This window comes from Ovis aries, chromosome 13, assembly GCF_016772045.2.
Source record: "Ovis aries strain OAR_USU_Benz2616 breed Rambouillet chromosome 13, ARS-UI_Ramb_v3.0, whole genome shotgun sequence".
Classification (NCBI taxonomy): domain Eukaryota; kingdom Metazoa; phylum Chordata; class Mammalia; order Artiodactyla; family Bovidae; genus Ovis; species Ovis aries.
The window spans coordinates 58853263-58997441 of record NC_056066.1 but is presented as its reverse complement, the minus strand read 5'-3'; the positions used below and the strand labels follow the sequence as shown (position 1 = coordinate 58997441).

Below are 144179 nucleotides of genomic sequence, written 5' to 3'. Positions count from 1 at the left end.
AACCTGTGTCTCCTGCATTAGCAGGCAGATTCTTTATCACTGAGCCAGTAGGGAAGTCCGAAAAAGCATTTTTGAGTCCACTACCATTGTCTCCTCTTCAAGAGAATATTGGAGCACTAGAAAGCGGGTAGAAGTGAATCTCCGGGGTTGGATACATTTTATATATTGAAAGTCAACATCTTGTCCTTATTTTTCTCACTGTGCTATGGACTAGTGGAAAATTCACCACAGAGTGGATTTTGCAAACCACTAGAGTGATACAGAGGATGGTGCTAAACCTTGGTTTGGAAACTAAGCCTGCTTCTTAGAGCTGTATGACCTTGGCGAGGTCACTCATCCTTCTGCAATTCAGATTCTGGGTAAAGGCTCAGAAGGTTATCTGTCTGCAGATATAGCGCCTAGCCCGTGTGAGGGGGTCCACTAAATGTTAGTTGAATGACTTTCTGATGTATTTCAGCTCTGCAGTCTGTTAGCCACAAATGCAAAACCTTAAAACACTGTGAAAATAGAAAATGCTTGTCTTATATTTGGTGCAAATTCATATGGCGGCAAGGGACTGTCCTGGTGATCTAATGGGTGAGATTCTGTGCTACATTTCTACAGTCTACAGCGTCCTAAAGTCTGATAAACATTTGCATTCCAAATGCCAGAAACTAAATTCAGATTTACTTAGGAAAATATTTAAAACGGTGTGTATCATCTCATGGACCTAAAAAGGCTGGGGATAGTTCTGGCTTCAGGTGCGGCTGAATCCAGGGGGTCAAATTATGTCTGTCTCTGCTTGTCTCTTCTCACTCTGCTCTGAGCATCTCTCCTTTGCTTTGTCAGGTCCATTGGCATTCTTGCCTCAGGCAAATGGAGGGTATAGGGCATCATATATAACATCATATATGACAAACCTAGACAGTGCATTAAAAAGCAGAGACATTACTTTGCTGACAAAGGTCTGTATAAGTCAGAGCTATGGTTTTTCCAGTAGTCATGTATGGATGAAAGAGTTGAACCATAAAGAAGGCTGAGCACTGAAGAAGTGATGCTTTTGAACTGTGGTGTTGGAGAAGACTCTTGAGAGTCCCTAGGACAGCAAGGAGATCAAACCAGTCAATCCTAAAGGAAATCAGCCCTGATATTCATTGGAAGGACTAATGCTGAAGCTAAAGCTACAATACTTTGGCCACCTGATGCGACGAGCCAACTCATTGGAAAAGACCCTGATGCTGGGGAAGATTGAAGGCAGAAGGAGAAGGGGGCAGCAGAGGATGAGATGGTTGGATGGCATCAGCGACTCAATGGACATGCATTTGAGCAAACTCTGGGCGATGGTGAAGGACAGGGCAGCCTGGCGTGCTAGTGACTAAACAGCAACAACAAGGGCGTCATAATTGGTTTGGTTTGAGTCAGGCCTACAAATCTGCTTTGGATGGGGGGTGGGCTCGGTAGCTCCTCAGAGTTATGAGGAGCAGACCAGAGCCGCAGGAGCCCAGCAAGTCAGTTATGAACTAGCTCTGTGGCAGTCTGATTCTTCATGGGCTGTTCCAGCTCCAGGGCAATCCCAGTCAGGCAATGAGCACCTGGGGGAGGTGAGACTCCTGTTGAAAGCTGAACTTCTCTCTCCCTTTAAATGGCTATTTATCTGGCTGCGTCGAGTCTTAGTTGTGGCGCTTGGGGTCTTTCCTCGCGGCATGCAGCCTTCTCTAGTTATAGTGCATGTGCCTTATTGCCCCACTGCATGTGGGATCTTAGTGCCCCAACCAGGAGTTGAACCTGCGTCCCCTGCATTAGAAGGTGGATTCTTAACCACTAGACCCACCAGCGAAGTCCCTGAACTTCTGTTTGGCTGAGTCCGCTGTGTGATGATACGTCTAAGCATCTCACTGCCGCCTTACCTCTCACTTCTCCAATCAGAGCGTGAGTCCTTCAAGCTACCATGTTTCTGCACCTCTTGGTGATGGGAGGAGCCACAGTACATCCTGTTGCCCCTGCTGGGATATTCTCACCACCCATCCACCTGGTTACAGCCAGTTCATTTGTGATTCTCAATTAAAGGACACACCTTCAGAAGAGAACTCTCTGCTCTTCCAAGGTTCTCATTTCAATCAATCCCTGCCCTTCTTTTTTTTTTTTTTTTCCCCAGCATCAGTTTCAGTTTGTAATTATATGTTAACTGGGACTTTCACAGCCAACTTCCTGCTCAGACTGGAGTGGTTTGATGGCTGGGCTGTGTCTGTCTCTCTCATTGCTGTACTTCCTCAGTGCTGGACACACAGCAGGTGATCAATACTTTATGAATGCATGCATGGGCGAATAAATGAGTGGTAGGAATTGAACTTAAACCCTGACTCCTGCAACCCCAACTGAGGGGCTCACACTGCTAACCATAGCCCACATCTCAGTATCTCCAGGTTGAAATGAGACCTGAGTCTGTCTTATTCTGGCATGTTCTAGAGCACACTGTGGCGGTTTTCTGTGTTCTTCCTTTTCTGTGTATATTTCACATGTGACAGTCCCCAACTTGGGCCAGATTCCTAGCTTTTGGAAGCTCTCGTCCAGCTCCAGCACCTCTCCCGGTGCCTGCCTCTTCTTACCTGGGATGTGGGTCCACCTGGATGTCACCACGTGGGCAGCTTCCTGGCAGATGAGCCCCCTGTGTGTCTCTGGGGTTTTCCAGACATTCTCTCAGGATGGCTGTCTCAGTCCCAGGGCGCTGGCCAGCCCTTTCCCATGAAGTGCCATCCGAGTCATGGCACCATAGATGTCACGTGAGTGTATGCTCCTCGGTTCTGTCTCATCACAACAAAGATTTGGAGTGACGGACATTAAAGCCCCCTCAGCGTGTCACAGCTCTCGGGTCTTGGACAGACCGTGTTATAGCGCTCAGGTCTCGAATGGACCGTGTTATAGCTCTTAGATAAATCAGTGTTACAGCTCAGTGTTACAGCTCTATTTTATTTAGAAGATAGCAGAAAAATCCATCTTCAAGGTGCGAGAGCATGTCGATCCAAAGACGCGAAGAGAAGAGCACCCCAGCGCACAGAGGGTGGGGAGAGAGAGAGAGAGAGCCCTTTGGCTCCTCCTTTTATATTTTTTTCTTCCCCCTGGGCCTGCCCTATGCAAATTGGGCTTAGTCAGAAGTGCTGTTCTATTTGAAGTTCTCACACCAGTCCTCAGACCTTCCTCTGTTCTATTTTTTGCGGGCTTTTCTCTTCCTTGTCTTTTAGCCACCGCCATTTTGGACTCCTTTGCCCTATTCTAACTACCTAACATTCCCCTCTGGAGAAGGCGATGGCACCCCACTCCAGTACTCTTGCCTGGAAAATCCCATGGACAGAGGAGCCTGGTAGGCTGCGGTCCATGGGGTCGCAAAGAGTCGGACACGACTGAGCGACTTCCCTTTCACTTTTCACTTTCATGCATTGGAGAAGGAAATGGCAACCCACTCCAGTGTTCTTGGCCTGGAGAATCCCAGGGACGGGGGAGCCTGGTGGGCTGCCGTCTATGGGGTCACACAGAGTCGGACACGACTGAAGCGACTTAGCAGCAGCAGCAGCAACATTCCCCTCTCAAGAGATGGGAGGCCCAATTCTTTGGGAATAGGGGCGTCGAGATCTTTCTGGCTACTTCCTGTTGAACTGGGATGGCGAGGGGTATTGGGCCTCCCCCTCTTGCTAGTCTCAAGCTTCAGAGTCCTTATAGCAGTGTCCATCTAAGGGTGAGTGATATTTTCCGTGGTCGTCTGTAGTTTTATATCTTTGTTGAACTGGCACTGAATGTTGTAGCTTGTTGACCTGGTCAGAGACGAAACAGGTTAGACAATTGATAATACATGGAGCAATCATAAGCAGCATCAATGTGGCATAACAAGGACTAGTAGGGGCGTTAGCCAATTCTAAATTCACATCGCCAGGATGGCTCAAGTCCCTCCTTGATCAGGGATCAGAAGATCTATCTCCTGTCTATTTTGAGTACAATCTCTGTCAAGCTGTGTTGGCTCTTAAGAGCTATCCTGCCCCACAAAAGTGTACAGTGAACTCACTTCTCTATCTTTCCATGCCATGCTGTCCTTTGGGGAAACTGATCTATGTGGTTCTGATAGGGTAGGGTTCTCTCCTGGAGCCTGCTTGTGGTCAGGAGACTGAGCACCAGGGAGGTTGGTGCAGGCCCGTGGCACAGGGAAAGCCAATCAGAGTCCTTTCCTGAGATTCCTCTAATTTCTGCTCATGGGGTCAGATGATTGTGATGCTGAACGCAGTTCTAATTCCAGAGGATAGCCGCTCTGAGAGGATAAAGCTGGCTCACCAAGAGAAGCAAAGACTGAAGGGTAGAAGACCCTTAGAAAAGGAATGACCCCCTTTAGTGGACACCTCTCCACATGCCAGGCACCCCGCATACGTTTTCCCTGAAGCTTCACCAGCATTATGAGGGGAGAAGTTGACATGGGATGATGAAGCTCTTGGAGGTTCAGACATTTGCCTATATTTCAACAAGGTGGAGCCGAGTTTCTGACAGAGCAGGGTCTGCCAGAAAGCCCTGTGGCCCGTGAACTGGTCTGTGGAATGCATACCTGCCCTCCCCCCACCCAACCCTGGCCATTTTGGGGGAGTCCCTTGCCTTGGAGCTGGCACCCTTCGTGTACCTCTGTGATCCCAGTGGGCAAGGACAGGGTGGGCAGAGGACCCTGTGCCAAACCCTGGGATGCTGTCCTGCTTTCCCTCCTCCGCCCTCCCACAGGGCAGATGCTTCAGGGACACAGTGGAAGCGACTCTTAGAAATACCTGTGAAACAAAGGGCTTCCTTCATGACCAAGAAAGTCCCTTTCCCAACAACAAGCAGGACGCTTAAACAAACAGCTGCAAGGCGCACCGATCCAAGGAAGCAGTTGGGGAAAAAAAGCCTGCATCTCTCACTTGGGTAGCCATGTCCCTGGGAGGGAGGCTGGGGCAGATGGAAGGCACCGTGCCCCCCCCACCCCGGCCTCCACCCAACCTGGTGGCTGGAGGAATCGCTGGCATGTCTTAGAGTTGGAGCAGCCCAGCTCTTGACCCCATCAGCCAGAACAGAGTTGAATGCACTTCTGAATGGGGATCCCCGACCCCGAAGTAGGGCTGGGGGGCTCTCCCGAGGACAGGAAGGCCCCTCCTAGTGCCAGATTTTCAGCAACATCAGGATGTGGAGCTTACCACATCCCCTTGGCGAACTGTGACAAGCAACGCACCAGCTTTGAACACCACCCTTGTTCTCCATCAATGGGCTCCATTGTTAGGCACGAATTCTCTGGCTCTGGGAGTTGGTTCTGTGCCCTGGCCAGAGTCTCAAACCAGGGGACCTGGGCTCATCTACTCCCTTCCTCAGTGTTGGGAAGCATCCCCAAGAGTCCCATTGGAGGAGTTTCCTTTTGCTCCATCAGTGGAGGGGCAGAGTGCTGGCAAACATGCTTGGCCATCTTCCGTCTGGGCGCTTGAGCCTCTAAGCCTCCACTTTGCCCCCTCTCATTGCTTCTCATGTGATGTCCCCCATTTAAGCCCAGGACACAGGTCGGCAGACTACCACCTGGGGGTCAAATGTGGCCCACTGCTTGTTTTTATAAAGTTTTATTGGAATAGCAATGCCCATTCATTTACATAGTGTTTATGGCTGCTTTTGCCTACAATGGCAGAGTAGAATAGGGGCAACAGAGATTGTATGGCCACAAAGCCTATCATTTTTACTACCTGGTCCTTCAAAGAAAAACTTTGCCCACTCATGTTCTAGATCCAAGGGGAGCAATAGAGAATTTAAGGTTTGGCATTTTCAGTCTCTAGCTTGACTGACTGATTCATTCATAAGACAAATACTACCTGAGCATCTCCTATGCCCCAAGCTCTGAGATGGTTGCTAAAGATACAGGATGGATAAGCTAGACAGGCTGCTTGCCCTCCAGGGAAACAGAGGAGATGATTACTGTGCAAACCGTTCACACACATTTAGACTGTGCTAAGGGTTACAAAGGAAAGGGTGGTGTGCTATGTCAAGAACACAGGTAGGGGTCAAGGACAGTTCCCTGGTAGGAATAATATATCAGCTGAGACATCGAGGAGGAGCAAGAGGTAGCCAGATCAACAGTTCAGCAAAGAGAGGACAGAGGATCTTCTAGACAGAGGGCCCAGTCTGGGCAAGGCAGGACAGAGTATGGCCTTAGCCAGGAATGGGGTGAGGCCCTAGGAGGAGACTTGAGAGATGGGCCTCACTGGATGGGTGCTTGCCCCCTGGGCCACCCATTCACTGTGACTAGTCTGATGAGAGGCTGGGACAGGGTCCCTCCTTTTTTAAGATAATAAGCTTTCCCTTCTCCCTGTGCAAATCTCAAGCTAAATCAGATTAACAGTTTCTTCTAAAATAGTGTCTGATTTGATAGCCACTAGCCATGTGTGGGGTTCCCAGGTGGCTCAGTGGGTAGAGAAGCCTCCAGCAATGTAGGAGACATGAGTCCAATCCCTGGGTCAGGAAGATCCCCTAGAGGGCATGGCAACCCACTCCAGTATTCTTGCCTCGAGAATCCCACGGACAGAGAAGCCTGGCAGGCTGCAGTCCATAGGGTCACAAAGAGTTGGACATGACCCAGGTGACTGAGCATGCTCACATGCACAGGTGTGGTAATGTAACTCTAAATTTAAATGAATCAAGATATGATTTAAAATGTTGAGATCCTCAGTCACATGAGCCCTGTAGCAAGTGCTTGAGAACCTCATGTGCAGACTTAGAGTATTTCCACCATCAAAGAAAGTCTCTCTGGGTGACTTTGGCTTATATGAGGACCCTGGTCTGATCCTACATCAGGACATCACCACTGGGGACTTCCCTGGTGGTCCAGTGGTTAAGATTTCCAGTGCAAGGGGGCACTGGTTGGATCCCTGGTCAGGGAACTAAGATCCCACCTGCTGTGTGCTGCAGCAAAAAAAAAAAAAAGAAAAAGTCACCACAGAAGTACTTGTCTATCAGTTGGAAAAATAAAAAGTCTGCGATTTAGGATTTAGACTCTTCCATTCACAAACTGTGTGATCCTGGGCAGGTTATTAATTTCTCTAAACTTCAATTTCTTCACCTGCAAGACAGGCCCAGAACAGTGTTGGTCCTTCCTCTAAATGCAACTGTAATAATTTCAACCTTGGCAATAGAATGAAAAAAATGAAAAACCTTCATGGTGTCCTGAGAATCCCTGAGGGAAGAAATTGTCTTTGTTTGTGAAAACTGCTAAATTGCTATGAGATGAGACCTGAGGGGTGGGTAACAATATCCAGTGGCTTTCACTGAAGGTTAGTTTCTCATTCATTCATTTATATGAATATGTGGCCAAGTGTCCGACTCCTTGTGACCCCATGGACTGCAGCACACCAGGCTTCCCTGTCCTCCACTATCTCCCGGAGTTTGCTCAAACTCATGTCCATTGAGTCAGTGATGCCATCCAACCATCTCATCCTCTGTTGCCCCCTTCTCCTCCTGCCGTCAATCTTTCCCAGCATCAGGGTCTTTTCCATTGAGTCTGCTCTTCAGCTCTTTGCATTAGGTGGCCAAAATATTAGAGCTTTAGCTTCAACATCAGTCCTTCCAACGATATTCAGGGTTGATTTCCTTTAGGATTGACTGGTTTGATCTCCTTGTAGTGCAAGAGACTCTCAGGAATCTTCTCCAGCACCACAGTTTGAAAGCATCAATTCTTTGGCACTCAGCCTTCTTTATGGTCCAGTTCTCATATCTGTCCCCAAAATGCAATGCAAACTAATTTAAGGGAGAAAATAGTTTATGTAACTTTAGTAATCTAGGAGGTGAATCAAATCTGGCTCTAAGGGAAAGCTGGATCTGGGGCTCTAGGAATAGGAAAAGGGCTGAGTTTTCCCTCTCTTTCTTTGGTCCCTCATTCCAGTCTAATAAGACAGTTGCCAACAGCTCCAGGGCAACATGAGCTTCCTGATTCCACAGCGAAGGGAACAAGGAGTTTCCCAGAAGCCTCGGTGACTGTGTCTTTGTGAGTCACTGGCTCTGATAGGGTCACATGCTTCTCCTTGAACCTGTGAAATGGGATGATCTGATTGGTTTGGGCTCTTATATGTTCCCCAGGGGCTGAGCTAGAGAAATTAAGGAACAAAGTCAATCAAGGGAACCCAGGAACAAAAAGAGAGTTGGGCAGATGCTGGGCGTGCAACAAGAGATGTTCAACACCCTGTGCTGCTCTGAGGTGGCAGAGGGTGGGCTGGGCCCTGCGCCCTCACTGAGCTTATATTCTAGCTGGAGTGTTGACCCTTAACCTGATGGCCCTTTGCCTCCCTTCCCTTCTGGCCCAAGTCCAGCCCAGAGAGAGGAGTGAAATTAACTGTCCTTTGTTATTGGGACATTTCCTGAGAGCAACAAAGGGCCTTTCACAGGAGAACACAGAGCAAGTAGACGCAGGACGACCTGGAAGTCACAGAATTTGGTTGTTGAGGTGCCAGATGGAAGACACCCAACAGGTCATGTTCAGAATCTGGAGCTGAAACACACATACTCTTAAAGAGAAACATCCATATATGGCCAGTGTAGCAGGTACACCTTTTGGAGTGAAGGGCACTGGGCTGGATACTCAGAAACTGAAAACCCACATAAGGTTCTACAAAAGTCAGGGCTCGATGGCAGCCAAGTTCTCTTCCAGGCTTCACCCTCACTCTGGCTGGATGTGTCCCTCTGGGAACTGCAGGGAACTGAGGCCCCAGGAACTGGTTCTCAGGCCCATCCCTCTCCAGGCCACCAGACCACTTTCAGTGGAGAGTTCTAGGTGGAGGGAGGAGCAAGTGACAAGACTGTGGAGAAAAGAACATGGAGAAACCAAGGGACAAAAAGCAGAAGGCCAGAGCAGCGAGACAGACAGGGAGGGCAATGAGGAAGCTGAGAAAATGAGCTTCATCACTATCCTGAGAGCCTGGGATGCCCTTGATGGGAATGAAGTAAGGACGGAGTGGGAGAGATGGGCTGTGTGAGTTTCCTGGGGCTGCTGCAATTAAAAAACAAAGCCAACCAACCAAACAAAAAGTGTGGCTGAAATGAGAGAAATGTACTCTGTTGGAATTCAGAAAGTTAGAAGTCTGAACTTAAGGTGTAAGTTCCCTCCAGTGACTCTGGGGAGGGGTCCTTCCTGGCTCTTCCAGCTTCTGGGGGCTCCTGTCAGTTCTTGGTTTTCCTTGTTTGCGGCTGTGTCACCCCAACCTCTGCTTGTGTTTGTGCAGCCCTCTTTTGCGTGTGTGTCTCTGTGTGTGCACTGGTCGTTGGTCTTAGGGTCCCACCGTAATCCAGTATGATCTCCTCTTAACTAATTACACCTGCAGAGAGCATATTTCCTATAAGGTCCCATGTGAGGTTTTAGGTGGACATGAGTTTGGGGGGACACTTCAGTTCATAGTGGTGGTCTGATATGATTCTCACTTGGCACAAAGGACTCCAGCAGCACGTAGAATGGGTTGAAAGTTGCTAGCGTGGTGGGCAGGAGAGAGGTGGAGGGAATCTGGACCAGGATGTTAATGGTGACGATGGATGGAGTCCAAAGATGCTTTGGAAGCAGAATCAACAGGACTTGGTGATGGACCAGGTGTGGGCAGATTGAAAGGGAGATTGTACGAATGTGCCCTGGGTTTCCAGGTGACCTGTCCACTCCATCATCAGTGAACCCAACTTGGTGAGGCTTGGAGTAGGATATGAAATAGACTTGCAGAAGGAAGAAAAGGAAAAAAAAAAAATTAAAAGAAAGAAAAGGTGGCTTGGGCTTGTTTCCACCCCAGGAGCTTTGCACACAAGCTGCAGGAGTCCTCTGGGGACACCTCACCACCTCCTGGCTCAGTGCGTGGGCTCCATACGGAAATGCTGATGGCCCAGCGATAAAATAAATAACCCTCCCAGTGAGCTCATCCTAAATTAGGTCTCTTCTCCTTGCTCACTCCAGCCCCTAGACTGAGGAAACTGCTGACAACGTGATGGAATGTAGCATCCTGTGGCCTTGGGGCTGGGACTGCCCAGTGCCAGGTGACAAGCTTGCCTTCTCTGTCCCCCGGGGTCTGAGGGACATGGCCTGACACAGTGGGCAGGGGCAGGTGCTCAGAGTCCGGATCTCTGACTCAAAATGCTGGGACAGGTCCCTACCTTTCTTCCTTCTGTGGACTTCTGGTGTCACAGAGGTAAAGAACATGCTCACTGGAGTCAGGCAGCCTGGGTTTGCTTAGAGTCTGGGTTAGTTCCTTGTGGCTGGGTTAGTTACAAACTAACATAAACTTAGTGACTTAAAAGCTACAGAAATGTAGGGACTCTCCTGGTGGTCCCTTGGCTAAGACTCCATGCTCCCAATACAGGGGACTCAGGTTCGATCCCTGGTTAGGAAACTAGGTCCCACATGATGTAACTGAGAGTTAGCATGCTGCAACTAAAGATCCTGTATACCACAACTGAGACCCAGTGCAGCCAAATAAATAAATAAACTAAATATTACTATTGCTTTGTTGTTGTTCAGTAGCTAAGTCATGTCTGACTTTTTGTGACCCCATGGACTGCAGCATGCCAGGCTTCCCTGTCCTTCACTGTCTCTCAGAGCTTGCTCAACTCATGTCCACTGAGTTGGTGATGCCATCCAACCATCTCATCCTCTGTCGTCTGCTTCTCCTGTCCTCAGTCTTTCCCAGCATCAGGGTCTTTTCTAATGAGTTGGCTCTTCACATCAGGTGGCCAAAGTATTGGAGCTTCAGGATCAGCCCTTCCAATGAATATTCAGGGTTGATTTCCGTTAGGACTGACTGGTTTGATCTCCTTGGGGTCCAAAGGACTCTCGAGTCTTCTCTAGTACCACAGCTCAAAAGCATCAATTCTTCGGTGCTCAGACTTCTTTATGGTCCAACTGTCACATCTGTGCACGACTACTGGAAGAACCATAGCTTTGACTAGATGGACCATTGTCAGCAAAGTGATGTCTCTGCCTTTTAATATGCTGTCTAGGATTGTCATGGCTTTCCTTCCAAGCAAAATAACTCCCCCCACCCCAAAACACCAATACCAAAAACCTCTCCTCTCACAGTCTGGAGGCCAGATGTCTAAAGTCAGTGCCTCAGGGCTGAAATCAAGGTGCAGGCGGAGGCCATGCTCCCTCTTAAGGGTAGAAGACTTCTGGCCTTGTCCTGGTGATCACCCTGGTGGCTGCTGGTGATCCCCCTGGTGGCTGCTGGTGATCCTTGATTTGTAACCCCATCACTCCAGTCTTCAGGGACAACATCTTCAGGTATCCCTCTGCTTCCCTCTTGTAGGGGTACCTGTGATTACATTTAGAGCCCGTCACATAATCCAGGACACTCTCCTCGTCTCAAGGTCCTTAATTCAATCACTCTTTTGATCCCTGGGTTGGGAAGTTCCCCTGGAGAAGGGAAAGGCTACCTACTCCAGTATTCTGGCCTGGAGAATTCCATGGACTGTATACTCCATGGGGTCGCAAAGAGTAGGACATGACTGAGCGATTTTCACTTCACTTTTCCTTTACTACATCCACGGATTAGGACCAGAGATTTTTGGTTGGGTGGCAGAGAGTAGCTTTATCCTGCCTGCTATAAACTCCACTTAGAGTCTGCATGGCGATTTACTTTTCTCTCTGTGTCTCTGTTTCCTCATGTGTAAATAGCAGAAACTCTGCTTTTAAGGAAAGAACCCTGTTTCTTTGGGCTTCCCTAGTGGCTCAGTGGTAAAGGATCTGCTTGCCAGTGTAGGAGACATGGGTTTGATCCCTGGGTTGGAAAGATCCCCTGGAGAAGGAAGTGGCAACCTACTCCAGTATTCTTGCCTGGGTAATCCCATGGACAGTCCATGGGGTCGCAAAGAGTCGGACACGACCTAGTGACTAAACAACAACTCCAACCTTAGGGGCCACAAGGTCACTGGATGCCCTGAAGCGTGAGGAGATCGTGTGTCTTGGCTCTAGCCAGTGGGAAGTATATAATCCCCTTCTCTTTTCTTCGTGCTTGCTGGTTGGGAGTTGGACATGATGGCAGGAGAACTGGAGCAGCCATGTGGGGCCAGGAGGTCAACTAGGGAATTTAACAAGAGGAACATGTTTCTCTCTCCTCCCCCTTCCCCTTTAGCCCGTGCTCTTCCTCTTCTTCCCCTTCCCCTATGAATATTCCTCTCTTCTCCCCCTTCTCCCATTTCTCCTCCCTCTCTCTTCCTCCTCCCTTCCCCTCCTCCCCATCCTTCTCTTTGTCATCGCTGATGCTGCTTTAGTCTGAGGCTCCTGGACTCTTAGGTGACCCTGGCCACGACACTCAGCCCTCTGACCAGCTGAGCTTTGGGGATCTTTGGATGGAGTGCCTACCTGAGCCACACCCACAGTTTGCTGTTTTTTAGTCATTCTTGATTATTAATATAAACAAGCAGTTACTAAACAAGCTGCTGTGCTGGGCACTTGACATACCTGGTTTCCAGACTTTACAGCAATTCCTTTGTAAAATGATCCTTATGTAAGAGATCATGTCATCTTTATCAAATTCCTAGCCGTCCAGTGTTACAGGTGAAGAAGCTGAGGCTCAGAGCATCACAGTTTCACATCTGGTGGGGACGGAATCAGGGGTCTGCCTCCTTCTTCAGCCGTGAGTCCTTCCATGATAGTTTATGGACCCACGAGAGGGGACTGGTACTGGGTCAGTAGGGAGACCAAGAGCAAAAAGATCAGCCCCACCCTTGAGGAATTCCTCATGGGGAAGGGCATGCTGGCTTCCGGAGGTCCTCTGGGGTCAGCCCCGGGGTTTCCTGGAGAAGGCAATATGTGACCTGAACCATGAGGAGAGTAGGGTGTAGACAGGGGCAGTAAGTGGACCATTTGTCCTGGGGATGGGTGAGGGTTTTTATTATTATTACTATCATCATTTATTTATGTGGCTGCACCTGATCTTAATTGCAGCACTTGGGATTTTTAGTTGGAGCATGTGAACTCTTAGTTGCAGTCTGTGGGATCCCTGACCAAGCATCTAATCCAGGCCCCCTGCACTGGGAACGTGAATTCTTCGCCACTGGACCACCGGGCAAGTCCTGGGGTGAGAGTTTTGAGTCTGAGCAAAGTAGTGCTTTCTCTGTTCACCAGATCTGTAAGTTTCTTCCTGTCTCCGAGAAATGTATTTCTCTTTATATTAACCCAGCACATATTCACTGGGAGAAAATTTGGAAAATACAGATCATAGAGCAGGCCTCTCCAGCTAAGTGGAGTAGGAAAATGGCAACCCACTCCAGTATTCTTTCCTGGAGAATCCCATGGACAGAGGAGCCTAGTGGGCTACAGTCCATGGAGTCACAAAGAGTCAGACACGACTGAAACAACTGAGCAAGCTCCACCTAAGAGTTCACTGTTGTGAGATTGATTAGCATCTGTACTCACCCTCATGGACCCTTCCGATGGAGGCATCCTGCTGCCCGCTCTCCACATGGCTGTGTCCTGACAAAGCGGAGGGGGCAGGGCGCTCTCTGGCCTCCTATCCCATTCTTGAGGGCTTCACCCGCATGATCTAAGCACCTCCCCATGCCTCCACCCCCTCCAATGCTGCCTCATTGGGGGTGAGGATTTCAACATGAATTTAGAGGGTGGGGTGGTCATAGACACATAGTCCATAAAAAGTGCCACTCAAGACCCTTCCTACCCACCTTTTACAGCCACAGCTCATCCCACTCCTGGCAGCTGATACTGTGTTCTCCATTTCTATAATTTTATCATTTCAAGAATGTTATATAAATGAAATTGCACAGTATATAACCTTTGGAGACTTTTTTTTTTTCACTCAGCAGAATGCCCTTGAGAATTCCCCATGTAATTCTGTATCCCACAAAGGGAGGACTGCATTCAATTAGATGAATAGAGTAATGTATTTAACTAACCCCTCCTACTACTTAGTTTGTCCACTTAGAAGTTATTTTGAGTTAGGCTGTGACAAATATACTTGAAGCCAAGCATTTGCTTATATAAAGTATTTGCTTATATAAAGATTTGTTTCTGAAGACAGATGGCCCCACGTTGGACTTGCTGAGTCACACATGTTTTAAAAAACACCTCGCCTAATTGGCCAGTAGAAGTTATGTCCTTATTTTCACCCCTCCCACTAACATGGGAGACTCTTTGGGTCCCTACATCCCTACATCCCTCGTCCCCCTTGAACCACCTGGGCATGTGAAATCTTAGTTCGCCAACTAGAGATGGAATCCGTGTCTCCTGCAGTGGAAGCTGGAGTCTCTTTTCTTCTTTTTAAATTTTTAATTGAAGGATAATTGCTTTAAATAAATAAGTAATTTTAAAAATTGTTGTCGACAAATTTACAATATCATCATTAACAACAACAAACCCACTGCTTGGGCCAAAGGGCCATGTCTGTGAGCTGGGTACTTCTAGGACCATTGGTTGGCAAGTAGCACAAAGGCTTTCAATAGCTAGTTGTCACACCCAAATGCAAAGCATCAGCTCTCCTGGGTCCGTGGGTTCAGCAGAGAGGAACAGGGCTGACAGAAATGGAGAGGTCGGGGAGAAGTGGAAGCATGGAGGAGTCCTGCCTTCCCCACATACCAACCGCAGACCCCCGCAAGAAGCCCCTTCTCAGGGAGGGGCTTCTGCCTGCAGTGGTTTTCCCCCAAGCCATACAAGCAGCCCTACCTTGCTGGCCCTGGCCCGAGCCCATTCTCACTTCTGGGTGGGGTGTGATTTCATCAAGCGGCAGGAGCTTGTCAGCGCCGGTGCTGCCTGTGATCAGATGCACAGATGTTCGAAACTCAGAAAGGTGCTAAAGAGGCTGCTGGGCCATGGAGGGGGGTTGGGTGGGGAGAGAAGAAGCTTCTGGAAATAAGACAAGCCAGTCCTAGAGTGTGATACGGCCTTGGTAGGACTGAGAAATGGTCTCGCCTGGGGGAAGGATCAGGTCAGTATTGTCTTGGGACAGTGCTAGCTGGCCCAGGATGGGGGTTCAACCTGCCTCCAAGTCCAAGTTTGGGAGCTCCTTTCTTCCACCTTGCCAAGTGCCCCTTTGGACTGGGCATGGGCATCCCCTTCATTCACTTACTGTGTCATTCTTTTCTCAGCTCCTTTGTGCTGAACTTCCATCACGATTCTGGGTGCTGTGGAGAGAGCTGTGAACAAGAGGCAAAGCACCCAGCTCCCTCATCGAGTGGGTCGGATGGAAAGTCAACAGGTAAGCATGCAGAGCAAGGTCAGAACCCTGGTCCATCCACTGCCTGCCTTGCTTGCACCTGGGACTCCTCTGAGCCCTCTCCAATCCCTCCGCAATCACCACTGTTTCCTCTTTTCTTTTGCCACAGACCACGAAGGTCCACAAGACAAAGCCCATGTCATTCAAAACTGGACCTGGCTTCTCTTTCTAGGATGCTGGAGAGAGGATGCACCTGATGGGTACGTGCTGCTCCAGGTAAGTGCAAACGTTTGCCATTCCAGGCAGTGCTGTGGGGCAGGAGGCGGGGGCAGGGGTGGGGGTGGTGGTAAGGATGGGGGAAGGTTGGAGCTTTCTAACACAGTAAAGAAAGAGCAGAGATTGCAAATCAGTTAAGCATTGTACTAAATGGTAGAGGTTTCTTTCCTGCCACGTGATTATGGCCATTTGGAATCATGTATTTGCTTGTTAATATCTGTCTTCTCCACTTGCTTGAAATGATCAGGCTAACAGTTACTGGCTGCTTCCTTGTGTTGCTTTGCGTGTATTTGTTCATTCAAGCGTCACAACACCTTATGAGGTAGGGACTGTCATGATCCCCTGCTTATAGTACAGGAAATTCAGGGGCAGCGAGAGTTTAGGTAAAGGTGCCCAAAGACACACAGTTAGCAAAAAGGAGGGGTCTGGCATTTGAACTTAGGACCAAGATCCCGTGTTTGTAATTTCTGTCCCATGTTGCTTTGTAGCCGAGTGAGGGCAGGGGCCATGCCTGTCTGTTCAACACCGGGTCCCACAGTGTCTGGCTTGGAGTTAATGTTCAGTTCCTATTTGTGGAATGAATGAATGAAGTCACCTTCACCAGGATGGATAGTGCTACTTCTGTGAGGGGTTATTGGGCGTCCTGTACTGTTCTTGTTTTAATTCAGGTTTGGCATGTGCTTAGCTCTTGATACATGGCATAGGTCCACTGAGCCGATGAATGACTCTGAATTTGTATTATAAACTGAGGAGCAGAAAGAGAGAGAGGGCAGTTGGGAGAGAGAATCCCACCTTTGGATGGATACATGGGAACCTGGCTTCAGGGTCACGTCTGGAGCCAGGATGAGACGGTTCGATGCTGCTCAGTGCACAGATGGTCCTAGTGTGGGCTTGGAGGTGAGTTCTGGTGTTTTCCAACAGGACAGAGTTTTTACCTTCTCTGGGTGTGGCTGAGTGGCCTAAAGGGGCTAGACCTGGAGTCACCCACCAAGGATCAGTCTCGATGTGTGCATTTATTGCAAGCATTGGCCCAAACCATCCACTTAACCTCTCCTTCACTTACTGATGATGTTCATTACAGAAAAAGTGGGGAGATCAGATGAGGTATCTGAAAACAGAGAAATCCGTTATGGTTCTACCACTCAGTTTATTTTATTTTTAACTTTTAAAAAATTGAAGTATAGCTGATTTATAATGTTTCTAGTGTACAGCAAAGTAATTCAGTTATTCTTTTTCATATTCTTTTCTGTTACAGATTATTACAAGATATTGAACACATTTCTCTGAGCTATATAGTAGGATTTTGTTGTTTATCTATTTTACATACAATAGTGTGTATCTGTTAATCCCAAATTCCTAATTTATCCCTCTATTCCCCCCCCTTTTGATACCCATAAGTTTGTTTTTTTGTGTCTGTGAATCTGTTTCTGTTTCATAAATAAAACAGAATCATTGTATCAATTTTTTGTATCATTTTTTTAAAGATTCCACATGTATGTGATATCATATTTGTCTTTGTCTGACTTACTTTGCTTCCTTTAATAGTCTCTAGGTCCATCCATGTTGCCCCAAATGGCATTATTTAATTCTTTTTAATGGCTGAGTAATATTCCATTATATATATTCATATATATAATGTCTTCTTTTATCTATTCATCTATTGATGAACATTTAGCTTGCTTCCATGTCTTGGTTGTTGTAAATAGTGCTGCTATGAACACTGGGGTGCGTACATCTTTTCGAACTAGAGTTTTCATTTTTTCCAGATATATGCCAGGAGTGGAATTGCAGGATCATACCATAGTTCTATTTTTAGTTTTTTAGGGACCCTTCATACTGTTCTCCAGAGTGGCTGCACCAATTTACATTCCTAACAACAGTGTACGAGGGTTCCCTTTTCTCTACCATTTAGTTTATATCAGCTAAATCTGCTAGTATTTCCATAAATGGTGTTATCAGGGCCATTAGGTTTTTAGAAAGAACATGGGAAAACAGAGCCATGTTATCACCAGACGGTGTTTGATGGAGCCATTAGCACACAACCGCGCAGGTAGGGACCCTCTGACCTTCATCTCCTGGCTGGCCAGAGGCACAATGTGGTCCAGGGATAAAAGCACCCTGTCAGCTCCCACTGCTCCAAGTCAGGAAGGTGGGTTGCTCTTGGGAAATTTGGGATGGGGACCAAGGGATGTCCCAGGAACAGTCCAGTGAGGAGGTGACTGTCAGCAGTGGGTGAGGGCCCTGCCCCTTCCTGCCTTGGCAATGAAGTCTGTGGGGGTGCCCTGCTGTCGCCTTCCTCATGTCTGTGAACACCAACCACTGCAGCGGCATTCCTCTGCCCTAAGGCTTCCTGTGAAAACTGTATGAGCTTTGCCATTCCTGGGGCCGGCAGGAGTGATGGGAGCGGCTGCCCCTGGGAGTTGTCCTCAGCCAGTGACCCACCGCGGAGAAGGCAATGGCACCCTACTCCAGTACTCTTGCCTGGAAAATCCCATGGACGGAGGAGCCTGGTGGGCTGCAGTCCATGGGGTCGCTGAGGGTCAGACATGACTGAGCGACTTCACTTTCACTTTTCACTTTGATGCATTGGAGAAGGAAATGGCAACCCACTCCAGTGTTCTTGCCTGGAGAATCCCAGGGACGAGGTAGCCTGGTGGGCTGCCGTCTATGGGGTCGCACAGAGTCGGACATGACTGAAGTGACTTAGCAGTAACCCACTGGGTGGTACCTGAGTCCCTTCTGGTGGGATGACTTCCAAGCCCAACAGCAGCACTGAGCTCCAGTCGCTCAGACACTCGAGTGGCAGCTGGTGACACTTTCTGTGCTGCTTCTCTCACTTCCCATCCCCCCACCCCACCACCAGGTATCCTGTGGACTCACCTCCCTGTCAAATCCTTCGTATTCAAATCCTTGCCTCAAAGTCTTCTTCTAGAAGCCCACTGTCTGCCCGCATGACATGCAGGAAAGGAAGACAGACGGTAAAACCAGTACTGGTGATGACTGCTTTAAAGGGAAGCCCAAGAGTGACGGGGAAGCTACGGGGACTCAGCCTCGAAGGAAAAGGATACCTTTGCTTTGCTGTTGTTGTTCAGTTGATAAGTCGTGTCTAACTTTTTGCGACCCCATGGACTGCAACCGGCCAGGCTTGGCATTCTTGGCCTAGCTAGTTGCTTGGCATTCTCAAAGACAGATTGTCATAGGGACCTTTTCTAACATGCAGAAAACTCTTAGAGCAATTCAAGAACATTTATCGAGTGCTTCCTTTGTACCAGAGGTCTAGCCTCAATACCGAGGCCAAAAAACTGGATTTCTCTCAGGCAGTTCAGGATATAACCGGGGAGACACTCATCAGATGATCTAAGGAAGAAGTGCAGACACAGATGTGACGTGTGTGGCGAAGGGGAGGTGAGAGGTGTCCCAGCTCCTTTCACAGGAGGCTTTGACCTCGCCAGCTCCGTGGAGTGGAACTCCAAAGCACGGGGAAGCTTTCACCAGATGCAAAGGGAAGGACACGTGTTCCAGGCAGGGGGTCCAGCATGTGCAGAGGCACAGGGATGTTGGGGGATGTGGCTGTAGAAGCCATACAGGGCCAGTGCGATGCACTTGCAGGGGATGAGAATGGAAAATGCTGTCCCTGACCATTCAGTTTTACCTTGGGAGTCTCGGGGCTATAAAGCCAGTGACAGGCTTTAGCTGACATGATTTAGCTGAAAGAGATCACTCTGGTTGCTATATGATCCACTCAGAGTTTATCTAAAGATTCCTTCCTGTTCCCTCCCCACCTCTCTGGGCCATTATGACCCTCGGACTGGAACCCAGGAGCAGGAAGGCCGGGATTGGCCTCAACAGAAATGATGGTCGTCGCATGCACAGGGTTCCTCCTCTTGCCAATTGCCGTGCTGTTTCCAGAGGCATGTTCCCTCCGGAGGAGTAAATGGGGTTGTGCAGCCTTATATAACATTTGGACGTCCCTTGCGGCTGGAAAACAGGGCTCCTGTCAGGCGATCAGCCCCAAAGAGCACGCCTTGGATCTGATAAACAGACGTTGGCAAACAGGAGGTTTGAAGGTGGTGCCAAGCGCTGTGGTTTGGACTAGTCCTGCAAGGGGAACAATCGAAACAGCTAACCATGTGCAGGAAGGGAAGACATGGGGGAAACTCAGCTTGAGACAAAAGAAGCAGTGTGGGCTGCAGAGGACTGCTGGGCACGAGCGGGTGCAAGGGTCTGCCCCTTATTGCAGCCTTGAAGGCGGCTCCCAGCCCACCCAGAGGAATGCCGTGCTGGCTGGTCATTGACCATCACTGTTCATCCACTAACGTTCCTTCCGGCAGTGCCTCCTTCGAAAGTAAAGGGGTGAGGTGGGTTACCGGGCATGAGCAAAGGGTGTCAGTAAGCAGTCCATTATTAGAAGCAGCGTTTCTGTGCCAGGTGTTGCATTTTCTCTATTTCATCTCATTTCATCATTTCATCCGCACAACCACTTTAATTCGGGAGCTGAGTGATGGCAAGTGGTTTATTTGTTTGTTTTTAAATTTTTAAATGTAAAAGCCTGGTGGTTGTTGGAACAGATTTTGGCCTGTATTTGGCCCTGCATTTTTTTTTTTTTTTAAATTTCACTTCCACTAGGGGCTTAAGTTGTTGGGTTTGGACAAGAACTAGGCAGGCAGCTGTGATTACTTGCCTGTCGGGGTTTAATCTTCTCTCATTTGTGTGGGATGGTGGCCCACAAGGCCCCGGTTCAGTGCCACCATTGCTTAAAACAGAGATCCTGTGTCAGGCATCCATGAGCCTTGTGGTCCTTACTGGACACTTAAGTGTGGTGGCACTTACTGGACAGGCCACCCCAGAAGGCATGGGACAACCATGAGTGCTTGAAGGCCTGCTTCTAGGCTTAGCAGATCAATGAAGCAATCTGACTGTTCTCTCACTCTCCCCCCGTGCCTGCCCCACTCCCAAAACCCCGCACCTCTCTGACCATTGACTTCTTACTTTAGTGACTTAACTTTTAAGGAGAGGTGAGTAAACTAACCCCTTTGAGAACAGGTGTCAGGTTCTTATTCTATCATGTGTTTTTTTAGCCCAAACACCCACACTTGGTTAAAAAGAAAAATTCTAGGACAGGACTTTAAAATTCTAGAAGAGATTAAATTTCATCTCTGTTGCATTTGGTTTGCAAAATCCTGGGATACCCACTGTAACTGAAGTCCATTCTGGTTTAGGATTTGGGAAAAGGCAGAGGTCTAAATTCAGATCTTTCATTCAACCATTTGTTCAACCAAGTTGCTAAGTACCTACTGTGTGCCCAGTACTCTTCCATGCTCTGGAATGCTGGTCCCTGCTCTGTGGAATCTCCACTCTTAGGGAAAAGACAGGCAGTAAATACATGAATAAACAAGGCACTTCCAGACCCCAATCAGTGCCACAGGATGAAAAAACGGACTATGTGCTAGGGAGAGAGGGGAAAAGTCTGATGGGCTGATGGGAAAGTCTTCCTGCTGATATCTATTTCCCATTTTCTACCCGATACATAGTCAAAGCTACAGTTTTTCCAATAGTCATGTACAGATGTAAGAGTTGGACCATAAAGAAGGCTGAGCACTGAAGAACGGATGCTTTCAGACTGTGGTATTGGAGAAGACTCTTGAGAATCCTTGGACTGCAAGGAGATCAAACCAGTCAATCCTAAAGGAAATCAACACTGAATATTCATTGGAAGGACGGGTGCTAAAGGTGAAGCTCCAATACTTTGGCCATGTGATGAGAAGAGCCGAGTCATTGGAAAAGACCCTGATGTTGGGTAAGACTGAAGGCAGGAGAAGCGGATGACAGAGGACAAGATAGTTGGATGGCATCATCGACTCAATGGACGTGAGTTTGAGCAAGCTATGGGAGATGGTGAAGGACACGGAAGCCTGGTATGCTGCAGTCCATGGGGTCGCAGAAGAGTCGGATATGACTGAGCAACTAAACAGTGACAACAACAATTGGAGACAGGTTTGAATGCAGTCTACAAAAGTTCTGAGGCTTACTCTCCTTTCACAACTGTTTCTTTACCAACGTCAGGATTGTCACGCCTAAATTCTTATTCACAGAAGGACACAGTCTCATGGAACTCTCTTGCAAGACAAAGAGTCTCATCAGAGGGCCTTGCCAGCTCCCCAGAAACACTTGGAGAATTCTGAATCCCCCTCACCTTGCTGGGACCTTGAGAAAGAATTTGGGTTGTTTTTTTGTTTGTTCTCATAGTTAGACTGAAATGGGGCCATCTCTTAGAGGTTGGGTGATACCTATAGACCTGGCCTCAAACTGGCTATAGAGAACAGGTTGGAAATTTTAGAAGTAAGTATATGTTTCTTTGTAAGAGTGCCATCGGACTTCCCTCATGGTCCAGTGGTTAAGACTCTGTGCTGCCAATGCAGGGGGCACAGGTTCAATCCCTGGTCAGGGAAGTTCCTCATGCTCTATTGGGTGGCAAAAAAAAAAAAAAAAGAGAGAGAGATTATGATATGTATAAACACACACACACACACAAACATGTGCACACCTATTTATAGTTGTTATGGTGGTGTTGGTGATGGCATTTAATACCACATTTTCCATCTCACTTGACTTCTCACCTTGAAAATGACATAAGTAACTCCTTCCCTAAAGTATGCTTGTATCTACACGTCAAAATGTATGTTAAAAGGGACTTCCCTGGGTAGTCCAGTGGTTAAGAATCCACCTTGCAATGCAGGGGATGAGGGTTCAATACCTGGTTCAGTTCAGTTCAGTTAAGTCGCTCAGTTGTGTCTGACTCTTTGCGACCCCATGAATCGCAGCACGCCAGGCCTCCCTGTTCATCACCATCTCCCGGAGTTCACTCAGACTCACGTCCATCAAGTCGGTGATGCCACCCAGCCATCTCATCCTCTATCGTCCCCTTCTCCTCCTGCCCCCAATCCCTCCCAGCATCAGATTCTTTTCCAATGAGTCAACTCTTCGCATGAGGTGGCCAAAGTACTGGAGTTTCAGCTTTAGCATCATTCCTTCCAAAGAAATCCCAGGGTTGATCTCTTTCAGAATGGACTGGTTGGATCTCCTTGCAGTCCAAGGGACTCTCAAGAGTCTTCTCCAACACCACAGTTCAAAAGCATCAATTCTTTGGCGCTCAGCCTTCTTCACAGTCCAACTCTCACATCCATACATGACCACAGGAAAAACCATAGCCTTGACTAGACGGACCTTAGTCGGCAAAGTAATGTCTCTGCTTTTGAATATGCTATCTAGGTTGGTCATAACTTTTCTTCCAAGGAGTAGGCGTCTTTTAATTAGGGGATCTAAAATCCCTTGGTGCCATGGAGCAACTAAGCCCGTGAGCCCCAACTACAGTCTATCCATGGCAACAGTGGAGCCACATGAAGCAACAAAGATCCAGTATGCCACAACAGAGACCCAATGCAGCCAAATGAATAAATATTAATAAATATGTAAAAAAAAAAAAAAAAAAAAGAGCACCATCAGTGGTGGCTTTGAGATGTTAGTGGTGAAGACAGGAAGCCGAGCTTGTGGCCGACTGGCATTTCCAGCACCCACGTGGGCCTTGAGACTAGAGAGAGGAAATGTTTGCAAGACCTCCTTCCTGGCTGAGAGGTGGGGCCCACAGCCAGTCCAGCACCAGCCACGAGGGAAGCTGGGTGTGTTTGGGTTTCGTCTTAACATCTTGGAATGATTCATTTCGTCTTCTGCTCTCAATAAAACCCACCAGCCTTGCGAGGACCTTCCCATCATCACAGACTCTGTTTTGTATAAAATAAATTGGAGCCGCTGGCGTCTGATTCATCTACATTGAATGCGGCAAAAATAGTGTTTTGTGAGAAATTCTTGCTGTCCACTCGCAAAGCTGGGAGAGGCTTGTGTTTAACAAAACGCCTCCTCCCCCTTGGAAAACAGGAAGTTACAGCGGGCCAAGAGAAAATGAGTTCCGGGCTGGCCAGGTTCAAGTCCAGACTCCACCCCCACGCCCACCTGTGGGCTCCGCGTCAACCTGCCCAGCTCTTGACATCGGTGGGTGGTTAAGCCGCTGTCAACGCGGCCCTCCTTTTTGGCCTGGCCTTTCTGGTGTCGACAATGTCCCTGTTCTTAGTCAGAGACAAGGTTCCACTTCCCCTCATCTCTGCTCTTGGCCCCCTCCTTAATCCTCCGAGTGCAAAACTCTGAATGTGTTTTTTCCTCAGATAAATTGGAAAAAAAAAAAAAAAGGGAGGGCGGGTGCCAGAGGTTTCTAGCCAGCACTCCATATTCTTTCTTCCTGGCTTAGAGTTGAAAAGGAGCACTGTTTTATGATCCTTCGGCACAGGTTTCTAACCTAAGAAGCTTCTTGAAGGTTATTTAATTGCAGATGAATGGAAACCCTATGAAAACTGGCTCAGATAGAGGAGGGAATTTATTGGCTCATATCCTTGAGAAGGCTTCTAGCTTCAGGTACAGTTGGATCAAGGAGCTAAAAGATATCATCAACAATCACTTTCTAGCTCTCAATTTTACTTTCCTCTCTTGACTTATTTCCAAGGCACATTATCCTCTCTGGGTGGTGAGATGCCTACCATCAACTTCAGGCTAACGTACTATCACTATAGTTACTACAAGCAAAATTGGTATGGGGAGGCAAAAATGAGGTTGCTGTTGGTCGAGACCTAACTGGTAGCTCTCCATGCAACTGCTTGTACTTAAATTAAAAAAAAAAAAAAAGTTTCTTTATGTTTTCCAGTCTTTCCCACACTTTAAACAATGAACATGAGTCTAGGTAAAGATAGTTTGGTTGTAAACAACAGACATCTAGTCAAAACTCGCTTACGCACAGAGTTTCGAAGATTTTAAGGATCACAGTGAAGTTTGACCGGTGAGAATGGGAAGGAGAAGTCAGAATTCTGCTGAGAATCAGCGTGGCATTCTTCTCTCTCTGTGATCTCTGCTTCTTCCTGGGCGCTGATGCCAGTCTCCTCCTCTCATCTGATGCTTTGCCTTTCTGTGCTCATTGCAGGACAATCTTTGTTTAATCTTTGTTGTTGTTCAGTCACCAAGTCATGTCCAACTCTTCGAGATCCCATGGACTGCAGCACACCAGGCTTCCCTGTCCCTCACTATCTTCCAGAATTTGCCCAAGTTCATGTTCATTGAGTCGGTGATGCCATCCAACCATCTCATCCTCTGTTGCCCCTTTCTCCTGCCTTCCATCTTTTCCAGCATCAGGGTCTTTTCCAGTGAGTTGGCTCTTCGCATCAGGTGGCCAAAGTATTGGCGTGTTAGATTCAGCATTGTCTTTCCAATGAATATTCAGGGTTGATTTCCTTTAAGATTGACTGGTTTGATCTTCTTGCATCCAAGGGACTCTCAAGAGTCTTCTCCAGCACCACAGTTCAAAAGCATTAATTTTTTGGCACTCTGCCTTCTTTATGGTCCAGCTCTCATATCCATACATGACTACTGGAAAGACCATAGCCTTGACTATAAGATTTAATCTTTGTCTATGTCCCAAACAAGGTAAGAATTTCTGGATTCTTCCCTGTCTTTGTCTTCCTCCTTGCTCCTTGTTCCACTTTGAGATTTCTAGTTTCATATTATATTTACTATTTTTATAACATTTTGAATCAACAAAATGTTCAGACTGAAATCTAATATTGTTAGTTTCTTTGATCTGTTTTGGGATTTCCACATCTTCCTCTGTCTTGGATTTATTATTTCTTTTGCTGAAAAAATTCTTTAGTCATTCTCTCAGAGAGTGTCTCTGTGATGAAGCCCCTGAATTCCTGCATGTCTGAAAATCACTTCATTTTGTTTTACCACTCAAATGTTAGTTTAGGATTCTGTTTTTAAAAACCTTTCTATTTTATAATTAATGATGTTGTGATAGTTTCAAGTGAACAATGAAGGGACTCAGCGATACACATACATGTATCCATTCTCCAAACTCCCCTCCCATCCAGGCTGCCACATAATACTGAGCAGAGTTCCATGTTCAGCCTCAGTACTATTGACATGTGGGTTCATTCTCTCTTGGGGAGACTGAGGTGTGCATAGTGGGATGTTAATGTGACCTGACCTCTACCTACTAGATCCTAGTGCTTCCCCCTGAAGTGTGACAACCAAAAATGTCTCCAGACATTGCCACATGCTCTCTGAAGGCAGAATGACCCCAGGTGAGAACCTCCGTGTAGACCTTCAAACTTGCCTGGCCTCACCCTCTTTAAAGGAGCCATCCCCTTTGGGGCCAGGGAGTTTTCTGTCCCCTCATAGCAAAGTGTCTCTAAAGAAGAGCTGATTCTCACTGAGTCTACTTCTTTTCCTTCACTTCTATCCTTGGTCTAAGAAGACAGTGGACTAACAACCAAAACAGCAGCTGTAACTTTTTAAATAGCAAAAAAATGAAAGATCATAGATTTAGCCTTATGGATGGTTTAAATTGAAATCTGGATGAATGATAAGAATTAGTAATGAAAAACTAAAATATATTTGATTTTGGAAATTTACAGATATAATCTAGAGGCTTCCCTGGTGGTTCAGTGGTTAGGACGCTGCGTTTACACTGCAGGGGACATGGGTTCCAGCCCTGGCTAGGGAACGGAGATCTTGCATGCTACATAGTGTGGCCAAATTTAAAAAAAAAAAGGGAAATTTCTAAATTAAGTCTCAAATTCAACATTGAACATTTTTATATCAATTTTTAAAATATTTTTTCTTCAAATAAGTAAAAATGTTATCAGACAAGATTACAATGCTTATTTATTTTTTAAATACATTTTTTTATTTTAAAATAGTTTCAAATTTACAGAAACATTGCAGATGGTACAGAGCATTTCAATATATCCCACACCCAGTTTCCTCTTTGGTTAACATGTTAGTTAACATTTTGATTAATTGTATATAAATTGTGTATTTGCTATAATTAATGAACTACTATTGATATATACAATCTATTGATTGATATAGTATATATCACTCTACTATTGATACATAGTATTGATATATACAATATAAAGAAATGAAATACATTCTTTTAAAGAAAAGTCCATACTTTATGTGGATTTGCTTAGTTTCTCCTCAGTGTCCTTTTTCTGGGTCAGGATCCCACTCAGGATGTTCTGTTATCATGTCTCCTTAGGCTCCTTCTGGCTGTGATTGGTTTTCACACTTCCTTTAGTTTTGATAACCTTGACAGTTTTGAGGCGTGCTGGCCATGGATTTTGTAGAATGTCCCTCACTTGGGATTTTGGCCAAGGGGATAGGTTTTGGGGAAGAAGACCCCCAGAAGTAAAGTGTCCTTCTCATCACATCATGACTTAACACAGTTGATGGTAAACTTGATCACCTCACCTAGGTGATGTTTGCCAGGTTTCTTCACTGTGAAGTTACCTTTTTCCCTTCTTGTCAACTCTTTTCTTAACCTTTTGCCATGGGCCTGAAGTGTACCTGTGACATAATCTTGCATTTGATGTAAAAAGAAAGAAATAGAATGTCCTATCAATTTAAACAACTTTGGAGCAGATTTAAACCGTTTTGCAATTTTAAACCCTTTTGCAAAATATGTGGCTTTCTTAAGGGAAAAAAGCATTTTGTCCAAAGTACCATTCAGTTCAGATCAGTCACTCAGTTGTGTCTGACTCTTTGCAACCCCATGGACTGTAGCAGGCCAGTCTTCCTTGTCCATCACCAACACTCGGAGCTTGCTCAATCTCAGGTCCATCGAGCTGGTGATGCCATCCAACCATCTCATCCTCTGTTGTCCCTTTCTCATCATCAGGGTATTTTCCAATGAGTCACTTCTTTGCATCAGGTGGCCAAAGTATTGGAGTTTCAACTTCAGCATCAATTCTTCCAATGAATATTCAGGACTGATTTCCTTTAGGACTGACTAGTTTGATCTCCTTGCAGTCCAAGGGACTCTCAAGAGTCTTCTCCAACACCACAGTTTGAAAGCATCTTCTTCAGCACTTAGCTTTCATTATGGTCCAACTCACATCCATACATAACTACTGGAAAAACCATAGCTTTGACTAGACGGACCTTTGTTGGCAAAATAATGTCTCTGCTGTTTAATATGCTGTCTAGGTTGGTCATAGCTTTTCTCCCAAGGAACAAGCGTCTTTTAATTTCATGGCTACAGTCACCATCTGCAGTGATTTTGAAAGTGAAAGTGAAAGTGAAGTCTCTCAGTCGTGTCCGACTCTTTGGGACCCCATGGACTGTAGCCTATCAGGCGCCTCTGTCCGTGGGATTTTCCAGGCAAGAGTGCTGGAGTGGATTGCCATTTCCTTCACCAGTGATTTTGGAGCCCAAGAAAACAAAGTCTGTCACTGTTTCCATTGGTTCCCCATCTATTTCCCATGAAGTGATGGGACCAGATGCCATGATCTTGGTTTTTTGAATGTTGAGTTTTAAGCCAGCTTTTTCACTCTCCTCTTTCACTTTCATCAAGAGGCTTTTTAGTTCTTTGTTTTCTGCCATAAGGGTGGTGTCATCTGCATATCTGAGGTTATTGATATTTCTCCTGGCAAACTTGATTCCACCTTGTGCTTCATCCAGTCCAGCGTTTCTCATGATGTACTCTGCATAGAAGTTAAATAAGCAGGGTGACAATATACAGCCTTGACGTACTCCTTTCCAATTTAGAAGCAGTCTGTTGTTCCATGTCCAGTTCTAACTGTTGCTTCTTGACCTGCATACAGATTTCTCAGGAGGCAGGTAAAGTGGTTTGGTATTCCCATCTCTTTAAAAATTTTCCAGTTTGTTGTGATCCACACAGTATAAGTCTTTGGTGTCAGTCAATAAGCAGAAGTAGATGTTTTTCTGGAACTCTTTTTCTTTTTCAATGATCGAACGGATCCAGTTTGATCTCTGGTTCCTCTGCTTTTTCTAAATTCGGCTTGAACCTCAAAATAAAATCTGTAATGAGGTTTAGTTTCTTATCCATGTGGATACCATGGATACCATTCTTATTGGAATGGGTTATCAAAAGAACTTGATTTCTCTCAAGTTTTCAGTTTTCTTTTTCTTTTTAATTTTTTTTTTTCCAAGTACTGTGAATTTAAGAAGGGGAAAATGACCCAAATAACTGGGGACTCTTGATTCTCTGTGGACACATGAAATGTGCTTTAGAAATAAATGATTACCTGAATAATCCAGTCCTTAATGCTTCCTACAGTACAAACGGAAGTTTCATTTAAAAACAAATATTCCTATGACCCCCACCATCCTGTTTCCCCATTCCATCCCCCGAACAATCTGCCAATTGTTTTTCTTTTTTTTCTCTCTCAAGGAATTTTGGAACTAAAAAAAAAAAAAATTTACATTCTTCAGTTATGGCAGTCAACTTTTTTTCTCTTGCTGAAGCTGCCAAATGTTGCTTGCTTTTAAAAGGCACTTTGAGGTATAAGAAAGGGAAGAACTCAATGAAGGATAACGCTGTTTTGAAGAGTGTGTTTATGAAAGGGGAATATTGTGCATTGCTGGGTAGCTGGATTCAAGGTGGATTTTGCTGGTAGGAATTTGGTGCCCTGCTGAGGAGGCAGTTTGCTTCCCTGGGTACTTAGGAAGCTCCTAGGTAGCTTCGCACCCAGTGCAAGTGCCCACATAATAACATTCTACACCGTGTCTCCATGTCATCACCTTGCTGGTGAAAGGCAGTGATGACGAGTGACTGCAACCAGATCAAAACAGCTTAAGCAAAATGATCATTCATTGGCTGCCCAAGTCCGCGGAGGGGCCAAATAACCAATAACTGCAGTGCTGCGGGGCCTCTGAAACAGGCTGCTATCACCGATGGGTCAGCAAGGTTCTCCGGTCAAGAAAAATAGGCATCTCATACACAGCACACCTTTCCCAGCTGGAGACAGGATGGCTTTGACACTCTGCCTTGTCCATCATGGGGCCTGAAGCTGGGGAAGGCTCCTATTGGCTTAGCTCCGGTCAGGTAACAACCTCTGGACTAAGAGACCGAATCACCTGGAAACTGGGAGCTCTTACGAAGGGGTATAGTGGAATGGACAAAACAGTTAACATTAACTTGATAATGAGCATATACTTAGAAAATTCAAGCTGTTTCTATGTCTGGCATTTTCTCAGTTTATTTCTTGGCCAGAAAAGTCAAATGTCTTATTCTGTTCATAACTGGTTACCAGGCAGCCCTTCCCACAATTTCACCTCCTCACATACTGCTAACCTGTTGGTATTCTTCCTTCTGGTATTTCCTTTCCCTGTCTCCCTGGCTTCTTCCTTTTTTTTGTAGGCGACTGGACTGACCTTTGCATTCTTAGCTAATCTCCAAATCTGTGGAATTCTTTCAAATGAATTTGGAGTACTTTTGCTTACCAGAAGGCAATGGCACCCCCCTCCAGTACTCTTGCCTGGAAAATCCCATAGACGGGGGAGCCTGGTAGGCTGCAGTCCATGGGGTCGCGAACAGTCGGACATGACTGAGCGACTTCCCTTTCACTTTTCACTTTCATGCATTGGAGAAGGAAATGGTAACCCACTCCAGTGTTCTTGCCTGGAGAATCCCCGGGACAGGGGAGCCTGGTGGGCTGCCGTCTATGGGGTCACACAGAGTCGGACACGACTGAAGTGACTTAGCAGCAGCAGCAACAGCTATATTGACAAGGACCTCTGTGAAAAGTTCTCAAAACATTCCCACCACGCACCGCCCCCCCCCCCACACACACAATTGGTTGGTGACTCTTGAAAGGTAATTAAGGCTTCAAAAGAAATGATTGAAATGACCTTGGCCACTTGGTCCCATGAAATAGAGAGCCCTAAAAAATTAGTATGACAAATCACTTTCTAAATTTTAACCTAGACTTTGCAAGCCAGAGGACTGTAGGTCAGATCGGGCCCCAAAGCATTCTGTTTGGCTCATATCGCTAAAGAAAAATCTCAAGTTAATCAACAGCATTTGAAATCAAGAGCTGTATCAGGATTGCCAACTTTTCTCCAGATATCAGGTGTGGCTATGCCGACCAGCCTTCCTTGCTGGACTGTTGTGGACAATGGGGCCTGCTGGTCGCCACAGAGGCCCAGATCCCATCATCATCTGCTTGAGTCACATAGGAGCCCTGCCTGGCCCGCATGCACCGTGGTCCCAATCCTGCACCCTCATTAGGCTCCTGTTCTTGGTTTGCTCAGACTCAGAACCATTCTGCTCCATCCAGTGAAGTGCCCTGTGGGGTTTCCTGCCACAGATGGGCCTGAAGCCCAGACTCAGGATCAAATGCTGTAGAGCTTGATGGTTGGAGAAAACGTTTGTAAGGTGCTCAGGAAGGAAACACTGGGTGAAAGTTTTCATAGGACATATTGTCATCCTTGGGTAGTCTGAGAAATACACACATATGGAATAATCTCTGTCTTCCTAGCGCTTGTGTTACTGTCTCTGCCCACTGGTCTTCATATTCACCTCAATGTTTTAAGCTATAGAAGAATCCCACCCAATGTGCATTTAGCTGCAGCCAATTTAATCATATTGGAGAAGGAAATGGCAACCCACTCCAGATTCTTGCATGGACAGAGGAACCTGGCAGACTACAGTCCCTGGGGGTCCCAGGAACTGACACAACTTAGCGACTAAACCACACACCACACAATTTAACCAGACGCACCCTGAAAAAGAAAGAAATCCTGGGTTGCATATTTGGCATATGTATGGGCATGTGTATCGGTGTGGCATATTTGTGGAGAGGCTACCTCTCTGTTCCAATACCTATCCATGCCTCATTCACATGGAAGGGGATCAATTTCATTCCCACCCATCATCCCTCAGTTCAGTTCAGTCACTCAGTCGTGTCCGACTCTTTGCGACCCCATGAATTGCAGCACACCAGGCCTCCCTGTCCATCACCAACTCCCGGAGCTCACTCAGACGCACGTCCATCGAGTTCGTGATGCCATCCAGCCATCTCATCCTCTGTCGTCCTCTTCTCCTCCTGCCCCCAATCCCTCCCAGCATCAGATTCTTTTCCAATGAGTCAGCTCTTTGCATGAGGTGGCCAAAGTACTGGAGTTTCAGCTTTAGCATCAGTCCTTCCAAAGAACACCCAGGACTGATCTCCTTCAAAACGGATTGGTTGGATCTCCTTGCAGTCCAAGTGACTCTCAAGAGTCTTCTCCAACACCACAGTTCAAAAGCATCAATTCTTCAGTGCTCAGCTTTCTTCACAGCCCAACTCTCACATCCATACATGACCACAGGAAAAACCATAGCCTTGACTAGATGGACCTTTGTTGGCAAAATAATGTCTCTGCTTTTGAATATGCTATCTAGGTTGGTCATAACTTTCCTTGCAAGGAGTAAGTGTCTTTTAATTTCATGGCTGCAATCACCATCTGCAGTGTTTATGGAGCCCAAATATATAAAGTCTGACACTGTTTCCACTGTTTCCCCATCTATTTGCCATGAAGTGATGGGACCAGATGCCATGATCTTAGTTTTCTGAATGTTGAGCTTTAAGCCAACTTTTTCACTCTCCTCTTTCCCTTTCATCAAGAGGCTTTTAGTTCCTCTTCACTTTCTGCCATAAGGGTGGTGTCATCTGCATATCTCAGGTTCTTGATATTTCTCCTGGCAATCTTGATTCCAGCTTGTGCTTTTTCCAGCCCAGCCTTTCTCATGATGTACTCTGCATAGAAGTTAAATAAGGATGGTGACAATATACAGCCTTGATGTACTCCTTTTCCTATTTGGAACCGCTCTGTTGTTCCATGTCTAGTTCTAACTGTTGCTTCCTGACCTGCATATAGGTTTCTCAAGAGGCAAGTCACGTGGTCTGGTATTCCCATCTCTCTCAGAATTTTCCACAGTTTATTGTGATCCACACAGTCAAAGGCTTTGGCATAGTCAATAAAGCAAAAATAGATGTTTTTCTGGAACTCTCTTGCTTTTTCCATGATCCAGCGGATGTTGGCAATTTGATCTCTGGTTCCTCTGCCTTTTCTAAAACCAGCTTGAACATCTGGAAGTTCACGGTTCACGTATTGCTGAAGCCTGGCTTGGAGAATTTTGAGCATGACTTTACTAGCATGTGAGATGAGTGCAATTGTGTGGTAGTTTGAGCATTCTTTGGCATTGCCTTTCTTTGGGAGTGGAATGAAAACTGACCTTTTCCAGTCCTGTGGCCACTGCTGAGTCCAAATTTGCTGTCATATTGAGTGCAGTGCTTTGACAGCATCATCTTTCAGGATTTGAAATAGCTCAACCATATAGTAGGTGGAAAAACATGCAAGAACGCAATAAACATTGAGAGGTTAACAAGATGATTCCTGCTTGTTACTTACATGATCTAAACATGCATTTAACCTTTTGAATCTCAGCTTCCTTGGCTTGAGTAATGGGTCCCTTATGTGGTGGACCTAGTTCATGAAGATTATTTTTCTTGTTGAGTTGCTCCATCATGTCCAACTCTTCTGTGACTCCCTGGACTGTAGTCTGCCAGGCTCCTCCATCCATGGGATTTTTCAGGAAAGAATACTGGAGTGGGATGCCATTTCCTACTCCAGGGGATCTTCCTGAGCCTGGGATTGAACCTACATCTCATGCTTTGCAGGCAGATTCTTTACATCTGAGCTACCAGGTAAGTCTCTCATGAAGATTAGGGGTAGTAATAATGCTCCAACTTTGTAGAAAGGTAGTGAGATTTTAAAATATATTTATATGAATTACCTATTATAATAAGGGTGTGATCAAAACTGAGCTTTAGTTAGTTCAACATCCTACATTCTATTTATATTTATACACTTGTGTCACAAAAATGAAGCCATACTTGTCCTGCCGCTTGTGAACCATAACAACACGTGGTGACATTAACATATAATCCTCAGTGTTGTTGTACAGCAGCTACATCACACTTCACCATGTGGATTTTTAACAATTTTTAAGCTGAACCTCTATTGATGTCCCTTTTGATTGTTTGAATCTTTCAGATCCTTATAGGTTTAGCTTTGTGCATACCCTTAACTGTTTTAAGTCCCTGATCAGGGCAGCATTTTCCTCGGGCCCCACCCTGCTATTTCCCTCCCTCTATTCTGGGAAAGGAACATTTGTTTGAAATCTACAAAAGAAGATCTTGATTGGGGATTTTGGGGTGTAGACTGGGGCGGGGATTCTGCTAGCCCAGGTATGGCTGTAAAACCAGATGAAAAGGCTGCTTATGCATACTGATGGAAGCCCAGATAACCTCCAGTTTACAAAACCCTCCTCACTGAGAGTTTTAAAGATGCCCTTCTTTTGTGATTTTAATACGTCCTGACCCACCCACCCAGGGAAACTACAAAAGAGCCAAAGAACTGGCAACCTGTATCTTTTCCTCTTATCTTCCTTCCTTGAATTCTTTCAGCCCTCCAGAAAGGTCTGGTTTTGAGGTTTTTCTCAGAGAAATGAAATACAAGTCCTGGATTTTTGACTTTTGGAAACAGAAGCATGGTTTTGGGAAAACAAGCAAGCTCTTCCCTAAACTGGTGTGACCTTCTGCGCCGTACTAGGGCTGGGACCCTGGGCCTGAACGCTCAGTTTTGGAGATTTGAGAGTGAGACAGGTAGAAAGTGAAAAAGATGTAGGGGTAGAGTGGGCTGAGGGGGTCTAGGGCACCTCCCTGTCCTGTTTCCTCATGTAAAATTGGGACCTATCTCAGGGGCTCTGGTGAGATGAAAGAATCTGATGCCAGTAAAAGGTGTGATGCTCAAATCCTTGCACGAGTGATTGTCAAACTACAATTAGGAATCAGTCTCTCAAGAAAAGCTTGAGAACAGGGCTTTCACTTAGATTCGAAGGTGCTGGGCATTCTACAAAGGCTTCCCTGGAAGGCAGTCAGACATGCACACAGCATCTTCCCATCACGCGTCAGCACCAGGAGCCCTGGCCTGCTCCCATTCCCCAACACACCAAGCCCCAACAGACTTGGCCGTGCCCTCTACCTGGGACACACTTGTGCCCAAACTGGTTGACTACTGTAATTAATTCCAAGGTCAAGTATCATCTCAGAAAAGCCTCCCTCACTCTCTGCCAGGCTTAATCTTTCTTCACAACACGTCACTCCCTGGAATCTCTGCTCACTTTCTGCCCTACGTCTGTTCTTCCTTCTTCAGCCAGTGGCACTCATCAGTGGCTGGCATGCCCTCCAGCAGAGCTCCTTGGCTTTAAGAAAATGTGCACTGTGTGGGGGAAACCTTGTTAAAATCGAGGGTTTGTTTCAGTGCATATGGACTGGCATCCAGATCCTCTTCCTGGTTGCAATGCTGGGGGTAGGTGGACCACACTTTCAGGAGCAAGGTTCACTCACGTTCTTTGTGGTACAAACCCTAAACGGTGGTGGGGCAGTGGGGATGGGGGGAAGGTCAGCACACGTGTCACAGAGGAGACCCTGGCAGGGGATAGGATGGGTGTTGTTCTCATCTGGGGACTTCTGGATCTGTCCTTTCATTTGGGTTCTGACACTGAGCACTGGGGTTTATTCTCCTCTCTTCACTCCCCCCATCACTTACTTCCCTGCCACATGATTGATCCTCATGCCGCATCTTCTTTGCCCCCTGCCTTCTACTGTCCCCATGTGTGGGTTAGCTTTCTAAAGCTGGTGCATCACTTGCCATGGCCTCTGGATTCCTTCAGACTCCTGACCACTCAGCCTGGCACCAAACAGGTGCAAAGACCTCTGCTGAGTAAAGGATGAGGTAACATCAAGGACCACCCTGAGCACCTCCCCCACAGGGGGAGGGGAGGCTCTATTGTCCCTTAGGCTCCACGCCTTATCTGCATATGTGAGCCTCCCAGTTGGGTTGGAAAAAGGTTTAGTTCCTCTCTTTATCCTGTAAGTAAGCTCTGCATAAAACTCTTAAGTGGAACAAACAATAAGGCCCCGGCCTTTGCAAAAACATCTTAATATCTGTTATTCTGGCTAATTCTCAGATAAGTGCTCTCTCCAAATGTCATGTGTTCTCCATGGATTAAGGCTCAGACTCTGGGTCCAAGCGCCTGACTCACTCATTTTAACTATTTTGTGCCTCCATTTTCTCATCTGTGTAATGGGGATAATCAAACATATCTTAGGTTGCTGTGAGGACAGTGACAAGTTAAGACCCTAAACTCAAGTTGCATAGCGTCTAATACCCGATGAGCTTTACTAATGCAGCTGCTACTTTGTTAGCAGAGTAGGAAACAGGCAGTGAGAAGCTCAGAGGCCAGTTCAAGGCTGCTTTTCTTGCTAGTGGGAGGATGGGGCTGAACTAATTCTGATGACGCATTCTCTGCTTTCCATTATACCCCAGGCATCGCCGATCTGGGATTTTGTGGACCAGAATAATTTGTTTGAAATAGTTAAAATGTGGGGGTGGGATTGGGTTGCCAGCTCTTCAGTGACCACCTGAGCTCACTGGCATTTCATCCAGGATGGGACTGTTAAGCATACACATCAGAGCAAGAGCACAATTGACCTCGAAATTTAGCAGCCTCATTCTCATGGAAGGACAGTTAGAAGGCGTCGGCATCCATATGGCCTGATCCTTTGGCATCTGTACAACTTAGTCTGCTTCCTTGTGGCCTAATTTTCTTTCTTTCCTCGGTCCCGTGGGGACTCTTGACAACTTTGTTCTAGAGCCATGACGCCTCCCTTCAGGAAACACTGTACATGTTTGGGGGCACACATCGTTGCTTGTCACAATAGCTGAGGGGCAGCTGGCATTTGTGGGCAGAGGCCAGCAATGCCAAATGTCCCAGAAGACACAAAGCAGCTCTCCAAGAAGACCTGTCCTGCTGCCCACGTGACTTTTGAACCCCCATCCCTAGCCATTCCTGTAGCAAAGAACCGTTTATCATCGTCCAGGTCTAGAATACAATTTCACATGACACTGGAACACTAGGTAGTTTTTGCAAAGTCTTTGATATCCACTGACTTTTCCAGGAATAGATCTATTGCATAAACGGAGGGGAATATATTTTGTTCTGTTTGGAACCTGATTAAGAATTGATCACCATTCCGGAGAATCTTGTCACCAACAGCATTGCCGCCTCCTCCTTGAATGTTGTCCTCTCTAAGGTGTGAGTCCCTGGGGAGCAGTCCCTGGTCTCCACGCAAGAACGGGGCCCAGTGTGATGTAAGCCAGTATGGGAGGCTACAGGGCCTGGTGATGACCAGCACAGGTGACTTCACCATGTGGTTTGGGCACTTTCTAGCTGGGTGTCCTTGAGGGAGTCTTCAGTTACTCTGAGCAGTAACTTCAGCAGTAAAGTGAGGATCCCAAAGTTCCAGCCTCATAGGATGTGAGGATGGGATTAGATAAGCGGGCCCTGCGCTCAGCCGGGCAACAGGAGCATACAAATAATAAGCATTAATAAAGATGCAAAGAATAAACAGATGGAAGAATGAAGTAGACCTTAGGATTGTGTGTATCATATGTTGTTTCCATGGTATGTAATGATGCTGAGTGGAGTCAATGATGTTCACACACACACACAACCCCCCCCCCCCCCCCCCAGTTGGATCCTTCCTCTCTGGTCTCCTCTGCCCTCCTGTCCCTCAGCCCCCTCTTTCTGCCCTCTACTCCTATCACTTCCTTGTGCTGAGTGAGGGATGTCCTAAACCCCACCCAGCAAACCTGTCCTGCAGTGTGGCCTTGAGAACAGAACCCATGCCTGGGATCAAGGAGGCTGGGTTCAAGTCCCCGGCCACCACTTACTATTATTAGCTGATTGATCATGACCTGCTGACCCCATTTTCTCACTGGCCAACCATCAGATTGACTGCAAGGTAGGTTGGGAGGACGAAAGATGATTCCATGACCCCATGTGCAAGATGTTTGGCCCGGTGCCCAAAGATAGAGGTATGCTTGGTAAGCAAGTCCCCTCCCCTCCTATCCCCTCCCACTTTTGTTCCCAGAGGCTCACACCTGGGTTTCAGGGAACCTGTGAATCCTCATAAGACGGTGCCCAGGGGACGGGGCATGGGATTGGGGCATGGAGAAGATGATTAAGAATGCTGCAGAGGTGTCTCCACCTGTGGGAAAGCGTTCCATCCCTCTCCAGGAAGCAGGTGTGTTGCAGGTAGAGGGGCTGGGGTTGGGGAGAGGTACCCCAGGTGGAAAGAGCGGCAAGGACAGAGGGGCAGAGGCAAGAGGGCAGAGCAAGCATGAGAAGCGCAGGCCTGTGCTTTCCATCCCCTGATTGCTCCTCTCTGCAGGATGTGGTTGGAAATGCCTTCTTGCTTATCCCATCCTTGGAAAGGTCATCGCACTTGACTTAGAGTTATGGCATTCATTGTTTGCCTGAAATTCAAAGTTCACTGGGCATTTTGTATTTCAATCTGGCAAGTCCGGCTGTAGCCCCAGATCCTGGAAGAGTACTCGGTGCATGGCAGTGTGCAGTGCGTGCGAGCTCAGTAGTGTCCAACTTTTTGCAGTCCAATGGACTATAGCCCATCAGGCTCCTCTCTTAATGGGATTTCCCAGGCAAGAATACTGGAGTGAGTTGCCATTTCCTTTGCCAAGGGATCTTTGTGACCCACGGATCAAACCCAGGTCTCCTGGGTCTCCTGCATTGGCAGGCAGATTCTTTACCACTGTGCCACTTGGGAAGTCTCAAGAGTTATGATGAGGATCAAACTAAATTGCTTTTGGTAAATTTTAGGTACCTGCAGCTCTGTACAGATTTCCCTCAAAATCAGTTCTTGGATTCTTGACTTTCTATTCAGTCAAATCGATCAATTGGGAACCTACTGTGGAATCCCATGGACAGAGGAGCCTGGAGGGCTATAGTTTAATGGGTCGCAAAGAGTCATGCAGGACTGAGTGACTAACCACGCACGCACTGTGCCTCAGCTTCCTCATCTGTATAATGGGAGTGAGGATGGTATCTGTTTTGTGGGGCAGGTGGAGAATAAAACAGCTGAGAGTTGCAAAGTGCTGACCACTCACCTGGTACGGAGAAAGCACTCACGGTCCAGCTGCGTTGCCTCAGTACTCATCTCTGCCTATACTTGCTGGTCCTTTGGGGACAAGTCCCTTGCCCACCTGTGACCACCCCACCCTGGCCTGTTTCCCTGTCACTCCAGGGAAGGAAGGGGGGGCTGGCACATGTGACTTTAAAGTTCTGTTTCAGTTTTAAAATTTGATTGCCGGTGACTCTGTGTGTGTGTGTGTTTATGAGGAGTGAGGGTGGGTGGGATGGAGGCCGGGAAAGACACTCTGAGAAATGTTTATATTTTATGCCTTTTGATGTAATTCCAGTCAAACCAGATCTTAAAACATGCAGCAGGAAGCTCCTTTAAATGTTTAATTTGTTGTTTTTCTTAGAAATGATTATTTCCACATGAGCCCAGAGACACTCCAGTCTCATCCTGTCTTCCCTCCTTTTATTGTTCCTAAAACTCCCTGGGCGGCGGCTGTTTACTGCTGCCAATCAGGTGGGCTTTGCACAAACCATGCTCTTGGAACCAACAATTGCCCCAAAAAAGCAACACATAGAGTCCACCCAGCAACACTTGGCTGCACCCCATCCCTTGGGAAAGAGTTATATATCTTTAGGGAATTCTCTGCAGCTGGGTAAGGGGTGTCATTTAGAAGAAATCCAACCTGTGGTATTCCTTGCTAAAAGCCATGGTAATTTTTTTTTTTTTTTTTGACACGACCACACTGCTGTATTACTTATTTATGGTTGCACTGGGTCTTCATTGCTGCACATGGGTTTTCTCTAGTTGTGGCCACCGGGGGCTATGCTCTAGTTGTGGAGCACTGACTTCTCACTGTTTGGTTTCTCTTGTTTCAGAGCACAGCCTCTAGACGCTCGGGCTTCAGTACTTGGGTTTTATTAGTTGTGGCTCATGGGCCCTTGAGTGTGCAGCCTCAGCAGCTGTGGCTCCCGGGCTCTAGAACACGGGCTCAGTTGTTCCATGGCTTGTAGAATCTTCCCCGACCAGGGATCGAACCCTTGTCCCCTGCATTGGTGGGTGGTTTCCTATCCACTGAGCCGCCCGGGAAGTCGTCACGGTAATGTTTTATAAGATAGATTGAGAAGAAGAAGACCACCTGGGGTGGGGATGTGGGGGCAGTGTGGAACTAGATTTCTTGGGGGATCTTCTCAGTGTTCAATTTTTGATGCCAACAACTTGGTCTTGGTTTCAAAGAACAATGGAGTGAAGAAGAAAAAGAATGAGATAACTTTAATAAGAACTGGGGCAAGAGATACTTGTGATCTTTAAAAGACTTAAACCCCAACCATGTCAGAGGTGGCTGCATCCCCAGCCTTTCAGCTGGTAACCCAGGAGGGTGTCACAAGGAACTGGAAAATATTTATGAATGGGGCAGGGTGGGGTTAATGCCTGACCTGAAAGCCAACATCAAAGGTTTGTTCTTTACAAGGGAGCAAGGATAACAGGAGCCCCTGTGATGAGCTGGGGAGCCTCTGGAGGTGGGTCTGCAGGATTCTACACCCAGGCTGAGGCTGGGCTCTGGTTGCTGATGGGGTCAGAGAAGGGGCCTGAGCCCATGGATGTGTGAGGGGGTCCCTCTGCAGGGGATGCTTCCTGATGGTCAGGATGTGGTGGGGGCATGATGGTGGGACTTGGGACAAAGTGTATAACTCTTTGAGCCTCGGTTTCTTCCTCTGTAACTGGAGGGTGACTTTCAGCTTATAATGTTCCTGTGAAGGTGAGACAAGCTAATGGGGGTAAAACATGCCCAGTGAAGAGCAGCAGTAGGACTTCAGAATGGAATATGCATCATTGCTGTTTTCTGGTTATAACCGGGGTTTCTAAACCTTGACCCTATTGACAGCTTGATCCAGATCCTTCTCTGTTGTGGGCTGTCTTGTGCACTGTCGGGTGTTTAGCATCATCCCTGGCTTCTATGTACTAGAAGCCAGTAGCACCTCCCCCTAACTTCCGGTAGGGACAGCCAAAAATGTCTCCAGTCATTGCCAAGTGTCCCTTGGGGGAGGGGCAAAATCCACCCTTCATATAACCAAGTTATACAACTAAAATGCATGCCTATTGTAAACTAATAGGCTTCCCAGGTGGTGCATTGGTAAAGAATCCATCTGTCAATGCGGGAGACACAAGAGATGGGAGTTTAATCCCTGGGCCAGGAAGATCCCCTGGAGTAGGAAATGGCAACCTGCTCTAGTATTTTTATCTGGAAAATTCCATGGACAGAGGAGCCTGACAGACCACAGTCCATGGAGCTGCAAAGAGCTGGACATGACAGAGCACACACACACACATTTTAGACAAAACTGAGACTAAAAATTGTTATACACCAATATAGAAGAATGTAAAGAGGAAAGAGGAGAGTGAAAAAGTTGGCTTAAAGCTTAACATTCAGAAAACGAAGATCATGGCACCTGGTCCCATCACTTCATGACAAATAGATGGGGAAAGAGTGGAAACAGTGTCAGACTTTATTTTGGGGGGCTCCAAAATGACTGCAGATGGTGACTGCAGCCATGAAATTAAAAGACGCTTACTCCTTGGAAGGAAAGTTATGACCAACCTACATAGCATATTGAAAAGCAGAGACATTGCTTTGCCAACAAAGGTCCATCTAGTCAAGGCTATGGTTTTCCAGTAGTCATGTATGGATATGAGAGTTGGACTGTGAAGAAAGCTGAGCACCCAAGAATGATGCTTTTGAACTGTGGTGTTGGAGAAGACTCTTGAGAGTCCCTTGGACTGCCAGGAGATCCAACCAGTCCATTCTAAAGGAGATCAGTCCTGGGTGTTCTTTGGAAGGAATGATGCTAAAGCTGAAACTCCAGTACTTTGGCCACCTGATGCGAAGAGTTGACTCATTGGAAAAGACTCTGATGCTGGGAGGGATTGGAGGCGGAGGAGAAGGGGACGACAGAAGATGAGATGGCTAGATGGCATCACTGACTGGAGGGACTGTCTGAGTGAACTCTGGGAGTTGGTGATGGACAGGAAGGCCTGGAGTGCTGCAATTCACGGGGTCGCAAAGAGTCGGACATGACTGAGCGACTGAACTAAACTGAACTGAACTATCTAGAAATTCCAGTATCACCATGTTTGCATTTAAATGCATATATTTACAGAGATTTTTCTATGCAAACACATGGCATACACACGCACACACACACACACACACACAGACACACCCCAACAACACATATGTCACTGTTTTCTTTTGGGGCTTTGAGCAGTGGGTCTCATACCTGAGTGTGTATCAGAATCATGCTTGTTAAAACACAGACCCACTTCCTGTTTCTGAGACTGACAATCTGCATTTTGAGTATGTTCCATGGTGATCTGGGGAATACACTGAGAACCACTAACTTTGATCCATATTTCTCAAAACCTGTGTGTCAGTCACTACTGAATCTATACGAGGTCATTTTAGGTGGTTTACAGGCATGGTGTTAAGTGATGTTGCATTCCATCAAAAGAGTTATTCTTGTTTTCAAATTCTTTTCTAATTTTTCTGCTTATATCAAAGAGCCAGTTTCAGTTCGCGGTTTGTCTGTCTTCATGCTTCTGTAACATTTGCAAGTCTTTCTCCTTGCTTACTTATTATTTTTAATAAAAAGAAAAAAGGCCTCAAACTTAGAGACTTCACTGACACTGCTTCTCTAGCAAGGATTTAATGGTATTATTTAGTTTTGCTGTATTTGTTTAGTGAATAGTCATCAGGAAGGGCAAGTGATAGTGGTTAACAGCAGTGATATGAACTTTTCTTTCAAAATTAAGTCCCTAAAATAAGTCATTTAAAAAGAAAAACAAGTAAATAAAGTGTAGGTGGCAAGGTATGGGGGAAACGCTTTGCGGAGGGCACTGGCATGACTGAAGTCTGGGGAACGTTTGATGTACTAATTGCACATGTTTCTGATTCCCACCCCAGCTGACGGCAGTGTGACCCTGGCACCCACGAAAGTTCCTTCCTATCTCTGGGGGCCAGTCTGCCCGCCGCTACATCTTCTCTGAGGGCTGGAGGACCGGGATAGTCCAGATTCTCACTGTGATTGGCTGGCATCAGGCTCCAGGTATGGGACACGCAGCAGGGCGCCTTCCCTCTGTTTTGCCTCTGAGCACTGAGACACATTCCTCGAGTCCTTCTGGACTCCCCATCAGCAGCTGGCCTGCTTTTTGTGGCCTTGGCCAGGCTGGGCTCACTTCCTGATGTGCTGTGCCTTTGGTGCTCACCTTTGGTGTGCAGAGATGAAGCTTTGCTTCTTGTTTGTTGGTGGCCATGTTACACGGCATGTGGGATCTTTGTTCCCTGACTAGGGATTGAACCCACATCTCCTGCACTGGAAGGCAGAGTCTTAACCACTGGGCTACCAGGGAAGTCCTGAAGTTTTCTTCTTCATCAACTCCTGCCCTGCTCTCCTGAGCTTGGCACTCTCCTGACTATAAAATTCTTCATTAGAAGCACCCTCCCCCAAAATGGGTGATGGAGAAAATTCAGACTTTTTGGCCTGATTTTAAGGCCATTTATCATCTGTTTACTCAAGCTGGCTTCATGGATAGACATTTGCACCAGGCTCAGTACTCAGAAGGGCCCAGGGCTGGACTGAAGGCTCTGCTGTTGCTGTCTGGAAATTCTTATTTATTTATTTTCACATCATTCCTCATATATCTTTGCTAGCTTTTTATTGGTTAGGTTGCATTATGCATGTCTCCACACCCAAAATAAATTTTTGAAAACCACTGGATTTGAAAATAACACACCATGACTTAGTCAACGAAGAGTTCTAACATGTACCTACATGTACAGTCAATGAACTTGAGCGAAAGATAGAATATTCAGAAGTCGAATATTCAGCTAAGTCATTTAGGAGACCTGCTTGGCAGGAGAGGAGAGATCAGGACTCTGGTAGCTATGTGATTAAGCAGCTCATTATGTATCTTGTGAGGACTGGAGTGGTGGCAATTCTTAGCAGCTCTTTTTTTTTTTTTTTAAGCTTATTGTTGTTCAGTCTGTCAGTCGTATCTGACTCTTTGTGACCCCATGGATTGCAGCACAGCAGGCTTCCCTGTGCTTTACCATCTCCTGGAGTTTGCTCAAACTCATGTCCATTGAGTCGCTGATACCATCCAACCATCTCATCCTCTGCTGCCTCCTTCTCCTCCTGCCTTCAATCTTTCCCAGCATCAGGGTCTTTTCCAGTGAGTCAGCTCTTTGCATCTGGTGGCCAAAGTATTGGAGCTTCAACTTCAGCATCAGTCCTTCCAATGAATATTCAGTGTTGATTTATTTTAGGATTGACTGGTTTGAACTCTTTGTAGTCTAAGGGACTCTGAAGAGTCTTCTCTAGCAACACAGTTTGAAGGAATCAGTTCTTCGGTGCTCAGCCTTTTTTATTGTCTAGCTCTCACATCCATACATGACTACTGGAAAAACCATAGCTTTGACTAGACGGATCTTTGTCAGCAAAGTAATGTCTTTGCTTTTTAATATTTTGCTGTTTTATCTTTGTTTTGATCACTTCTAATGGAACAAGGCATCTTTTAATCTTCTAATGTTCTGCAATCTTGCATTTCTTATTTAGGAGAGTCTAGAATTAGGACAATATGTTATATATGCACTGGTTTCTGGTAGTTTCAGCACATGAAATCTTTAGTTGTGGCACATAAATTCTTAGTTGTGACATGTGGGATTTAGTTCCCTGACCAGAGATTGAACTTGGGCCTGCTTCACTAGGAGCTAGGAGTCTTAGCTACTGGACCACTAGGGAAGTCTCCTTATCAGCTCTAAACCAGGAACCCCACAGTTTTGTTCTGCACTGGGCCCTGCCCTAGGGCTTCCCTGGTGGCTCAGTGGTAAAGAACCTGCTTGCTAATGCAGGAGACATAAGAGATGTAGGTCTGATCCCCAGGTTGAGAAGATCCCCTGGAGGAGGGCATGGCAACCCACTCCAGTATTCTTGCCTGGAGAATCCCATAGACAGAGAAGCCTGGCAGGCTACACAGTCCATGGGGTCACAATGAGTTAGACACGACTGAAGTGACTTAGCGTGCTGCACAGGGATGAACTAGGGTTCCCAGGAAAGGCTAAAATCTGGCTCAAAAAGCCTCTCAGATCCAGCCACACCCCCTTGACTGCTCATCGATAGCAGACTTTCAGATTTGAAGATAGATGTCAGACTTTTAAAGGTTGACAGCAATTAACGTTTTTTTAAAAGCAAACACAAATCCAAAGTAAGAGACTTTCTACAAAAAACTAACCTGGACTCTTCAAAGACACCCATGTCTTAAAAGACAAAACCCGAAAATGACAGCAGACTAGCCCTAGATGAAAGGAGACGGAGGAGATACGACAGCTAGGTGCCAGGCAAGGGACTACAATGGACATTAATGGGATGGGACAGCTTGGGGACAAGGACTGTGTATTAGGTAATAGAATGTGTACTACTATGTTGGTATGGTGAGAGTATGGGTGCCTGTGTGCTAAGTTGCCTCAGTCTTGTCCAATTCTTTGTGACCCCATGGACTGCAGCCCACCAGGCTCCTCTGTCCACGGGATTCTCCAGGCAAGAATACTGGAATGGGTTGCCATGCCCTCCTCCAAAGGATCTTTCCAACCCAGAGGTCAAACCTGCATCTCATATTATCTCCTGCATTGGCAGGTGGGTTCTTTACCACTAGCATCACCTGGGAAGCCCATGATAATATAATTGTGTGCTATTATCATGCTAATATGTGCAATGTTTATATAATATTTCATACAGAGCAGTGCTAGAACTGTATTGTGGTAATATAAGGGAATGTCCTTAGTAGACACACACACACATATATATATATATATATACACACACACACACATACAGATACATATATGCTTTGTGAGCCTCCTAGTCCTAGTTTATGACATTTACATTAAATTATCTGACACACAGGGAACTTTCTGCCTGGCTTTTAAGTCTATGAAACCTCTCCAACCCCTCAGAGTTAACCCAGTAACTTGTACTGGGCACTTAATAACAATTTGGGCCACTGGTTAGACCTAGGTGTCTTCTTTTCTTCTCTCGATTAGGCTGTGAATAGAGAAGGGAACGTTTCTTCCTTACTTTGGTATTCTTCTCCACTTTTCCCTCTATTATTAGGACTAGAATGAACTGTTGGGTTTGAAAGCCCCCAAATGACAGAAATTTGGACAAGAGAAGCATTTATGTCTCTCATATGCTTAAAAGATCAGTGGGTCAGGGGATTCATGTCTTGAGTGGCCAGCATGCAGAGTCCCATGATGAGCCCTCGCTGAGAACCATGGGCCTCACCTCTACTTTCCTCACCAGCAATGTCCTGACACTCCCCCTAGCTTCACCTCTTCGAAACTTTTAACTTTGTGAAAGCACTCCATGGAGAGAACTGCTCTGTATTTTTGCCCTACTACAAAGGACTTCCTAAGGATAACTCATGGGCCAAGATGACTTCTGGAGCTCCAGCCATCACATCCACATTCCAACCACCAGGAAACAGAAAAGGATGAAAAAAAATTGAAGAAAGGTTATGTGCTACCTGACTTTTTGGAGAGTCCCAGAAGCTTTCACATGATCCTGCCATTTGCATCACATTGGATAAATTTAGTTGCATGGCGATGGCTAGCAGCAAGGGAGGCTGAGAAATGTAGTCTTTATTCTAAGAGACCACGTGCCCACCTGAAGTACAGGGATTCTGTTCCTGCTGAAGAGGAGAATGGTGACACTAAGGGACAAACAGAAGTCTCTGCCACACGCCTAAACCAGCAGAGGAGCTGACATATACTTAATCAAAAGTTAGCAAACTCCATCGCATGGGCCAGATCTGGCTAGCTGCCTGTTTGTTTACAGTCCATGAGCTAAGAACAGTTCTTAGATTTTTCAGTGATTGCATTTTAGGTAGTTACAAGAGAACTTACATAACAGCCTCCATGTCATTTTTTAGCCAGTAAAGTCTAAAATATTTACTATTAATAACTGGCCCTCTAGGAAAACTTTTGCTGACCTCCTGTATTAGATGCTTAATAATAATACATTCTTTTAAATATTTATCTTTTCAAGTATGTCCTAGTCATTTGCTATGTGCCAAGCCCTGAAGATGTAGCAGCAAGCTACCCTCACAGGACTCTAGGGCTGGTAGGGGACAGAGATAAGCAATAGCTAGTGAAATGTAATTGATTACAATTGTACTTTGTGCTGTGAAGCAGTATGGGGTGCTATGAATGCATAGGATGGGGGCACCTAATCTACTTGGAGCAGGCCAGGGAAGGACTGCTTATCTGAAATCTGAAGAAGCAGGAGTTAGTTAACCTGGTTAGCCCACTGGGGTGTGTGTGTGTGTGTGAGTGTGTTGAGAGGAGGAGCCTTTCAGGCATAGGGAATAAGGATGAAGACCACAAGAGGGGAAGATCTTGATTTCATCTAGAAGTGACCAATGGCCGGTGTGTGCTTTGTAAGAATGAAGGGAGAGGGAAGCGGGGCAGCACAGAAATGAAGGAAATCCTCTCCTGGGATGTGCAGGAAATGCATCAGCTGGGGTGATTCACACTGTCTCCATCTGTTTCTGTTTCCAGCGGCCTCTCAAATCCCATGAAATAGCCATTTCTAAAATGTACCCACTGTCTTCTTTTCATCCCTACCGCCTTCCACTGAGCCTCTTATAGGGAAAAAAAAAAAAAATGCAGGAATTCCAGTAAGACTGGTCCAGCCACATGGAAAGCGGCCCAGAAAACTGCTTGGTGATGGTTGCAAATGCCGTGAGAAGAAAATTATCCTATAATTGAAGGGGAAATTCTTTCTTAGGATTGTTGGAGAGTTCTACAAGCTTCTTTCATCTGTGGCTTGCTCCATGCTTTAATTAATTTGGATTCAGGAGGTTTCCCAAGCCTCTGGTTGTACCATCTCCCTGGGACATCAGTCCTTCTGTTGCAGGGAAACTGAGGCCATAGAGACCCTGGAGCTTTGGGACAGGTCCTGCGTCAGAGAGCTGGTTTCTGAGCATGCTAAGGCTCAGGCTTTCAGGAAAGAACTCAACAGCTCTTCCAGAGAAAACGAGTTTCTACTTTAAAACAAAACAACTTTTTGTTATAAAACTGGTTAAATCCCATTTTACATAGGACTGGAAAAAAAAAAAAACAACATATAAGCACTTGAAATTCATGAGCCCTTTTTATATTACAACTGGCTAAGGAAAACCCTGATATCACCACTGAGTTATTCTCTTCTTCCTTGATTTTTAACTGAAGCCCTACTCAAAAACTAGCTTAAACAAAAATGGCAGTTTGTTGGCTTCAGTAAGCAAGAACATCTAGGAGGCAGATCTGCCTTCAGGCATGTCTGGTTCCATGGGTTTAAGTGATGTCACCAGAGCTCTCTCTCTCTCTTCCTCAGGTATTCTCTCTCTTTTTTGCTTTCTACTATGAAGCCGCCTTCAGGGGCTCACAGAGGTTTTTCGCAACCTATGACTTCTTCCCAATAGATCTATGAAAATACCCAGAGAACAGTTCTGAGAGGCACAAAGATGGTGAGGAACTTCAAAGAACTGTGCTCATCATTCTGACAATATCCTTCCCTTGGGTGTTTCAAGAAACTTTGGTAAAGTTTCCAATTACTTTCAACCTTTTGTCTTCTTAATGGATTGTTTCTTTGAAACTATGAAAGACAGACACAAACCAGTCACCCCTTGTCCTACAAAGTTATTACAATTACCTATCATTTGGGAGTGTGTCTTCTTCACTTGGTTCCAAAACATTTCTGTATAATTGTGGCGGTGGTGTGGAGGGCAGCATAGTTTATACGCGTTTTGGAGCCGATGGACTTGGGTCTGAATTCTGCTGTTTTTATTCTTGTAACGTGTGTGGCCTTAAATAAGAAGGAAGGGAAGAGGGAGAGAAAGAATTCTCTCCACCCTTGAACTGAAAGCCTGATACTCCTTGCTAATTGGACCACCTCTCACCCATGCCTGGTGGCCAGGGAAATGCAGTGTGCTTATTGGCTTAGGTCTGAGTCACTTGAACCAATCATGGTGGAAGGCTGGGAGGGAGCATTCTGATTGGCTTAGGCAGCTGTCGGTGGCTGCAATTAGAGGGTGGATGTGTGAACATCCTGCTGGCCTATGAGGTCACCGAGCCCAGGGCCGGGTCCCAGCAGGCAGGCTGTAGCACCTCACTGTGCAGGACAGTGTAGTCCTTAGGGGTGGTGGAAATGGCCGTTGGGCCATATTGGCTTCCTCGCCTGTGGTCTGGGGCTCTGTTTTCCTGGACCCCATGTCCTCTGTCGCATCACCCATCTACTATATCTCCGTGCTCCCTAACTGCATCCTGAAACCAGGATTCTACCACATTCTGAGCCCATGCCTTCTCCTGAACTCAGGGACAGTCCTAACTGTGACAGTTTGGAGGCTAGACGGTTTTGTTTTCTCCTTGGCAAAACGTGAATGCTGTCTAATAAGAAAATGAAACTTTTTTTTTTTTTTAAGAAAAATTAGAAGAAAGCTGGGAGGGAGGGGACTCTTAAAAATAAAAGCACAAATCCCAACTTTAGTAGCAAATTGTATTTCAAATAGCTCTTAACAAACTAGGCTTGAAACAGTTCTACAGGAGCCATCCAGATGCACAGGAATTGTTTCTCACAAAGGCAGCACCAAAGGGAGGATGCAAGCAGGGAGATTCTCAAGGGAAAAGACCCTCCAGGCTTCTGAGGCTGTGATTATAGTAATCACTGTCAATGCCCATGGTTTCCTGAGGGCTTACTGTGTGAACAGTTACCTATTCGTGCTATCTATCATCCTCCCTAAGGCCTCCTAGCACACATCAGGCACCGGAGGCACAGAGGTCAGGGGCTTGCCTCAGGGCCTGTGGTTTGCAGTCTGTAGGGCTGGCACCCAAGTCCGTGTTTCTTTCTCCAGAGCTTTCTAACCACTGTCGTTCCCTGCCTCCCTTCAGATCTGGGACTTGAGAAAGTTTGCTGGCTGTGTTTTCTGGAGTGAGCTGGGGCCTGAGGCAGATGGAGCCTCCCTTCCTGGTTTCTGTAATCTGTTGGGTTTTGGTTTGGTTCCCGTAGGTCTATTTCAAGCTGGCAGGAGAAGGGGTCTTATTCTTTTTTTACTTCCTGTTTCCTGAGTTGCAGTTGCTCAGTCATTCAGTCATGTTTGCCATCCCGTGGCTCCTCTGTCCATGAGATTTCCTAGGCAAGAGTACTGGAATGGGTGGCCACTCCCTTCTCCAGGGGATCTTCCCAACCCAGGAGTTGAACCCAGGTCTTCTGCATTGGCTGGTGGATTCTTTACCACTTGAGCCACTTGAGAAGCCCCCTGCTCCTGAATTCCTCCACAAATAAGTTGGCTCCAACAAACCTGGGGTCATCTAACTTTTGGTGTATTTTATTTATTTGTTATTCTAAAAATATGTATTTATTTATTTGGCTGTGCTAGATCTTAGTTGCAGCACACGGGATTTTTTTTTAATAATTGTGGCATATGGGATTTTTAGTTGCAGCATGTGGGATCTAGTTCCCTGACCAGGGGTCAAATGTGGGTCCCTTGCACTGGGAGATGAAAGTCTTAGCCACTGGACCACTTTAGGATGTATTTTAGATGAGAGGGAAGCAGTGTACTGTTAACCCTTCCAATGAGCAAGATCCCTGGACTTGGGGAGCAATGAGAGTGCATTTTCATTCTGACTGTGGGGAGAGGCGAACTAGAAAGGGTCAAGATAATCTCACCGAGAGATAAGTGCTAAAAAGTCAAGAAAGCAAGATGAATTGGTCGAGGGGGACGGCTTCAGATGGGATTAGGCAGGACCTCTCTGAGGAGGTCCCCTCTCTAAGCAGAGCCCTGAATTGGGGGGAGGAACCAGCCATGGGAGGGTCTGGGGAGAGAATCTTGCAGGCAGATGGAGCAGCAGGTGTTAAGATTTGGAGGGTGAACACAAGCTAGCCAGATGAGAGGGGCAGGGGACGTGGGAGGAAAGGCTCCACTGGAAGAAGGAACTGTATGACCTGGAATGTCTCTAAGCCCTTGAAAGTTTCTGCCGTTGTCAGCTGTGACATCATCTGAGTCTATAGTCTCCCCAACCTGGTAACATAGGGGTCCACTCAGTGGCCAAAGAACGTGGTCTTTTGAGCCTTCAAGGGCGGTGAAGGGGGAGGCACCGTGGGTGTCACCCTGCTCTCCTTGGAGAATGGAAGTTGCAGGTTGGGAGAGAGAGTTGACTCCGTCTCACTCAGATTCGGATCAAAGGGACCAGAGCGACAATCCACTGTGTGTTCCAGGCACAGAGAGTCCCCCCTGGAGCCGGGACCCTGGAGCTGCTTACTAGCTAGCTGCTTCACTTGGGCTTAGCAGCCTGTGAGGCCAAGGGCCCGGAGGGGTGCAGCCTGCCTCGCTGCCAGGCTCAGAATGCCAGGAGGAAAGAAGAGCAGGCTTTGCTGAGAAAGCATGAGTAGTCACTTATAAAAATGCTTTCTGTTTTTTTTTTTCTCTTGCTTTTCCTCTTTCCAGTTCAGAGCAGAAGGCACCGCCTTATCCTGGAGGCAACATCAGGTTGTTTTTCAAAAGTGAAAACTGATACTTGCTCTCTGAGCTGTGTTGATCTTCATTTTAGTGGCCCTCCAGGCAAGCAAATAAGAAAATATCAGTTTCTGGGATGGGAGAACTGAGAGATGCCATAATTGAGGGGCAGCAACCCAAAATTTAATATGGATGATTTGTTAAAATATTCACTGGATCTGTTTAAACTTTCCGAATAACCAAAATTATATCCTGGGGAGGCTGTAGGGTGCATAGGTCAAGTGCATGGGTCATGAACACTTGCGTTTTAGTCTTCCTTTTGCCTTTTACTAGCCCTAAGAATTTGGGCAAGTTCTTTATCTTTATATGGCTTTCCCGGGGGCTCACACAGTAAAGAATCTTCCTGCAATGTAAGAGACCTGGGTTCGATCCCTGGATTGGGAAGATCCCCTGGAGGGGGAAATGGCAACCCACTCCGGTATTCTTGCCTGGAGAATTCCACGGACAGAGGAGCCTGGCAGGCTACATCCCATGAGGTTGCAAAAAGTCAGACACTATTGAGTGACTAGCACACACTCATCTTCATAAGTCTCAGTTTACTTGTGTTACAGAATGGAAATAAGGGACCTCCCTGGTGGTCCCTGATAGCTCAGTTGATAAAGAATTCGTCTGCAATGTGGGAGACCTGGGTTTGAGCCTTGGGCTGGGAAGATCCCCTGGAGAAGGGAAAGGCTACCCACTCCAGTATTCTGGCCTGGAGAATTCCATGGACTGTATAGTCCATGGGGTTGCAAAGAGTCGATGCAATTGAGCGACTTTCATTCACTGGTAGTCCTGTGGTTAAGACTGCACTTCCTGTGCAAAGAGTGCGAGTTTGATCCTTGGACAGGAAGTCAAGATCCCGTGTGCTGTGAGGCATGGTTGAAAAAATTAAAAACATAAATTTTTAAAAAAGTAAATAAGATCAATTTCTAGGTATTCATTCATACAAATGCATTTGAATGTCAATATAGATGTATAATTTTTAGTTTAAAAAATGGAAATAATAAATCTTTCTCATAGAATTGTTGTACCTGGCAAATAATAGATGCATAGTGTCTGCTTGAGTATACATAAGGTGTTTGGGGTTGTGCTGGGGCACGACAGCAGCTCATGAAATTTAAGCATTGGTATAACAATAATGATTAGTGTAGTAGTTGTGCAAATGAGGGGTAGATACTAGAGTCAGACTATCTGAGTTACCTGGCTCTGCTACTTACCAGCTTTGTGGCTCTAGTCAAGTTAGTTGACTTCTCTGAGCCTCAGTTTTCTTGACTACAAAATGGAGATGATAGTAAAACATGGTTATGAGGATGACATGAGTAAGAACTTAGAACTGAGCTAGATGCAGGGTGAGCACTATGTGAATGCTGCTGCTGCTGCTGCTGCTGCTGCTGCTAAGTCGCTTCAGTCATGTCCGACTCTGTGCGACCCCATAGACAGCAGCTCACCAGGCTCTGCCATCCCTGGGGTTCTCCAGGCAAGAACACTGAGTGGGTTGCCATTTCCTTCTCCAATGCATGAAAGTAGAAAGTGAAGTCGCTCAGTTGTGTCCGACTCTTCATGACCCCATGGTCTGCAGCCTACCAGGCTCCTCCATCCATACTGTTATATTATTATGAATAGTGTATTGTTCCAGTGCTAGAGAGTATTCTTTCTGAGAGCAGGGACTTGGTCCTATTCTCCACTATATCCTCAGTGTCTGCAACAGTGCTGAGCACACAGTAGGTGCTAAGTAAAGTTTCATCAACTTTGTTGAATAAATGAAATGGAAGGAAAAGAATCATTTCTGTGTTTCTTTGCAGATGGAAAGATCCTGAGCCTTTCTATATGCTAATAACAGTGATAAGTCTAGAATGGAATCCCCTCTCCCCTGCCTCCAAGTAGGTGACTTTCATGTTCACATCTCTTGCCCCAAATATACAGAGCACTCAGCAATGGGAAGCAAGGGCTCCTTGGTTCCCTATGAACTCACAGTGCTAAGTAGGAACTCTGTCTCCACCATGCATCTCCCAGCAGGGTCACCCCTGGCTCAGGAGCCTGGAATCTCATTGGAGACTCATGGTCAGTTCATTTGCATCTCTAGGGCCTTCCCAGGGAAGGTGGATGACATAGTACCGATGCATGTAGATGACACCAATTATACCATTTTGATGGAGCTTTGTGTTCATGCATCTGACTGAAGGGGAGAATAAAGGGGTACACACAGGCTAGGGCACACAGGCTACTGAGGGGCAGAGCGAGATGAGAAGATGAGCCAGCTAAGATCTACCACAGAGCATTCCTAGGATACTACCTTAGGCTGGCAGTGTGAGACCATCCCTCAAGGAATTATTGATTGTCACCAGACTGCCTCCACAGAAGGGCGTGGCAGTGAACTGTGGGGCTGCTGAGAAGGGCCAGACCTGAACTGCTCTACAGAATAAACCTTGGAGTCCTTGTAGCATTGCTTCTGTGCTTGAAAGCCAGTAGAACTTTTATCCTGCTTCCCAAAATGTCTGGGGCAGGTAGTGATGTGTCAGTGTGTACAGCTGTAGCTTAAACATGGCATGTAGTTCAAAGCTGGTTAGAAACCCTTTTAAGACAATTTAATACAAGTATCAATGAAGTAGGATGATCAACTGTTTCATAGATTTTTAAGTTAAAACACAGGACTTCAAAAAAATGTTGAGTCCGCTCCAGTCAGATCATCCAGATTCTCAGAGAACTTGTTTGCTTTTCTCTCAGCAATTAGAAATATTCTGGCGGACACATTTATGAAATACTGGTATTCTTAAAACCCTGAAATGGGACCTAGCCAATTGGCCATCTCCCTTTAATTCTTCCTGTGAGACTGATTTCTGGAAGGAGTTGACATCTTTGATCTTGAACTCCCTCAGAGAAGCAGGCTAGAGTTGAGCTATTATTAGCACTGATGGGGCATTTAGAAGGAGAGTTTTTTGGTTTCTGGGACAAAACCCAATCAAAACTGGCTAAAGCCAAAAAAGGACACTGTTTGGCTCACAGAATTTGGAAACACAAGGATGGATTCATGGATTCGTATGTGGTCATCAAAGCGTACATTCTCTCCCTCTTTAAAGCTCTTCTCTCTCTTTCTCTATCTGGCCTCTTGATATTTTTCTACAGAGGGACTTCCTTTATGCAGCTGTGCAAAAGTGGGAGGGTCATAGACACTGACACAGCCAAATTTACACACAAGGCAACCTTGTCCCATGGCCAGCCCAGAGACACTAGAGGGCTCAGATTTCTCAGGGTCTGCCCATAAAATCCCAGGGCAGGGGTCTGATTGGTTCAGTCTGGCTCATGTGCATGTGTCTAGGCCAATCATAATGGCCAGGGAAATGACACACTGTGATTGGCTTGACCTGGATTATGTTTTTCTTTAAGGAAGGTGATGAGGCAGTAGATAACTGGACAGCCCAACCAGAACCACGTGTTCCCCAAAGGTAGAAGGGAGTCATTTAGCAGAGTTGGGGAGAAATGGGGAGTATGGGGCAGAAATAAAGCACAGATATACACCACCTAGGAGAAGATGTTCACGTTTGGAGGAACAGGAAGGCACCTAACATCTTCTTGTGAAGTTAGCTCCAGGTAAGCACGGGCTTCATTTAAAGACAGGTTTCACATGGACTTCCCTGGTGGCTCAGACGGTAAAGCATCTGTCTACAATGCGGGAGACCTGGGTTCTATCCCTGGGTCGGGAAGATCCCCTGGAGAAGCAAATGGCAATCCACTCCAGTACTATTGCCTGGAAAATCCCATGGACAGAGGAGCTTGGTAGGCTACAGTCCATGGGGTCGCAAAGAGTCAGACACGACTGAGCGACTTCACTCACTCCACATTTTCGGAGACCTTATCTGCCTTCTCAGGAGAACATCAAAAATTAGAAAAGGACACTTGTTTTCATGACCAGAACATGACTTTGGTTTTGATTTCTCTACGTGTTAAGAGGGTGGGAGAATGTTCTGGAGCCAATGGCTCAGTCGTGGTGCTAGTTTCTAAATCTGTGCATCCAGCAATCCACAAACTGCCTGTGTAGCTCGACGGAAGATTCATGAACAAAACTTTTGAAATATTTAATAGTTTTAAGCCAGAGGCCACAAAGCAATGGCATGCTTTCTTTGGCCAGCACAGAGTTTAGGAAAAAAGAAAGACAAATGCTTGCCAACATTTAAGAATTGGAACATTTCACATGAAAACATGGATTTCCGGCTTCTCTAGGAAAACCATAAGATCTGGTCCTGCTAGGCCCAGAGTTGCACACAGTCATAGTGGGCTGGTACTGAGAACAGTGACCCCTTTTAACAGAATGTAAAACTCTAGCTTGCTACAGTCTCCACCACTCCCTATCGCTTACTTCATTTGTTCATTCTCATTTCCTGTTTGGCCTCTGTAAGCATTTGCTTTTGCATGTCCTATGTTTTGCAATAACAAATTCTCCAAGCAAAATCTCTGAAACACTAGGTATTTCTTTTTCTAGCTTTGTGACCTTAGGCAAGTTGTTGTTCAGTTGCTAAGTTGTGACCAGCTCTTTGTGACCCCATGGACTGCAGCACACCAGGCTCCTCTGTCCTTCACTATCTTCTGGAGTTTGCTCAAACTCATGTCCATTGAGTCAGTGATGCCATCCAACCATCTCATCCTCTGTCACCCCCTTCTCCTCTTGTCCTCAATTTTGCCCACAGTCTTTTCCAATGAATTGGCTTAGTAGTCTTTTCCAATGAATTGGCTTGGCATCAGGTGGCCAGAGTATTAGAGCTTCAGCTTCAGCATCAGTCCTTCCAATGAATATACAGGGTTGATTTCTTTAGGCAAATTACTTCTCTCTAAATCTTAGTTTTTAGATCTGGAAGTTGGGGATGAAATGCTACATTTAATTAATCCTTACTGAACATCTGTTTTGCTGGGTGCTCTGAACAAGTAGACATGGTGGGGGCAGGTGAGAGTAGGTATTAGTGAGTCAAGGACGTGGGAAGCGCACTTTGGGGAGGTGACAAAATGACATACAATATCTATATCACTTAGTCCAGGGGTTGGCGAACTACAGCCCATGCCATCTGCTATTGTAAATAAAGTGTTCCTAGTCCACCGTCACACCCATTCACTTACCTACTATGTGTAGCACTACAGCTGTCTGCGTACAGCCTCAAAGTTGAGTATTGCCACACAGATCATAAGACCCATGAAGCCTAAAGTATTTATCATCTGGGCCTTTAAAGAAAAAGTTTGCCAGCTCCTGCCTTAGCCCAAAGCCTGGATAAATAGAAATAACTCCATCAATTGCAATTTTTTTATTAGTAACGGTCCCCTCCCTGCCTCACTTGCTGATCCTTCAAGGCCGGAAGGCCTTAATTGCTAACTAGTCTCCCTCCCCAATGACCCTTCTGTTCATTTGTTCAGCATCTGTGCTCCTTGTTCAGGTAAACTGCTGAGTCCATACTGGCTACTTCTTCGTCTAGATTTCATGGAAAGTTTAACGTGGCCCTAGTAGGGGCAGGGTTGCAGTTCACCCACTGTCCCTTTCTGTGTGTCGAATCAAGTTAATCAGACCAAATCAAACACAGGATTAGGCAGGCCACAGCTTGAAACCCCACATAGAAAAGGCCGGATCAGTGTTAGCTTACATTTTTCGATGGGGTGTGTGGCAGACTTGCTGAGGTTTTACGGTCTCATCAATGATTCTACCCCTGCACCAGCCCGACTACGTGCCAGAGACTTCTGTCTTCACCCCAGCAGCATCAGCACAGACCTTCGGCCTGGGTGGGGTCACAGGGAGAAAGCAGGTGTTGCCCAAGAGTATGGAGCAACAGCAAAGAGTCTTGTGGGTAACCACGGAGGTCAGCAGAGTCCAAGGGCAGTGCCTGCTCCATGGGTGTGTGACCTGGGTGGTTATACAGGTCCCCATGCTCAGAAAGGCCCTGCTCTGTTAATGCTTTTTGTCAGAGTCTTGAAATTCCTTTTTTTTAAAAAAAATTTTTAGTTTTTGGTCACATCACTTGGCGTGTGATATCCAGTTCCTTGACCAGGGATTGAATCTGAGCCCTGTGCACTGGAAGCATGGGGTCTTAACCGCTCGAATGCCAGGGGAGTCCTTTGAAATTCTTAATAATGTTTAACGTGTGCATTTTGCAATGGGCCCTGCAGATTTTGTAGCCAATCCTGACCTTGGGGGTATGGGCTTGTTTAGGTTTCAATTTTGGAGGGGTTGCAGTGGGAATTAAAAGTGATCAGATTTCCTAGTGGGCCTTAGAGCTCCTGGTTCTGCACTCCAGACAGTTCTGAGAGGAGGGCAGAGGACGGTAGGAAGAGAATTAATAATATGGGGTTGGAAACCAAAAGGACCCCCCTTCCTTCTCTGGTAGCTGATGGGGCAAGAGCAGGACAAAAACTGCATTGTTTACAGACACATCAGTGGCTTCCCTGGTGGTTCAGTGGTAAGGAATCTATCTGCCAATGCCAGGAGACGGGGGTTCAATCCCTGGGTTGGGAAGATCCACTGGAGGAGGAAATGGGAACCTCCTCCAGTATTCTTGCCTGGAAAAATCCCATGGACAGAGGAGCCTGGCGGGCTACAGTCCATGGAGTTACAGAGTTAGATGCGACTGAGCACGTGAATCTCATGCACCCCCAAGAGAACTCTAAGTGGGCACCCCTGTGTGGGATGTGAGAATCAGCCAGGTAAGGAATTCTCCAGAGGTCACAGAGCTAGTAAGCTTGGAGAGTGGGGATTTGGCTGTCTGAGCTCAGAACTCCTGGATATGTTATTTAATCTCTCAGTTTCCAAGTCTGGAAAAATGGAAGCCAATAAAGCTAATTTGGAGCATCATTGGGAAGATTGGAGAAGGGATATAGATAGTGTCTAGCACACAGCATGAAGTACATGGTCACTAGGTAACCTGTGATAATGATGGTGGTGATGGTGATGGTGGTGATGATGGTGACTGTGGTGATGGTGGTGGTGGTGATGGTGATGGTGGTGGTGATGGTGGTGGTGGTGTTGGTGTTGGTGGTGATGGTGGTGGTGGTGATGGTGTTGGTGGTGATGGTGTTGTTGGTGGTGATGGTGACAGTGGTGATGATGGTGTTGTTGTTGGTGGTGATGGTGACAGTGGTGATGATGGTGATGGTTGTGGTGGTGGCAGTAGTGATGGTGATGGTGATAGTGGTGGTGATGGTGATGATGGTGACGTGGTGGTGATGGTGGTGATGATAGTAATGGTAGTGGTAATGAGGATGACACCAAATCCTGTACTGTTTCTAGCTCTAGCTTTGCTGACCCCTTATCCACCCCACTAAAAGGGCAATTTGTCCCATAGAAAAAATGTGGAGTAAGGTCCTTTTGCTCCCTGAGTGTATTTCCTGTGGGTAACATAGTAAGTTACCACTCACGGGTGGCTTAAAGCAACAGAAATGTATTTTCTCATAGTTCTGGAGGTCAGAAGTCCAAAATGATTCCAATACTGATTCTTCTTGGAGACTCTGAGGGCAAATCAGCCCACGCCTCTCCCCTAGCTTGTGGCGGCTGCAGACGATCCCTGGATTTCCTTGGCTTGTAGCCTCACCTCTCCAGTCTCAGCCTCGTCTTCTCTTGGCCTTTCCCTCTTGGTGTCTCTGTGTGTCCTTTTCTATCTCTTATAAAGACACTGTTGTTTGATTTAGGGTCTATCTTAATCAAAGATGATCTTATTTCTATCCTTGTGTGTGTGTGTGTGCTAAGTTGCTTTGGTCATGTCCGACTGTTTGCTACTCCATGGATTGCAGCCTGCCAGGCTCCTCTGTCCATGGGGCTTCTCCAGGCAAGAATACTTGAGTTGGTTGCCATGCTCTCCAGGGGATCTTCCCAATCCAGGGATCGAACCCTCATCTCTTGTGTCTCCTGCATTGGCAGATGGGTTCTTTATCATTAAAGCCACCTGGAAAGCCCTATTTTTATCCTTACCTGAATTAAATCTGCAAAGACTCTTTTTCCAAATAAGGTCTCGTTGTGAGGTCCCAGGTGAGCATAAGCTAGGGGGTGGGCATGCAATGTAGGCCGTTCACTGGGGCAGGTCAGTAGGGTTCCAAGGAACTGAGGGGGACCTGTCACGCCCCCAGGTACTGCTCACCAGGCAGCTGTCACAGTGGCTGTTGTTAGTGCTGTGGAAATTCCGGTGGATTTGTCCAGGGCACCTCTTTGAGCCTCAAGGACGATGACTCACCCAGGAGTCATCCTGGCGTGTGCCGGCCCAGGGAGCTCAAGGGTACACCCGACCCTGGAGATCCAGCAGCCCCCAACGAAAGGGAGCTCCCAATGAGGCCCAGCAATGCCCCTCTGGGGGACGTGTGACCTTGGAGGCTGCATGTTGAGGGCTGGCCTGGACTCTGGCCACATTTACCTGGCTTTCCTTCTTTCAAATAAAATGTTGGTATGGGAAATTGCAGCTTGCTACCCTTGCAGGCAGGCTGCAACCCGTGGAGGCAGCTCGGGCGGTATGTGGGCTCCCTGGCAGTGCCGGGAGGATTCAGCCAGGTGCAGTGATGTCCCCTGGACCAGCAAGACTGCTCTGAGGTGGATGCAGCCTCTAAAGTTTATTCTGTGTGTCAGGAGGGGACATTGTGGCCGAGAGAAGGGGGAGAGAGGTTAGATCATGAGGGCACAGCTCGTCTTTCTGAAGAGTGATATAAACAGAGCTCTGTTGGAAAGGGGCTCCTGTTCCCCACCATTTCAATTCGGGGTGCCCTTCAACCATGCCTACATCCCTGAGTTGGCAAGAAAACACCTGAGAACCCCTCTTTTTTTTTTTTGAGAGAGAAAGCAACACCCAGGTTCGGGGGTGGGGGGTGGTGGTATTGGAGGCCATTTATCTCCAGTGTGTTTGGTTCAGGTGTTTGGGGTGTGTTTGGTAGGAGGAGGTGGCATGAGGGTGACTGTACATACTGATGTTCTTCATCTTGTTTGTGGAGCTGGGAGTCTTTGGGATGTCTCCCCTCCATCGGGGTTCTGACCCTAGGATCTGAAGAGCGCAGAGGCTCTGGGTGCCCTTGGAAGCTGGAGCGGGGTTCATAGAAAAGCCAGAGATTTCTTTGAAATTCGATTTTCCTTACAAACGTGGAATTTGTTGTTTTATTAGATGAATGTGGGTAGGGAGATTGAGTGTTCCCTTAGTGGGCTGACATGAATGGGAACATATACTTTTTAGTGCCTCCAATAATGATAAGGAGGGGAAAAAACAGAAGAAGAAAGGATGGAGAAGGGTGGGAAGGAGGGAGAAAAAAGAGGGAGAGAAAGAAGGGAGGAATAAAAAAGACCAAAAGATAATGAGAAAAAGAAGAGAAAGAAGAAAAGAACAGGGCTCCGGAGAGTTCTCTAAGGAGGTGACATTTAAGCAGGAACTTTTTTGGGCCACAGGAGGCTTCAGGGGCTGAGTTGCGCAGTCAGGGAGCATGTGCAAAGGCTCTTGGAGCTGTTTAAGGAACAGACAAGAGAGCCATGACTGAGCCTGATGGGTTTGGGTCTGAATGAAAAGGATGAGACGAGTTTGCCATTGGCAATATCCAGACCACAGGTCCAAATTCCTATGGGTGCCCAGCAGGAAGACGAGGCAGGCTGAGGGGGGACGTGGCCTTCTGGGGTATATCCACTCACTGGAAGGCTGGCGGCCACATGCGCATGCGGGCTTGATAATGCCAGGTCTTCACTTTACGAGAGAGAGCTGGAATACAGATTGTGGTGTGAACGATGCCGGCTTCAAATGTAGAGACTGAAGAATTTGCAGACTGAACAGGGAATGTGCGCTGGGGCCACCGGTTCCAGTGCTGGATTTGGTCATCATGGACTATTCTGGGGCACACCCATTGTTACCTCTTGGTCTGTCCCCAAGTCACAGGAACAGTCCTTTGCTTTGCTGTCTATGCAGCTGGCCGAGGGACTTAATCCAAGTGGGGGCACAGCCAGGAGGAAAAGGGTGTGTCTTCCTTAAAAGGCCTTGAATAAAGGACTCCTATTCAGCACCTGAAAAGACCCATGTTTTCAGTGAGTGGCAGCCTGTTCAGGCAGGTCTGTGTGCGCTGTGACCTCTTCCAGAAAGGAGGTTTGCTTCATGAAACTTCGGTGTCTCTGCCCATGGAGGAATCTCCTCGGGCAACATCCGACACATTTACCTGCAGTCCCCACTTTAATGCTGGAAACCTAGGTCCTTAACCTTCTTCTGGGGATTATGAGAAGGGACCTCCTGGGCACAGTTGGGTCATCCTTGCCTCCAGTGAGGAGAGCTGGTGCTCAGCCCCCAAGGAGAGTCTGCAGCCAATGTGCCAGTGAGCTTGTGAAGTCACATGGCACTGAGGAGGTGGTTGGTGTCTAGCAGAGTTGTAGAAAGTCACCCAAGTCTAGGTGACAGAAAGTGCACTCTCACTGGGTTAAGCAAACAAAAGAAGGTGACAACTTGGTGGACCTGGAGAGCATTGTGCTAAATGAGATAAGTCAGACAGAAGAAGACAAATATTGTATGCTCTCACCTGTATATGAATCCAAAAAAACCACGCCAAAACCCAAAAAACCCAAGCTCATAGAAGAGATCAGATTGGTAGTTGCCAGAGATGGGGAGGGGTGGGGTGGTGGGTGGATAAAATGGATGGAGGTGGACAAAAGGTACAGAATTCCAGCTATAAGATAAATAAACCCTGGGGATGTCATGCTCAATGGGTTGACTTTAGTTAACACTGCTGGATGGTGTATTTCAAAGTTGCTAAGGGAGCGAAAGAGGCACAGTGGTAAAAGGGACTCGCCTGCCACTGCAGGTGATGCAGGAGACATGGATTTGATCCCTGGGTTGGGAAGACCCCCTGGAGGAGGAAATTGCAACCCACTCCAGTATTTTTGCCTGGGGAATCCCATAGACAGAGGAGCCTGGCAGGCTACAGTCCATGGGATCACAAAAGAATTGGACACAACTTAGTGACTGAGCGTGACAATTGCAAGCACAAAGAGAGTAGATCGTAAAAGTTCTCATCACAAAGGGGAAAAAAATGTAACTAATGAGGGGATGGACATTAACTAAACTTATAAACTTATTGTGGTAATCATTTTGCAGTGTTTACCTATGTCAAGTCATTATGTTGTACACCCTAAACGTATTCAATGGTATGTCAATTGTATTTCAATTAAACAGAAAGGGAAAAAAAAGAAGGAAAAAATTGGCATATGACACTGAAAGGTCAGCCCCTGGGACATGGAAAGAATCTGTCTCTGTCCCTTGACCCTGATTTCCAGGATGCTCCCTTCTTAGCCACCTGCAGCTCCTGATGCAAGTTCTAGCCTGGCAAGTTCAGCAGACAGTGTGAAAGCAGAACCTAGGGCTGACTCCTATTGGTCCACCTTGGTCAAGTGCCCATCTGTGACCCAACCGTTGCGACTCATTGGTCTGCCCTGGTTCCAGGGGATAAGGTCAAATCTGTAGTCCACGAGGACCAAATATAGAAGAGGAGTAAGTTTTCCAAAGCAAGTCAGACACTATTATTACAAAAAAGGGGAATGGCTGTTGGGCAGGAAAAAGCAAAAGACCATCACACCTCAGAACATGGCTGATAAGTAGCAGGTACTGGTTTTGAGTCTAGGTCTAATTTGGGACCCATGTTTTTAATTTGGGGGTTCAGGAATGGATGGATCTAGGGAGGCAAAAAAAAAAAATGTTAGTAGCACTTGGTTTTCCCCGGACTCTTCATTTCTCCTCTATGCTTTCCATTGGTTGGTTTCTTTCTCAGGCAGGCTTTTTTCTTTTCTTTCCTTTTGGCTGCTCTTGGTCTTTGTTGAGGTGCTCAGGCCCTAGTTGGGGTGCTTGGGCCCTAGTTGCCACATGTGTGGCTTCCTCTCGTTGCAGCACGGACTTCTCTTGGGGAGCATGGGTTCTAGGGCACCTAGGCTCAGTAGTTGGGGCTCACAGGCTTCTGTAGCTGGTTTAGTTGCTCCACAGCATGTGGAGTCTTAGTTCCCCAACCAGGGATGGAACCCATGTCCCCTGCACTGGAAGGAGAATTCTAAACCACTGACCCACCAGGGACGTCTCAGGCAGGCTTTTTTTCATGGTGTTCTTCAGCAACTCCAGATTTACAACTAATGGTTTACCAACCTCTGTGGAAAGAAACCTATCTTTTCCTAAATAGCGGAAAAAAAAAATCACAGGGCTGATGCTCATTGGACTGACTTGTGTCCTATGCCCCTCCCTGATGAATCCTGTGGTTTGCTGGGAGCTAAGCTGATTGGCCAGCCCTGGAGCAAGGGGTGATTCCCACCTGGGTAGATGTGCTACGGGGCATGAAGAGGGGGGACACCGATCACCTGAGACCATAGACGTCGCTCAAGGGAGGGGAGCACACAACTGGCCAGGCCCTGATCTTTCCTTTAGGAGCCAGGGAAGCTGTGATGTGCCTGACAGCTGGGGTCAGGGGAGATGCAGGTTGGCAGTCAGGACCCTTACACTGTCAGCCACAGTCATCAACTGTCCAGTAGGAGCCTTAGGCAGAAAATTCTACATGACCAGTCTTCTCGTGGATTGGGTGGAACTGGGATTTCTAGTAGCAAATTTTTTGAAAGGGAGTGTGGACTGTCCCTCTAAGGACACTGGCACAGGTGTGGCGGGAAAAGGGCTTTGCATTTCTGCTGTGATGAATGACCTTTTAAAAAAATAATGCTTCCTAGTTGCACAGCACATGGTATTTCTGAGACTGTTGAAATCTGGGAACTCAGAAGAACCACGTCACAGCCCCAGAAAAGCCTGGGCAATCAGCCCCATTGTCATGGGCAGACACTGAGTGAGCACACAGCATGGTGACTGTGTAGGTTATTAGGATGCCCAAATGGGCACCTGGTCTCCTGACCATTAACTGTACCAGCTTTTCTATTTCACCACGGACTTAGGTGTCCTGAACGTGAGTTCTAGAGTCAGAGGGCTACTAGCTCAAGCCACTTATTAGTCATTTGAACTTGAGTTCTGCACCTTGGTTGCCTCATGTGTAAAATGGATAAACAATGGCACCTACCTAGTAAGACTGTGGTAGAGCTTAAGTGAGTTGCTATATGAATAGTCTTAGAATTACCCTGAGGACACAGAAAATATCATTAATGTTTACTATTGTATCAAGTAGCAATTAGAGTCAGCTGTGGCTAGGGCTTATTTTCCCACTTAACGCCCAGGGATGGGTCGTTGCTGGCATTCAGTTACAGGCTCTCTGGTGCCAGAGCCGAGGTGGCCGTGCTTCCTTTGGCTTCTCCCTTTAGTCCCAAGATGGCTGCTGGTGCTCCAACCATCATATCCATTTTCCAGTCAGGAATAATGAGGAATGAGGAGTGGCAAAAGGGCTCTCTTCCAACTGAGTCAGCCCCTTAAAGAACTCTCATGGATGCCACACCTACTGACTTCTGCTTATATAACACTGGCCACACACTTTGCAAAGGAGGCATCAAAATGTGGTCCTTTAGCCAAACTCATCTCAGGCTTTGATGATTCAGGATTTCTCTTAGAGAGGAGGAAGGAGACTGGATAATGGGAAGACATCCAGCAGTCTATGCTAGAGAGTTTTTGTTTTGCCTTTTTTTTTTTTTTAACGGCTGTGCTACAAGACTTGCAAATCTTAGTTCCCCAACCAGGGATTGAACCCAGGCCCTGGCAGTGGAAGCACCGAATCCTGGCTGAACCACCAGGGAAGTCCCTTGTTTTTCTTTTTCTGAAGCCATCATGCATATGGGGTTTACAGCAAGAGTCACTGACATGCCCATGAGCAAGTGTCCTTAAATGAATGAGGTAGGCTTCAGAGGCAGAGAGGTAATCGGGGGTGGTGAGGATTGGGGCAATTGGAAGAACTCATGTTCTCTCTCCAGTGGATCTAGCTGGTACTTGTGTGAGAAAGAGGGGCTCAGTGTTGCTAGAGCCTCAACTTTATCAAAGAAAAAGTGGATATACACAGTTTTAGATGAAATCTGCTGATTTTTGTGTTTTTTTTTTTTTTTTTTAAGTTTTTGGCTATACCTTACCACGAGGTATGTGGGATCTTAGGATCTTAGTTCCTTGACCAGGGATCAAACCTTCACCTCCTACATTGGAAGTGTGAAGTCTTAACCTCCTGGACTGGCAAGGAAGTCGAAATCTGCTGGTTCTTAAATTATAATAATAAATTCAAATTTATCCTCTCCCTCCCTGGCTCCCCTCTGCCCCCCAGTTACCTGGGTTAAATAACACACAGTTATGAGCTGGATCTTACTTTTTTTTTTTTAAGTCAGGTTTATTGAGGCACAATTTACAAACAATAACGCCCACCCTTTTCAGGTTTACAGGCCTGAGAATTAATTTGCAGCATATTGCAGACGTGTAAACATCATCACGACCCAACTATACATTTCCATTGTCCCTAAAATTTCCTGGTGTCACTGTTTAGTCAACCATTGCCTCTATCCTTCCCTGGTGGCTCAGATGGTAAAGGATCTGCTCTCAGTGCAGGAGACCTGGGTTCAATCCCTGGGTCAGGAAGATCCCCTGGAGAAGGGAATGGCAACCCACTCCAGTATTCTTGCCTAGAGAATTCCATGGACAGAGGAGGCTGGCAGACTACTGTCCATAGGGTCTCAGAGAGTTGGACACGACTGAGTGACTAACACACCCCTACCCTCAGCCTGTGGCAGCTACTAATCTTAGAGAAATCTCTTCCATATTTTTGTCTTCTCCAGCAGGTCATAGAAATGGAATCGTATGGTACCTAGCTTCTGAGTCTGGCTTCTTTTACTTAGTGCAAGGCAGCTGAAATTCGTCCATGCTGCTGTGTGTACCGTGGTCGGTTTCCCATTGTATAGATATACAAGGTAGTTTATGCCTTCACCTTTTGATGGACATTTGGTTTGTTTCCAGTTTGGGATGATTATGAGTTAAGCCATTAGAAGCATTCATGTACAGAGTTTTGTGTAAATGTATGTTTTTATTTATACAGAGATAGATCTAGGATGGTTTCTTTTTTAAAAATTTTATTTATGTATTTATTTTTATTTCTGGCTGCTCTGGGTCTTGGCTGCTGTGCACGGGTTTTCTCTGGTTGCGGCGAGCAGGGGCTACTCTTCATTGTGGTGCACAGGCTTCTCATCTCTGTGATTTCTGCTGTTGCAGCACAGGCTCTAGGGTGCCAGGGCTTCAGCAGCTGCAACTCATGGGCTCAGTGGTTGCCACTCCCAGGCTCCAGAGTTCAAGCTCAGTGGTTGTGGCTCATGGGCTAAGTTGCTCGGCAGCATGTGGGATCTTCCCGGACCAGGGATTGAACCTGCGTCTCCTGCACTGACAGGTGGATTCCTATCCAATGGGCCACCAGAGAAGTCCTAGGATGGTTTCTAAGGTGGTTGTATAGTTTTGCCCTCCCTCCAACATTGTGAATGGGTCCTGGTTGTTGCTCAGCCTCACCAACACTTGGTATTGTCAAGTTTGTTTAGCTACCTAATGATATGGAGCATCTTTCCATTTGCTCATTTTAGTGTTCACATATATCCTTTGGTGAAGTGTCAGCTCACATGTGTTGCCCATTTTTAACAGTCACTGTTTTCTCAGTGTTCTATTGTGAGACTTATTTATATATTCTGGATGCCAGTCCTTTATAAGATGTATCTTATGCAACTATAGTGTCCCAGCCTGTGGCTTGTCTTTTTATTTTTGTAACAGTGCCTTTTGAGGATCAGAAGCTTTAAATTTGATTAAAATCCAGTTTATTAATTTTATCATTTAAGGTTTATGGCTTTTGTGTTCTATCTAAAAAAACCTGTGCATACTGCAAAGTCACAGAGGTTTTCTTCCAGGGTGTTCTTCTAGAGGATTTATAGCTTTAGGTTTTACATTTAGACATATGATCCATTTATTTATTTCAAACTTGAATTCTATTTATGAAAACTTATGTACCAGGCAAGAAGTTCTGGGACTTTTTTTTTTAATTTTTAAATTTGTTTACTTTTAATTGGAGGATTATTGCTTTACAATATTGTATTGGTTTCTGCCATACATCAACATGAATCAGCCATAGGTATACATATGTCCCCTCCCTCTAGAATCTCCCCGCCACCTCCCACTCCACCCCACCCCTCTAGGTCATCACAGAGCATTAGGCTGCACTCTCTATGCTATACAACAGCTTTCCACTAGCTATCTATTTTAAATATGATAATGTATATATTTCAGTGGACTCTCGCAGTTTGTCCCACTCTCTCCTGCCCCCATTGTGTCAGTAAATCTGTTTCTATGTCTGAGTCTCTATTCCTGCCCTAAAAATAGGTTCATCAGTACCATTTTTCTAGATTCCATACATATGCGTTAATATACAATATTTGTTTTTCTCTTTCTGACTTACTTCACTCTGTGTAACAGGCTCTAGATTCATCTACCTCATTAAAAGTGACTCAAATTCATTCCCTTTTGTGGCTGAGTCATATTCCATTGCATATATGTACCGAACTTCTTTATCCATTCATCTGTCAATGGATATCTAGGTTGCTTCCATGTCCTGGCTGTTGTAAATAGTGCTGCAATAAATGTTTGGGTACATGTGTCTTTTTCAGTTATGGTTTTCTCAGGCATATGCCCAGTAGTGGGATTCCTATGATCCATTCAGCTTATTTTTTGCATATAGTGTGAGGTATGAGGTTCATTTTCTGTACATGAATATGTGATTGTTCCAGCACCATTTATTGAAAGACTTTCTCTTCTTTGAATTGCTTTGACAGTGTTGTTGAAAGTCAGTTGACTCTGTATGTGGGAACCTCTTTCTGGAGTCTGTATTCTGTTCCATTGGTCTGTGTGTTGTCATTGTGTGTGTGTGTGTGTGTGTGTGTGTGTTATCATTTTATCAGTGCCACACTAGTGCCCAGGCAAGAGTCCTACATCAGAGTTAGCGTTTACGATATTTTACTAACTTTTTAAAAATAAAATTTATTTTAGAATAATTTTAGATTTACAGTGTAGTTGCAAAGACAGCAGAGGGAATCCTCCTCTACCTTTCACCCAGCTTCTCCTAATACAAACATCTTTTACACCTCTGTTTGTACCTTTCTCAAAATGAACACATTAACGTTGGTACAATACTATTAACTAAATGACTTGGATCTCACCAGTTTTTCCATTAATTTTCTTTCTTCCTGTTCTGGGATCCAACCCAGGGTACCAACACTGCATATAGCCATGGGTTTTCTTTTTTTCGCCATACCACGTGACTTGTGGCATCTGAGTTCCCTGACCAGGATTGAACCCTCGCCCTCCAGGAAGCCTGAGTCATAACCACTGGACTGCCAGGGAAGACCCAGCCGCGGGTTTTCTAGAGGCATGTTTTGATGTCTCTAGAATCAAGATTCACCTTTTCATCGATATTGTCCGACAGTGATAGCTGGGTGTTTGTTTTCTTGCTGCTGCTGCTGCCAAGTTGCTTCAGTTGTGTCGGACTCTGTGCGACCCCATAGACAGCAGATTAGTGGAACATGAAATTACAGAATGTCTTCGATTTTAGGAAATGTGGTATTTGTATTATTACTTGATCTCCTAAATCTCTACTTCCCCATCTATAAAATGGGAACAATTCTATCACTCACCTCACACAGATGTGGAAGGGTAAAATGACAGACTGCACTGAGAAGGTTCGGGACAGAGCCAGTAATGAATAAATGGTTAGTGTCAGACCAAAATGTTAGCTCCATCCAACGCCTGTGTGCTGAAGGCAGGTGAACACACCTGCCTTACCTTTCCCCATGTTGAGGAAAAGTTGCCAGAAGCCCTGATTTCTTAGCAGCTTTTGTTTTCCCTGCAGGAGTCCACAGGAATAGCTACCAATTAAAATAACAAAGTTTCGGGTGACAGCATTTGCAGAAAAAGCTGCAAATGTTTAATAAAAACCCAGTTGCTGGGAGAGCAAGACAGCTAACTCTTTCGGAAGACCTGAAGCCTCGTTTCCAGTTGGCTGGAGAATTTGCTCTTGTTAGAACAAGACCCTGTTTTCGCTCAGGCTTCAGACCCTGGCCCTCTCCTCGCCGAGTGTCTGGGGCCAGGCACCGGCAGTGTCTGTCCGCTTTTCTGCTTTTTTATTTTCACATCCTGTGGTGTGTTCACTTGTCCTTTCTGGTTGGTGCCTTTTCAAAGCTGCACCAGTCACACATTTCTGGCCGATGGTTGAAACTGTTGTATAGAATCGAGATAATAAAAAAAAGGACATTTAAAAAGTGATCTCTAACCCCACTACTCAAGAGATCACTGTGGAGGTCACTGTGGAGGCTGAGCACTTTTATCTTTCTTTTTCTGTTAAAAAAATTCTTATTGACATTTTCTGTTAAAAATAATATTCACCATAAAAGAAACTAGAAATTGTAGAAAGAATACAAGAGTAAACCATCCCTTCTCATCTCACCATCCAGATTACCAGCGTGAATGTCCACCCTTTCAGAACTTTAAACACTTATATTTTCAATCGTATGTTAAAATAGTGCAAGACTTAGTAACTGACAGCAGGTACTGGGGGCAGACCTGGGTTTAAATTTTAAATTTAAACTTTGCCTCCACTGCCAACTAGCTGTGGCCAATTTGTAGAACTACTCTGGTTCTCAGTTTCACTATTTACAAAATGGGGAGATCGTTGGAATGTACTCCAGCTGAGAACATCCCAGGAGATCCACTACAGAAGGCTCTTAGTAATCACCCCCTGAAAAATGGCAACAGTGATTAATGTGTGCATCTCCAGTGCAGGACAGATTACCCCACAGACCTGGTGACTTAAAACAACACCCACTTATTATCTCACTGTGTTTTGAGGATCAGGATTCTAAGCACAGTATAGCTGGGTCCTATGCCCAGAGTCTCTCAAGGCTGCTGTCAACATGTTGCCCGGGGCCGGGGTTTCTTTCAGCACCTGGGGTCCTGTCCTAAGGTCATGTGGTTGTTGGCAAAATTCATTTCCTGGCAGCCATAGAACTCATGGTGTCTGGCTTTTTCCAGGGCAGTAGGAGTACCCTGGGGTTGCTAAGAGTCTGTCTGCTTCATCTCTCAACTCTTGACCCTCTTTTAAAAGGCTCACCTAATTAGGTCAGGCCCATCAGGATAAGACTCATTAGTAAAGACCCTGATGCTGGGAAAGATTGAGGGCAGGAGGAGAAGGGGGCGACAGAAGATGAGATGGTTGGATGGCATCACTGACTCAATGGACATGAGTTTGATCAAACTCTGGGAGATGATGAAGGACAGGGAAGCCTGGTATGCTGCAGTCCATGGGGTCACAAAGAGTTGGACATGACTTTGCAACTGAGAAACTGCTACTACTCAGGATAATCTCCTTTTGATAAACTCAAAGTCCAGTGTCCCAGGACCTTAATGACATCTGCAAAATCCTCATCTTTGCCTTATAACATAATCTGGGGGACGGGGGAGGAGGAGGTGACATCCCATCATATTCACAGGTCCTGCCCACACTCAAGACAAGGTGTTTACACAAAACTTACCTCAAGAGAAGCAAGCCTCGGGGCCAGCTTAGAATTCTGCCGATCACAATTAGTAATCCTAAAATCTTTCTGACACCCTGTGTTTTAGTTTGAGGGCAAACTAGAGAAGCTTAAGCTGTTACCAAAGATTCAGATCCTGGAAAGGAAGATTTCTTGTATCTAACCAAGCACTGGCATTGAACGTGCTTTTGAATAGATTGAAGAAGCGCCTTCATTCAGAAAACATTGATTAATGAGCCAAGTTACCCATTTGTTCCTTGAGTAAGGACGCCTCTGGGGACCCCTGGACCTAGTGCTGAAACGTGAACTCATGTTGGTACTGATCTAGCAGGATCTTTTATTGAGCAGTTACTACAACCAGGTACCACTGCTGTTCTCCTTGGTTTAGCTTCTTCTTTTTTCCCCTGGTGAGTCAGTAGTAAAGAATCTGCCTGCCAAAGCAAGGATGCGAGTTTGATCCCTGGTCCAGGAAGATCCCTTGGAGGAAGGCATGGCAACCACTCCAGTATTCTTGCCTGGGAAATCCCATAGCCAGAGGAGCCTGGCAGGCTACAGTCAACGGGGCTGCAAAAGAGTTGACCACGACTGAGCAACTGAACAACAACAACATCAACAATTCTATGACAACTTTTGAGGGATGTATTGGGATTCCTTCCACTTTTCGGAGAAAGTCAGGAGAGGTTGTTTAACTTGGCCAAGATCACACAGCTAGAGAGCAGCAAGGCTTAGACCAGGGTCCAGGCATTTTGTCTCTAGAGCCAGGGATTGAACCTGTGAATCCTGCACTGCAAGGTGGATTCTTATTAACCACTGGACCACCAGGGAATCCCCTAGGACTCAGGCCTTCAAAGGCCAGGTCAGAAGTCTCGTTGGTTTTCTTGGCCCTGATTTTCTGTTCTGGGGACAGGACCCAGCTGGCTGACTCCAACGCACTTGTCTTTTAGAATACAGAGGCTGAGGATCCTGGGTTCTCAAGCCTGGTTGCAGACACAGATTCTTTCTTTTTGTCTTCATTCTGTCGGCCTTGAGGGTGTGGTGCTATGCAGTCACCTGGGTGTGACCTCTGCCAGGCAGCCAGCTCAGGTGCAGGGAAGTATGGAGGGAGGGTCTGGAATGCCAGCCTCATCCACCACCAGCTTGCACATGTCTGGAAATCAAAGGCTCTGCCTGCTTTGGGAGAGACACCAAGGGCAGGAGAACCTCCCAGGGGCTTTCTTTTGCTCTGTTACTTTTTTAAAATTTTATTCTAAAGAATATTTATTTTTGTTTATTTGATTTCACCAGGACTTAGTTGCAGCATGCTAGAGCTTGTAACCTGCCCTCCTTCTGGTCCCTATCAGCGTGAGGTTCACTTATATTTTTAGATCTGTCTGAGCTTGGATCATCTGGGTTAGACATCCAGACAACGGGGGAGCTGTTGCAGGCTTTCTGTGACTTTGTCTTTAGCAAACGGGTTGATTGTCCTTACAGGAAGAAGGGATGAACCCCACAACATGTATTTGGAAATGTCTGCCCTGTCCTGACAATGGACTCTCTGAGAATATGGCTAATTCTTCATCATTTCACAACACAGAGGTGATTGAGCAAGTGTCAGCCACAGTGAACCACAGCTGGATTTGACCAGATTCTGTCCCTGAATATTAAAAACAGGTCCGTTTTCTTCTCGGAGCTCTAAAGATTTACAGATGGGCTGGGCATGGCTTGGAGGAGAGGACTGACTCTAAGTGACATAAAGAGAGGATGTCTAGAAGGGAGCTCTTTTAATCATGAACCTGGCCTTTTGATTCCCTAAGAAGCTTTGCCATTCTCAACACCTAGTAGGCTGGCCTGGAAATTGGAATTTACAGACAAAAGTGACATCTATTTTCATCTCAATGTTCCTAGGATTTTTTTTCCCCTTTAAAAAAAAAGTCTGTCTGAAATGGTATATGCACCTCAAAGTTCATTGCAGCACTGTTTTACAATAGCCAAGACATGGAAGCAACCTAAATGTCCATCAGTGGAAGAATGGATAAGGATGATGTAGTACATATATACAATGGATTATTACTCAGTCATTAAGAAGAATGAAATAATGCCATCTGCAGCAATGTGGATGGACCTACAGATTGTCATATTGAGGAATGTAAATCAGATAAAGGGAAATAGTCTATGACATCCCTTATATGCAGAATCTAAAAGGAAATGATACAAATGAACTTATAAAACAGAAAGAGACTCACAGACTTAGAGAACGAACTTATGGTTCCAGGGAGAAAGGGTGGGGGGAAGGGATAGTTAGGGAGTTTGGAATGGACATGTATACACTGCTATATTTAGAATAGATAACCAACAAGGATCTACTATGTATCACAGGGAACTCTGCTTAATGCTCTGTGGCAGCCTGGATGAGAGGTGAGTTTGGGGGAGAATGGATACAAGTATATGTAAAAAAATATGTATATAAATATTATAATATATCACATAATTATAAATATAATAAATTATAGGTTATAGATATAAATATATATGTATGTGCAATATATATAAATATAATATGTATTATACATATATTACTCTTAAAAAATCTGACTGTGAGAGATAACATGCACAATGAAATGGCAAAATGTAGGAAAAAGAAAAAATAAAACTTACCCAAAACTCTAGCACCCAGTGATTATCACTGAAACATGATATCTTTCAGCCTTCTCTTATTAGCTCAGCTGGTAAAGAATCCGCCTGCAATGTAAAAGACCCCAGTTCAATTCCTGGGTCAGGAAGATCCACTGGAGAAGGGATAGGCTACCTACTCCAGTATTCTTGAGTTTCCCTGGTGGCTCAGCTGGTAAAGAATCCGCCTGCAATGTGCAAGACCTGGGTTTGATCCCTGGGTTGGGATGATCCCCTGGAGAAGGGAATGGCTACTCACTCATCAGTATTCTAACCTGGAGAATCCCATGGACTGTATAGAACAGGGGTTGCAAAGAGTTGGACACAACTGAACGACTTTCACTTGTACATAAATATTTATAATTGATTGTGTATAGTATGTTATAATATTGCTATTATACATCTTGTGCCAGTTTAAACTATTTTTTTGCTTTGTATCAAGTACATTTCATCATCTCATGCAATAGTTGACATCAATCTGAGTGACTGCACAGCCGTTAACTATGAAAGGAAATCAACACTGACTTAAACAATTCCCCTTTGTTGGATATTTAGGCGGATTCCAACTTTTTGCTATTGTAAATAACTCTACAGTGCACATCCTTGTACATAAATCTTTGCACACATCTCTGATTATTTCCTTAGGGTAAATTCCTAGAAGTAGAATTACTGGTGAAATGGTTCATACTTAGTAAGACTTTTTGTTAAGTACTGTCATGTTAGTCGAGAAAGCTTAGGATAAATCACATTTCCAGTAGCAATAGAATATTTCTCTCATGCTCTTTCTTCACCCTTGCTTGTCCTGGTGGATATGATACCAACTGAAACAGAGAAAAAAATATAAAGAAGTAATTCTGCCTTCTTGAGAAAACCATTGTTAACAGTTTGGGGAATACTTTTTCCAGACTATTTTCTGTGCATACGCGTGGGTATTTTTCAGATCTGGAATGATGTGTGCATAGTGTTTTATACCCGGATTTTTGTTCCATTTTTGGTTTTAGAATTATTTATTTATTTGGCTGCACTGCCTTAGTTGCAGCATGCAGGATCTACCGCATTGTAGAGGCATGTGGGACCTTTTAATTGTGGCATGTGGGATCTAGTTCCCTGACCAGGGACCGAACTTGGCCTCTCTGCATTGGAAGAGTGGAGTCTTAGCCACTGGACTACTAGGGAAGTCCCATTTGTACTCTGATTTTTGAATCCAGTGTACCGTCTTTATCTTTTCTGAAGCATCCTCCTTTTCCTTCATTCCACTGTATTACACTGGGCATCTGTACTGTTGTAGCACACGTCACCAATCTCTTAAGGCTGGTCATATAGGCAGGCTGCTTTTGACTTTTCCCTTTATATGGTATGGAAATAAATTTCCTTTCCTATCTGTGGTTTCTAAGTAATTCCTTACAAACAGAAAATGCTAGAATAGAGACTTCTCTGGTGGTCCAGTGATTAAAACCGTGTTTCCAATGCAGGGAAACCAGGTTTGATCCCTGGTCAGGGAACTAAGATCTGACATGTTGGATGGCCCAGCCAAGGAAAGAAAAATATAGAAAAAAGAATGCACATTGTAAAGATTTTAAAATGCATAACAAAACTCGGAAAGACCAAGGACATCTTCCCTCCAGTAGTCTGAGCCTTGCATCACTGTGTGTTTTTATTTTCTTTTTTAATATTGCTATCCGAATAGCATGCACATTTGTCTCATTATAGTTTTCATTTCAATTGCTTTGGTTGCTAATGAATTTAAACGTTTTTCATAAACGTGTGTCCTCCGTGTACATTTCTACTTTTGAGATTTGTCTCTGATTTGTCTTTAGCTATTTTGATTGATCTGTCAGAGCTTTGTATATTTTGAGAGGCTTAATACTTTGGCATATATGTTGTAACTATACTTCTTAGATGTTATGTGTTTTTAAAATTTTATTAGTGGTGGCATTTGATGTCCTGGAATTTTTAATGTTTGTGTTGCATCATTTTGTCTTTTCCTTTGTGGTGTCTGCCGTCAGGAGACTGGAAAAGTCTGTCAGGGGAATGATGTGTAGGGCTCATTGCCACAGGGGACCATTGGACAGATACCCAGACTGAACTATGTGATGTCACATGTGTGAATAAAATGGCCTTTGACTTTGGAGGAGCTGATATGATTGCTTGGCAATGCAGCCCAGGTAGTCAAGAACCCTCTGTCTATTCTTAATTTTTTATTAAGAATTTGTTCATAACTAATTCAGTTCAGTTCAGTTCAGTTGCTCAGTCACGTCCGACTCTTTGCGACCCCATGTATCGCAGCACGCCAAACCTCCCTGTCCATCACCAACTCCTGGAGTTCACTCAGACTTGCGTCCATCGAGTCAGTGATGCCATCCAGCCATCTCATCCTCTGTCGGCGCTTCTCCTCCTGCCCCCAATCCCTCCCAGCATCAGAGTCTTTTCCAATGAGTCAACTCTTCTCATGAGGTGGCCAAAGTACTGGAATTTCAGCTTTAGCCTCATTCCTTCCAAAGAAATCCCAGGGTAGATCTCCTTCAGAATGGACTGGTTGGATCTCCTTGCAGTCCAAGGGACTCTTAAGAGTTTTCTCCAACACCACAGTTCAAAAGCATCAATTCTTCGGCACTCAGCCTTCTTCACAGTCCAACTCTCACATCCATACAATTACATAGCAGAAAAAGCCCTGAGCAGAGAGAGTCAAGGCCAAGAACCTTGGGCCATGCTGCTTACTCATTGTGGAGCCTCCATCCCCTCATTTGTAGAAAGAAGCAATAACCAGGATCTTTTCCTTTCCTCCTCCTAACTGATCACAGGGTGACCTTAAACAGGATCCTAAAAGTCACTCCCCAGTGAAGCCTGTTCTAGGCACAGAAAGCCAGACCACCCAAAGAAAGGCAGAAAGATCCCATCATATAAACATTCAAAATTTCCTGGACATCAAGAAAGACCACAAATACAGTGAAAAGACAAAGAACGAGCTAGGAAAAATATTTTCAACCATTAAGTCATTAGACTTGTAATGGACAGATAATTCCTGCTCCTCCTTCGCAGGGTGGGGGAGGGTGAAGGAACCCAGCACAGAGGAAGGGCTCAGTGCAGGCCTTTTATTCTCCGGAAGGAATGATTGAATCAATGGTGAAGCCAGCATCCTTAGTGGAGTGTGTGCCTTCCTTTAAATTAAAGGGAGATGGGCTGCCTGAGCTGGGGAAGGAAGTGGTTTCTCTTCTATTGTTTACTGCAGGGTTCACTGCAGAACCTCTGAGCTCATCTGGAAAATGGGTTTAGAACTGTTTACTCTCTCAGTCCAGCCTCCTCCCTCCCAAGGGATGTCAGTTGGATGAATCAGAGCAAAGGTATTTTGGCTCAGTCTTTGTTTTGACAATAGGAACGATTAAACAGATAGTTTATTTATTTTATTCCCATCTTTTGCACCCACATCTCCAGAAGGGCTTTGTTCATAGGTGTAGACAAGAAGGGAACTTTCTGCAAAGTCAGAAACTGGTTGTGGGAAGAAAACAGGGGCTTCTTTGAGGCAAAGGAGTTTTTATTTTTTTCACAAGGTTTCTTTTCAACTGGTTCTTTAATGCTCTTGTGTGGCCTGGAAAGTCTGTGAACTCCAGGCCTGAGAAAGGACTTGAGTTGCAGCATGAAAGATTGGGTCAGATGTCAAGAGGGACTTCCTTGTCGATGAGGTGTATAGGTCAAGGAAGGAGCGAAGGAGGGAAGTCACCACTTTCTTCCTCATGAATAGGAAGCTCAGACCCTCTCCCAATGTTCCCAGAACTCTGGAAAGCAGCAATGGAGACAAAGCACAGCCCTGCCGGAGGATCCTGAGAAAAATGTGGTACCTCCTTCCCATTTCACAGGTGGAGAAACCAAGGCAGGACCATGCAGTAAACATTTACCAAGGACCTCCGCATGCTGGGACTGTTCTGAGCACTCGGGGTATAGCAGTGAGTGAGACAGATGACTGGCAAACCAGGACAGGAACACAGAATTAACGCTGGGGAGTGATGGGCTGGACTGGGACAGGAAGGAGTGGGGAGGAGGGGTGGAAAGCATCCTTAAAGGAGTGGTCACGGTGACGCAAGGTGAAGTGACTCACCAGGGTCACAAGAAGATGCAGTCAGAGTCTGGCTTCCTGAGTCTTAGTCAATGGCTCCTCTAGCTTCTCCAGGGTGTTTTGGTTGCAAGTGACAGAAAACTCAACTCAAAGAATGCTTATGCCCAGAGGACACTGGTTGACTGAAAAATCTGGGGGTAGATCTTGGTTTCAGGCATGTCTTGATCCAGGTTCTCAAATGATGTCCCAAGCTCTGCGCTCTCTCCGTATGTCTGCATCTTCCATGTTTTTTTTCCCCTAATTTATTTATTTGTCTGTGTCAGATCGTTGTTTTGTTATGTGGAATCTTTCAATGTGGTGCACACACTCTCTAGTGGAAGCACATGGGCTTAGTTGTTCCACTGTACGTGAGGTTTTAGTTCCCCAACCGAGAATCAAATCGTTGTTCCCTGCATTGCAAGGCACTAACCACTGGACCACCAGGGACGTCCCTTCCATGGGGGTTTTAATTCCCAGGAGGCTGTTTGTGGGAGCAAGATGACTCCAGCATCTTGAGAGTCAGCCTCAGCCGGACAGGTTGTTTCTCCTTCCCCAGCCATTTGAACGAAAGTCCTGGGCCTGACTCCCTCCGCCCAGTATGGGTCACAGCCCCGTTTTGGAACCACTTGCAGTGGCTTAGGCGACATTTAGCACCAATTGTCCATGCCTGGATCACAGGCCCACCCTGGAGCACCGGGGTGAGAAAAGGGAGGATGTGTTCCCAGGTGAATTCTGAGCACTGTTGGCAAATGGAGGAGGATGGATTCAGGCCAGCCCCAACCCAGCCATGGCAGTGAGGTCACCCTCCTGCATCCTTTCCAGCCACTTCCCCAGGCTGTATCGGATGCTGGCTGTGTTCTTCCATTTCTGTTTCCCCGAGCTCAGCCCTTAAGATATAGGAGACACTTTTTTTTTTTTCCCAATCCTCCTCCAGGATCTTACAATTTACTTGAGGAAACAAATCCTATATCCTTGTTTTCATCCTGTCTTTTTGTGGTTTGCTAATGACATGAATTTTCTGTCCACAAAGGGAAGGATGTCTGTGGGCTGGAGGAGTTAAGGCGGGCAAGGGAGGCTTCCAGTGCATTTCAAAGGATGGGTTGCATTGGGCAAGGACTGGCAGAGGGTAAAATTCGATAGTGCACGCAGGATGCTAGCTATGGTCAACTGCACACATAGCCACTTGATTATGGTTTGTCAGGATATATGGTTAGAATTTGTGTAGTTCTTGTACCACTGGTAGTTTACAAGATTATAAGATGGGAACCAGGCAAATGTGTATTTTAGTAGTCAGATATTTATTCCAAATTTGTCTTTAAAACAAATATGTTATTAAATTATCAGTCCTGGATGATACGGCCAGGGATGAAGTGAAAATTTAAAAAGAAGAAAAAAATAGGAAAAAGAAGAGGGAGGCGTTGATTTAAAGAAAGATCCCAGGGACTTCCCTGGTGGTCCAGTGGCTAAGACTCTGCACTCCCAGTGCAGGGGGTTCAGGTTTGATCCCTAGTTAGGGAACTAGATCCCGCATGCCACAGCTAAAAACCTGGTACAGCCAAGTAAATAAATAAATATAAAAATATAGGACACGAGATGCTACATGGTTTGCAGAAATGGTGAGATATATTGGATAAGAATGAGTCAGGTTTGGGAAATGCTTCTGTAGAGCATGGATTCTGGGACCAGACTTGGATTCCAGCTTCAGACCTGTGCGCATCTGTGCCAAAATTTTGGGCACACAGATTTGCCTTTCCAGCCCTCAGTCTTCTTACCTGTAAGATGGGGCTGAGACTGGGACCAGCTTCATGGGGGGTTTCAAGGAGTCCTTCATCTAGATAATGTGTGTGCAACGCTTAGCGTGGTGTCCGATGCAAGGGAAGAGTCATTCAGTTAGCTGTTAATCATCTGTGTTATTTTTCACCGGAAATGGGGAGGGAAGGCAGCTAGGTAGCAGGCATGGCAGCAAAGGCCAGAGGTGGGCATGGGCATGGCAGGTTCGGGGCTGCTGTGCAGGTGGGATCTTGTGTAAGAACAGCCAGGGTGATGTTGTGTCCAGAGAGGACATTTGAGAGGAAACTCTAGAGGGTGAAGAGGACTCACTGCTCGCTCTCAGCTGACCACCAACCCCTCTGTCTTCCTTCTCCCACATTGAAAGCTATCTGTGCAGGCAGATCCCTGAGAACTGGGGTGGTGCTCCCTAGAGTTAATCTATGTTGTTTATCTTTTAAACACCATTAACCACAAATTAGCTGATTCTTTTGTGGCCATAAATTAATAGATTCCATTAGTAAGCAGTCAATTATAGGATGATTACTTCTTTTCCTCTGAACCTCGAGTTCTTTTTATAGCTATTTGAGAGCATCTGATTCTGTCCTCTTCCCACTCCCCATCTCCTTTCTGGGTTCTTGGTTCATTGGACCGAATCTTCCAAATGGGCTGGAGAGGCTGAGAGTGGGTGGTGTGGATTCTCTCTGTAATGAGCTTGTAAGCAGCGGCCTGTCGTTTGTTTTGCAGAAACAAAACCGACTGGAGGTTTATGTTCAAGAGGATTTTTATTTCCACCATGAACCAAAACAGCAAAGTTGCCATCTCCTTTTCTTTGTGTGTATACCATAAGTGTATTCTATTTGTGTTTTCTTCTACATCTTTCCTACTTCTGGGGCTTCATCCTGGTAAATGTCTGATAATCTTAATTTTTCTACTTATCTGTCCATTCATCCATCCCACTATCCATTCATCCATCCACCCAATCATCCACCCATTCATCCCTTCTTTTGTCTTGATACATCCTTCTGTCCTTGGCTGGTGTTTCCAAGAGGGACTAATTCCATCGTATCCATCTTCCAACTCCAAATGTATTCAAATAATGAGATGGAGTTAAGTCTTTGGAACCCATAGCCTTAAATCTACTACAGGGGTGGCAAACTTGGTGCCTTCAAGGGTTAGGCAAGTAACTTAAATAATTAAAAGCAAAAAACATGTCCCAGGGCTTCAGTGAACTGTGGGGTTCTAGCCATTCCTAAAGCATTCTCATTCAAATTAAAAACAAAATAGAATATCTTTAGACCTTAGATTTGTGGCTTTTGCTGTTTCAGCCAGAATTCTTTGGTTGCAAGCAACAGAAATTGACTCTTCTAGTAGGCTGAATAATGGTCTCTGAAGATGTCCGTGCCCTAATTCCCAGAGTTTGAGAATATGGACATGGTAAAGGGGATTTTACAGATGTGATTAAGAATTTTGAGATAGGATGATTATTCTGGATCACCCAGGTGAGGCTCAGGTCATCGCAAAGGAAGCAGGGAGGTCAGAGTCAGTAGTCAGAGACCTGAAGATGGAAGCAGAGACTGGGTGATGCAGGGAAGCAGCCATCAACCAAGGAATGAGGACGACCTCTAGAAGCTGGAAAAGGCTAGGGAAAAGATTCTTCTCACCACTTTCAGACAGAAATGCAGCCCTGCCATCATTTGGTTTTAGTTCAGTGACCGATTTTGGGTTTCAGAGCTTCAGAACAGAAAGATCATAAACATGGGTTGTTTTAAGTCATGGAGTCGATAGTAATTTATTACAGCAGCTACAGGAAACTCATCCACTATTAAAAAACAAAACAAAACAGAATTTCTTGAAAGGGCTTTTAGTAGCCTCCAACTCCAACTCCCATGTGCTGTGCTCAGTTGTGTCTGACTCTGGGACCCTGCCCACCAGGCTCTTCTGTCCATGGGATGTTCCAGGCAAGAATACTGGAGCTGGTTACCATTTCTTTTTCCAGGGGATATTTCTGAGCCAGGGATCGAACTCAAGTCTCCTGCATTGACCGGTGGATTCTCTACCACTGAGCCACGTGGGAAACCCTGGAAGGACTGATGCTGAAGCTGAATCTCCAATACTTTGGCCACCTGATATGAAGAGCCAGCTCACTGGAAAAGATGCTGCTGCTGGGAAAGACTGAGGCCAGGAATAAAAGGGGGTGGCAGAGGATGAGGTGGTTAGATAGCATCACTGACTCAATGGGCATGAATTTGAGCAAACTCTGGGAGATAGTAAGAAGATAGAGGAGCCTGGTGTGCTGCGGTCCATGGGGTCACAGAGTCAGACATGCTTTAGCGACTGAACGACAACTGCAACTGAGAATAGAAACTCAGGACAGACTGTTGTGAGAGAGAATTCTAGGGTTTTAGATGCAAATCTAAGGGATGGTCCCTCAGGCACCTGAACTGGGATAAAATCAGCATTTCCCATCCTTGCTGAAAGCTGCTCAAAATTCACGTTTCTAGGAGAGGGTCTGACTGAGTTTGGGTCAGCTTAACTGGCCGCCTAACTAGACTGGAAGTTCCCTGAAGTAAAACCAGAGGCCACACTTGGAGTGACGTGACCCCTCCTCCTGAGTCAGCTCTGGCCAGGGGCAAGGTCACAGACTACAAATATGGTGGTGGGGGTCCCTCTGTGAGGTTCAGGGGCTGGACATATGCTCCAGCATGACCTAGAATATTCCCAGCTATGTCTCATTCTCTGCAATCCCAGCCATGGGTGCCTTCTAGTTGGACATCTGAATTCTCAGTCTCCAGGAGAGCGATTCAGTCCTTGTGACCTCAGCCCTGGGTTTCAGCCTCCTGTGGGTTCTTACCAGGATTAAAGCACCCCCAGGCCTGGTCCTGGGTCTTTTCTCTCTGGTCTCCCGCCTTTCCAGCATAGGTCCAACTTTCTTCTTAAATACCAGCATTTAAACACAGGGCTTCCCTGGGGGCTCACATGGTAAAGAATCTGCCTGAAATGCAGGAAATGCAGGTTCAATTGCTGGGTTGGGAAGATCCCCCGGAGAAGGGGAATGGCAACCCACTTCAGTATTCTTGTCTGGGAAATCCCAGGGACAGAGGAGCCTGGTGGGCTACAGTCCATGGGGTCGCAAAGAGTTGGACGTGACTGAGCAACTAAAACTATCCACTATCCAAGTGCTGGCTTAAATGTCACTTTCTCCTAGAAGCCTCTCCTGATTGCCCAAACAAGTTCAGCTACTCCTATTATATGCTCTCCTAGCACCCGGTACTTCTCCACATATCTAATCACAACTATAATTTATTCATATACTTGTATATTTGATTAATGGATGTCTGTTTTTTTCCCCTTTGGGCTGTGAGTTTAGTGGAGTTCATTCCTGTTTCTCCAGCCCAAGCACAGTGGCTGGTACACAGCAGAACTTCAGTGACTATTTCTTGACTTCTTGCTGCCAAATAATTCATGATCCTGTCCGGCCCAGGACTTTTCTTGCCTCTGAGTGGGGAACAGCCTTCTTTAGCCATCTGCCTTCCCAGCAGTGGCCAACCTCTGTTTTGGCACATTTTCTATCAGCCTCAGTTTCTGGAATGGGTCCCCCTGAGTTTCAGCTGCACCTCTGTCGGCCACTGCTGATCAGCAGAGGATGCTTGTATGCAGATCAGTTCTTAGATACCACGAGGCTGCTCCTGGTGGGGCAGCCCCTGGGCTCTGGGAGGGCCGAGGTTCTGGGTTTCCTGGGACGGAGGGCTGGGCCCCACCTCCTCATCCCCTCTTGCCTACCTGCCAGGTGGGACTCCTGGGATTCCTTATGTTGCTCTTTTTATTGGATCTGGTTGCTTTACCATGGGTTTTATAGTTTTTTTCTATAAGACAAAGTAGCATCATATATTCACACTGTGCATCTGTGTTGAGTGCCTGGTAACCTGTGATGCTGCAAATACGGGTGGATGGGGAGACAAAAAATGGAGACAGTCCTTGCTCCTGCGGGGGTTGCAGTCTGGTTTGGGAGACAGACAGACAGGCATTAGTCAAAGACTTACATAAATGTAAAACCGCAGTTACTGCAAGTCCTGCTAGAGAGAGGCAATGGTGCTGGAGCACTAGCAGAAAACCCCCCAGGAAGGTTAGAAGAGGCTTCTCTCTGAAGTTCTGACGACCAAGTTCAGGGAGGAAGAACAACAGGAGTCCAGCAGGGGAGGGGACTGGGAGGATGTGTTCTGGGCAGCGCGGGAGCTCATGGCAACAGACCTGAGGGGCAACACAGCAGGCTGAGTGGTTGTTTCTTTCTTTCTTTCTTTTTCTTTTTTAATTGAAGGATCATTACTTTATGGAATTTTGTTGTTTTCTGTCAAACATGAACATGAATCAGCCAGAGACATACGTATGGGTTGCCCTTTACAGTAAACATCCAGGGTTGGACACCAGCAGACACATAAACACATGGGCTCACTTGCTCATTGTGTCTGGGGAACCTACTATGCCCCCACCCTGGTGCTGTGCACAGGGGTCCCCAAATGAGCAAAATATTCCTCCCATCCATAACTTTACTCAAATGGTCAGAAGAGGTGGGTGTACCTGACCGATGACAATAAGGAAGGCTGTCCTTTTCCAGACTTAAAGCTGTTTCTAGGCAGACAACTCAGTCTTCTGGATACCTCGGGTGTTGATCGTGGGCAAAGAACTTAACTGATGCACCCTGCGGCTCTTCTGACCAGGAGCAGGCCAACAGATTCCCAGGGAGGGTGAGTTCTAAGTTCATTCAACATCCAAAGGATTAAATTAGGAAAAAAAAAAAAAAAGGAAAAGGACAAATACTTTCAGCCACATCCAATATAGGAAAAATAAACATTTGCTTTCTCTTTTGATGTTCTGGTCAGCTGTGAATTTTAGTATTGCCGCATACTTTGGGCTGACCCTTTAGGAGCAGGAAGAAAAGTTCACATTTGGCCACCAGAATTAAATGAAGAGAAGCCAATGGATGTCCCAGTGTGGAATCTCATCCCGTGGTCTTAGTGTGGTCAGGTTGATTACGTGGCTGCCACTTGAGAGTTTTCTTTTTGCCATGGTGGATGGGACACTGGGAGTCTGGGGGTAGGGAGAGGTTAGGAGCTGCGGGTTTTATTTCTTTCTGCCTGTGTTCCTGGCACCAAAAACAATTTTTTTTTTTTAAAGCCTGGTCATTTTATCTCTTTGGTTACAAACGTCTTTCATTTCTCCTGAAAGCAATGAAAACACACAGTGCCACGTAATGATGTTTACTGAGAAAAAAATCCCCGAGTAAAATCAACAGACACAATCTGGATAAAATAGATCATTCAGCGACTTCCTTGCGAACTGTGCCCCTTAATCCCTGCCAGCAGGCCGTGCACTCTGAGCTGTTTGGCATTTATTTGTTTTGCTTTCTTGAAAGTGCACGAGTGGGGAGAGGCAGGTCGGTAATTGTGCCGGGTGAATAGCGAGGACACATTCTCCGAATAGCTCATCAGAATAGGATCCATCAGTAGGAGTTTTTCTCCTCAGCTCATGGCAGCGGATCAAATATTTAAATGTGATTTTTAGACATAAAGGCACATGAAGAGATTTGTTTGACAAAGGAGGAGTGATTTAGAAAACTCAGCTCCAACGATGGGGAAGAATTTTCTGCCAGGATGAGGCAGAAATTCATCCACCTGCAACACGTTTTGCATGAAAACTTCATATCTCCATCATTTTTTTTCCCCAATGGAAAAGACGCCATTGGCCAGACCTTTTGCTGGGGGCCGGGGCTGGACCCCATCGGTAGGTGAGTTTGGGGACTGGGGTGCCCTTTGCCCTGACAGAGTCTGCCTCCCCATGGACGGTCCCCTTGGCAGCTTTCCAAGTTGAATGCTGACAGCTCCGATTTGCCATCGAGGTGGGGAGAGATCAGAAATGATCCATCCGCTTGCTCAGTGTAATGGGAAAGGGCCTGACAGGGCTTTCAGCCCACGCTGGAGTCACAGCAAGAAAGCAGGAAAGCTAATGGGAGCCGACAGCTCAGGGCCGGGGCTGCTGCACAGGATTGGGGAGCATGGAACAGGACAGGGTCTGATGAGGGCACGTCAGGTGGATTCAAGTGAGACCGGAGAGGGTGATACATCCTCCTGGGAGCCAGCACCTACCTCCCCAGGCTCCCTGGTCCTAAGAGAGGCACGACCCCAGGAGTTGGGGGTGGGCTTTCAACTGAGGCTGGTAACTGCAGTATAATCTGGGTGGTCCTCCCCTGAACATTTTTCATTTAGAAAAATGCATATTAGTGAAAACAAAGCTAACACTCTGAGCTCATGATTTCAGGTGCTGGTGATATGTTTTCATTGATTCAGAAAGTACCTAGGGAGATGTCAGGGGCCGGGGTGGGGGCAGGGTATGGGAGGGGAGATGGGGACTTAGTGTTTAACGGGGTTAGAGTTTCAGTTTAGGAAGCTGAAAAACTCAGGGATGGATGATGGTGAAAGTTGCATGACAGTGTGAATGTACGTAGTGCCACTGAGCTATAGTTAAAATGGTTAAAACAGTATGTTTCATGCGACTTTTACTGCAATAAAGAATTTTAAAAGAAAATCATGATCTCTGATTGTGAAGGCTTTGCCGCAAGCCAGGCATGTTGCTAAGTGATTGTTGGCATGTACGCTCGTATGGATTTATGTCCACACAGTAGCTCAGTGATAAAGAATCTGCCTGCCAGTGCAGGAGATGTGGGTTTCATCCCTGGGTCGAGAAGATCCTCTGGAGAAGGAAATGGCAACCAGGTGCAGTATTCTTGCATGGGAAATCCCATGGACAGTGGAGCCTGGTGGGCTACAGTCACGGGGTCACAAAAGAGTCAGACACGAGAGACTTAAACAACACACACTCACACATCTATCTCTATATATTCCTTTTAAGGCTTGAAAGAGCCCTGTAAAAGTATATCAGCATCCCCATGTTACAGATGAGGAAACCAGTGCCCAAGAGCTTAAACCTGTTACTCAACTGTCCTCAGCCCAGTGGTTGATTTTTGTAACCCAGTGATAATAAGCCCTGCTTCTTTCTCCCAGAAATATCACCCCTGGAGGTGCTTAGAGGACACCTGTTGATTAATCACTCTGTCAACTCATGACTGTTTTCTCAGTCCCTTTTCTTGGACCCGTTCTATGATTTTGCTTATTTAAATCCTGCTCATCAAAGCTGTACTGGTTTCTACACTAGAGCCGAGCTCACGGTCCCTCTTCCAGAAAAGCCTGCTTTTCTACATTTTGGAAATAATGATGGAGGTAAAATACAGATAGTTTGATCAATCGTGGTTGAGAAAACAACACTTTACCTTCTGTGGGGTCCATTCTAAAGCCACCACACTCTGATGAAGGTATGAAACCTCAGACAAGGCATGTGCAGTGAGAAACTGAGTCCCTTCAGTCCAAACGCTTAGTGTTTCAGGTCCCAGAGCTCAGACTCTCTACAGGACAGAAGGCTCTTCTCTTCCTCTTCCTGTGTGTGTGTGTGTGTGTGTGTGTGTGTGTGTGTGTGTGTGTTATTCGCTCTGTCATGTCCGACTCTTTGTCACTCCATGGACTGTAGCCCACCAGATTCCTCTGTCCATGGAATTCTCTAGGCAAAAATACTGGAGTGGGTTGCCATTTCCTTCTCCAGGGCATCTTCCCAACCCAGGGATTGAATCGGGGTCTCTTGCATTGCAGGCAGATTCTTTACCATCTGAGCCACCAGGGCAGCCTCCTCTTCCTTTGGAATTGGCAATTGGCCCAATCACAACAAAGACCTGTGTAGTAGCCCTGGAAAACAGGCTGTGTAACACACACACATACACACAATCCTCACACATGTTCTCACATCACACGCATATTTACCCTCTTTCTCACAACACCCTCATGCACATGGGCACACGCATGGACACCCACTCTTACACTCACTTGTGATCTTTGACACACTCACCCACCCATGCACGCACACACTCATGGACTCACACAGATGCACTCAAAGTGGTGACCACATATGTGCACTTGGAACTCAGGGTCAAAGCCGAGGAAACCCTCAAGGGACTGCAGGTGGAGCAGGGGTGTGTTTCAGTAGCAGTCAGTCCTTGGCTCACCTGAGTCCAGCTGAAGTTGTCCGGAAGCTGCTACCAGGTACTAGGCTCTGCATGGGGCCCTGAGGGGACCAAAGCAGGAGAGGAGCAGCCTGTGAGGCAAGGGGACACAGACTGCCAGGTGGACCAAGACCCCCATCTCCCCGTGTTCTTTGAGCCTGTTTCCGCATTTGTAATGACACCATCCCTTCACCTCTTTCCATTTTGTGATGCCAAGACAATCCAGCCCTGCTTCCATCTGATTTCTCCCTGAGCCGCTCCTCTGAAGAAATTCTGAACTCCCTTTGGCTGGACTGGCCCTCAGGAGCCCTGACTCTCCTCCATCCCCCTTGCTCACTTGCCAGTTCCCTCGTTGTTCACTCAATCATGTCTGCCTCTTTGCAAACCCAGGACTGAAGCACGCCAGGCTTCCCTGTCCTCCACTATCTCCTGGATCTTGCTCAGACTCACGTCCATTGAGTTGGTGATGCCATCCAACCATCTCATCCTCTGTCTTCCCCCTTCTCCTCCTGCCTTCAATCTTTCCCAGCATCAGGGTATTTTCAAATGAGTCAGCTCTTCACATCAGGTGGCCAAAGTATTGGAGTTTCAGCTTCAGCATCAGTCCTTCCAATGAATATTCAAGACTGATTTCCTTTAGGATGGACTGGATCTCCTTGCAGTCCAAGGACTCTCAAGAGTCTCTCCAGCACCATGCCAATGTCCCTAGGGACTCACAAACCCCTCTGGACCAACTTCTGCCTGTCAGCTACCTCTTCTACCACCTCTGGTCACAAAACCTCCCTGCACCTTTAGACAAACCCCTTCCTAACCTGGCTGAGCCTCCACTGATTCATCTGCCCATAGGGAGGGGAGGGGAGTAGAAAAGGGGTGGTCAAGGTGGCACTGATTTGTCTGCAGCAGCCTTTCTGGGCTTCTGTTTCTTTTTTCAGTCTCTTCTAAAAAGCGAAAACAAAACTATGCTCTTAAGTTTCTCTGTACTTCTTTGGAAAGTATTGGACTTCCCAGGTAGTGGTACTGATTAAAAAAATAATAATAATAATAACCCACCTGCCAATGCAGGAGACTTAAGAGACATGGGTTTGATCCCTGGGTCAGGAAGATCCCTTGGAGGAGGGCATGGCAACCCACTCCAGCATTCTTGCCTGGGGAATCCCATGGACGGAGGAACCTGGCAGGCTACAGTTCATAGGGTCACGAACAGTTGGACATGACTGAAGCAACTTAGCATGCATGCATGCTTGGGAAAGAATTATCATATCGTTCAGAGGGGTGACTGGGGAGGAGGGAAGGTTCAGCATGAAGGGTTCAAATCCCCAAGTGGTTTTGTCCAGGACAGTGGGAGAGGCGTCTGGGGCGGGCAGGGGCTGGGGTGAAGGTGAGGACAGCTCTTCCTGGCCGGGCTCTTGGGATGCTGATAACAGGCTGGTGTTTATCTCTCCTAATTCTTAGCTGCCCACCTGCTGAGATTTCACAGGCCGTGGGAGTGGGACCTTTCATTCTCTCCCATGTTGTGTACCTGTCCTGTCTGTCCCTGGTACCGGCACATGGTCACTGAATCAGAGAAGGAACATGCGGTCCCCACCCCATTGTTGGGGACTGCAGCCTCCCAGGCCTGCACCAGGTTAACCTGCCTCCCAGGACCCCCTAGTATTCTTGGAGCTTCTTCTTGGGACCTTTATCTCCTGGGATCTGCATGCATCACAGCCTGGCACGGGGAGGGGTGTGGGGAGGATGGGAGGCAAGAATCCGGTATGAGTAAGAGTTCTGTGGTTCTCTTCAGATGCTTATCTGCCCATTTCACAAACCTTCCTTCTGTGGAATAACTTGTTTGGTGAAAAAGGCTTCCTTTCCTAATTTTATGACTGGGAGGTGTCATCGGACAATTGCTTCTGAGTGCTGATCTGCGGCAGGGGTGGGTTACCAAGATCCCCTCACCCTGGGGTCCCCAGCTGCCTCCACAGTCCCCCACTTTAATGAGTCTGAGATGAGAGCTGGGAGCTGGGAGGGCCACTAGGTGAAGGAGCAGGATGTGTCTCCACCTGCCACTGTCAGCTTCTGCCTTTTGAAGTGAGGTCACCTTTCAGACTGGGCTCCCCCCACCACTGTCCCTTCTGCAAGAAAAGTGGGGTACCCCTGCTCCAGTCCCGGCTCCCCTACATATACCTGTCCCTCCCCACCAGCTTCACATATTCTCATGTGTTCAAGGGCAAAAATGCATCATTTGACCATATACATTCACCTGGGCTGCTCCTTAAAGTCAAGTCCAAGATGATTTCTGGTGAAGAAGATACACTCTTGCTGTAGAATCACTTACTTATTAATTCATTCCATGAATATTGATTTACTGCCCATAGTGTGTGGGCCACTGGGTCAAGTCTAAGATCAAGAAGAAGGAAGTGAGTAGATCAGACACTCACTCAGCTTATAGACGAGCAGTTTTACACGACACAGGACAGGAGTGAATGGGGCACCCACTGCCTGCCAGGCATCGAGCATTTTACCTCTGGTTCCACCTTCAATCTTCATAGAAACCCAGTTGGTAGCTTGGTTACTCTCATCCCCATTTAGGAAACTGAGGCTTGGAGGGGTAGAGGGACTCGCCTGAGATCACATGGCTGGTGAGTGGCAGGACCTGGATTTGAACCCAGGTTTCCCAATTCCAGAAGCCACACCTGTAACCATGACCTTGGACACCCTAAAGATAAGGTCTTACTCACCATGAGAAGGGCTGGGTAAAGTAGGTTATTCTGGGTAATTCTAGAGAGGGACCTGATTAAGTCTGGAGGTCACCAGAGTGTCTAAGGAAAACAGACTTGTGGTTGCCAAGGGGAAGGAGGTTAGGGGAGGGAAGGAATTTAGCAGAGGCAAACTATTATATATAGGATAGATAAACAACAAGGGCAATACTGTACAGTACAGAGAACTATAGTCAATATTCTGTGACAAGCCATAATGGAAAAGAATACGAAAAAGAATATATATATATATACATATATAACTGAGCTTCCCTGGTGGCTTAGATGGTAAGGAATCTGCCTGCTTGGCAGGAGACCTGGGTTCGATCCCTGGGTTGGGAAGATCCCCTGGAGAACGGAATGAATACAAACTCCAGTATCCTTGCCTGAAGAATCCCATGGAGAGAGAAGCCTGGTGGACTATAATCTATGGGGTCACAGAGTTGGACACGACTGAGCAATTCACTTTCATATATATAACTCAATTTCATATATATAACTAACACTTTCATCTATATATATAACTGAGTGACTTTGCTGTACAGAAGAAATTAACATTGCAAATCAAATATATTTCAAAAAATTAATTTACCTTGGGCCACACCTTAGAGCATGTGGGATCTTAGTTCCCTGATCAGGATGGAACCTGTGCCCCCTGCAGTGAAAGTGTGGAGTTTTGACCACTAGACCACTAGGGAAGTCCTAGTTAAAACCAAACAAACAAACAACAAAAAAAACTGTCTAAGGAGATGCCCTTGATGCTGCACTTGGGAGGATGGTGAGGTATTAGACATGCAAAGAATGGGAAGCAGTATGTTCTAGGAAGAGGGAACTGCAGGTGCCAAAGCTCTGAGGCAGCAGGGATGTGGTGGGCTGGAGGAGTGCAAGAAGGTCCCTATGGTTGGAGCCCAGCACACAAGTCAGCTGTCTTCTTGCAGCAGATGCGGTTACTTCCTGGACAATCATCCATCCGGCGTCCACCTGACCAGCAGCACCCCAGGTGAGGCTGTGCTTCAGGCGAAGCAGGCTCCAACTCTGATACTCTCTCAGAATGGCTGTGACTATATCCTACATGCTCATCCAGAATCTCGCCCCACTGATCTGGGGTGATTTTGTGATTGCTGCAATGAAGACCTATAGAGTGAAAGTGATGCCGTATGATTTCTGAGGCTGGGTTAGAAAAGGTGACACGGCTGGTGAGCAGCCTCTCTCATGCAGGGCACATACCCTTGGAGCCCAGCCACCATCCTGCGAGGAAGCCCAACCAAGCCCGTGAGGGTAGGTTACACATGGAGAAAAACTGAGGCCTTGAGCCCAAAGCCAGCATCTCCACCACACACGAGAGTAAAAGACTTCAGCTGATTCCAGGCCCCAGCTTTTGAGACGTTCAGTCTCCTGTACTCTGTCCAAATTCTTGACACAAAATCTATTAGATTATGATAAATATCTTTGTACCACCAAATTTTGGGGTCTGGTTTCTATGGTAAGTCGTGTCTTATTTGATAGCTCATTTCTTTCTCCAGGGATTGGTTTGGGGGTTGGTTTGGGATCCAGCCCTGGCTAATGCGATGAGAAAAGATGTCTACTGAGGGAATTTCTGGAGAAGGTTTCCTGATTTTGAAAGAAAATTATCAAGAAGATGCAGGGTTTTTTCCTACCTCCCAATGAAGCTTTGTGAGGAAATAATGCCTGGATAACTGCAGCCATTTTGTGACAGTGGCAGAGTGGTCCAATGACGGCAGAATGGAAAGAGAGACAGATCCTCGGTCTGTAAGTTATGAGATGCTGCTTATCCAGTCTTAACCCCACCCTATTTTTGTGAAATAGTAGCCCCCCTATTGTCCGAAGCATTTTGTGTATGACTGTCGCTTTCTAAGTGATACGCCTTCTTTCCCTTCGCAACCTTCCTTTCCCCTTTCCTAGTTCATCTCTGAGTTTGGAGCAGAGAAAGCTTAAGGAGCTCTGATACACAGAGAAGGATTTTTGCCAGTTTATCCTCGAAACCCAGAGAAAGAGGGACTCAGAATGGGAATTCCCAAGGAATCTGATGATGGAGGAAAGAAGTCAAGAAAGGAAGAAAACAAATCAAGAGGAAAGACCCGAGAGGGAAGAAATAAAGATTATGCCATAAGAACAAGGGAACTAGGAAAAAAGAAACGGGGCAAAGAAGACCTGGGAGGAAGTGGTAGAGTTCAAGCCTACGAGACTACTTCTGTACCACTCTTTGATTCTAGAACCATCTTCCTCACATCATCCTTCAAAGCCACAAAAAACAGGGGTTAAACACACAAGCTCTGGACTGAGAATTCTGACCCACTACTCTCTAGTAGGTGATATTGGGCAAATTACTTAAGCAAATCAAAAAGTGAAAGTGAAATTTGCTCAATTGTGTCTGACTCTTTGCAACCCCATGGGTTATACAGTCCATGGAATTCTCCAGGCCAGAATACTGGAGTGGGTAGCCATTTTCTTCTCCAGGGGACCTTCCCAACCCAGGGATTGAACCCAGGTCTCCTGCATTGCAGGTGGATTCTTCACCAGCTGAGCTACCAGGGAAGCCCAAGCAAATTGAAACTGTTTCCTAATTTGTAGAATAAATATGATAATAAAACCCACCTCAAAGGGTTGCTAAAAGGAATTTAGACAGGACTGTACTAGTTGTCAGTTCAGAAGCTCAGTTCAGACTAGCTTAAGCAGAAGCGTGATTCCTTTGACACCAGTTCAGAAGTCAGTTCAGGCTAGCTTAAGCAGAAGCGTGATTCCTTTGACACCTGTCCCTCATAGATGAAGAAGTGATGGGCTTCAGGCATGGCTTGATCCAGGGGCTCAAACGACATCATCAGGATTTGATCTGTATATATCTTCTGTCTCTTTCTCTCCCATTGGCATTGCATTCAACTAAGTTTTCTCTTTATGTCTGCATTTTCTATGCAGGCTCGAAGGAGTCAGTACTTTGTTGCTGGTCTGATCAGCCGGCCTGGTGGGTCTGCTGTACCTATTCCTGCGCCTCTTGTATAACCAAGGAGATGGATTATGCTAATTGGCCAGCCCTGAGTCAGGTGTCATCGACTCTGGACATGGAGACAGGGCCAGCTCTACTCCTCTCGGTGGGCTGGCGTAGGGCACGTGTGTGGGGTGAGGTCGAGTGGGAGCGGCTGTGAGTTAAACTGGGGCTCTGCCAGTTTTACTCTTGCCTGGAAAATCCCACGGACAGAGGAGCCTGGTAGGTTGCAGTCCACGGGGTCACTAAGAGTGGGACACGACTGAGCGACTTCCCTTCACTTTTCACTTTCATGCGTTGGAGAAGGAAATGGCAACCCACTCTAGTGTTCTTGCCTGGAGAATCCCAGGAATGGGGGAGCCTTGTGGGCTGCTGTCGATGGGGTCGCACAGAGTCAGACACGACTGAAGCGACTCAGCAGCAGCAGCCACTGGAAGGAAAGAGGGTGACTACTGGGCAGACTACGCAGCAGTGTCTACAATAAGGACTTGGACAGCCCTCACCTTCACTGCCCTGTGCTTACCTCTAGGAGAAGCAATTACACAGAAGACAAGCCCTGAAACACACTTGACTCCACGATGAGACTGTGTCAAGGGCAAATGACTTTTTAAATAATGTGATTTTCAGTAAAATACACATAACATTAAATTTACCACTTGACCCCCTTTTAAGGGTCCGTTTCCCTGGCATTAAGTACTTTCACACTGTTGTACAACCATCACCACCATCCATTGCCAGAACTTGTTCATCTTCCCACGCTGAAACTATGCCCTCATTGAACAATATCTCGCCACCCCCCTTCCCTTAGCCCTGGGCAAACACTCTTCTGCTTTCTTTTCTCTATGAACCTGTCTATCCCATGTCCCTCATATAGGTGGAACCATACAGTATTGGTCTTTCTTGTGTCTGGCTTATTTCACTTAACGTCCTCAAGTTCTATCTATGTTGCAACATGTGTCAAAATTTCATTCTTTTTTAAAAATCTATTATTTATTTAATTAATTTGTGTGTGTGTGTGTGTGTGTGTGTGTGTGTGTGTGGCTGTGGTGGTTCTTCACTGTATTGCTCAGATTCTCTCTGGTTGCAGTGAGTGGGGGCTACTCTTCATTGCAGTGCACAGGCTTCTCATTGCGATGGCTTCTCTTGCTGTGGAGCACAGGCTCTAGGCACATGGTCTTCAGTCGTTGTGGTACATGGGCTTTTGTTGCTCCATGGCACTTGAGATTTTCCCGGACCAGGGATCAAACCTGTGTCCTCTGCACTGGCACCACCAGGGAAGTCCAAATTTCATTTAAAAGGAATTTCACTCCTTTTAAGGCTGAATACTTTGGCCACCTGATGTGAAGAGTCAGCTCACTGGAAAAGACCCTGATTCTGGGAAAGACTGAGGGCAGGAAGAGAAGGGGGCAACAGAGGATGAGACAGTTAGATGGCATCGCTGACTCAATGGACATGAGTTTGAGCAAACTACGGGAGATAGTAAAGGACAGGGAAGATTGGCATGCTGCAGTTCATGGGGTTGCAAAGAGTCAGACATGACTTAGCAACTGAACAACAACAAAGCCTGAATCATATTCCTTTGTTACATATATACCATATTTTGCTTAGGCATCTGCTGATGGACACTTGGCTTGTTTCCAGGGCAAATGCCCTTTAAGCCAAGAGTGTGCCCACTTTCAGTCTTACAGGCAATGTGACACCCAAGCCGTTATTCTGTTTGTCCCCTCCTGTCCTTCCCAACCCCAGTTATTTGGCTTCAGAAAGTAGCAAGAGCAGGGTCACATAAGAATAGAAGTGATAAAGAAAAGGAGAGAGAGAGACAATTAATAGTTGTTTTTTTTTCTTAAGTTTTTCAGCAACGGAAACTCATTTTTAAGAGGAAAAAACCCAATTAGGTCTGGTGGCAGCACTTACAAAGGAAGCACAGTTGTCAAAAGGAGGGCTGGGACTTTTCAAAGCGCTTACTGGAACTAAACAGAAATGCTGAACTTTGTTTTGTCTTTCCCAAGAGCATGCTCTTTTTGGAATCAAAAGGCTCTGAGGGTGGTGAAAGACTTCTGAGCATGAAATTGCATTACTGGAAATGGTTTGGGGCTTTTGTTCTTGAGGCTGGGGCCTCGTGAGGGATGGGCTTAGTGGCAAGCCCAGCCAGACTGCAGAGGGGCACAGAGGGCAGGGGGCAGGCTGGGTTCCTGAGTCCAGGAGGCAAACCTGCTTCCTGAGGCCAACCAAGAAGCCTCAGGGGCCATGATCAGATGCTGGGCGGCTTGGGGAAGTGAGGCCTAACGCCTTGTCAGTTGTATCAAATAGACATCAAAACACAAAAACAAAATGGTGCCTAGACCCAAAACAAGAGCAGCAACAGAACAGACAGAAGTGGGTCAGAGACTGTGGGTTTGTGATCCCCACAGCTTACCTTGAGATCTTTAAATACTGCCGAGTGGCTGCAGCTGTCTTCCCAAGGGTCTCCTTGCCTGTTTCTCTAGAAGGGATATCTGACTGCACCACCTCCTTGCTTCGGAACCTTTGACGGCTCACCATTGCCCTCGCACTCTCTGCTCTGGCAACACTGAATCATTTCTGGTTCCTTCAAGAAGGCCAACCCTCTCCTGTCTCTCGGTCTTGCATGCAGTATCCCATCTGCCTGATGAATGCTTTTTGTTCCGTTTTTGCCCACCAATACTGTGGATTCTTTTGGTTTCAACCTAGACATCACTGGGCTAAGAGCCTCTCCTCTGTGCTCCCCAAGTATTTGGGGGTTCTCTGATTATAGACATATCACTTTATTGTGTTTATGCTTTCACTTGTCCCCCTCGGGGTTTTTCAACCTTGGCACCATTGACTTCTGACTCTGGCTGCTTCCTTGTCGTGAGGGCTATCTTGCACATTATAGATGTTTAGAGGTATTCCTGACTTCTACCCACCAGATGCCAGCAGCACTCCCCTAATCCTCAGCTGTGACAACTACACTACATCACCTGATGATCCAATGTAGATGCTGGAGCTCCAGCCATCACATCCACATTCCAGGAAACAGAGAGGAGAGAGAAGATGCAGTAAAGGGGCTTTCATAAAACATTTTATTCATTTCAATGTGTTAAATATGCTAGGAGTTAGGAGTACAAGAGTGAACAAAATAGACACTACCTGTTCCTTTAGTCGCCAATAACATAAAGTCTTTCTAGTCTTCAGTTTTGGCAGAAGTCTTTCTGCCTTTCAGTTTCTCCCTATCCCTCTTCTGATCATCTGGCAAATCCTGCCAGCTCTAGTGAGATCCATTCCAGACCCCCACTCCTTGTCACCACCTCCCGTGCCTGGTCAAAGCCACCCTCCCCTTAGCCGGGCCACCACAGTACTTCCAGCTAGTCTCCCAGCTGTACCCTCACCCAGCCATGCCCTGGGCTGTTTTCCACACAGCAGCCAGAGAGGTCTTTTTATTTATTTATTTATTTGACTGCTTTGGGTCTTTGTTGTGGCATGTGGGAGCTCTAGGGGTTTCCCAGGTGATGCTAGTGGTTAAGAACCCACCTACCAGTGCAGGAGATGTAAAGAGATGCAGGTTCAATCCCTGGGTTGGGAAGATCCCCTGAAGGAGGGCATGGCAACCTACCCTAGTATTCTTGCCTGGAGAATCCCCTGGACAGAGGAGCATGATGGGCTACAGTCCATGGGGTCGCAAGGAGTCTGACATGACTGAAGCGATTTAGCACGCACACACGTGGGGTCTTTCGTTGTGGCATGTAGAATCTTCATTGTGGTGTGTGGGATCTGGTTCCCTGACCAGGGATCAAACCTGGGCCCCCTGCCTTGGGAAGCTGAGTCTTAGCCACTGGACCACCAGGGAAGCCCCCAGAGAGGCCTTTTAAAAACAGCACGTTACCTCGGGCATGTTGTTTCTACAGCCCTCCCATGTCTCCCGTCTCATGGGAGGAAAAGCCGAAACCTCCGAGCAGCCTCGTGTCTCCTGCAGCACCTCTCCACTCCCAGCACGGGCACTCTCTCTCCTTTTGTTGTTCAGTCACTAAGTCGTGTCTGACTCTTTGAGACCGCATGGACTGCAGCACGCCAGATTCCTCTGTCCTCCACTGTCTCCTGAAGTTTGCTCAAATTCATGTCCATTCAGTTGGTGATGCTATCTAACCATCTCATCCTCTGCCACCCTCTTCTCCACCCATTGCCCTCTTCACTGCAGGCTCACTGTCTCTTGTGAGTCTTCAGTCATAGCCCTGGCTCAGGGCCTTTGCACTGGCAACTCTAGTTGCCTGGAAAAACTCTTCCTCCAAACATCTTCATGGCTTGCATCTGGTCCGTCTTCAGGTCTCTATTCCTGTTACCTCCCCAGAGAAGACTTTGCAGACCACCCCCTCCACCCCCACTATTCATTTCACTCCTCCAATGACCCCCTCCCCCAAATGCCTACCACCAACAAGAATGAGGGCTGAGAAACATTTCTTGGTATTTTCACTGCAAGACTCTCAATTCCTGAAACTGAGTTTGGCTCACAGCGGGTTCTCATTTATATCTGTTGAAACGAACCCCAAGTTTTGAAAGTCTAGTCTTTTGATGTAGACCTTTTTTTTTTTTTTTAAGTCTTTATTAAATCTGTTACAATATTGCTTCTGTTTTTTTGTTTTGGGGGCATGAGGCATGTATGATCTTATCTCCCCAACCAGGGATCGAATCTGCACCCTCTGCACTGGAATGCCAGAGTCTTAACTGCTGGACCACCAGGGGAGGCCCGCAAGGTCTAGTCTTTGCTGGTACCATTAAACTTACTTAGTAAGGGAGCTTTGGTGAATGAGAAAATCTGCCATATTGGAAATGTCTGATGCCCAAGACTTCGTTCTTTGTTTGGCTTGATTTTTCTGCCTGTAGCTTATACTTGCTTTCAGATCCAAGGATGTCTTAGGACAAGAACTTTCCCCCACTTACCACTACACCTACAGGAATTATTTTGATCCTTTCTGTTGTGATTCATTGACTGATGGCCAGTGTCTTAAGGCTAAGTAGAACATTTGGCTGCCAGGATAACTAGCCTACACTCGGGTTTCTCAATCATGACACTGGTGATAGTTGGGAGTGGATAATTCTTTGTGGTGGGGGCAGTCCTGTGTGCTGGAGCATGTTTAGCAGCATCCCTGGCCCCCATCAGCTAGATGCTAGTAGCGTGCTCCTGGTATGACAACCAAAAATGTTTCTGGACATTGTGGGATGTCTCCTGGGGGACAAAATCGTCCTGATTGAGAAGCACTGTTCGATGCAATTAAAAACTCACTGTGTTAAGGAGTTGGGATGTGGCTGTGGGTGAAGCTAGCCAAGTGTCCCCCGACTTTTCCCCGACTTTCAGTAAATTATTCCTCCATCAGGTGGCAGCCATGAGGGAGCTCTTATCTTCTTAAGGACTTCCAGTCGAAGGTATTTTGGGGTACAAATGAAAAGACGGCCCATGTTTCAGTTGAACTTAAGAAACAGAGGTTTCCAAAGCATCCCAGTGTCATTAAATTGTTCGTGAGGAAGAAAAATATGACTGTCTTTTGTTCCCCCTTGATTCAACAAAACAGGTCTTGAAAGTCACACTCTAGGCTTTTTAAGATCTCATCATTGAAGGCAATGGCAACCCCCCCCAGTACTCTTACCTCGAAAATCCCGTGGATGGTGGAGCCTGGTGGGCTATAGTCCAATCAGGTCACTAAGAGTCAGACAAGACTGAGTGACTTCACTTTCACGCATTGGAGAAGGAAATGGCAACCCACTCCAGTGTTCTGGCCTGGAGAATCCCAGGAACGGGGGATCCTGGTGGGCTGCTGTCTATGGGGTCGCACAGAGTCAGACACAACCGAAGCGACTTTTAGCAGCAGCAGCATTAAAAAAAAATCTCATCATAAAAAATAATAAATTAATACTAGTTTTAAATGAACCCGTGTAGACAGGGTACAATGTATTCCCAGAACCTGTCTAGGAACCTTTGCAGAATCACATTTAGAATTTAACATTATTGCTTATTTTAAGGATGAAGATGACACAGGAAGGAGGAATGATGTACTGAGGGTCAGACCCCTGGGGACCCAGAGACTCTCAGGGGCCAGGATTTAACCCTCCAAGCAAGAGAGGGACACGGAGGATGTGAGCTGAATGGGAGAGCTTCTGGGTCCACTTGCATTTCAGGAAGATGTTGCTGGCGGCCGAGTGTGGAATGGTTTGCAGGCGGGTGTGTGTCTAGTGAGCACCGACAGTGTGCCAGGCGAGGGGGAATCAAAAGTGCACAAGATGAAGTCCCAGTTCCCCCAAGAGTCCAGTAAGGACAGAGACAGAAATCAAATCAACCGGTAAATATGCTGAGCATAATGCCCCTCATTCAGTTAGGGCTATAAGGGAAAATGTCCTGGGGTCAGAGAGGCTGATGGTGATGGGTGTTTTTCCTTTCTTTCTTAAAAATTATTTTTGTCTTAATTGTGGTGAAAGTCACATCGTATAAAACATACTATTTTAACCATATTTAACTGTAAGGTTCAGCGGCACTAAGTACATTCACCTTGTTGTGTAACTCTCACCATCATCCATCTCCCGAATTTCTCACCTTCCTAAACTAAAACTGTCCCCATTAACCACTAACTCCCCATTTCCTCTCCCCAACACCGCGTCCCCCAACTACGTGGCCCCTGGCATCCCTCGATGAGTCTTTCTGACTCTATGAATTTGACTATTCTAGGTACCTTGTATAAATGGACTCAAACGGTACTTGTCTATGCTACTGTATATTAGCGGCTTCTCAGGTGGTGCTGCTGGTAAAGAACCCGCCTGCTAATGCAGGAGATGCAGGAGTCGCAGGTTTAATCCCTGGGGCAGGAAGATCCCCTGGAGAAGGAAATGGCAACCCACTCCAGTATTCTTGCCTGGAGAATCCCGTGGACACAGGATTGCCAAGAGTCACATGCGACTAGAGCAACTTAGCACACACTATATGTTGAAACACATTTTTAAAGTTCATATATGCCCTATAAACAGAGTACTTTTTTAGCCTAAGTCATAATCCAGGAGAGAGACGAGGGAGGCCTGGGATGGGGGTGGGGGGGTGCACAGGGACCTTCATGCTGTGTGCCCTGTGCGGCACGTGTCACACAGCAGATGGGGGGTGTCGGGCTGGCCGTCTCTGGGCTCCCCCCACCTCCAGGGTGCCCACATTGCCTTTGCTTTGGAGCAGCTGTCGAGCCGATATAAACACTTAAAAGTGGATGTAGCTTGGCTCTCATTCAGCATGTAAATAGTTGTCAAATCTTCAGTTTTGAAAGGAGTGCGTCCCTGAGATTTGTATAAATTTTGGACCAGAGTAGAGGCCGCACACACGGAAAATCAGGTCTCTCTACACCAGGGACACGTCCTGAGTTTCAAAGATGCAAACCTTTCAGATATGAACTCATTTTAGAGACGGAGATGGGCTAGAGTTAAGAAGGAGGATAACAAAGATTCAAATGTGTCCCGCATCTGACAGGCACAGCTTCCATTTAGAAAAGTGGAAAGGCTTAGAAATGTGATGATTTTCAGCTTATAAATACAATTTGACTTTTTAAAAATAATTTTACTTATTTTCGGTTAGGCTGGGTCTTCGCTGCTGCGTGGCTTTTCTCCAGTTGTGGTGTGCAGGCTTCTCATTGTGGTGGCTTCTCTTATTGTGGAGCATGGGGCTCTCGGGCACTCAGGCTCCCGTGGCTGTGGCTCTCGGGTTCTAGAGCACACGCTCAATAGTTGTGGCGCATGGGATTAGTTGCTCCATGTGGTATGAGATCTTCTGGGATCAGGGGTCGAACTCCTGCACTGGCAGGCAAATTCTTTACCACTGAGTCACCAGGGAAGCCCCTACAATTTGATGTTATTTCTTATGTTTCTCCTATGTTTTCAGATATTTAGCATTAAGGGGATTTTCATGGGGATAGGCTCCAACAACTCAACTCGTTTCTGAAATTAGATTTTTGGGTACCAACCTACGTAGTCAGATTCCTGGGAAGCCAACAGCCTCAGCATGTCAGGTACTTATCCCCAGCTGCCCCGTGACACTAGCGAAGATAAAAGAGATGAAAGGATTGTTCCTGGGGAAGATGATGGGAACTCACACCTGTCGGTGGGTGGATACACGGGAACCGTGTTTTCTGTTGGCAATTTGGCAGGATAACAAAAATTTTAAAGTAGCTTTTCTTTCAGAACCAAGCAACTGATTTCCAGGAAGCATATCTTGGAAACATCTGAAATACGAGCCAAGATGATGGTAACAAGGATTGGCCCTGTGGCATGGTTTCACATAGGTGTATGTGTGAGATACACACACATTATCATTAACCCCCAACTGGTTTAAAATCATGATTATACTTCCCAACAACAGAACATTTTACAGCTGCCTAAAAATGATGCTGGGAGGAATTGGAGGCAGGAGGAGAAGGGGATGACAGAGAATGTGATGGCTGGATGGCATCACCAACTCGATGGACATGAGTTTGAGTGAACTCCAGGAGTTGGTGATGGACAGGGAGGCCTGGCATGCTGTGATTCATGGGGTTGCAAAGAGTCGGACATGACTGAGTGACTGAACTGAACTGAAAAATGAAGTCAGCCTCAGCTAAGTGATCAAGGTCAACAGTGATGGTAATAGGTCATGTTGATAACTTGCATCCTTGATAGGATGTGATGAAAAGAGCACCTCATCTCTGTGGTTCATCGTCCCCAAACCCTTCGTGCCAGTCTAACGACAAGAAAAACACCAAACTCTAACACCAGGGCATTTTTCAAAATACCTGACCAACATTCCTCCAAACTGCCCAGGTCACCAAAAATAAGGAAAGTCTGAGAAATGGCCACAGCCAAGGAGAACCTAAGGAAGCATGACAAGGAAATGACATATGGTGTCCTGGCTGGGATCCTGGACCAGGAAATGGATATTAGGGAATAACTAGGGAAATCTGAATCAGGTATGACTTTAGTCAATAGTAACGTTATCAATGTTGGTCCATTCATTATGGCAAATGTACAATACTAAGTTACTAATAGTAGGAGAAACTATCATTAATACAGTGTGGGGTATGTGGGGACAATTTGTACTATCCCTACAATTTCCCTGTAAATCTAAAACTGTTCTAAAAGACAAAATCTACTGCAAAAAAAAAAAAAAGAGAGAGAGAGAGAGAGACAGAAATTTATGGGTAGGGATTTCCCTGGTGCTTCAGGAGATAAGACTCCGTGTCCGCAATGAAGAGGGCCTAGGATCGATCCCAATCAGGGAACTAGACCCCACGTGCTGCAATTAAGAGTTCGCATCCTACAATGAAGAGTTTGCATGCTGCAATGAAGGTGGAAGAGTCCATGTGCTGCAACTGAGACCCAGTGCAGCCAAATATTGGAACCAGAACGTTATAGATGGATATGAAAGTCGTTTAAGACATACGACCGAATGAAAACAGTGATTCCATTTTTCAAAAGCGTGTGCGTGTTTATTGGAAGTACCGATAGAGTCTGAGCAGTTATCTTGAGGCTTTAGGGTTAAACTGCTTAGTGGGAGCGAATCTTTTACATTTCTACAATGCTTTGAAATTATTATGCACTCATGAGACTTTCATACGCAAAGTCGAGTCAGGATACTTTCACACAGTGAAAAATAACTCCATGATGGGCAGAAAAAGGCAAGGGAAGTGTGAATAGCCTGCTCCGATCTCATTTCACACAAATAGTCTCCAAATCAACCCCCCTTGATTCATAATTTAGACTCAACAGTATGGAAAAATTAGAACTCCATCTAGGTTTCTGGGCATACTGAAATGGCCTTGTTCCCAGAGAGTCTGATCTTATCTCCAGGGCCCATGGACTCTGCCCCTGGAGCTGGCCCTGGGAAGGACTTCCACACATGCCCTCGTCTGGTCCTGAAAATAACCCTTCCAGGTCAATGATGTCACCCTTTTAAATATGAGGCTGGGACAGAGAAAGTCACTTGTCACCCAACCAGTAAAAGAAGGTGCAAGTCTATTTCAGAGCTCTCTGATTCAGGACCCCCAGCTTAACCACTAGCCCCCAATTCCTTGAAGGCAGAGGCTGTGAGAAAGGAGGCTACTTGCCTAAACATGAATTCCCCTCTTGGTCCCCTTGTATGAGGAGGTGCCTGTTCAGCAAGATGGTTCCAATGAGCTTGAGTCTCCAAAGCCATTGTTTATCTTTCTGGCGGAATATTTTGGTCCCATAACCAGGTACACATGGAGTTTGGTAACAATCAGAAAGTCCAAGGGTGCATGAAAACCCAGCACATGTTTACTAAGCTTGGGCCGTATGGAAAGTGTATGTTTGTCTTCAATGTTTACGTTTTACTTATTTATTTTTCCTGATATCTCATCAAAATAAAATTCAACCATGTTGCTCTGAAGCCCTTTCTGATGTGTGGGAGGTGCCCTGGACATAATTTTCTGTTAGGGGGACAGAAAGCAGCAAAGTGGAGATACGAAGCAGGGTGGATGATGTGCACAGGCCAGTGCTGGGAGGAAGAGAGATCTTTTCTCTTAACTCAGATGCCCTTTAAAGAGGGCCTCTCAGATGGCTGGGTGGTAAAGAATCCTTCTGCCAGTGCAGGAGACACAGGAGATATGGGTTCGGTTCCAGGGTCTGGAAGATTCCCTGGAGGATTACGTGGCAACCCACTCCAGTATTCTTGCCTGGAGAATTCCATGGACAGAGGAGCCTGGCGGGCTGCAGTCCTTGGGGTCCAAAAGAACTGGACACGGCTGAGCGACTGAGCAGGCATGCATGCCCTTTGGAAAGGAGAGCGTCTGTACAGGATGGCTGATATTTGCCAACTTAACGTCAAACAGAGCTGGACTAACTCTTTTGAAAAAATGTATTTCCTGTATCACTTAAATTTTGACCTTTAACTTCTGTGGCCATGGGACCTACTTCATTTTTACACATCTCTCCTTAAACCCCATCAGACCTGTCATATACAGATAAGACAAATAGCAAATAGGGCCATGTTTTTCTTGAGAGTCCCCCTGCTACTTCAGAGGGCACTGTGGTCTTTAGGGAAGAAGATCCTTTGTTCTTGTTACCAAGTGAGAAGATGTCTTACCTTGATTCCCTCCCACGAAAGTGCCTTTGAGGAGTAGACCTCAATATGTATAATATTCATGGACAAAGAGGTCAGCTTCAAACTCCTAGTGAAAAGCTTTGCCACGTATTTAGTGCCTTCTCCTTTCTGGGGATGTGTGTCCTGTGATTCCACACAAGGAATCGGAAGCTTACTCCCTTGGTCGCCCTCACTGATGAAGACTGAAATTCATATTAAACACGATTCTGGGAGGTGTTTCTTTTTTCTTTCTTATTCCATTTTTATTGTTGAACTTCATCTGGTGCTAAGGTTTCCTCTAGAGAAGTAATTTAGAGCATCGTGGCATTTCCTTTCTTAATTAATCCCAACTGGGGCTTCGTCTAGAGCAAGCATCCGCGGTTGATGGCTTCATCACCGTGCAGAGGGCTCTTCCTGCTCCATTTGTAAACACCAGCCCGACCATGGCGCTATGGCAGGGTTCTGGTTTGAATTAAAGCCCAGGCTGAAGGATCAACCCAGCTGTGCTTTCCTGTAAGCTCTGTCAGTTTTCCAAAGCTTGTTAACATGCTAATATAAAAGGAAATAGGACGAACTTCAAGGAATTTACAACTGGTCTTAAACTTCAAAGACAAAAGCTGCATCCATCCAGCACATACACATACAAAACCAATATGTCCCTCCATCTCCTCCTTCCTCAAACGCAACACAACACACAACAGGAAACAGAACAAAACCCAACTGATACAAGTTCATTTAGCAACGGGGGGGGGGGGGGGGGGGGGGGGGGGGGGGGAGATATGGCTCTGGACACAGATTTGAAACATTGTGGCCACAATCCATCGATGTCGCAGGCAGAGTTACAACACCAGGCTTTTGTGCTGTTGTGAAACATGGGGCAAAATTAGTAGGTCTGATTGGAGGCGTGATAAATATTTCTCCAGTCCCTGAGAGAGTGTGACGCCAATCCAACCTAAAAGGTCGGCTCCCTTGTTCCTCCCCAAACAGAGCTGGCCAGGTGGGTTGGGTAGAAAGGGAGGACCGACTGTCCTCACCCGCCGCCTCCCTCATCCAGCCCAGCCCTGGAACAAGGCACAGCACATCCATCCTGACAACAGGGGCTTGTGATGAACTCAGGAGGGAGCGGCCGGGGCACGTTTCTTAGCAAACGGTGATTCATTTTCAGAGCCGTCTCTTGGAGATTCTGACAACAAATAGAAAAGCACAACTTTTTCACTTCCTCTTCATGTTCTCCTTTCTCCAGTGAGTATCAGCAGATCATATTTATCTCAGCCTGCCTGGGTATGGATGCCAAAACCCAGTTCCAAGATTCTCTTAGTTTCCTCCGTTCATTTCCAAATTGGATCCCAAATAGTGAAACTGAAGGTCTCCATTTAGGAGGAGGCTAATGGCTGTGGCGGTGACTCCTTCATTCCTCAGCCTCATTAATTGCTGACCGTAGGCAGAGTGTTCGCACTAATGCCCACGTGGATCCGCGGAGGTGGTCCAAGAATGGCTGCTTTGTCTGCTTCCCTGATATCTCCCTCACTGGAGATGGAGGGCAGCCACACAGAGTGCCGGGTCTCAGCCCCAGCATCATCAACAATGCGGGCAGGATAAATCTTTGCTGTGAGGGCCGTCCTGGGCATTGCAGGATGAGTTGCCCGCATCTCTGGCTTCTATCCAGCAGATGTCAGAGCCCAGAACCCCTCCTCCCAAGGCAGGACAATAGAAAGTATTTCCAGACACTGCCAGATATCCCCTAGGGGTTGAGTTGTTCCATAAAATGCAGGATTAAATTTGAATTTCAGATAAACAATGAATGCTTTTATCTACAGCATATCTTAAGCAGTATTTGGAATGTGCTTAGGAATTATTTTTTGTTTACCTGAAATTCAAAGTCAATCGAGCAGCCTATAGTTTTGTTTGCTAACTATGGCCATCCTACCTGGAAGGCAATATATTCTCCACCAGTCCCTGCCCTCTCCCCTGTTTTGAGACCCCCTGACTGAGGGGGAAAAAGCGAGTGAGAATAATTGCTTCTAGTCCCTGGTTTGCTCCATTCTTGGCCATATTTATCTCAGAAAAGCCACTTAAATTCCTGGAGCCTTTCTCTCTTCGGTATAAAAAGGGGTCATGATGTCTGCTCCCATCTCATGGTGAGAGAGTTCAAGAGATAAAACTTCACAGTGAGAAACAAGCCTCACCTAGTGCTGTCCTGTCACGAAACTCCTCCTTTCCCAGGGAATAACAGTGCGTTTCCCAGGAGTGGGGCTGAGCTATCCCAGTCTTGACCAATCAGATGGCCATATTTATCCAGGCGCAGCGATTGGCTCATAGGACACCATGTGACCGGAGCAGAGCCAATGGGAAATAAGGTGGTTTTGCTGGGGGATTTCAGCGAGAGACTCTCCTACCTGTGAACCTGGTCTTGGAAGCTGTAAGATGGGAACTGCTGGGGGGCTTTCCTGAGGAAGAGCTGATGCAGAGCAAGGCATAGCTGAGGGATGGGAAGAAAAAGATGATGCCTGATGGAACCACCCCCAAAGCCTCTGGACTTTTCTTTGAAAAGAAAGTGAGAGTGTTAGTTGCACAGTTGTGTCCGATACTTTGTGACCCAATGGATTGTAGCCCATCAGGCTCCTCTGTCTATGGAGTTCTCCAGGCAAGAATACTGGAGTGGGTTGCCATTCCCTTCTCCAGGGGATATTCCTGACTCAGGGATCAAAGTGGCATATCCTGTGTCTCCTGCATTGCAGACGGATTCTTTACCTGCTGAGCCATCAGGGAAACCTGAGCTTAAACCTAAATAAATCCCCTCTTCACCTGAATTAGAGTTGAAGTTTCTGCCTAACCCAGCAAAAGAGGACCAGCTGACTCCTGTGTGAAGGGTTTCTCCAGCCTCGCCTTCATTCTAAGCGTTCAGTAGAATGCTGTTGTTGTTGCTGTGGGTTTCCTCAACTAGCCTATAGTGTGTCCTGAAGTTCAGAGGCCATCTCTTCATTCCCATTGGCTTTCTGGTGGGTGTACCAGGCCCTGGGGGCCTTGAATCAGAATGGACAGAAGTGAAGGATAGATGAAGGTGTATAAATGAACAGGCAGGGTTCATGGTGGGAAGCAAGGGAAATAAACACTGTCCTAACTCCACCAGAGAAGCTTTTACTGGATGATCACCGCAGGTTCCCCCTTTCCTGCCTCCACTTTCCTGCCCTGCCCCTCAGCACTGAATCCTTGGGTGTCTGCTGATTAACACTGTTCCCACCAAGTGCAGTCCCTAGCAGCTCAGGTCATTAGCCTTGCTGGTCCCTCTGCCTGGATTGCCCTTTCCAATATCTCCTCGTGGCTCACTCCTTACAACTCAATATCTTCACTCTAGTGCTGCCTCCTCTGGGAGGCCTTCCCTCATCATCCCTGGCAGCCCCACTTCCTGTCAGCTTTATCTCGTCCATGGCCACTGGCCACTCAGTTGTGTCTGACTCTTTGGAACCCAATGGACTGCTACATGCCAGGCTTCCCGGTCCTTCACCATCTCCCAGAGTTTGCTCAAATTCATGTCCATTGAGTTGGTGATGCCATCCAACCATCTCATCTTCTATCACCCCTTCTCCTCCTGCCCTGAATCTTTCCCATCATCAGAGTCTTTTCTAATGAGTCAGTTCTTCGAATCAGATGGCCAAAGTATTGGAGCTTCAGCTGCAGCATCAGTCCTTTCAATGAATATCTAGGGTTGATTTCCTTTAGGACTGACCAATTTGATCTCCTTGCTGTCCAAGGGACTCTCAAGAGTCTTCTCCAGTAACACAATTTAAAAGCATCAATTCTTTGGCTCTCAGCTTGCTTTATGGTCCACCTCTCACATCTGTACGTGTCTACTGGAAAAACTATAGCTTTGACTTATGGACATTTGTCAGAAAAGTGATGTCTCTGCTTTTTTAATACACTGTCTAGGTCTGTCATAGTTTTTCTTCCAAGGAGCACATGTCTTTTAATTTCATGGCTGCCGTCACTGTCCGCAGTGATTTTGGAGCCCAAGAAAATAAAATCTGCCACTATTTCCATTTTTTCCCCATCTACTTGCCATGAAGTGATGGGACACATAATAGATGCTCAATAAATATCTGTTGAATGAATAAATGAGCTATTTATGTGTCTGGCTTTCTCTGCAGAGTGTGAACCTGTGTTATTAATTTAATTTAATTTATTTATTTTTGTTTGTTTGGTTGGGGGGTTATGTGGAGCGGCATATGGGGTCTTAGTTCCCCAACCAGGGATCAATCTCATGCTCCCTGCAGTGCATCAGAGTCCTAACCACTGGCCCACCAGGGAAGTCCCTTATCTTATTCATTCTGAAACCCAGGGTCCATTAATGAGACCTGAGTGCGTGAGTATTGAATGAATGAAGGATTTCTAATACCATGCTAGTTTATGAGGGAGCCAGGGCCCTTGAAAGCTCTCTGTGGGCTCAAACTCTCAGCTTCCCCAGCAGGACTCGAGGGGTGGAGACACTATGAAGTCAGAGAAGGCAGAACTGGGGCCTTGGATCTGCTGTTTCCTGATGCTGTGATCCTGGGCATCAGACACTCGTCTGTAAAGTGGGGAGAACACCAGCATCCCAGTCACCGTACAACTCTGAGTATTAATTGAGGCTGAGCATATGACCTAGAAGTTTTGCTAGCACAGAGTATTGATATATTTGTTTCTATTGGTTTGAGTATCCTACATCCATCATCACTCCAGAGGACGGAACTTGCCTCCAAGATCACACAGCAAGTCAGAGTTTTCTGATTGAATTGTAAAGTGCAACCCTCCCCCTACCTGCTCCATCTAGGCTCTTTCCTCCCTTCTCACCCCCATACCTCCCAGCTTCCACCCTGGGCCCCTTTTCCTGCAATGAGATCCTCAGGGCCTTTTCCTTGGGTGGGCGCCTTTTATTCTCAGTAGAAAAAAAGAAAAAGAAAAATGACAAAGTCGCTCAGAAACCCGAGCTGTTTTTCACACTGTTCTGTCTCTGACAGGCTGTTAGAAAAGTTGGGAGGAGAGGTGCTACTGTTATACTTTTGTTATTCGGTGCTAATTAGAAGAAAGCCGAGCGCTGGGATGGGAAACAGTTCCCCATGAGGCCCTTATTGTTTCCATTGGAATGAAAACGAATTCAGATTAAACGTCTTCTGATTCCCAGACATTATATTTCAAGCAAAATATTTTGTTTTGCTCTTAAATAAATCAAAATTACCCAGTCAATCAAATAGCATTGACAACGTCAAAAATTTTTCCATATTCTGAGTATTAGCTTTTTTCTGCAGCATTTATAATGAAGATGGTGATCGAGTTTGCCATGTGGGCCAGTGTGTTTTTGATCAGCAGAAATGCACAGTCTATGTCAACAGGCTGAATAGAAGAGGTGGGTGCGGTTTCTCCCTTTGGAGGAGGGCAGGGTGCCAGAATGAGAGCGCTTTACCTGAGAAGCCTGGAAAGGTGAGAGTGGGCTGCCCCGAACCTTGCTCTCTTGAAAGCCTACTACGCACTGATTGCACAACTCAGTCTGTGTTTAGCAGCCAGGCTACTGTGCCAGGTGTGCGAGTACCTTATGGAATCCTCACAGTAGACCCTGAGGTGGGCACTCTTATCGTTGTTTCCAACTCTGTGGAGGAGGAAGGAGAGGCTCAGAGAGGTTAAGCCCTGTGCCCAACATCACATAGCAGGGAAATGGTGGTCCCAGGACTGGATCCCCACACTTTGAACTCTGGTGCTCATACTTTGGGCTGCAGGGCTGGCCAGTCTGACTGCAGGAGCACGATCATTGCCCAGCTATACAGGTGAGGGCATTGAGGCTCGGGGGGCTCCATCCTAGCAGGAGGTTGCCCGGAGAAAAGGGGCAGGGCCCTGACACACAGTGGCCTCTCGCTCCAGGAAGAAGAAGATGCCAAGGATGGTGGAGAGCGTGTGCTCTGGGCCATCCGGTCACCAGCCTCTGATGCTGCAGGATGACCTCGGGCAAATGGCTTCACCTCTCTGTGCCTCAGTTTCCTCCCCTGTAAAGTGAGGACAAGAGTTCTTGCCTCTTCATGGGATTTGAGGATTGAAAACTGTTACAACTCTGCATAGCACGCTGGTCACCTGATCCACCCTAGATCAAAGCTGGCTGTTGCTCTCATCATTACTGTTATTCTGATTCTAAAACTGTGCCCCTTCTGGATGCCAGAATGCTGCTGGCAATAGAGCTCTGTTATCAGGTTGGATCATCCTGAGTAAGCATGTAACCTGCTCTAGGCTTCAGTTTCTCCCAGAGAGGAATCAGAGAATCTGAACAGAGGACCTTGAAGGCTCTGGGTGGTTTCACTGCTTTGACCCTGAATCCTTACTATTATATTTCATTCGATTCTTTCAGTGATGCCAGGCACAGTGCTGGGCTCTGGAACAAATAGCCACGACCCTCATTAAGTTCTTGTGTCCTATACGTAGAAGGACAGAGATTCACAAAGCTGATGAGAGTGATAAACCCTGTGCAGCCATGTGGTTTTGCTCACCTCTCTCAGAGATGACCAGTAATAAAGGATATTTGTTGGCACGTTTGTTTTCCAAAATGCTTTCACTTCCTCCCTCTGGGATGATGCCTGTCTGAGCTTTGTGGCATGCTGAGCAACCCTCATTTATCCCCATTTGACAGATGAGAAAATTGAAGCTCACAGAAGTTAAAATGATTTACTCAAGGCCAGGGAGCTAATTATCAGTGGACTTGTATCTCAGCTCTGCTTGTTCCCACAACCTCCTCTCCTGCCTCCTCCTGCCCAATGAAGCAATAATCTGAGTTCTGTTGCCATTGGCAAGGTCAGATAAGGTCTGGTTTTTCTATACTGGTAGCTAGAAAAACGGGCTGGTAACCCTTCAACCACAATTTCATTATTATCTCCTGAGGTCTAGTTGAGCAGAGGCTATGGTCTTGTCTCCATTCTCTGAAAAATCACTCAGTGAGTCAGTCAATAAATGCTGAGTAAACATTTTCCTGTACCTGGAAGGGAGCTAAAACTTACTCATAACCTCCAAGACTTATTCTGGGTGTGGCAACATAATCAAAGTAAATAATGTATGGGTGCTGACTATGTGCCTAGGACCGTGACATCCTGTCACTTACTCTTGGCCAGATTAGGAATTCCCTCAAAAAGGTTACCTTTCCAGATCCAGGGAAAGAGGCTGAGTGAAGCTGAGACACCTGCTAGGGTTGCCCAGTGAAATATAGGACACCCGTTGTTTGGGGCACACTTATATTAAAAAATCATTCATTGTTTATCTGAAACTCACATTTAACTGGATGTTCTGTGTTCTTGTTCGCCATACCTGGCAACCCTTCCAAGATCATGCAGGGCATCAGAATTAAGACTGAGATTACCTAGCTCTTTGATGTGAAGAGCTGACTCATTGGAAAAGATCCTGATGCTGGAAAGATTGAAGGCAGAAGGAGAAGAGGGCGGCAGCGGATGAGATGGTTCGCTAGCATCATCAAACCAAAGGACATGAATTTGAGCAAACTTTGGGAGATAGTGAAGGACAGAGAAGCCTGGAGTGCTGCAGTCTGTGGGGCTGCAGAGTTGTACAGGACTTAGTGACTGAACAACAACAATAATAACAACACCTGGTTCTCATGCTTCCACTTTGACCACTGTGCTGTCCTGTCTCGTCTATGTCAAGAGGAGAGCTTTTCAGGGACGTCCCTGGTGGTCCAGTGGTTGCCACGTAGTGTTTCCAAAGCAAGGGACATGGGTTTGATGCCTGGTTGGGGAACTAGGATCCCGCATGCAGTGCAGCTAAGGTTCCACATGCCTCACAGTCAAAAAGAAAAACAAAACAGAGGAGAGCTTGCTTCTGGCTCCAGTTTATAATCGTGCCCTATATCTTACTGATCAGAACTGGGTGACCTAACTGGGAAGCTGAGTATTTTTAGTTGGGGGAATGCTAACTCAAACATAAAATTAGAGATCTGTTTACAGGGAAGTTTGGGAAATGGATATTTGGGAAATAATACAAATTAAGCCTGGAATTGCCATTGGCCTCCACAGGGGGAAAACTGAGGATGACTCAGGGGGGTGCAGGCAAGCCATGGGGAGAGACCATGTCTCAGGAGGGCAGAAGAACCCTGGGACTGTGCTTTACCTTAAGTCAGAGCAACAACCACTGGACATTTTAGCTATTTGAGTCAACACTAACTAACTTGGCTCCCTCCATTTCTGCGCCCCCCACCCCCACACCTTTTTGTTTTCTTTTTGAGGAATTTGAGTTGGATTCCTACTCCATGTACCATCATTGCCACGTAGGCACCCGAGGCAGACTTCACTAATCGATTGTAGCACTCTGAAAGGTACAGAGGTTAAGAAGCTTCTGCTCCAAAACCAGACTGGCTGGCTTTGAATCCAGGATCTTTCACTTTCTAGCTGTGTGTCCTGGGGCAAGTGATGTAACCTCACTGAGCTTCTATTTCCTTATCTGCAAAATAGACATAAATAGTACCACTTCACAGAGTTGCTGTGAGAATAAAATGAGATTTACCCAAAGCGCTTAACTTTGTCTGGGGTATCATAATGCTCCCTGAATGCTAGCTGGCAGCAGTAGCAGCAACATGGCCAGGGCTTGATTCAGCTGCAGGAGTCTTTCTCCACCCAGCACGGCGGACAGGTACTATGGCTCAGGCTGAACTACAAGGAGAGATGGACTCTGTCTGCCATCTCTACTCTGATCCAGCCCTTGCAGATAAGAAAACAGACCCAGGAAGTTGAAGCCATGAGCCCATGGTCTCATAGAGCCGAAGCCCTGGGCTTTGCTCTGGTTCAATCTTGAGTCATCCATGCCTCCTCATCCCATTTCACTTCTGTTCTAAACACATGGAAATACTCTCAGTGTGGGCTTGGGCACTGAGGTCGGAGGGACCTCCTCCAGGTGCTCTTGGGGTTTGGGACCATGTTTATAAGTCTTGCATCTTCCTATTCGGGCCAGGTCTCTGGAGGCAGTACAATGTCTGTCCTTTGTCAGTTTCCAAGTTTGGGCAGCAGAGAGAAGAATGAAAGCCATTGCCTTGTCTTGGGAAGACCCTAAGATGGGCAATTCCTGTCTTCTTGTGAAAGGTGGACCACAGTCAGGACTACCCAGCTGCCCTTTGCTCTGCCGAGAGGAGTTCTCACCTTTGCCCCATGTTGCTTCATAGAAACTGGTCCTACCTGGTTGCTACGGGTAGTGAATTTCAGAGTCTGCAATTGTCACCTGGCTGAACAGGCCTGGGGGCAAGACCATGGGTAAAGGACATCCAGAGATGATCATGTAAGGGGAACAAACAGTCCAGAGGTGTGGAGAAGCTGGACCCAACCAGCCTTCCAGACTGAGCATCTCAGCCAGGCTCGTAGGTGAGCCGAGATGCAAACACAGGTCTGGGCACATCTGTCAGGAAGCATCTTTGCTCCACACCCATGAACAAAGCCACCCAGAGGCCTGAGGCAGACTGACTCCAGTTTTTGAGGCAGATAAGATAAGAGGTCAAGAAGTCAGCCGGGGAAAAGAGAGGCTCTCACATAAACAACCGCTGTAGCAATAATGCCTCAGCCATAAGAGGCTCAATAGTGCCCTCTGAGTCCTTGGTCCTGTGCGGGGCTCCAACAAATGTTCAGGATCCGAGGTCCTTATTATTCTTGAGGGGCAGGTTGTGGGCTAGACTTCAGGGCCCACACCCATAGCTTCTGGACTTAGATTTTCCATTTGTAACAAGTTCCTGAGTGATGTGATGCTGCTGGACTGGGGACCCCACCTAGCAGTCATGGTGCAAGGGAGTTGGTTATAAGACCTGCTATCACCCAAGGCCCTCACCATCCAGCTGAGGAACAATGGGGAAAGGGAGGCTGGGGATGAGGGCATCCCACAGCAGGGCCTGTCTGGGCCAGCTGGCAGGGGGTGTCCCTGAACCCAGACCATCACAGAGTCAGTCTCCTGATGATTAATTCATTTACTCATTCACTGGAGACTGAAGGCCAGCTAGGCTCTAGGATGCAGAGAGGCAATGTCTGATGAAAGCTCTGCATTCCAGGCCTGTGATTGACTCGAGATATATCCACTCATGAAACATCCAAGCAGAAGGAGAGTCTGTGATTGACAGAGGTGGTCCTTCCGGGTCTCCTAGGATCTGTGTGCTGCTCTCCTTGGGGCGTCTGTTTCCAGTGACAAGTCTTTGGAAACTCGCCTGGGGACTAGTGGCACGGCATTGGGCAGGCCCAGAGATCCAGAGATACTTGGAGTTTGCAAGTCCAGGTAACACCCCGCCAGAGGCAGACAGGTGGGGGTTATGAAAGTCTGGCATCTTACCTCCAGGCCAGGAAAACTCAGGGGGTAACTTAGCCTCCAGAGGTCCCCACAGGACCAGGTGAAACCACCCTTGTGGTCTCCCTTGCAATCACATCTTCCTTGGCTCCACCTGTCCGAGGCAGCTGCCCCAAGTCCTTTTGGTCTCCTCTTAATAATGAATCACATGTCCGTGAATCCTGGAATCAGGCTCTACCTCTGGGATAGCTGACCTAAGACACATTCCATTTTCTGAAATTCCAAGAGGGATGTGAAGCAGGTGGGGGGTCTGTGACCAAATCCATGTGCCTGGAGACAGAGCTTGAAGGCATCTGGAGTCAGAATACCGTAAGTCCCCTACATACAAACCTTCAAGTTTCAGACTTTCAAAGATGCAGAATGTGTGTTCACGTGTGCAGTCACATAACTTACTTCTTGTGTCTGGCATAGTTTTTGAGGTATTGCAAGATTAAAAATTATTTCTTTATTTTTCTGTTTGTTGTTTCTAAATGTGTTTTATGTGAAATATATAATCAGTACAGTACTATATAGCCTATTGTGTTAGTTAAGTACTTAGGCTAACTTTTGGACTTACTAACAAATTTGACTTAGGAATGCACTCTAGGAATGGAACTGGGTTCCTATGAAGGGGGCTCCTGTAGGTAAGTTCCGAGAGTCAGAGGAGTAACTTTCTAGAAGGTCTCACTCTAGGACACTCAGAAACTTTCCCTCCTCCGGAAATCAAGTGAGATGCAAAAGCAAACGGGCCCTGTTTGAGATGTTTATAATCTCTCCTGCTATGGAGAAAGTTAATAGAGTTTCCTATAGAGGCTTCTGGCTTATAATGTACATCAGAGATTTCTCTTGGCTGCACACAGCCCAGCAGACATGACAGGGAAGCCACCGGGGCACAGCTGTGACTTCCTGCTCCTACAGGCAGGCGGGGTGGCCCCCAGTTGTGTCCAGGAAGACCAGAGGGTCCTGTGTGGGGACAGTGCTGGGCTGGGCATAAGAGGTGTCAGAGCTTTCGATGGATGACATCCTGGCCTTGCCCTGTGTCTGTTTAGTGACTGATGGAGAATCCACTCATTTGCTGCCCCAGAGGTGAATGATGAGAGGGTGGGGGAAATACTCCAGGAACAAGACAAAGTCTTTCCTTTGTCTTCAGAGCTATAATTACCTATTCAGGTGTTGCCTCCCACGACTTGGGCAGAGCAGGGTGGAAGGAGCAGGGGAGACTTTTCAGCACTGAAAAGATGAGCTCAATGTTTTTGGAGGTTTCTGTGCAGCACCCTCACTCCGGCTGCGTTCAGAACCAGGTCTTTTTATTCATCTGTATCACTGATTCAGTCAGGATCATCTGTGGAAACTGTTCCCCCTGGGCTTTGACATTAATCGTGTGTTGTTTGCGTGCATGCTCAGTCGTGTTTGGCTCTTTTGTGACCCCATGAACTGTAGCCTGCCAGGCTCCTATGTCCATGGGATTTCCCAGGCAAGAGTACTGGAGCAAATTGCTATTTCCTATTCCAGGGGATCTTCCCAACCCTGGGATCAAACCCATGTCTCCCGCATTAGTAGGTGGATTCTTTACCATTGAGCCACCAGGGAAGCCCTCATTTATAATTACTGTTTTCATGCTAGCACAGGCTGAGGTGTGTTCTCTCTGGTTTATCCCTCAGTTCCTTTGCTAAGAGCAGAGGATGTTGTGTTCCATCCTGTTACACCTATGGGTCTCATCCAGGACCATCTTTTTTTCAGCCTCTTCCCCCTAAATGAAGCCTCTCCACCCCTCCCTACTCCAAAGTCCCCAGTCATCTCCATTAGGATTCTCATTCTGGAGTGACCAACTATCCTGGTTTGCTTGGTTCTGAGGGGTTTCAGAGCTAAAGCAGGACAAATTCAGGGAAACCAGGGCACTGATCTGGCTGCTACAAAAAGAAGCCTGTTAGAGGGACTTAAAGAAACACAGGGTTTATTTATCTCTTGTATAAAACAAAAAGCCCAGGGCTGGATGATGGCTCCATAAGGTCATTAGGGACTTAAGCTCCTTGCTTTCTGTCCTGCCATCCTAAAAGCCTAGCTTTTAGCCTCCAGGTTGCCTCATGATCCCAAGATGGCAGTTGCATCTTCAGTCATCGCATCTACATCCCAGGCATGGAGATGCAGGAAGGTAGAATATTTAAAGGGCAAGTGCTTATTGAATTCGCCCCCTTTAAAGAGCTTCCCACAGAAGCCCTATTTGGGACTTCTATTCACATTTCATTGGCCAGAACTGTACCACATGACCATCCCTAACTGCAAGGAAAAGAGAGCTTTTTAGTGTGTGCCTTGTTGCCCTAATAAAATGTGGTTTTGCTTGTTTGGAAGAAAGTAAGAATATGTCTTTGATAATTAAGTTGGCCAACTCCCAGCTTTGCCCAGAACTTTCTCAGTTTTAGTACTGAAAGTCCTACATTCCAGGGAGCCCTCAGTGTCACCAACAAGATGATTTGTCCCCATACTGGTAAGAAACCTCCAGTCTCTGACACACCTACCTTCCTCGATTCAACAGTAGCAGCTGCCCTAGGAACACAGTGTTGGGTGTTTGTCTAATACCTTGACATCCAGGCATAAATCAAACATCAAACAGCCTGGGTTTTATTTTATTAAAAAATAATTTCACCATAGCCCAGGTGCTGAATTGCAACAGTTGAGCTGTAATTATTTGATACATATCTAGGTGGCTGAGAAAACTGCTTCAATTAGGAATAAAACTAGGCTTCTAGATTTTCTCTGCACAATTCTCTCTTTCAGGGAAAAAAATTCCCTCCTTTTTCCAAGTTCAGATTTTTTTTTTTTCTTTAATACTTAAACTCTAGTTTTCAGTGCTCCCTAAAAAGATATGATATTGAGCCTGGCAAAATCTCCAGATCTGGAGGAAAGATGTAGGACTGGGAAATGGAAAACACCCGTCTTCAGGATAACAGGCATTTCTTATAATTGAGCATGAACACTGCCAGGGGCTTCTTAGCTTATGGAAGGGGGTGGCCAGGGAGAACCCATGACCAGCATTACAAGACTGCCAGCAAACATTCATCAACCACTTCCGACGTTAGGCGCTAGGCTAAATTATACCTTCAGCTTGTTGCATCTTCATGTTCTTCTCTGCTCCGTTTTGCAGTTAGAGAAACTGAAGCTTCCAGAGACCAAATCATTCACTAAGTCCACACAGCTAACAAATGGGTGGTGATATAGGGTTGGCACCCACATCTGGCTGATTCCAGAGTCTGGTTAATATATGCTGTCTCGTGGAAAGAGCTGGTTTTAGTCAAGCTATTATTAAAACATAGGTTTGTAGGGAAAAAAAAAAAAAGAAGAATGTCTGGCTGCACCCAGATATGACTTGTTGTTCAGTTGCTAAGTCGTGTGTCCAACTCTTTGCAACCCCAGGGACTGCAGCATGCCAAGCTTCCCTGTCCTTCACCATCTCCTGGAGTTTGCTCAAATTCATGTTCATTGAGACGGTCGTGATGCCATCCAACTATCTCTCTGCTGCTCCCTTCTCCTCCTGCCCTCAGTCTTTCCCAGCATCAGGGTCTTTTTCAATGAATCAGTTCTTCACATCAGGTGGCCAAAATATTGGAGCTTCAGCTTCAGCATAAGTCCTTCCATTGAATATTCAAGGTTGATTTCCTTTAGGATTGACTGGCTTGATCTCCTTGCTGTCCAAGGGACTATCAAGAGTCTTCTCCAGGACCACAATTCAAAAGCATCAGTTCTTCAGTGCTGAGAACTGATGCTTTCGAATCGGTCCAACTCTCACATCCATACATGACTACTGGAAAAATAATAGCTTTGACTATACAGACTTTAGTCAGCAAAGTGATGGCTCTGCTTTTTAATATACTGTCTAGGTTTGTCATAACTTTTCTTCCAAGGAGCAATTGTCTTTTAATTTCATGGCTGCAGTCACCATCTGCAATGATTTTGGAAAGCAAGAAAATAAAATGTTGCCGTTTTCACTTTCCCCCATCTATTTGCCATGAAATGGTGGAACTAGATGCCATGATCTTAGTTTTTTGAATGTTGAGTTTTAAGCCAGCTTTTTCACTCTAGCAGCATCCTTAAAGTTGAAGGAAAGAAAGCAATTTGGAAGTCTTGACAATTTATGTTTCCCAACACACTGGGTGCTTAAAAATGCCCCATGTTTTTAAGATAACAAATGACCCTGTACTCTCTTCAATTATTTCTGCTTATTTCTTGAGATGGCTTGGCATCCGGCTACCACCCAGTTTTCTAGGGCCAATTTCACAGATTAGAAGTTGCAAGGCAGTCAGGTTTTGCACCTTATAAAGAGACCGGAGTGACTTCCCAGGTGAAGGCTCCCCAAATGCTAGACTAAGTCACGGTGGAGATTCTTCTTGGAGCCCAGTGCCTGCTTGGACATGGTCATCCTCTGCTGATGCTCCAGCTGTTGGTGTGGGGTCGGGGGGCTTCTGGGGTCAGCTCTGGCTGGTCCTTGTTGAGAACTGCACATCTTCTGAGGCCATCAGGGTGGACAGTCTCCACTGGTTCCTGAGTCCCAGCTGGGTTTGAGGTTTCCAAGTGTGGTGCTGAGTCCTGGTTCCTTCCTCTGGGGATTAGTGACAAAGGCTAAAATAGGACAAACCTCCCAGAGCTGTTGGGGGATGAATTGAAATGGTCAAGTGCCTGACTCGGTGCCTGGCATATACGAAGGCTCGGTAGACCTTAGCCTGAAGTGACGAGGAAACAGAGGAGAAGGAGAAGAGAGACAGGAAAATAAGGAAAAGAAAGAGATCGTGAGCCTCAAGTTTCTTTAGTTATAAAATGGGAACAATACTAAAACCTCTTTCATCAGACTGTAGAAGAGCTGGATTGATAGAATGTCTGTGAAATTATGCTCAGTGCAGACTCAGTGTCAGACAAATCTTAGCAGTTGATGCAGCCTTCAGAGCATCAACAAAACGGGGATGAGAAGGTCATGCTTTTGAAGTGACTACAGAGTGCTCGGTACCGCATCAGAACTCAGCGTGGAAGGATCACTATTCAGAGGTGAAGAAATCGTGCTGCCCCACTGGTGGTGACTGAGCTTGTGATCTCCAGGGGGTGGGGGCCTTTGGGAGAGAACCGAATGGGACTGGCTGTGTGGCCTGTGGACACTCCCAGGTGAAGCGGGCCCCAGGGCAAGGTCTGGCAACTGATGGCACTGTCCTGAGCGGCTTCCATCTTCACATCAGAATCTGTCCTGGTGGCCAGTGTCACTCTCCATGTCCTTTAATTCTCTCGCCAAAGGCCAGGGAAGCAGCGTGTGACCAGAGCTGGGCTGTGTGCGCGCTGCCCCTGGGTGGTCCCCATGCACGCGCTCAGCTTCCCCGGCTGCTTTGACATCTGCCTTCTGCGAAGCACATGTTGTCACCAGTTGACACTTACACAAGCCAGAAGCGGGCTGGCCCACACTCATCGCCGTAATAAACACATGTGGCAGCTTTTGAGAGCTGGGCTGTGCCATCCATCAATCCGAGTGACACCCCAAGAGTCCCTGTGGGGAGGAAGGCAGCACTTCAAAGTGCAGAGGTTCACAACCAGGTGTGCACACCAGGCATGCGGGGTGCCCTGGGCTGCGGCCCATGAGAGTAGGTGAGTGGCAGGGTCTGTGTGTCTGCGTGCCTGCATGCGTGTTTGTATGTACCTGTGTGATGTGCACATGTGTGTATATGTGTGTACATGCATATGTACCCGCATGTTTGTGCATGTTTGTGCGTGTGTACACATTCGTGTATACGTGTGTTGGTGCGTGCATGTGTGTGCATGTGTGTATGTGTACATGCAAACACATTAGATCAAGAGCCCCAAATTCCAACAGCATCAGGGTCCAGCAAGGTTGTGAAAATGGGATGGGATAGATGGAAACTGACTTTGGTCCTCAGAATGCAGGGTACAATAGAGAGCAGTGGGAATGTGGCAAACAGGAAGCCTGTGTCCAGCCAAAGGAGGAAGATGCAACTCAGTTCTCAGCACTTGCTGCCTGCTGCCTGCTGAATCTTGGCTATCTATTGTATTAATACGTATAGCAGTGTGTGGGCTTTCCAGGTGGCACTAGTGGTAAAGAATTCCCTTGCCAATGCAGGAGACATAAGAGACATGGGTTGAATCCCTGGGTCAGGAAGATCCCCTGGAAGAGGGTGTGACAACCCACTCCAGTATTCTTGCCTGGAGAATTCAAGGGACACGGGAGCCTGGCGGGCTACAGTCCATAGGGTAGCAAAGAGTCAGACACAACTGAAGCGACTTGGCATGTAGGCATGCATAGCAGTGTGTCTATGAAATTTCCTGATTTTTAAGATCACTGTGAGCTCATCAAGATTTACAACGTTCCCTGGCTCAAACAAAACACACTCAAGGCTGGAATTTGGCCTGTGGACCCCAGTGGAGTGTAGCTGTTTCTCCCAGTGGGGAAGGGACTACTCTGCCCGGTTGGGCTATTCCCAGAAGATCCTCATTGACCTGGAACAGTCCTTCTCAATGGAGTGAGCTTGTCCTCTAAGGGACATTTGGAAATGTCTGGGGACATTTTCCATGATCAAGACAGGGTGGTGGGAGGCAATGGCCTGTTCCAGAGGGCGATTGTTATTGGCAGCTGGTGGGTAGAGGTCAGGCATGCTGTTGAACACCTAGGGTGCACAAGACAGACCCCCTCCCCCGCCCACCAACCATAGTAAAGAATTGTCTGGCTCTAAATGCCAACACTGAGCAATCTGAATGAGAATCATCCTGAAGGTGATCTGGGAGGGCTGGCTTCTAGCTGCCCGAAGTCATAACTCTTGAGCAGTGTCCTTTAGGCGTCAGTTGTGTGACCAGTTGAAAATCCCATCCAAGAGATGGATTTCTGGCTGAGGGGCCTGCCCTAGTGCCTTCCCCACACAGCAGGCTTCAGGTTGGTGTCTCACACATCTGAAATCACCAAACTCCCACGCCACTTTTATCCTCATTCTGTAGATGCAGAGTCACACACACACACACATACACACACACAAGTTTGGCAGACTGTCCCCCCACCCCCCAACCAGTGTAACTCAGGGCAGACTTGCTCCCAAGCCCACCCTCTTAATGACAGGGCAACACTGTAAGAAAATATGGACTGAATGACTTTACATCTCTTGCACATTTGAGTTTGAGTTGATTGCTTCTCCTGCCGGAATAATGCTCTCTTGGAAAACTCCCACTCATCTCTCCAGGCTGAGCTTGAAAACTGCCTCTTCCAGGAAGCTGCCCCTGGCTGATGAGCCTGTGTCAGGCCCTGAGTCTGGGATCCCTCCACCAGCCAGGTGTTTCCCCTTCTAATGGATCATCTCTCCTTTACTGTGATGGCTTCAGTGTCTGTCTTAACATTAAATGAGCATCCATCATGACCCTCCTAAGGCCTGACACATACTAGGCACTGACTAAGTAGGTGTTGAATGAACAGATCCATGAATGGTGGGCGTTTCTTAGCTTCCATTCCTAACATTACTTCTGAAGTTTGGAGCATGTTGTTGAGCCTTCATGATGAGCCAGGCGCTGCTCTTAGTACTTTACGTGTATTAACTTGTTTCACGCTTGCAACAGTCCGATGAGGTTGGTATTAATCCTGTCCTCACTTATCCCATTTTCTCAGCTTCTCAGGCAAAGAGAAGCTGAACCACTTGGCCAAAATCACGCAGCTCATAAGTAGCAGGAACTTCCTCAGTGGCTGCTTTGAGCACACTGTCTGTAGGCTGGAGACAGACCTGAGTTCTGTGCTTGTTCCAACTCTTTGCATCCCCCATTAAGGGCTTAGTGAGCTATTGTTATGTGACCCAGGGCAGGTGCAGGCATCATACAATCATTATACCAAACATCTATGATGTGGCAGGCACCGCACTAAATGAAGTGGTTAGAATTTCATATTTGTTATTTGCATTTCTCGTTTAGGTATTTGCCTATAAATATGGTACTGGTATATCTGACATTTTTTGTTATTGATTAGCAATTATTCTTTATATATTAAGGTCATGCGCCATATATATTTGTCACATTTTACATATTTTCCTTGAAAGTGAAAGTGTTAGTCATTCAGTCATTCTGACTCTTTGAGACACCATGGACTGTAGCCCGCCAGGCCCCTCTGTCCATGGAATCCTCCAGGCAAGAAAACTGGGGTGGGGAGCCATTCCCTTCTCCAAGGGATCTTCCCGACCCAGGGATTGAACCTGGGTCTCCCACATTGCAGGCAGATTGTTTACTGTCTGAGCCACCAAGGAAGCCAATTTTGTTATTTTCCAACCTGTTTATAATGCTTCATTTGCTGTTCAGCGATTTTATTTTAAATTTTAGGTAGTCAACATTGTTTTTTTATCATTTCACCTTACATGCCATGCCTCAAAAGATTTTTTCCACTTTAATTCATACTTATTTCTCCAGCTCTTTAATGAATTAATTTATTTATTTGGTGGGGTGGGTCTTAACTGCAGCATGTGGGATCTTTCGTTGGCGAGCTCAGACTCTCTTGTTGTGGCACTTGGACTTAGTTGCTCTGGACATGTGGGGTCTTAGTTCCCCGGCCAGAGATCAACCCCGTGTCCCTTGCCTTGTAAGGCAGATTCTTAACCACTGGACCACCAGGGAAGTTCCCTCTCCAGTTCTTTTAGATTCATTATTTAATGTATTCATACCTTACTTAACATTAATCTTCGGTTCACTAGGGATAAATTTCAGCGTATGGTGTGAGGCAGGAAGCTCACGCTGTTTTTGTTCACTAAGCCTACTTCATTCTTATGGAAAACTCCTTGACAGCACCTTGACTGTAACAGGCAGCAAGTCCTCACAGTATCCACTTGGGCAGCTCAGCTTGTAAACCAGTTGTCTTTTGGTTGCCTAAGATACAGATACGCCTTGCATATCTATGTCTATAAAGATGTAGATATGTCTTACATGTCTATATATTCACCATTCAGTCGGTGAATGTGGCAGTGTAACAGTCTGGATTTTCTAAGATGAGATTTTTAAGCTTTTGCTTCCCGGGGATACAGTTACGCCAGCCTCTGTCACTTGCTGATTCACAGCTTACATGAGACCCTCACCTTCCCAGCCAGCAAATTATTGATTTACCACATGACTGATAGAGATCCCTTGATGCCTGCTAAGTCACTTCAGTCATGTCTGACTCTTTGTGACCCCATGGACTGATAGCCCTCCAGGCTCCTCTGTCCATGGGATTCTCCAGGCAAGAATACTGAAGTGAGTTGCCATGCCCTCCTCCAGAGGATCTTCCCGACACAGGGATCGAACTTGTGTCTCTTATGTCCCCTGCATTAATAGGAGGGTTCCTTACCACTAGTGCCACCTGGGAAGCCTGAGAGATCCATTGATACATACCAATTAAAATCATTGTCAGTCTTGCGATTTAATTGGCAAAGATGAAAGAGCTCTCCAGTTTTTGATGTTCGACACGGAGCATACAGTTGTCCTGATGTCACCTCGGTGTCACCCCGGTGCTGGGGACCAGTCACTATGCTGTGGTTTTGCCTAAGGTCAAGCATCCTGTAAGTGTGAACCAGACCAAAAAGTTTACAGCAGAAGCCTTCAAGGCATGCTTATTCATCCACCCAAGGAAACTGGTTGCAAGGAAAGAATTACAGATGGGTAAGCAGATTTGGGATAGGAGTGTTTTTTAACCTTGAGAAGTTGTAAATAACCTAGAAGTCCATCAGTGGAAAATCAGTGAATTCTGTTACAGTATTTGCATATCCTGGATAGCAGGAACATGCAGGCTATGCTGGTCCTGCAGCCAGGACCCCTTCATTCTTTAGGTCTTGGCCAAACTGTCCCCTCCTCCAAGAGACCCCCTTTGGAACCATATAGCTTCTGTGTATTCAAAGGTACATCACAAAATTGGTACCCAGGACCTCAGATTGGGACCTTGATTGGAATAGAGGTCTTTGTAGTTGTAATCATGGTTAAAAACCTCAAAGTGAGATCATCCTGAATTGGAGTGGTCCTGAATCCAGTGACAGGTGTCCTCATCAGAGACAGAAAAGAAGAAAAAGCAGAGAGACACTGAGGGAAAGGCCATGTGATGATGGAGGCAGAGACTGGAGTGATGTTTCTCTAAGTCTGGGAAGCCAGAACCATTAGCAGCGAGAGAGGGGCAAGGGATGGAGTCTCTCTTAGGGACTCTGGGAGGAACCGATTCTGCTGACACCTTGATGTTGAACTTCTGGCCTCCAGAACTGAGACAGAATAAATCTTCTGTTGCTTTAAAACCACCACTACACAGGTTTTGGTGGTGGTGGTTTATTTGCTAAGTCGTGTCCTGACTCTTGCGACCCCATGGACTATAGACTGCCAGGTTCCTCTCTCCAAGGGGATTCTCTAGGCAAGGATACTGGAATGGGTTGCCAGTTCCTTCTCCAGGGGATCTTTCCAACCCAGGAATTGAACCCAGGTCCTGCATTCCAGGCAGATTCTTTACCAACTGCGCAAGAGGGAAGCCCTTAAAACCACCAAGATTACAGTAATTTGTTACAGCCGCATCAGGAAACAGTTGGTGGCTGCGGGCAATGTGGTTTGCATCCTGGCAGGTTACTTCTGCCCCCGAGCCTCTGCTTTCTCATCCATGAAATGGGGCTTCTGGCCACATTTACATGAGGATTAAATAAAGTAATAAATGTGAGACTTCAGCAGGGTGCCTGGCACCTGGCAAATGCTCAATAAGTGTTAATTATTTTTACTCTTTTATCAGTCTGGAAAGTGTCCACAGAGGTTCTGCATTAGAATAAAAACTGAAGCCAAACACGTTCTTCAGATTCTGTGCACAAAGATGTCCATGGGGCATAAGTCACAGCGCAAGAACAAAAATAGGGAAACAAACCAACATTCACCCAAAGGGCAGAGTAGTGTAAGATATGTCAGGAGGGACTTTGGGGAGAAGGAATGATGTGCAGCCACTAAGGAAATGATGTGCAGGACACTTAGGAAACATTTTTGATGGTGTGGAAAGATCCTGAGTGATAAGGTTAAGTGGCTGAAAGAAGCATGTAAGATTGTACATGCAGAGTGACTACAATTATGTAGAAATAAGTGGAGGAAAAGGGTAGGACACCAAAAAAGGTCAGAGGAAAGCCACCGGAATCCAAAAATGCAGCCAAGAAGAAAAAGAGAGGGAGAAGGATGGGGGGGAGGGAGGGAGCAGGACCAGACAGGAGGGGGCATGGCCAGCGCTTCGCTGTGGTGCTGATGGTGCTCAGACGTGTCCAGCTCTCTGTGACCCCGTGGACTGTAGCCCGCCAGGCTTCTCTGTCCATGAGATTTCCCAGGGAAGAATACTGGAATGGGTTGCCATGGCCTCCTCCAGGGGATCTTCCTGACCCAGGGATCGAACCCTCATCTCTTGCGTTTCCTGCATTGCAAGTGGATTCTTTACCACTGAGCTACCTGGGAAGGCCATTCACTGGGGTGATGTTAACCCATCATTGTGTGTAGAGCAAGTGATACCTTTGAAACACTTTGCATCCTTTATCCCAACCCCTGTGTCACCTTTCACGTATTCTGAGCTCCAGACACACTTGAGATCTCTACCTCCTGTTCTGGCCACCCTCTAGCTTTCTTTGTTTTGTTGGTGGGTCGCGCCAAGTCTTTGTGGTGCTGCCCAGGCTTCTCCCGGAGCATGGACTCTAGATTGCATGGGCTCAGTTAGTTGCAGTGCACAGGCTTAGTTGCCCGAAGGTGTGTGGGATCTAAGTTCCCCAACCAGGGATCAAATCCACATCCCCTGCATTGGAAGGTGGTTCCTTAACCACTGGACCAGTGAAGTCCCCATTCTCTCTAGCCTTGTGTTCAAGGGCTTAGTCCCTAATGAACTCAGTTTCCCGTCTCTAAAATGGGCATGGTAAGGGAAGCTATCTCATTGAGCTGATTTTGTTGTTCAGTCGATCAGTTATATTCTGAGTCTTTTTGACCCTCTGGACTGCAATACACCAGGTTTCCCTGTCCTTCACAGTCTTGGTGAAACTTATCTCCACTGAGTCGGTGATGCCATCCAACCATCTCATTCTCTGTTGCCCCTTTCTCCTCCTGCCCTCAATATTTTCCAGCATCAGGGTCTTTCCCAATGAGTCGGCTCTTTGTATCAGGTGGCCAAAGTATTGGAGCAGTATTGTGCCTGGCACTTAGTTCAGTTCAGTTCAATCGCTCAGTCGTGTCCGACTCTTTGCGACCCCATGAACTGCAGCACGCCAGGCCTCCCTGTTCATCACCAAACTCCCAGAGTTCACTCAGACTCACATCCATCCAGTCGGTGATGCCATCCAGCCATCTCATCCTCTCTTATCCCCTTCTCCTCCTGCCCCCAATCCCTCCCAGCATCAGAGTCTTTTCCAATATGTCACCTCTTCGCATCAGGTGGCCAAAGTACTGGAGTTTCAGCTACAGCATCATTCCTTCCAAAGAACACCCAGGACTGATCTCCTTTAGAATGGACTGGTTGGATCTCCTTGTAGTCCAAGGGACTCTCAAGAGTCTTCTCCAACACCACAGTTCAAAAGCATCAATTCTTCGGTGCTCAGCTTTCTTCACAGTCCAACTCTCACATCCGTACATGACTACTGGAAAACCATAGCCTTGACTAGACGGACCTTTGTGGGCAAAGTAATGTCTCTGCTTTTGAATATGCTATCTAGGTTGGTCATAACTTTCCTTCCAAGGAGTAAGCGTCTTTTAATTTCATGTCTGCAATCACCATCTGCAGTGATTTTGGAGCCCCCCAAAATTAAATTCTGACACTGTTTTCACTGTTTCCCCATCTATTTCCCATGAAGTAATGAGAACAGATGCCATGATCTCAGTTTTCTGAATGTTGAGCTTCAAGCCAACTTTTTCACTCTCCTCTTTCACTTTCATCAAGAGGCTTTTAGCTCCTCTTCACTTTCTGCCATAAGGGTGGTGTCATCTGCATATCTGAGGTTATTGATATTTCTCCTGGCAATCTTGATTCCAGCTTGTGCTTCTTCCCGCCTAGCCTTTCTCATGATGTACTCTGCATATAAGTTAAATAAGGATGGTGACAATATACAGCCTTGACGTACTCCTTTTCCTATTTGGAACCAGTCTGTTGTTCCACGTCCAGTAGTTCTAACTGTTGCTTTCTGACCTGCACATAGGTTTCTCAAGAGTCAGGTCAGGTGGTCTGGTATTCCCATCTCTTTCAGAATTTTCCACAGTTTATTGTGATCCACACAGTCAAAGGCTTTGGCATAGTCAATAAAGCAGAAATAGATGTTTTTCTGGAACTCTCTTGCTTTTTCCATGAGCCAGTGGATGTTGGCAATTTGATCTCTGGTTCCTCTGCTTTTTCTAAAACCAGCTTGAACATTTGGAAGTTCATAGTTCACGTATTGCTGAAGCCTGGCTTGGAGAATTTTGAGCATGACTTTACTAGCGTGTGAGATGAGTGCAATTGTGCGGTAGTTTGAGCATTCTTTGGCATTGCCTTTCTTTGGGATTGGAATGAAAACTGACCTTTTCCAGTCCTGTGGCCACTGCTGAGTTTTCCAAATTTGCTGGCATATTGAGTGCAGCACTTTCACAGCATCATCTTTCAGGATTTGAAATAGCTCAACTGGAATTCCATCACGTCCACTAGCTTTGTTCATAGTGATGCTTTCTAAGGCCCACTTGACTTCACATTCCAGGATGTCTGGCTCTAGGTGAGTGATCACACCATCGTGATTATCTTGGTCATGAAGATCTTTTCTGTACAGTTCTTCTGTGTATTCTTGCCACCTCTTCTTAATATCTTCTGCTTCTGTTAGGTCCATACCATTTCTGTCCTTTATCGAGCCCATCTTGGCATGAAATTTTCCCTTGGTATCTCTGATTTTCTTGAAGAGATCTCTAGTCTTTCCCATTCTGTTGTTTTCTTCTATTTCTTTGCATTGATCACTGAGGAAGACTATTTTTTAAATCTCTTCTTGCTGTTCTTTGGAACTCTGCATTCAGATGCTTATATCTTTGCTTTTCTCCTTTGCTTTTCACTTCTCTTCTCTTCACAGCTATTTGTAAGGCCTCCCCAGACAGCCATTTTGCTTTTTTGCATTTCTTTTCCATGGAGATGGTCTTGATCCCTGTCTCCTGTACAATGGCACTTAGTAGATGCTTACAAAACTCACACTGCTGTCCTTACATGCAGGACCAGAAGCTGATGGAGACCCACTCCTCTGAGGCTTCCTTACCACCCTCAGAGCTTTCCGAGGGTTGAGGAGGATTCCCTGGGACACTGGCAGACCTCCAGGGCAGAAGGGCAGGTAGGGAGGTGGGAGGGGCCCCATCCTACTCTCAGCATTCCTATAGACATGGCCTCATTTCATCTCGGCACAAGACAGCTTCCTGGTTCAAAGACCAAAGGCCTTTAAAAAAAAGAAGGGGGAAAAATGGCTCTTGGACATCAAATGCTTCTTACAAATACTGTTTTGATGGTTTAAATGTAAACAAATCCAAAACATGTGGATTAAATTTCTCCCAAAGGCTTAAAAATTAAGGGGAGAAAAAAGGGGAGTTGTCTCAGGCCAAACGCATGTTGATTTTTGCCAGTCTCCAGAATCTTCGGGAAATAATTGGAGACGTGTCCCCCACACCCCAACCGGCGCTAAGCTGTACCTTTTTTTTTTTTAAATTGCTGTTATGACTCACTGTTGAGTTGGTGATTATTTTTATCCAGTTAATGAAGGTAATCTATAAATTACCACTGACCCAGATTCATGATTTAATAAGATTTAAATTACACACCCAGGCTCATTCGGAAGCAGCGGGCTGGAGCCGCTGTCTGAATGGAACGCATGCATCTGTCTGTTCTCAAAAGTCCCGAAGCTCAGACCTTCGCCCACTGCCTCTCCTCCCCCACACTGAACTCCCGGTCCACCCAGGGTGACATCTGGGGCCACCTGGCTGGTTTCTGGGCCCTGTGACTGCCCATACTCTATGGGCACTGGCTTTGGACTCAGTGGAAAACCCCACCTGGAGGCCCAGAAGGCCATCCCTCTGCTCCCACCTCTGTCACACCTTGTGTGCCCTCAGTGGACCGTTGGCCCCTCTCTGGACCTCAGTTTCCCCCTGTCTGACATGAGAGAATGTTGCTCTTTAAGGGATTTCATAGCACTGATGTGCCAAACTCGGGTTTCTCAAAGTGGGCCCTATGGAACCCTGGTCCTCAGGATGCCGTGTGGATAAGAGCGGGTTTAGAGACTCACTGACTTGTCCAGTGATACCACCTGTGCAGCAGGCTTGAGGTCAAAGTCAAGGTTACCACCGCCTCTCACCCTACAAAAGCTGCAGCCTCCAGGAAGCCCTCCTGGTTTAAAAGCCAGGTCAAATCCACACTCGTGAGCGGGCAAGACCCTGAGGATCTGTACCTAGAGCTGACTTCACAGACAAGCAACCTGGACAGTGCTCTGCCCAGCGCTCACGTGGACGTGGAGCCTAATTCTCATGCTTCCTCACCTCTGACTTAAATTCTTAATAAGTTTTGCCCAAAGGGCCCGCATTTTCATTTTGCTCTGGATGACTTGAATCCTGTCACCAGTCCTGCTTGAACCGCAGCCTCGCCTTCTGTAGGACCCTGCCGCTTTCCTCCTCAATATCAGGCCTCTGCCCCCAGGGTCCCGGCTCAGCTTCTGTGCTGCTGAACCCTTGCCTGGAGCATTGCTCTCCCTTCTTGCTCTAATTGGACCCATTCATCATCCTTCAGGTCTCAGCTCAAATGTCAGCTCCTCCGGGGCTCTCTTCTGTCCTGGATCTCAGATGAAGGCGCCCCCAGGGCCACCCCTCCCTTCTCGTTCCCCTTCTGGCACTATTTGGAATCGCCTGGTTGGTCCCCCAGTGCGACAGGAGGGTGGGGGCTGTTGTGCTTGTTGCTGATGCAGGCTGAGTGCGTGACACCCACACATACACACGCGCACACACATGCGCGCACACACACAGAAGTCCTTGTCTTGGCAATGAAACCCACCGTTTATCCCCAAGGAAAGGGTCCCCTGCCCCCACCAGGGTGCACTCCTGACTCTTGGAGCCCCACTGCTCAGTGACTACCCAGGGCCCTCCTCCCTCATCTCCCTCCTGTTACCCCTCCCCAGCTCCCTCGTGTCCCCCAGCTCTCTGCCCTGAGGCCAAGCCTCCCCACTCCTTCTCCACTTACCCCACCCAACCCTCCTTCTGCTTGTCCAGTATCACTGCTCCCAGGACCCTCTAGGACCCATTCCTTTTTTTAAACAATTTTTTTTCTTTCTTTTATCCACACCATGCAGTATGCAGGATCTTAGTTCCCCTGTCAGGGATCGAAACTGCACCCCCAGCAGTAGAAGCGTGGATTCTTAACCTCCTGACCACCAGGGAAGTCCCTAGGACTCTCTCTTATCAGATCACTTTCCAGGATGTTTCTGAGATCATAGTTTCACATTACTCTTTCTCTGGACCTTTCACTGGAGGCTGATGGTGATGGGAGCTGTCACTAGTCTCCCCACAATGGGGGATGGCCATCCTCATCCTGGGGAGAGTCTACACAGATGCTCACTTTTTCATCAGTCATCTATTTAATGGGCGAGGCTGAATTTCTTATTGTTGTGCATGTGTGCGTGCTAAGTCACTTCAGTCATATCTGATTCTTTGAGACCCCATGGACTGCAGCCCACCAGGCTCCTCTGTCCATGGGATTCTCCAGGCAAGAATACTGGAGTGGGTTGCCATGCCCTTCTCCAGGGGATCTTCCCAATCCAGGGGTCGAACACGTGTCTCTGTGTCTCATGCATTGGCGGAAGGGTTCTTTATCACCAGTGCCACCTGGGAAGCCCCTATTAATGCTGAGAAGTGGGTTTAAAAGAACTATATCAGCAAATGAAGGGAACAAGGGCCCAAGGCTGAGCAAGGATCACAGAGATGTTTCTCAGGATAATGATAGTGGAGATTGGGTAACACATGTTAACTGCTCCCACCACAGTTCCTCTCATTGGAATTGCCTTCCATCTGGGGGCTGAAAGTCCTATGAGGTGGAGGGTGGAGGGAGGCAGAGTGGAGACTGGTCTCAAGTCTTTCCTTAGAAAGAAGTGTGACCTTGAGCAAATAGGGTGACATGCTGTCGCAGTGTTCCTGGGACTTTTCTGCCAGGTTTTGCATTAAAAGTCTGTGTCCTGGGAACCCCATTAGTCCCAGGCAAACCCTCAAAGGAGCCCAGAGAAGCTCCTTCCCCGAGCTGCTCCGTAAGTGACTGCCTTTTCCTAAAGTCCTCTGTCTTCACCTGCAAGCTCCTCTCTCCTTTTGGGGGGCAGGCTTCAGCCCCATCTCTAGACCTTACTATGTCCTATTTCCCTTTGGGGGCCCCATGCTGCCCACAGGAGGACAGAGACTGGTGGGGAAATCAGGATTCATCCCAGGACCCCACCTGCACCCACATAAAGCTACCTGGTCAGTGTGCTGCTGGCCACGGGTTTGCATTTGGCGGGAAGGTTATTTTTGTTTTAAACTTTGTTTGTTTGTGGTTAAATACACAACATATAAAATTGACCATCTGAGCTATTTTTAAGGGTTGAGTTCTGCAGTGTCAAATACAGTCACATTGTTGTGCAACCAATCTCCAGAACTCTTTCCGTCTTGCAGAACCGAAACTCTGCCTTCATTAAACAACGGTCCCCCACCCCATCCAACCCAGACACTGGTACCCTACCATTCTACTTTCTGTATCTGTAAATTTGACTGCTCTTGGAATCTCATATGAGTGGAATTGTACAATAAGTGTCTCTTGGTGACTGGCCTATCATGTAGCGTAATGTCCTCAAGGTTCATCCCTGTTGTAGCAGGTGTTGGAATTTCCTACTTTTCAAGGAATGACTAATATTCCGTTGTGTGGATGGACCCTATTCTGTTTATTCACTCATCCCTTCATGGGCCTTTGAGTTGTTTCCACTGTGAGGATGTTTTGTTTTGAAGATTTACTTTAAGGAGGAATAGAAAGGAAATGACAGGAGTGGGATGTACCCTGGGAGCTGGGCTGCAAGGGATGGCCTGAGTCCTGGCTGAAAGATGAAGAGAGGATGAACACATGCTGGAGGAGAGGAGAGGGATGCGATGAAAGGAGAGGGGTTGAGAGCACTGTTTGCAAATCAGCCCCTTCGGAAGCTGGTAGTTGATTTTCTGTTAGAGGCTCTTGGGATGATATTTATTAAAGCCTCCATGTTGATTGAGCACTTACTATGAGCCATGCCCTGTGGAAGGGCTTGATACATGAACATTTACTGTATTCTCTTAATAACTCTCCTAGGTGGATGCTCGGAGAAGGCAATGGCACCCCACTCCAGTACTCTTGCCTGGAAAATCCCATGGACGGAGGAGCTTGGTGGGCTGCCATCTATGGCGTCGCAGAGTCGGACATGACTGAGCGACTTCACTTTCACTTTTCACTTTCATGCACTGGAGGAGAAAATGGCAGCCCACTCCAGTGTTCTTGCATGGAGAATCCCAGGGACGGGGGAGCCTGGTGGGCTGCCATCTATGAGGTTGCACAGAGTCGGACACGACTGAAGTGACTTAGCAGTGGCAGGTGGGTGCTGTTAATTCTGCTTTACAGGCGAGGAAACTGAGGCACAGGTATGTCACTAGTCTATGAAATCTGGGCTGAAAAATAAAAGACACTTAGAGGTATTGTAGACCAGGGAGTCTCAGGCTTTTAGCCCACGTCAGAATCACCTGCAGGGCTTGTTAACTTTTGTGTGATTTCAGCCCACCCCGGGGGCTCTGATTCAGGTGGTACCTCTGGGGCTGAGGCTGCATAAGATGCTCTGACTTGACAGAGTGTTCTTGTAATGTGCTCAGATGCTCAGTCATGTCTGACTCTTTGTGAACCCTTGGACTGCAGCCTGCCAGGCTCCTCGGTCCATGGGATTCTCCTCCAGTGCAGGAGCTGCAAGAGACACAGTTCGATCCCTGGGTCAGGAAGATCCCCTGGAGGAGGGAAAGGTAAACCTCTCCAGTATTCTTGCCTGGGAAATCCTATGGACAGAGGAGCCTGGTGGGCTACAGTCCGTGGAATTACAAAGAGTTGGACGGGCCTGAGTGACTAAGCACACAAATGAGCAATGCTAAAAGGAATTCCCAAAGCACACTTGAGCACCCACAAAACAGATTAGTTGTCATTTCTGATGTTTTTCAAGAGTATTTAACTATTTTTGCAGGAAATTTGACAGGCTGGCAGTCAAATTGTGAATATTTTAATGGTTTTTGCAATGTTAATTTTCATTTGTTCTAGGACATGATTTCTCAAGCTCAGCCTGACTGACATATGGACCAGATAGTTCTTTGTTATGAGGCTGTATTGAGCATTTTTGGATGTTTAGCTGCATCCCTGGCCACTAGCTACTAGATGCCAGCGGAAACCAATCCTCACCTCCCCCCACCCCCAAACCCATGACAACCCAAATCATCTGCAGACAGATGTCCTTGGGGGACAAAATTGCTGCTATTCTAGAAAGTTCCAGGAGGAGTATCCTTACATCTCCCAAGCATAAACAGAGCTGAGACTCTACTTTATGATATTGGTCTATATGTGATGATGCTTTTTAAGGGATCCTACTTAAGAAAACAGCTAATTAAGCAAGAGGATGATCACTAATAAAATAGCTAATATTATATTCCATGTGGTTGGCATTTGTGTGTGTGAGTACTTAATGTTTTAATATCAATTACACTTAATTACAATTAGTGTTACATTACACTTAATATTACATTACTAATTTCACTTAACCAAGAAAAGGGGGCATTCGAGAAATTTAAGCTTTTTCTTTCTTTTTTTCCAGTGACCAGCTTCCTGACTGAAGGATACTATTACATATAAGATATAAAGAGAGCTTTTCCAACAGACTTGAAAAGTGGTTGTTGATGAACAGAAAATAGCTCTTTAAGAAGAATTGCCCCAGAACGTTACAGACGGGGGACACCCTACAGGAAATAGCAACTGCTTTTGAGACAGTCCAAAAATGGGTATTTTATTCATTCAATGGCAAATTGAATTTTAGGAAAGTTGAACCATGTACATGGAATTTTTAATAGGAGAATTTCTAATTTCCTACAAATGGAGAAGTGATCTCCTCTGAAGAATCAGAAGACTTTTTGTTCTTAAAGTTGCCTTAAGAATCCATAAATGAAAGGATGTTTAATACTACTGGACAAATAAGATTCGCCTTGCAGAGAATCTTTGGCCAAGCTCAATACATTGGTATTGAAAAATGCCATGGGAATCAACTCGCTGGTTTTGAAACAAGAAGAGACAAATGTATTACCTCCATTTTCTAACCAAATATGTTATTTCATTATAAATACTGCATGTATCTTATAGAAAATCTGGTGATATATATGTACGGTTGAGTCCCTTTGCTATTGTCAGTTGGCTATACTCCAAAGATGTGATTTTGAAAAAAATGAAAAAAAAAAAACCAAACCAATATCATAACTAAATTTGTCATTTCAAGGTTATTACTATAAAAAGATTGATATCTTTCCTTCCGGTCTTATTTTTCCAGTGCATGTGTATACATACATTTTAAAATAAGTTAAGACTTTTCTGGGCTTCCCAGGTGGTGCTTGCAGTAAAGAACCTGCCTGCCAGTGCAGGAGACATAAGAGACACAGGTTCAATCCCTGGGTCAGGAAGATCAGGGAGGAAGGCACGGCAACCCACTCCAGTATTCTTGCTTGGAGAATACCATGGACAGAGGAGCCTGGTGGGCTACGGTCCACGGGGTCACAAAGAATCGAACACAACTGAGGTGACTTAGCACGCTCGCACGTAAGATTTTTTAGTTTTCAGTTCCATTTCACCTCCAGGAAATCTGACTTTTAGGGAGAAGTCACTGAGGGTGAGTGAAACACACAGAGGAGTGAGCCACGGACAGTTGTGCAGACTGGGCCGTGTGCAGACCTACGGGCTGCAGTGTGAACGGTCCTGCCTGAAGAATCTTTCACACTTCACAGACTAGAGAACCAAGGCTCAGAGAGGGGCTGTCAGTAGCCTGATCTACCTCCTGCCTTGGAGTCAGCCCCCACTAAGCTGTGACGCGCTATCACCCTGAGTGAGGTCTACAAGATGGAAGCACTGACAAACTGGTCTGTCTCTCCCCGTTTCCTGTCTTCCGAGTCTGTCTGTCGCCTGCAAATCAGTGGTTCCTGCCCTGCTTGCCAGCCTGGGTGGCAAACCCTGAGCTGAAAAAAAACGGATTGAGCCACAGAAAAGCCTGCCTCTGCTCCCGCCCTCTTTGAACTGCCCTTGATCTAAACAGAGCTACTTAACACCAAGAGCAAAATGGGCTGTGCCTTTGGCCAATGTGCACTGGAGAAGTTTGATTTATTGCTTGCGTTTGAAGGGATCCTCAGACAATGCGGGCTTCTGGTGGCCTGTCTGGAAACATGCTCACACACAGTCAACAAGCCCAGCTCTGAATCAGCCTCTGGATTTGCAGGAGCATCTTCAAAGTCCCGGCGGCTGGGTTTCTACGGTCTGGGAACCAGCGTGGAAGAACTGACTGGATGATATTTTCAAATGTGGCAATGGTTTTGAGGATGATTTCATCAAGAGGCGTCCTTGTCATATTTTAATTTTTCATTGTCTTGTCATTCCCTGGGAGGCCATGTGAAGTCAGGCTTCCAACATCCTCAGTTGAGGCTGTGAGAACCCAGGGCTTCCAGGCTGATTCCCATCATCTGTTGGTGGCCACATCCAGTGAGTGGACACCTTTGGGAGGGATGGGGGAGGGGTGAAGAGGATGCCTAGCTGCTCAAAGGAGGACAGTGTGGCTTCACTGCTAGACTTCTCTGCTCAACCCGCTTCCTTCCCTTCACAGTACTGCAATCACCCACTGGCTTGATTACCTGATGATCACACAGCACCATGGGCTCTTTATTTAAAAAATCAAATGGGTAAACAAACCATGACATAGGCAGACAACGGAATATGATTCAGCAATGCAAAGAAATGAGCTCCCAAGCCACAAAAAGAGTGACCTGACGTGCGTCTTGCAAAGTGAAAGAAGTCAGTGTAAAAAGGTTACCTGCTCTGTGATGCCAGTTATGGAGATTTTGGAAAAGGCAAATCTACAGAGCCAATACAAAAAGCAGCAGCTGCGGGAATTTAGGGGCAGGGGGAGGCAGGGAAGGATGAATGGGTGGAGCAGAGGGAATGTTTAAGAGGATGAAACTAGTCTGCATGACACTGTAACAGTGGGTACCTGTCATTGAACATGGTACACGATGCATTTCATGTATATATTGTGTAACACCTATAGTGAGCCCTACTGTAAACTATGACCGAGTCAGTAATGATGTATCAGCACTGGTTCATCAAAAACAAATGCACCCCATCATTACAAGATGCTAATAATAGGTTAGCCTAGAGTTGGGGGAAGGGAGGGTATATAGAACCTCTCTGTACTTTTTGCTCAGTTTTTTTTTTTTTTTTGTAAATTGAAACTGCTATTTTTTAAGTCTATTAATTTATGATTTTTAAAATGCATCTCCAAGTATATCAATGGCACCCCTTGCCGTTTGGAATAAAGTCCCCAGTCCTTGCTTGTCCGTGGAAAGGCTGATGTGGTCTGTACCTGTCCACCCGTCTGACCCCTTCCTCCCCCTGTTATCCTTGCTGGCTTTTCTTTAGTCACACTGACCTGCATTAGTCCCTCCCTCAGGCCTCAGGACATTTGCATGTGCTGGATCTTCTGTCTCCTGTCGCTGGTTTCTCCCATTTCCAAAGTCAAAGCTTTAAGCCAGAAAATCTCCCTAAATCCACCAACTAAGGAGATTTCTGCTAGAAATTTCTACCACTGAGCCTTTCTTGCTTCACTGTTGGTAGCTCTGGAAAGCTGCTGCTATTTTGTTTTATGGTTGTTTATTTCTTTTGGTTACTTAGTTGGCATCCTCCCTCCCTCAATTGTAAGTCGGAAGACGCAAATGAGGGAAGGGAGTTTGGTCTGTTTGGCGATTGATACCTGCAGCTGTGTCTGGCATACAGTAGGCATTCAATAAATGTCTGTGCATTTACTGATACCTACTGTATTTGTTGGAGTTCAGGATAAGAAATCTGTAATGTGGGAGACCCAGGTTTGATCCCTAGGTCGGGAAGACCCCCTGGAGAGGGGGATGGCGACCCACTCTAGTATTCTTGCCTGGAGAATTCCACGGATAGAGGAGCCTGGTGTGCCATGGTCCACGGGATGGCAAAGAGTCGGACATAACTGAGCGACTTTCATTTTCAGGGTAAGGAATAAAAGCCATTCTACCACTTTTAAGCTGCCAGTGTTCTAAGGTGCGGAGTTAGGATTTATGAAATTTGTAGAAGGACTAACAGAACAAGCACAAATTCTGAATCGCCATCGTTCTGGCCTGTTTTGACCCCTCCTCCCACACTCTGCCCCGTGAGCCTTAGCGACAGCCTCCCCACAGCGCCATGACTTCCTCTGCACACCCCATTTGCTGTCGTGTCCCCCTGGCACCTGGCCTGCAGGTTAAGCATCAGTCCTTCAAGGCAGACAGGCCAGAGTTGGAGTCCTGACTCTGTTTACTGGCTGTACAACCAACCTCAGTGTTTTGTTTTGTTTTTTTTTTTTAAATCTGTAAAATGAGATCTCTATGGGCCTGGCCCTCAGGCTCTTGGAGGATTAAGTGCGATAATACATGTAAAGTACCTGAGCTGATGTTTGGCTGAGGGGCACACCCACAGCATGGTAAATAACTGTCCGTTCTGGGCCAGGTGCGGTTCACAACAGCGAGTGACAGAGGTGAGGACCCTGCCCGCAAGGCGGTCGCATCCTTGCTGAGGACAGGTGTGCTAAGCCAACAGATACAGCCCAGAGGCAGAGGGTGACTAGTGTGGGAGGAGGCAGTCACTTCAGCAAGGGCAGTCAGGGAAGAACGTGTCAGATGAACTGAACCTGAATGATGGGGGTGAAGGGACTGTGTGAAGCCCTGGGGAGACCGTTCCAGGCAGAGGAACATCAAAAGCAAAGTCTGTGAAGTGGGATCAGGCTGAAAGAAATAGCAAAGAAGCTGATGGATCCCAAAGTACTGAAAAAAGTTGATTTTGTTTTTTAATTCATATTTGCTGATTTATTTTCATTTTGGCTGCACTGGGTCTTCGTTGCTGCACGGGCTATTCTTTAGTTGCAGCAAGCAGGGGCTCCTCTCTAATCGCGGTGCTTGGGCTTCTCATTGCGGGGGCTTCTCTTGTTGCAGAGCACAGGCCCTAGAGCACTGGGGTTTCAGTAGCTGGGGCTTCTGGGTTCGAGAGTGTGGGGCTCAATAGTTGTGGCATGAGGGCTTAGTTGCTCCGCGGCATGTGGGATTTTCCTGGACCAGGGCTTGAACCAGTGTCCCTGCATGGCAAGGCAGATTCTTAACCACTGGACCACCAGTGGAAGTTTGAAAAAAGACTAGCTGTTAACAATCATTATAATTATTAAGATAGAAGCAGAGCAGGAATATTTATTTTCTCTCATTTTACCCCCTCTTTTCTCTGATCCTTACAGGTTCCGCCTATCCACTGAGATTGATGGGTGATCTTACTTAAATGTGCTTCCTAAGAAGTCTCCCTTCATAAGTGATGCTCTGTATTAGGCACCTATTGCTGTGCAGCAAATTATCCCCAAGCTAGGAGTCTTCAAGTCACAGTAAATACATATGATCTCACGTAGTTTTCCTGGGTCAAGGATTTGGTGGCATCTCAGCTGGTGGCTCTGGCTCAGCGTTTCTCTTAGAGCTGTGGTCAAGATGTCGGTCCAGGCTGCGGTCATCTGAGGTTTGGTTAGGGCTGGTGGGTCTTTTTCTAAGTGGTGCACTCACATGGCTGCCAAGTTCATGCTGGCTGTTGGCAGGAGGCCTTGGTTCTTCCCCAGGTGGGCGTCTCCACAGAGATGCTTGGGTGTCCTCACGACGTGGCGGCTGGTTTCTCCCAGAGCGAGTGATCTGAGAACAAGGGGGACGCCCTGATGCCTTCTATGTACTCATCTCAGAGTTCACAAGCTCCCGTGTATCTACGGTCACATGGGCCAGCTCACTGTGAGGGGACGACACAAGGATGAGAGGCAAGGACCATAGGAGCTGTCCTGGATGCGTTGCCCCATCAGATAGATGCATTGAGTCCATTTGCTCCCTGCTTGGGTCAGAATAAAGTGAAACCCAGGGTGTGGTCTGCAGTCAAGAAGGTCGTGGCTTGTCTTTTGGTCTTGATCATTTTTACCGTAATCACGGCACACATTTTATTTTTCCCTTGCATGGTGAGAGCCCTTTTATTTCACCCTCTGTCATAGATGACCTGAGAGACCAACCCAAGCTGATTTAGTCCCTGAGACAATGAGGTAGAAATTTATAGTTGAAGTGGGAAGCAAAGGCAATGAACTTGTCTGGCAAAAGGCTATAAAATAATTCTACTGCCAGACACAGAATTTGCCATGGGAAACAGATGGGAATATTATGTAAATATAACGAATGCCAAGAGGGCTCAGGAAAGACAACTTGTAGCTATTTAAGTGGTTTCCTAAAACATTTTTTTTTAAATCAAGGCTGTACAGAATGCCAAAACGAGGGATGGGAGCATGAGGCTTCCTGTCAGTCCCATCTGCATGTGCGAGTGTGTGTGTGCATGTGCAAATGTGTGTGTGTGTGCGTGTGTGTGCTTGCATATGTGAGTGCACACACATACATGCTCAGTTGCTCAATTATGTCTGACTCTGCAACTCTATGGACTGTGGCCCGCCAGGCTCCTCTGTCCATGGGATTTCCCAGACAAGAATACTGGAGTGGATTGCCATGCCCTCCTCCAGGAGGCTCCTCCTGACCCAGGGATCGAGCCCGTGACTCCTGCATCTCCTGCCCTGGCAGGCAGATTCTTTACCACTCAGCCACCTGGGAAGCCTGATCTGCAGGTAAAGACATAGACAAAACCAAGGGGTGATCACTGGAGTCATGTTTGGGGGTCAGGCAACAGCTTCCCAACCGATGGGCATGGAAGGCCATCCCTGGAGCGTGGAGAACTTGGAGTCCCCTGACCCGACGCTTCTTTGTAATATGAGGTTCTGCATGTGAACTTGACCTGGTTCGGTCAATGGCATGATCATCATTGTTTCCTCACCTTTGCAGCGGCCTGCCGAGGAGAAGGGGTTTGGAGTTTAGGTCTGAAGATGAAGGAAGTAATCAGCAGCATATAAAGAAATTTTACTATTGGCAAACATGCTAGGGGCAATGAAGGTGGGTCAACGCTGCACTATAGAAGGCAATGTCTCTGAGTGTATCTTTTTTAAGAAAAATTAGTTATTTGGCTGCATTGGGTCTTAGCTGGGCATTCAGGATCCTCGCTGCGTCTTGCAGGATATTTTCTTGCAACACACAGACTCAGAAGTGGCTCTGGGGCTGAGTTGCTTCTTGGCATGTGGCTTCTTAATTCCCTGACCAGGGATCTAACCTGTGTCCCTGCATTGTAAGGCAGACTACTAATCGCTGGACCATCAGGGAAGTCCCCCTGAATGTATCATATTTGCTCTGCGCACTCATAAGGAGAAGGAAACGCGTTAATTTCAGGAGCATGTGCAGTAAGAAGTGATAAAGATGATGAAATAGGAGTTAACTTAGAATATTCATCATTGTTAACCTCTCTTAAGAGGTAACTCTCCATCTGACTTTGAAGGAGGAGGTGAGGGGTGGTCAGAGTTTTAGAAGAGGACCTTGACTGAGGCCAGAACAGGGGAATGGGGAGTTCTTAAACAAGAATGGTTCTTAAAACAGTTCTTAAACAAGAACTGTTGTTTAAGCAAAACACGAAAAATGAGCAGCGTTCGCAGGGGAGGGGGACAAGGCTTATTCTCCCCTCTGTAGGGTGGAGGAAACAGACACTGAACTCACTCCCAGTTCTGCCCTTGAGGTGTGATTCCTGTCTTCCCTGGATAACAGTACTCCCCTGTCAAGTCGGATTCACTTACTAACTATGCATGTATGTCAGGAAACAAACTCAAGTTATAAGTGATACTGCGGCATGCCCAGTACCTGGCACATAATCCTATGATTATGCACATAGTCTTGACGACAACAACAACAGCAACATTCATATAAACACCCAGCACTAGCTCTGCCAAGCACCGGAATTCAGTGCCTCACCTGGACTGGCTCATTTCCTCCTCTCCATGTGGTATCACTTTCCCATTTCACAGATGAGGAAACTGAGGCCCAGAAAGGCTAAGTAGCTGAACTGAAGTTGCATCAGCAGCATGTGGTAGAGCTGAGGCAGCTAGTTTGAGAAGTGGGTTTGATGTTGCGATACACAGCCCCTTCCCCATATCAGTCCATCTCTCTGCTGGATCCTGCCAAGGCCTTACTTAGCATGGCTGCCCAAATAAAACTCCTCTAAAGGGGCACCTGCAGTTGTTTGGTGGGTGCACCAGTCAATGTCTCTGGTGTGTACTGGGCATTGTGTGTTTCTGTATCGGCAGGTCTCTGTAGATGCCTAATGAATGCTCTTCCCTGGACCCAGGAATAGTGCCCTTCAGATGCCCCTGGACTTAGGCCTGACAGTGCTCTATGTGCAAGGTTATTCACAGCAGCGTGACTTTGGATAGCAAGGCTGTGGGGTACAACACAAACGTCCTTCCGTGTGCTTAAATGAGGTCATGCTGATGATGGACGCCTGCATGATGTGATTCAGTGCTGGACTGGTCCAAAAAGAGCAGGGATGTTCTCTCTGTACTGATTCAGAAAGTCTGTTGAGATAGTGAAGTTGCAAAGCAAGATGCACAGCAGTGTGTGTGATGCCCAGTCTGTCGTGCCCGGGAAAACAGAAGGCAAATGTGCAGGTTCGTCAGGAACGTACGCGATCTCCAGATGGTCACCCAGGAACTCAGTAACAGGTGTTTGTTTGTCTCTGGGGAAAGGAGCAGAGAAATTGGTGGTTCAGGGTGGTTCAGGGGTGGGAGACAGGCTGCCATTTCTCTGCACAACCTTTTGCATGACATTTGAGATTTTGCTCTGTGTGCCTATACTGTTGACTTCCCTGGTGGCTCAGTGGTAAAGAATTTGCCCGCCAATGCAGGAGACTCGGGTTCAATCCCTGGGTCAGGAAGATCCCCTGGAGGAGGAAATGGCAACCTGCTCTCATATTCTTGCCTGAGATATCTGGGGGATAGAGATGGGGTCACAAAGAGTCGGACACAGCGACTGAACAACACAACGAGATGTATACAGTTAACGGACGTATGTACCAAGGAAAGATAAAACAGAAACAGCTCAGGGTCTTTGAGAGACGCGTCTTTAAACACTTAGCAGGAAATAGTCCTTCTTAGAGCATGATGTGAGTACCGGTGTGGGGTTCAGCATCCCCCATTTCTGGAGGGGCACCTGCCTCCATTCACATCAAGTGTCTGGTTTCACTTCAAAGCCCCTTCCGAGGGCGGCCCGGCATGTGTGTCCTGTCCTAAGAGGCTGTCAGCCCGGCCAGTGCTGCTCCACGGAGCCCCTCCGTGACCCCAAGGTGCCTCTGGGGAGGGTCAGCGTTCACTGTAGTTACGGTTCCCGACGCACTGGTGTCCACAGTCATTAGAGAGCGCCCATGCCGGCCGCCACCCTTCCAGCCAAGCATGGTCCGTGCAGAGGGTGAGCAGGGCCCTGTCACCTGGCTTGACATCCAGATTTGGATGATCTCTAACATTCCCCGCGGCCTGCCCCTGGGCTGCCAGCTCGAGTCCTTTGCAGTCGACCCTCCCCCTCGCCAGCTTTCCTGCTCTCCTGGGAGATGTCTGGATAAATGTGCAAAAGCATCACTTCCAGGAAAGATGAGGCCCAGACAGGTGTGTCCGGAGGGGACCCTGTTCTCATGGGGACGCAGAGTTGGACAGAGAACTCCTGCCCTCCAGGAATTCGCTTACTGTTGAGACACCAGACCACTGGCCCTTCCCTGTCTCACTGAGCTCTGTGTTACTTGGCCTGATTCTTCCTGATTTATTTATTTCAACAACAAGCATTTATTCTCACATTTACAAATCTGAAGATCAGCTCTGCTTTGGCTGATTCAGACAAACCTGGGCTGGGAAGCTCTGCTTCAGCCTGCTGACAGCGAGGTCTGCGCCACGTGTTTTGTTGTTGCTGTTGTATTTTAATTTTATTTTTAATTGGAGGATAATCTCTTTACAGTATTGTGATGGTTTCTGCTATACATCAACATGAATCAGCCACAGGTATACGTATGTCCCCTCCCTCCTGCCTCTCACCCCATCCCATCCCTCTCGGTTGTCACAGAGCACTGGCTTTGGGTTCCCTGCCTCATGTAGCATATTGCCACTGGCTATCTACTTTGGCCACTTGAGTGAAGAGCCAACTCAATGAGAAAGGCCCTGATGCTGGAAAAGATTGAGGGAGGGAGAAGAGGGTGACAGAGGATGAGATGGTTGGATGGCATCATCAACTCAATAGACATGAGTTTGAGCACACTCTGGGAGATAGTGAGGGACAGGGAAGCCTGTTGTGCTGCAGTCCATGGGGTTGAAAAGTCAGCCACCACTGAACCACTAAACAACAATCTATTTTGCATATCGTGGTGTATCTATTTCACTGCTGCTCTCTCCCGTCTATCTTTGAAGACTCAGTGGTAATTCCAGAGGTCAGGCAGTGGGCTGAGAGCTTTACATACCTTCCACCCAGGTATCTATGAAATAATCATAAGAAGTAGGGTGCATAAAATCAGTGTTTGCCATCTGGAAACCAATACTCAAAGAAAGTGGAGAACTTGACCAAAGTTCCACAGATGAGGGCTGAATCAGGCACAGAGTCAGGGTTTAAATTTTGGCCTCTTGGGCCACCACCGCCCCCAGTCCTGCACTCACAGGAGACATCGTGCATGGGTCCACAGATGCTTCCCTCTCAGCCCAGATGCAGCCTCAGTGCATCTCAGTGCAACCTCAGTGGAAGATTCTAGGCAGCCACCACCAACCAAACAGACCATAAGGGCAGGGACCCAGTCTGGTTGGGGTCATGCTGAGTGCTGGCAGCTACCCCAGT

General features: G+C 46.6%; 1 non-coding gene across 1 annotated transcript; it reads left to right on the top strand.

The window, feature by feature from the left end:
* Positions 1-21798: 21798 nt before the first annotated feature.
* Positions 21799-21871, top strand: TRNAG-GCC (transfer RNA glycine (anticodon GCC)). Its single transcript has one exon. It is a non-coding gene; the product is annotated as a tRNA-Gly (tRNA).
* The last annotated feature ends 122308 nt before the right edge of the window (positions 21872-144179 follow it).